At 39.1% G+C, this 129,998-nt stretch overlaps 2 protein-coding genes and 2 long non-coding RNA genes across 15 annotated transcripts; 3 read left to right on the top strand and 1 right to left on the bottom strand.

Annotated features, from left to right (window-relative positions):
• Positions 1–8,399: 8,399 nt before the first annotated feature.
• On the top strand, positions 8,400–53,915 carry LOC121707482. The gene is made up of 3 exons (XR_006031339.1): positions 8,400–8,647; positions 53,241–53,299; positions 53,694–53,915. It is a non-coding gene; the product is annotated as an uncharacterized LOC121707482 (long non-coding RNA).
• Positions 53,916–55,658: 1,743 nt separating this feature from the next.
• On the top strand, positions 55,659–83,769 carry LOC121706930 (sodium- and chloride-dependent GABA transporter 2-like). The gene is made up of 15 exons (XM_042089080.1): positions 55,659–55,710; positions 56,139–56,335; positions 56,771–56,905; positions 71,526–71,666; positions 72,804–72,885; positions 73,458–73,590; positions 75,040–75,174; positions 76,054–76,157; positions 76,287–76,406; positions 76,933–77,050; positions 77,197–77,334; positions 77,617–77,719; positions 77,826–77,926; positions 80,292–80,462; positions 83,608–83,769. The coding sequence occupies exons 2-15, from the start codon at positions 56,140–56,142 to the stop codon at positions 83,767–83,769; spliced, it is 1,839 nt and encodes a 612-aa protein (XP_041945014.1). The 5' UTR covers positions 55,659–55,710; position 56,139.
• Positions 57,445–64,102, bottom strand: LOC121707481. Its single transcript, XR_006031338.1, has 3 exons — positions 63,965–64,102; positions 58,037–58,202; positions 57,445–57,804 (listed from the first exon to the last, which is right to left on the bottom strand). It is a non-coding gene; the product is annotated as an uncharacterized LOC121707481 (long non-coding RNA).
• Positions 83,770–105,330: 21,561 nt separating the features above from the next.
• On the top strand, positions 105,331–116,171 carry LOC121707694. Of its 12 annotated transcripts, none has more exons than XR_006031376.1 (8): positions 105,352–105,562; positions 106,255–106,278; positions 107,116–107,244; positions 114,174–114,261; positions 114,490–114,593; positions 114,756–114,806; positions 115,515–115,594; positions 115,816–116,171. XR_006031376.1 is itself a non-coding variant. In XM_042090420.1 (8 exons), the coding sequence occupies exons 5-8, from the start codon at positions 110,937–110,939 to the stop codon at positions 113,020–113,022; spliced, it is 1,602 nt and encodes a 533-aa protein (XP_041946354.1). In that variant the 5' UTR covers positions 105,851–105,869; positions 106,017–106,071; positions 106,255–106,278; positions 108,401–108,507; positions 110,935–110,936; the 3' UTR covers positions 113,023–113,626. The 12 variants fall into 12 exon arrangements, 2 of the variants coding, with proteins under 2 accessions (XP_041946353.1, XP_041946354.1); XR_006031374.1 differs by having other exon boundaries at positions 105,354–105,562; positions 107,116–107,216; XR_006031377.1 differs by lacking the exon at positions 105,352–105,562 and adding an exon at positions 105,588–106,071.
• The last annotated feature ends 13,827 nt before the right edge of the window (positions 116,172–129,998 follow it).

Here is a 129,998-nt window from a genome sequence, read left to right as displayed (position 1 = left end):
ATAATGGAGGCGTCACGGTCTACCCGAGAGAAACTGAAACTAATCGATAACGTTGGTATCAAAGCTCCACTTCAACCTGTTGAATGCTATTTAATTGTTTAACGACACTTAAAAGAACAACGTTGATTTTTGGAACTTCCATAGAAACAGCAGAGACTGTATAATACACATAGCACTGAGTATTGAGTCAAATTAGCCAAAAGCTTTTGTAGCCTTCTTTCTATCTATTAAAGATCAACAGATCAGTGATTTACGCCTATCTGCTCGCCAAAAAAGCTGGTATTGTGTTTCCTGAATCCTTACATTCAGGCATTCAAATTAAAATTCATTAAAAACATGTATTTTTTTTCTCCATTTCCTACCAATGTATGATGCTTGCATGAGGGAAACATCCCAAAACAATAGCACCCATATAATTGTTGCTGTTTTGAGAAGTATTTCTTTTCTTATGCAAGCATCATGCAACCATGCAAAAGCAATGAAACTAATTATATCTTACATTAGTAAAGCAGTCCTCTGATGTGCATGTCACAAAACATTTAAGTGAAAGTGCATGTATAACAATATAGGCATAATAATGATTGTGATAATGACAATTTGATTTGGAGGGAGTGGGGTTGGGTACGTGTAGATAAGCTCTATGAAGTCTGCCATGACTGGGCCTCAGGTCAAAGAAGTTTGAGAAAGGCTGGTCTACATATCAGATTCATCAGGTTGAGGTTTGCAGTGATGCGCCTGAACGCACGGGTTGAGGACTCAGTCAGTTACGGCACAATATGCACATTTGTTTAAATTCATACCTACGTAATCACCATGACCAAATTGGTACTTTTTTTTTTTACTTTGAATCTTGAAAAAAAAAATATTGACCTACCTACCGACCCATGACCCTCATGACTGTGAAAATGGCTGACATTGAACCACAGTGCTTTAAATGGGAGCCCCCAGTATTAGTCATCAAGGCATCAAAATCTGCCACATCACTACTCATAAACACACACACACGGACAGAACCACCACTGTTCAAGAGACCATTTTGGGGCTAAATGTGTTTTTTTCTCACATTTTGTTGTTTGTTTAGAGCAGAATGAGCCACTGCTGTTCAAAGGGCCCATTTGGGTGAAATTATTATTATAATTTATGTTATTATTTATTATTATTTATTATAGGGTTCTAGAATAAATAAAACAGTGTGTTTGAAATAATGGAATTTGTGCTCTCATGAAGCTTGGTCGATGGGACATGGGGAGGGTGGGTCTGTTGATCGGGGGCGTGGCGCCACGAGCAGGGGCGGACCTGCCATTAGGCATGGTCAGGCAATTGCCTGGGGCCTCGGCCACCAGGGGGCCTCGTCATCCTCATATCGTTTATTTTTTTTTTTTTTAAATAAATGATCACCGCATCCAAACAATATATTCTAATCCATTATAAATTTTTAAAAAAAATATTCCTGTCATAGCAGGAACTAGCTAGTCTGAACGAGGTCTTGGTAAGGTGTGGAGTAGAGCGATTGACAGCAGCCATGAAACGTTTCCAGAGTGGAAGTGATAAACGAAAAAGAAAAAGGGAGGAGGAAGAATTTAGAAAGAAATTGCCTAAATTAACCAACTTCTTCCAGTCGAAGAATTCTTCAACGGAAGAAAGTAATTTGGACAGTGATGCAACAACATCTGCAACATCGGCTGAGCTGGGTGGTGTAACTAATGCTAGCTGTGGCACCGATGCACCACCACCGGCAACTTGCACTACATATTCTTCTACTGATGATGATGATTATGATGTTGATCTAAGTGAAACAGTCGTGAGGAACAAGATCACTGTCACTGCCGAAGTCCGCACTGGTGCTGTTGGTGCTGCTACGGACACCATTTCAGTAGCAGAAGCTTTGGGTACAACGAAACCAGTAACGTGAGTAGCCCTAACACGATACCTAGCACTACAGTTATCAGTGACGACCCTGCATTATGGCAAGACACCGTAAGAGATGCAGAGCGGGTTGAAATCGTTAAAAAAAGGCCCCGTGCAAATTAATAACTTTGAATTCCCCAAAAATGCAGATAAACCACCCAGAAGATTCACGGTTGAACATTATTACATGACCATGAATGGAGAAAAAAATGGAGAAAATGGCTAGTTTATTCGGTCAGTGCATACGCTGTTTATTGTTTTGGATGTCGGCTTTTTGGAAGATCGAACACCTCATTTAGTTCGCTCGCACGCACACACTCACTCTCTCTCTCCCCCTCTCTTCTACACCTAGCCTACATGGACAGACTCTCATACAGTAGCCTACATAGCTACATGGAGTATATTCACACACAGAGACCCCAAACCCCTAGCTTACACACTCTCTCTCTCTCTCTCTCTCTCACACACACACACAAACATTCATAATTGTAATACTTTCAAAGGTTTTTACAACTGTTTCTTGATTGTCATCTATGGCAAAAAATATTTGTTGTATTTGAGTAGGCCTCAGCGTCCCATTATTACAGAATAAAGTGTGTTTTAGTTTTAGGGTTGTGGTGTGTGTGTGTGGGGGGGGGGCTCGGAGCAATCAGTGTGCTACCATCGGCATAACGTGAGTTCTAAGCGTCTTTGTATGCTTAAATCTGATTTCACTCGACTGTGAATGCATGTATATATGTTGTAAGACATGTAAAATAAATGAATGACACTGGCACTACGCACAAATTAATGTAGCCTGAACTTACACCGCACTTTCCTAATAACTTAAGTTCTCTCGTGTCACTGACAGTAGCTAGAATGCATTAAAAAAAACGGGAAAAACAGTGTTCAGTCCACCAAGTCATAAGCTATCGGCGCTGCGCAGCACCTGTTGTGATATTTATCTTACGGAGTGTAATCGTAGGTAATGTCATGTATGAAAACTAGTATTGTTAAGCAATACTATAAGTGCAAGTCCAGGGCAGCTGAGGTGACATCATCGATACGCAAGCAGGATGTGCGGTTTCGCTGTCTAAACGAATTCAAACCAAGGGGGCAGGCGAATTCCCGGAAGTAGAAGAATCGATGTAGGCTGGAGGGACCACCTCTCTGCTAACTCCCATAGAAGTCCATTCATTCTAGGATTTTTTTGAAATACCATAACTTCATATAACATATATCCTGTGCTGATATTGTAGCTTTTGTGTAATCAACATAAACACTACAAAGGCAAAACAGACTCCACTACCTCGTCCGTAATGTTGGTTACCCGTAAGAAGAATGGTTAGCTTGTTTGGTTGGAGGGAAGCTAGCTTTGACATAATCTCTCTTTCGCGCCGTAGGGAGATCACCGTATTGTTTGGATAAGAAGCTCAGTCCACCTTACTGTCTATGACGGTAACTCGTAAGCAAAACCTAGCATACACGACCGTATGTTAAGGTAAAGCATTACACAGAGGCAACCTAATTTAAAAAAAAAAAAAAAAACGGCAGTAATCATTTCAGAGGTTTTCGATGGATTGACCGTAGGTCGGAAAAGTGGAAAGAAAATAGCTTCAAGGCTATAACTTTTTTGTTTTGTTTTAGCATGACTGTTTTTGAAGATGATCATGTATGGTAGCTTCAACATTAACACGACTTGGTGAGGATGATATTAATAATAATACATAAATAAATGTTTAACTTTGATGACTTTGAAGGCGAAGGAAATGTGAGAAGAATTTCTGTGTGTCTATCATATGAGTTACAAGATTCAGTTCTATGGCTATCGTCACGAAGTTAAGTGTGAGGCTGCGCAGTACTGGGGGGACCAACTGAAAAATCTTTCTATTTGACTCAGTGCCCTCTCATTGAAAACGACGGAGTCTGTTCGTCCATTTCTTTTACTGTCTATGATTCAAACGGGCTACGGTTTCAGATTTCTCCACTCTGGGACCAGGTTTCAGAAAAGTGCGGTTTCGGGCAGTGCGTTTACGGGATTCGTTTGGACGCTCGGCCAAGACGAAGCAAAACCTCTGCGTTTAACCTAAAAAGCGTCTCCGTGTGGACGGGCCCTCAAAGTGTCCAGGTCCGCCCCTGGCCACGAGTAGTTCAAGCAGACGTAGGACTTTCATGTACGTCGATCAGGGGGCGTGGCACTGTCCAATGCCACGCCCCCTCCCCCCTGAGAAACAAAGTCTCACTCCTTGCAAACTTCAAAACTTGAGAGCCCTGGGTAAAGGATATTCTGTGGTCACCATTGAGGGCACTCTTGCTGGTATGGAAAACACTAAGGGCCCTATCATGACATTCTAAAGTGCATCGTCACTCGTCAAAAGTCTATTCAAATTTAGTAGGATGTCCAGTTAACATTGGGAGGGGTTTCGTTATCAAACGTGGAGCGCATGGCACAACAAGGTGTTACTAGGTTTTTTAATCAGTCATATGGTTGTGTTTGGGGCGTAACATCATTTTAAACCAATGAGAATAACATCTGTCATTCCCTTTAACGGCGCAACGCGCGATATGTCAAATAAATGCATTTGTATTTTGGCATTCAAAACCTAGCATAGCCTTCACGCATTTGCACTCGTGTATTATTTGAACTCATTGGCAAAGTGAAACTAACTGCACCAAGGAGTCAGTCAACGACAAGACAGTTATATGCAGTTACTTTCACTATTGACTGAATGGGTTACCACCGAAAACATAGGCTGGAAAAAGCAACACTTACCCTAATATTGCTCAAATGACTGAATAAAACATTTATCCTGCAGAGGAGTTGCTTATATCTCATGACAGTGCGTCTTCAGCTGTGCTCCATACGTGTCTCTCGCCTCTCCCCTAATCACTTTTAACCGTCATTACCAATTTGCAAATGATGGTGAATGACTACTCATTATGAGATGTACAGTATTTCGTAATTCATAATAATGTTTCCCATTGTAATCGTGCAATTTGTAATGCTTTGCATGGATGTGCGCTGTTGTGCGTTCATGAATGATAGAAGGATGGTGCGTGCACCTGCCAATATGACTGTTGACATGCGCTCTTAAAATAGCATATGAACAACTCGCCAGTGACTTCTGACCAGGTTTAGGTGTATGATAGCGATTTTTAGACAACGCACCAGGCCCCTCCCTAGGTTGTTAATTGCCACACCCCTGGGCGCAATGCTTAAAAAATAAACGTGCAAAATACCAAATTAAACTTTCCGCGGGTGAATAACGAGTTTTACGCCATGCGCTGGTGCCCAAAATACAGCCCCAACACACTTAAGTACAGTGGGGTGTACTACGAATCTCGATTAGTGGGTTAGCGAGGTATGTTGCGCTCAAAGCTAGGGTATGCTGTGACACGAAAGTGGATTTGTTTTAGTGTCGCTATATCACCATGGCATCTTATGCTGTCAACCAAACCTGGTCGGGAGGAGGTTGTGCTCGTCTTCATTTTTTTATTCGCGTTTAGACGAGCATTCTCAGGGGGAAATCTTTGTTTATATGAAGACGCAAGAGTATGTGATATTCGATTGGATATGCATTCCAGACCGCTGGGCGGTGGTGTGATAGAACCCCAGTACGTCACGCGCAGACATTCTAATTTGACAGTTTAGCCAGAGAAGTAATCAAGGATCTTTGGTTTAGCAGTTTAGACGGAGACGCAACCCGGGTCGTCTTCAAAACTCTACACTCTGGAAGGAGTCTTCAGATTTTTGCGTCTTCAAGCCCCGATGGCGGGGTCGCCGTGTAAACGAAAGGCACTTATGATAAAATATTTTGTCGTCTTCCTTCGCAATCGTTCTCGTATAAACGGCCCCTAAGCTATCGCTCATGAATGCGGAAGTAATTGTTTTTAAATAGAGGCGGTCTTGTGCGTCTCCAAGTTACACGATTGGCCAAAGTCATCCCAACACCGAGAACGCGCACAGATCTGAGCTGAAAGCCTAGTTTGACACTCCGATTGCAGTTATGTGATGTATTATCACTTCACTTATACCCCTGAGTCAAGGCTTTGTCAAGCCTCGATATGTCTAACATGCTTCGTAGTATACCCCACAGGTCTTCTCTGACGTGTGTGTTGCACTTGAAGGTCAGGGAGCCAGTGGGGAGAGAGGGAGGGATAGAGAGAGAGAGATTTATTACACTTGAATTATGAAGTTAAATATCTAAGTTTGACCAATTTGAAGGTGTTGCTTGTCAGAGGAGTCTTAACTTATCTTTTAAAAAATATGTTTTGATGTTGATAGCATAACATAAGAGAAGTAACTCTTGACTGAATTTAAGAGTGGCACACGTTTTGTTTTGGTTTGTGTTTGTGTCAACATGCATTATTTTATTTTCGTGTCAATGCTAAAAGAGACATGTAATGCCTTGTTTGATATTCTTGTTAGAGTTGCCAGTTTTGGAAAATTATGTGCCATTGAATCGTCATTTAATACATTTCTACAGTGTTTGTTTTTCCTCTGGAACAAAATGGAGGCAGGTGATCTTAGTCCTGGTTCTGGGGATGGGCCTCTGGAAACACCTGTAAGGGAGCTGAACACGCAGCAACGGGTAAACCAGAGACTTACAGGCAGACCAGGGCTGTTAAACGTCCCACATACTCGACGCACCCGACCAGTAGCGCGACAATGTGACGTCACAGAAGCGCCGTAACCATTTATACTCGCGCGTGGTGGTCGCAACACTAGTTGCAATATTCTCCTGAACAGAGGTGTCGCTGTTGTGAAAAGACTAACATTAACTACTTACACAGCAGAAGAAGCTGCAGTAAGAAACACCAGTAGCTAGCCTCTGTGATGGTACTTCAGACTTTGGTTGCTACTATTCACAACTACCATCATCATTATCATGTAGTTTCCAAGGTGTGTGCACAGGTAGATAGATAGATAGATAGATAGATAGATGGATATATAGATAGGTACTTTAGTCATCCCGAGGGAAATTTTAATAATTTAAACAGTTTAGTTAGCTAGCTAGCTAGCAGCTGGCTGAGTTTGTGTAATTTCCTGAAGTGGAAAGAGATTTTGTTCAGGCCTTAATAGATATTCTTTGTTTGAAAATAAATCGTTTCTATTCTTTCCTCTTAATTCCATGTGTTGCAACTCTCACTGGTAACTTTGTTAACTTATCCAGCAAACTATTAAAAATTCACGACTGTAACAAAACACTGCAACTCGCTTGCCCTCGAACTAGTCCATCTTCCTGTTTCCGCCTTGTCGCGCTCGTCTGAAAAAAAATGAGTGGTGCGCTACCTCGCGCTACACGGCCAAAACCCTGGCGCGCCAGAGAGATCTACGTCATTTTGACGTCACATTGTCGCGCTACCGGTCGGGTGCGTCAGGTATGTAGAAGCCTTTAGGTTGCCAAAGCCCAGCTTACCGTTTTTCCCCTGGTGATTCAGGCTCTAGCCCTAGAATAAGATATACTCAGAAGCCTGAGATTCTAATATATGAGATCTGCTCACAACAAGTAAGGTAACAAACCACCAACATTTGATTAAGTGACCGAGTAGTCACGCTTGAGTTGTAGGACTATGGGTGTAGTTACGCTTGAATTGTATAGCCACTGAAGTATATAAGCACTCTTAAGGCTTCTACATACCTGACGCACCCGACCGGTAGCGCGACAATGTGACGTCAAAATGACGTAGATCTCTCTGGCGCGCCAGGGTTTTGGCCGTGTAGCGCGAGGTAGCGCACCACTCATTTTTTTTCAGACGAGCGCGACAAGGCGGAAACAGGAAGATGGACTAGTTCGAGGGCAAGCGAGTTGCAGTGTTTTGTTACAGTCGTGAATTTTTAATAGTTTGCTGGATAAGTTAACAAAGTTACCAGTGAGAGTTGCAACACATGGAATTAAGAGGAAAGAATAGAAACGATTTATTTTCAAACAAAGAATATCTATTAAGGCCTGAACAAAATCTCTTTCCACTTCAGGAAATTACACAAACTCAGCCAGCTGCTAGCTAGCTAGCTAACTAAACTGTTTAAATTATTAAAATTTCCCTCGGGATGACTAAAGTACCTATCTATATATCCATCTATCTATCTATCTATCTATCTATCTACCTGTGCACACACCTTGGAAACTACATGATAATGATGATGGTAGTTGTGAATAGTAGCAACCAAAGTCTGAAGTACCATCACAGAGGCTAGCTACTGGTGTTTCTTACTGCAGCTTCTTCTGCTGTGTAAGTAGTTAATGTTAGTCTTTTCACAACAGCGACACCTCTGTTCAGGAGAATATTGCAACTAGTGTTGCGACCACCACGCGCGAGTATAAATGGTTACGGCGCTTCTGTGACGTCACATTGTCGCGCTACTGGTCGGGTGCGTCGAGTATGTGGGACGTTTAAAACGTAGAATGTCTTTGTTTCAACCAGCTGTGTTGTACCATCCTCAGTCTTTGCAAAGATTCAATATAATTGAATGATTTTGATCACCGGCTCCCGTCTCATCTTCTTGATTCCGAATTGACTAACCTAACAGAATTGCGAGAGGTCCCGGGATCCCAACATCTAGGGTCAGAACCAGCTTCCTGAAAAAACGTACACGGTGAGGTCTGGGACCTTGGAATACTGAAAGCCCTTGGTTGTCTGAGGACAGCAAAGCGAGAGGGCTGATCTTCTGACCCCCGGTGACGGGATCCTACTGAAAGGGAATTCTCCTGAGACGTCGGTGTGAGAACCAGTGATCAAGCAAAAAGGCAAACGGTCGGTGAGTAAAATAAAAATAAATAAATAAAAAATTAAATAAATCTCCTCCGTAGGGAGTCAGGGCTATTTGGTAGCAGTAGTCCTGAGATGAAAAGAAACCCAAAGCGAAGAGGCTCAGGGGTGATTCATCCTAAATAGAAAAACTACTAGGTGGTGTGATTTCATGAGTCAAGTCAAGTTTATTTATATAGCACATTTCATACACAGAGGTCATTCAATGTGCTTTACATAAACAAAACCAAACGATAATAACAAATAAAAGCATAGAAGGGCAATATAGTCAAAGAATAGTTAAAAGGTAAAGATCATAATAAAAAGAAAACATAACACAAGGTAAAATCATTTAAAAATAAAGAATAATTAGTAAGCAAAAACAAAGGCAAAAGTAGTAAAAAAAAAGTAATAAAAGACAAAGTAGAATAATTATCGAGGCAGATTCAGAATTTGTAACTCGGCACAGTTAGCAGAAAGCGTCTGAGAACAGTTTGGTCTTAAGTCTAGATTTAAAACTGGCTACAGTTGGGGCCTTTTTAATGTCATCCGAAAGTTGGTTCCACAGCTGAGCCGCATAGCAGCTAAAAGCTGCTTCACCATGTTTAGTTCTAACTGTAGGTTTTACTAGCAGGTTTTTCACCTGGGACCTGAGAGGACGAGAAGGTGTGTACTGCTGAAGCATGTCTGACAAGTATTTAGGTCCTGCTCCATTTACTGATTTATAAACAAGCAATAGTGCTTTAAAGTCAATTCTGTGACTTACTGGAAGCCAGTGCAAGGACTTAAGAATTGGAGTAATGTGGTCAGTTCTTTTAGTTTTTGTTAGTCCTAGCTGCTGCATTTTGTATCACCTGAAGCTGTTTAATAGTCTTTTTAGGAAGGCCTGTGAACAGTCCATTGCAGTAATCAACCCTGCTGGAGATAAATGCATGAATGAGTTTTTCTAAGTCATGTTTTGACATCAGCCCTCTGAGTTTGACAATATTTTTGAGGTGGTAAAAAGCTGATTTAGTTATCGCTTTCATGTGGCTGTTGAAATTTAGATCACTGTCAATTAATACACCAAGATTTTTAACAGTATCCTTTGCCTTCAACCCTTTTGTGTCAAGGAGAGTGGCAACCCTAAGTCTTTCCTCATTTTTACCAAATATAATTTTGAGGCTACACGGGTTCTCAGCGGGACAGTTCAAGTAGCGCAAGGACACAAGGTTAGAATACAATGAAGGATTTTAATAAAGTTCTTGGGAATTAACAGAAAAGGTTTTCCAAATTCAAAAGTGTAACTAAGGATAAGGTTGATCTTCAACAGTCAAAACTTAAACAATATCTCTTCAATGGTGAAATCATAATCCTGATTCCCTCAGGTAAGTATCCTCTTGATAAACTGTCTTCAGCCTTACTTTAGTCAGTGCTGCAGCCCATGGCCAATCCAGCGGTAAGTCTTTCAGTCTTCAGGTAATCCACATGGAAAGTGCCACTTGGACGGTCTGTTCCTCCAGGGAGAGCACAACTTGGAGCTTGTCTCCCAAACCCCACTCTAACACTAACTGTGTCTCTGAGCCTTAAAAAGCCCTTCAGCTCATCAGGTACTGATCAGTCTCAGGTGTGTTGGGATATCGTGTGTTGAGGGGTGGAGTTTCCAACTCCACCAGCAGATGGAGCCAAAGCTGTCTGTGATTGCAGCCATCTCAAGGGAATGTAGCGCCCCTCCAGGACGCAGCCTCTCGTAACATCACAGAGGGCTATTTGGTAGAAGTAGTCCTATGATGAAAAGAAAACCAGAGCGAGCAGGCTCAGGGGTGATTCATCCTAAATAGAAAAACCTGGTTTATGAGATCCTTTTTGATATTGATAAGGACCTCTACATAGAGCTCATTGGTGAGGGAAATGACAGGTTTGCATGTTATTTGTGATGATCTAAAGTGTATATTTACACAGTTAGCCTCAAATTACATTGATTTAATCAATGACTAAAATGTCATAGGGTCGCAAACTCCTAAATCATCCTCCAGTGTTTTATATACATTTTGATATCTGATATCTCCACCTAGGAATATCTGTTTTAACTAAATGTAGTGAAGCTTTGCAGGGAAAATGGAATACTGTGTGCTGTGCTATAAAGAGTGTTGGATGCCTGGGCCAAAGCATCAAGGCCATCCTTGCTCTCCCCAATTCACTAGTCACAGGAGCACATATGCGAGATGATGGGTATGTGAATTATATCAGATTACATATTCCAGTTTTGGTATAGATTTTCCAGTTGTAAATTTAATGAAGGCCCCATAGAAAGTATGGCCATTTTGCTTAAATACAGGCTACTTGTTTCTCCAAGCTTCCTGCTCCCCCAGAGGAAAGAAAATGATAAAATGAGAGCTCCTCTCTTTCTCAATTGTTTCTCCTAGACAATAATGAGATCACAGTGATATAAAAATGAGATTATTGCTTTTGTTTCCCGCTTCTCAGGTTTGTCTCTGGAGCAAAAGAGTTAAGTTATCTCAGTGTAGACTCCCTTTAATATACAAATGAGATCTCATCAATATTTTAAATAATGCTCAGTGTTGTCTAATTTATACATCTCATATTTTACTCAGGCTGATCCACCAGAGAGCTCTCTCTGTAAACTCATGCAATTCTCATTTCAGATCTTTTTGATAAATCTCAGATTAGGCTCCATCAGTTCTGTAAAAGAGATCTCTTCACAAGCTTGAACCGTTCTCATTCTAGTCATTTCAGTTTAGTCCTTTTTTGATTTACAAAAGAGATCTCAGCAAAGGCTTATACAATACTCACACTTGCTCAATTTATATATCTCATATTTTACTCAGGCTTATTCATCAGAGAGCTCTCTAAGTGAACTAATGTAATGCTCATCCAGACCTATTTGTTTTATAAATTAGTCTGATCTGTAAGAGCTCTAGCTGTTGTACAACAATTCTCAAATGATTTTCATTGGCTTATTTGTTTTAATTGCACATATTTTCAAGTTCACATTTGCAAACAGTAGGCCTAACCATGTGATGTGACCACCACACATGACGATGCTCTGACAGACCTCTGAAGTTCGCCTACAAAAAAGATACCATCTATGCCCATATAAGGAGATCACCTTTTAAATTCTCGGGCAGGGAGACGACGAAATCGGAGACGCAGACGTTTTCCTGAACGCACTTTTGTCTTCAACCTTCGAGTAGATATTATAATCAATGGTACGTGAAGGCGGCACAATTTGATTTTTGCTACCCCAGAGCTAACTTGCGACTTGTTAGCAAGTTAGAGAAATCAAGTTAGACTCCAGAGGTCTATGATGGTCGGACGTGACAAACTCGTGTGCAGAAGACTCCTACCAGAAAATGCAGTCTAGATTTGGCGCCCAGTGAAACCAAGTGAAACGGTGTGTGGGTATGAAGGATTGTGCAGAACTTGCCACCACGAAAATTCAGAGAAGGTACATTAACATTTTGGTAATTTGCTAACGTTCTTGCATATTTTTAGACTCAATATATCATTGAACAACCTGACGAAGCAGCACATAAAGTTAGCTAGCTAGTTAATGTTAGCTACTTGTAAGTTACATCACTGGCTGTGCCGCTTGTATATAAAGCTAACGTTAGACAATTTAACGTTGCTAGCTTACTTTGCCTTATACAGCTTTAGTCTGTATGTTTTGAATGGTGTTAAGCCATGCTGTAGCCAAAATGCACGGAATTTTAAAATGTCTTTGGGATGTCAGTCAAGATGACGAAGCTAACGTTATTGCCACTGGTTTAAACTGGTTCCAGCTCAATTCCACTGAAAAGAGGCCGGCAGCTTCTTTGGAAGACTACGCTAGACCATCAGATCAAATTGCTGAACAAACAGCGTACCAAAATGGTAAGTATATTTTCCCCCACAATATGTTCTCACTTTTGTTTAACCTGCTATAAATTACAGCATATTGTAACAGGAGTGAAAGGGCATTCTTGTAACTCAGGTAAACTAGGAAGTAGCGTTGCTGCGGTCGAGGGATCGAGAAATAGGCAAGTCAGCATCTGCAGTCATGAATAACTTACCAGTCAACATTTCTTTTGCAATTAATATAATCTGTAGCATGCAAATCAAACCAGCTATTAGCCTAACTGAAATAAAACCATGATATATCTAGGTATGGTGAAGGGTATGTGATGTGGGGCTATCTATCTATCTATCTATCTTTTAATTACAAAGGCCAAGGGAACTTTATCAGGATGCATAGTATCCTGAGTCCATTCAATAACTGGCCTTTAAAAATAAAAATCTGCCTGCCTCTATGGGATTTTAACATAGGGGGTTCCTTACTTATGCCCCCTGTATTTTAAGGAATAACATTTATTAATTTACGATACCTGGTTCATTCACAAAGAATATTGGTGTGTTTAAAGGTTGGATTTTTTCCTCATTTTTTAATTGAGGCATTAAGATCAATTTCCAACAGATGATTTATTGTATCCTCTGGTTGTCTTAACTTATGCACAGTTGATGGTTTTATAAAGACACCCCTACACCAATAAATAGTTCATGTAGACTGTCACACAATGGTAAGTGGAACATTGGCCACAGCTTGTAACAACTTCATTTTTTACCATTCTTTGCGTAGGAATGTGTACACAAGGATGTGTAACCTTGTGTAACTTTGTGTAACTTGGGAATTACAACAGAAAGGAACACGTTTCAGCTAATCAAAATCAATGACTGGAACTGCCAGTTTCAGAGCTATTATTACCACACTGATAGATTGATTTTGCTTTTTATTTGCAGCCTACGTTATGCACTGTGGAACGCTCTGCGGATGGACAGCTGTGGAATCTGCAAAGGTCAAGAAGGCTTTTGTTACGAGGGCTGGAGGTTCCAAAACATCCATGAAGCTGGGGTAATTTAAACTATTTCCAATTGTGGTGAGCATTATTGGTGGGCTTTTTATAAAGGGTAGGCCTCTATTGCACTAAAATTATTCAACCTTTATACAGTTAACATCAAACTGTGTAGCTACGAAAGCTACAAAATCACATTGTCATAGAAATGATAGAGGCGAAATTTCCACTAGGTTTTATTTTACTAAGATATTTTACAGATGGGCTGAACATACATCAAAAGTTTAAAAAAATGACATGGCCAAAATGATTAACTCACCAACAATATTTGTTATATGGTGTATACCAGGAATCACCAAATGGCGGACCCCGATCCGAGTCCGGACCGTGACGTGATCCTATCCGGACCCAGACCATAATAGCCTAATTTAGATTTTCACGTAAGATTTCAAAGCTGCGCTAAATGTTTCGTTGGTTAGGATAACAGCATTTACTTCAGGAGCTTCAGGAACCATCATTTCGCTTGCTGCTACTCAGCCAGTGAAATCTGTGAATTCTGATAAAGTCGAGTCAGTGAGTAAAGTAGCCTACTATGGGGAAGAGCCTGAAACGAGCGAGGAGAGGAGACGGGACGAGAAACAATCAGATGGATATCTAAGTTAACGATAAGTAAGTTATTTTCAAATCATCGGTTGCTCAAAGAGGAGGAAGCTAGACAGCGAGAACAGAGCTTTATATAACGATACGGGGGCAATACCACGCAAAACTGTCACGTCCGTAACGCCAACTAGGCTAAATATGGATGTGACAGTTTTGCGCAGAATTGCCCTCAATTGCAACACCCAGAGGAATAAAAATCAATTTTACAACATAGGGGAATGCCGCGATCGGCGGACTTTGACCTACACACGCAGTAGCCGGCGTCACGAGACTCTAATCATGTATATAATGAGCACTGCATTAATCAGCGTCTCCGTGGCACACATAGAAAAGGCAGCGCTGTGCTATATAGCACTTTAAGAATTGCGTCGCCGGTTCGAATCCGACGGCCGTTCCGCGGTCTCACGTTGTTTTACGCGACGGCCCCCTCTGGTCATTGCGTTCCCGATCGCCCGCGACATCTTATGAAGCAAAGAACCTGACTGTTTGTAACTGTTTGCGCCCTGTTTCTTGTGCTTTTTTACTGAGGGCAATCATATTAATCATTGATATTAATTGCAACACCCAGAGGAATAAAAATCAATTTTACAAAATAGGGGAATGCCGCGATCGGCAGACTTTGACCTACACACGCAGTAGCCGGCGTCACGAGACTCTAATCATGTATATAATGAGCACTGCATTAATCAGCGTCTCCGTGGCACACATAGAAAAGGTGTTTTTTTAAACATGCTTTTTTACTGAGAGCAATCATATTAATCATTGATATCAATTGCAAAGAGACAGAAATATTAGTTTTGGGGGGGTCAGATAATGTTTCTGATATTGTGAAACAATATCATTACAGTTACAATACAAGTCAACTCCTATTTTCACTGTAGGAACATTGTGTTAAGGAAAGGAGGGCCAGCAGACAGGAGAGGCACAGGATATAACCGTGAACAGGCCGCAGGGAGACAACAGAATATATAAGAACAATGACTGATTATCAGTTTGTTGCATGTTTAGACCTTGTATGTATTGCACAACACATGTTGCACTTGGCGATCACGGTGGGGATTGATATGGTAGTGGACCATGATGGTCATAGAAAAAGTGAAGGAGCAGTACCCCCCAATTATGGTGGGGTAATTCGCACTCTGCCCTGGATCTCTTCTATTCTGAGACAGGCGATTTTTAAAAGCGCCAATTTGAAGCACCTCTACTAGACAAAGCATATTGAGCAAGCATAGGGTAGGCTAGGCCCATTCAACAGTGAACTGAGACCACAGAATATTTTACAATTTAAAAAGGCAATATGATTGATCCACCACAATCTAGTTAAGCCGACATGCATTCACTGCCCAACAACGTGATGTTCCTGGGTTTCCAGGATTTCGGGTCAACATAAAAAAAACTAAATTAAATTAAACTTGCTGATTAATGGGTTCAAGTAACCAGCCTTGTCTCAGCTCAAATTTTATTTTAAGTTCACTTTAAGATCTTTAAAATAGCCAAGGCTACTCAGTTTTTCTCCCCAATCACTCTTATCTTGCCTTATTTCTCCTCATTTCGAATGTTGCCTTTTAGGCTACTTATTTTATTTCACATTAAACATTAGGCCTAGGCCTACAATCTTCTTGAATTTCCCCTTGGGGATCAATAAAGTATCTATCTATCTATCTATCTATCTATCTACAACTAGGCTCCATCCATTCATCCTAATATTACACAGTGGCGATTCTAGACATTTTTAACAAGGGTGGCACTAGTGAGGCACTGATTCAAGGGTGGCATGAGGTAAAACATCCAGATAAACAGAAACAGGCTCAAGATGTGAAATTAGCACAAATACATTAGGGAAACCAGATGCAAACACCATACTCATAAATTGAAGGACAAAAAAACACAAATACCTTACTCTCACATAAAATGTATTTGTATTTGAATAAAATGTAATACAAACATATTAAAGTTAATTATCTAAGTTGTCTGTCCCTGGGCTATGCTGTTCTAAAACAAATTCCATCATGGGGACATTAAAATATAATCAATTTTATTATATTACTGTAAATGAAGATATACAAAATATACTCATCCAAGACATTTCCCCCACTCTATGGCCATCTATTTTTGTAGCTGTTACAATAATTTGACCTGCTTTTTTGTCTATTTGTTTATTTTCTCAAGAAACTTGAGGTTGGTATGAAGGAGTGTATTGTGTATGTGAGCAATTTCATCTTCCTGAATCTCAATATTATGATCACAACAAGTCTGGGCAAATTATTAATTAAATTTTCACGTGGGGTAACTTGTTGCAGGGCAACCATAACCGGTTCCATGTCTTCCGATTAGATGATTAATCATCAGTTTCTTGAGAACTTTAAAGTTCTCAAGAAACTTGAGGTTGGTATGAAGGAGTGTATTGTGGATGTGTGCAAACATTGTGCACGTTGCACATGGTGCAACTTCTTGCAGGGCAACCACATAACCGGTTCCATGTGTTTGAATTGGATGACTTCCATGTGTTTGAATTGGATGACTAAAGTTCTCAAGAAACTTATCTCCCTGAATCTCAATATTCTGATCACAACAACTCTGGGCAAATTACAAGTCAGCACCAGTGCTGCATTCATTGTTTTGCACTTTTATAATCACATCACCAAAAGTAGGTTATTGGTTTTACCAAAAGAATTTGGCACTATTTTTAAACTACAAACCTATAAAGTATTTTGATACAAAATATGATGCCGATTTTCCAACTAAATAAAATAAAAATGACAACATACTATTTTGTATTTGACATACATGTATCAGACATACTGCCTATCCCTGGCTGTTCTGTCCTGCCTGCAACTCAAGCTAGGTAGTACTGATTGTTTTGTGTTTGTTTTGTGTTTATGTTAGTTTTGATCCAATTTGACAGCTTTGCTATGTTGCCCACCCAAAGTTTCTACCAGCCCACCCAAATATAGTAGCCTAGCCTAGGTTAGAACCAGCCCTGCCCTGCATGGAGACATATTTTACGATAATAATGGAGAAAATGTTAGCAAAACTTTAGGTTTTTGTTAACGGAATCTCCCGACCCTCATTCATCTATTTGCGCAACAGCCCACATTCTGCCTTCAATCCAGCGAGACAAGTGAAATAAATGTTTGTTTTTTTAAAGCCGTCATCGTCATAGGCACGATATTTAGGCTACCTCTGTTAAGCCTACACAAAGTTGCGTATTAAGGAGTATTTCCTGATCGGGGAAACCTTTCGTTCCGCAGTTCAATTGTGCCGCAGGCCAATAAAGGCAAGTGTGTTTGCCACTTACATTTCTGACGTCTGACACTTCACACTGCTGCAAGTGCATCAAGAAAGGTCCCGCCTTACACCATGTTAATGGCCAATCGTAGACTAGGATTTGGGGTGGCACCTGGGATGGCCAATCGAATCTCAAGGGTGGCCTGTGCCACCTGGAGCCACCCCTCTGGCTCCGCCCCTGTATATATATTATACATACATACATACATACATATACATAGCCTAAACATTATGATGCTCCGGACCTTTGCTTGAGGAAATTTTCCGTAACGACCTCGCTGAAGATTAATTGAATACCCCTGGTGTATACTGTATTTTCTGTATTTTGTTTTTGTTCTTGACAATTGTCAGTGTCTCTTGAGTGATTAGAGCTAAATGTTTTGGGCTAATTTAGATGTAATATTGAGTCATTGTCTTTGATTTACCGGATTGACCCTAAAGCACTCCTTGTTTACAAATCACTTAAAGGACAAATCCGGTATGGATTAATCCATAGCTCTTGTTGGAAATCACTGTGTGCTGTTAATAGGAAAAAGAAAATGTGGCACAGCCAATTCTGAGTTATGGACAGGGAAGTATAGCCCAGAGCCGTATAGAAGTACTTTTGGTATTCCTGACATAATGCAGGGTAGCCGCGGGGTCTTAAAAGTCTTTAAACGGTCTTAAATGTCATGTTCCTTAATTAAGGTCTGAAAAAGTCTTAAATTCCGTTGCCAAAGTCTTAATTTTTTAAACGAAGGTCTTCAATTTTAATTATACTAGCCTGCAAGCAAGGTGAAATGGGGGAAAAAACTAGCCTGGCGGGCCATCCTATATCATTGAAATGTATAGTCTGGAATCGAGCCATTCACCTCGCTTAATCCAAGGGGCGGGCAAAGATTTGTCTTTCAAACTGCCTAGGCATGCAATAGGCCAGCGCTACGACCATATCATATACCATCCGGTCGGCAAAACGGCAAATACATCCTTCTTCGAAAGGAATGACTTAAGTGCATTGTGTTGCTCAACTTTCAAAGAAAAGCACAAGTCCAACTCCTCCAAAGTTGACGGCAACGCCGATTCAAACAACCGCTCTTCGTTTGCCATAGCCACCTTCCTTGTTGTTTACTGTCGCAGGACTGTCGCCATCCTGTTAAGCCTGCCTTAAGACTCTCTAACAAAATAGAGCGCTGTGATTGGATGACGTCCACGGCGTCAGCCAATAGAAATCCCTATGGTTTGATACTAGACGTACAGGCTGAGCAAATTAAGCACTAGGGTGCGTCTAGATTTCTAGTCAAGTCAAGTTTATTTATATAGCACATTTCATACACAGAGGTCATTCAATGTGCTTTACATAAACAAAACCAAACAATAATAACAAATAAAAGCATAGAAGGGCAATATAGTCAAAGAATAGTTAAAAGGTAAAGATCATAATAAAAAGAAAACATAAAACACAAGGTAAAATCATTTAAAAATAAAGAATAATTAGTAAGCAAAAACAAAGGCAAAAGTAGTAAAAACAAGTAATAAAAGACAAAGTAGAATAATTATCGAGGCAGATTCAGAATTTGTAACTCGGCACAGTTAGCAGAAAGCGTCTGAGAACAGTTTGGTCTTAAGTCTAGATTTAAAACTGGCTACAGTTGGGGCCTTTTTAATGTCTCCGAAGGTTGGTTCCACAGCTGAGCCGCTTAGCAGCTAAAAGCTGCTTCACCATGTTTAGTTCTAACTGTAGGTTTTACTAGCAGGTTTTTCACCTTGGACCTGAGAGGACGAGAAGGTGTGTACTGCTGAAGCATGTCTGACAAGTATTTAGGTCCTGCTCCATTTACTGATTTATAAACAAGCAATAGTGCTTTAAAGTCAATTCTGTGACTTACTGGAAGCCAGTGCAAGGACTTAAGAATTGGAGTAATGTGGTCAGTTCTTTTAGTTTTTGTTAGAGTCCTAGCTGCTGCATTTTGTATCACCTGAAGCTGTTTAATAGTCTTTTTAGGAAGGCCTGTGAACAGTCCATTGCAGTAATCAACCCTGCTGGAGATAAATGCATGAATGAGTTTTTCTAAGTCATGTTTTGACATCAGCCCTCTGAGTTTGACAATATTTTTGAGGTGGTAAAAAGCTGATTTAGTTGTCGCTTTCATGTGGCTGTTGAAATTTAGATCACTGTCAATTAATACACCAAGATTTTTAACAGTATCCTTTGCCTTCAACCCTTTTGTGTCAAGGAGAGTGGCAACCCTAAGTCTTTCCTCATTTTTACCAAATATAATTACTTCAGTTTTTTCTTTGTTCAGCTGAAGAAAATTTTGAGACATCCAGGTGTTGATTTGTTCTATACACTGACACATAGATTCAAGAGGACCATAGTTGTTTGGTGATAGAGCTAAGTAAATTTGTGTGTCATCTGCATAGCTATGATATGAAATCAAATTATTTTGAATGATTTGTCCAAGTGGGAGCATATAGAGGTTGAATAATAGTGGCCCCAAGATCGACCCCTGGGGAACACCACAGGTCAAGGACATTGGTGTTGAGGTACAGTTTCCGATGGCAACAAAGAAGCTCCTTTCTTGTAGATATGATTTTAGCCAGCTGATAACTATGCCTGTAAATCCAACCCAGTGTTCTAGTCTGTGTAGTAAAATATTGTGATCAACAGTGTCAAATGCTGCACTAAGGTCCAGTAGCACTAGGACTGATGTTTTACCTGAATCTGTGTTGAGGCGTATGTCATTGGAAACTTTAATGAGAGCTGGCTAGGAGGCTAGGAAAAAACAACAACGTGAAAATTCTACAGGGGGTTGATTAACGTCAGAGATCGTCTAATTTAGGGTTTCACAGTGCACCGATACTACAAAAGTGTCGCAATAACTATTAGCAGTTGTCACAATACCTAATTTTATTAGTATCAATACTTTTAAGAATGACCGTGTTCTTGTTTGTGTGCACAAGGCATGCTTCTAGTGCCTCCTCCCCAAGCCTGTGGCTGTACGTCTTTTCTCCTCACACACATATGCGCAGCTGTTGTGCCATAAACAGCGAGACATGGCTGCTAGTTTAGCTTAAGTGATTCTGTGGTAACACATAATAATAGGCTAATATCAAGTTGATTTGCTCACTTGCACCTCTCAACTTTGTGTTGCTAACCTACCTAGGCTATGAGATGTACGTAGGTCTACTATTGGGTTTAATGTTATTTAGAAATAGGCAGCGCAACCTTTGCAAACTTTTACATCTGGAGAAAGCTCCTTGCTAACTAATTCTGCTAGCTCAGGTCATGTATGTCATTCGTAATTAGTGCTAAAATCATTATTGAACATGATCCCTTCTATGAACTTGATAGTTTTTTATTTACATTTATTTTATCTAATGACAGACAGCAATGAATTGCATCCACATATCCTTATGCATTATGTGCAACTATTATTCACTAGCCTAAAACCGTGAGACTGAAGGCTATGTAATTACTCACGTATTTCTTAAAGTGACAAACGCTCAATTACACCTAGGCCTACACACCACATTAAAATTTGCCTAGGTGTAATAGTTTAAAAATAAATATTAAGTATTCAAATGACTAAATATGTTTAGCAATTAAGCAGATTAATAGTAATTATGCAGATTAAAAAATACTATACATTAACTGTACACTTTATATGAATTCGAAGGTATATGAAATACAAACATATGAAATAAGCCATAATTTTCCGTGTGTGTGGAAAGAGTCAAGCAGAATCTAGGAGGCCCACTGGTGTGAATGATAACACTATATTCAATATTACTGATGATGTCAAGGTGGTCTGGGCCCCCAAATCAAATACATTTTTTAAGAATTATCGAAGAAGTATCGAAATCGCAATTCTTGATATGGTATCGGTATCGAAACAATAATTTTGTTATCGTGGCAACTACACTAGTCTAATTTCTTAGGATATGCGCAAACAATACTTTGGGTTTTCGCACCAGCAGCAATGAATCAACATAATCAGTTGAAAGGAGAGGACAGCACATCATGGGGAAGTGTTGTTTTAATTGTCATTTTGGATTTGATCTGGTGTTTTACAACCGCATAATGGGTGTGATGTATGTCTTAATTTTCATGTAAGTGGTCTTAAAAAGTCTTATTTGGGGTGGTCAAACCTGGGGAAACCCTGTAATGGAAAGAAGATACCGAAGGCTTTTTTGCCATATTGAGTCAGCTTTACTTTCTTGTCCATAACTTGTCTAGGTTATGACACATTTTATTGTTCTTTGTCCTTTGGACAGTGCCTGGTGAGCTCGAACAACAAGGCTTTGAATCAGTTTACACCAGATTTGCCCTTCAATGAGACTGTGTGACATGTTCCAGCAATACTCATCACTTAAACCTCACTGATCACAGGAGAAATGTTCCTGTTGAAACCCACTATCAGAACTAAACAAGGCAACGCTGCATTTAGTTGTTATGCGTTCTGACTATGGAGCCAGCTCCCAGATGACAAAAAAATTGCCCAAATTACTTTTTTGACATCAGGACTCTGAACTAAACTATTTTCAGATGCTCATTTTTTTTTTACACTGAATAGGCTTAGTCCAACCAAAACAAGGTTTTGCCTAGTGGTAAGCTGGATAGTGGTTAATCCTAGCCTGACAATACAGTTTACTCACTAGATGAGGTGAGTGAATTCAACAAACTTGTTTAAGCTTGACAAATATATCAATACAATCTGTTTTTCAATTGGGCAACATATAGCAAATGTGAGTGGTAGCTATCACATCCCCCATTCTGTGTTTAAGTGATTAATAAGGTGTGTCTGATCTTTGTGCTGTATCAAAATTCCCACAGTTATGAAAGCAGACGGTCAAACAAATGTCTTACTTTGTATTTTTGAGTGGCTCACAAACTAACAATGTTCTATTTTCTGCTCTTCTCTCCCTCCTCCCTTTGGTTGGTTCCACCACCAGGATAAAAGACGCAGATTGACCAGCCCACGCTTTCATCCACCATTGTACACAGTATGGCACGCTTTGGCACAAGTTCAGTTTGTTTATGTTATTGTTTATTAGTTCATTTCTCCATGTTGTATGATTTATAGATAGACTTAAATTGTCATTGTGCAGTTGGTCCGTACAATGCAATTTGCTTGTGCAGCTTTTAAAAATAATACTCACATACACACTCACACACACAAAAAAAAAAAAATAAGAATACACATTATAAAAAGAACATATCAAGGCATTAACATGCTTCCATTGCTTGAAGTCCATTTTAAAGTGCAACTGTGCAAGCTCCCATTGCTTAAAGTCCATTTTAAAAGTACAACTGTTTTGCTTTGTTTTATAAAATAAAAGTTTCAAATGCTATGGAGTGCCCTATTTTTTGACCCTCAAACTGATTTCTCAATTGTAACTCCTACTTCTCAACAGTTTCTCATTGCAATGTCTCCTCAATTGCTCTATTATTTCTCCTAAGGAGAAACAAGTTGTAAATGAGACTACACTCAAACATATAAGAGATCTCCTGTATTTCTCCTGCTTCTCAAACTAATATCTCTTATGTGACTCCATCTGCTCTATTATTTCTCCTAAGGAGAAACAAGTTGTAAGTGAGACTACACTCAAACATATAAGAGATCTCCTGTATTTCTCCTGCTTCTCAAACTAATATCTCTTATGTGACTCCTACTTGTCTTATTGCTATGTGTCTCATCTTTTGCTTGTTTTATTTCTCCTAAGGCAAAATTAGGAGAAATAATTGTGACAAAAGTAATACTTAAATGATCCTTAAGGCGAGACACGGCAGGTGAAAACATCGTTTTTTCATGCACTGGTCAATTTCGAGATTTTGAGCTAGTATGTTACCTTAGCATGTATTCTATCACACTACTACAACAAAATAGTCCGATTTACACATTTAGGTGTTTATTTCATTATATTGTGTCTACTCGCGCCTGTATATTTCTCCTAAATTCAGCAAAAGTTAGCATTCTAACCTTGCATGCACTCCCGCGACCGTGGTCCAAAACATAACATGTGTACTACCGTTGGAAAGCTCTGTTTTTCCTGTATCACGCTATGTGATCCATATATGGACACTTCCTTTGTATCAGTAACCAATCGCGAAAGTTCAAAGGCGAGTCTAGGCTGAGAACGGAATCTCATTGGCTGTCTTTCAAGGCTGTTTTCTCAAAATGAGTTTCCACTCACACTCTGAGCTCAAAAACTCCACTTCAGAAGCACGTACATACACCAAACTTTCTAGACTTATGCCTAACTATATGTCGAAGATTTCTACAGAGGGGTTTGTTGATATATTATTCCTAGCCTGACTTACATGACATTTTATGCCTAAAAACATGGAAAAAAGCGATTTTTTAGGGCTAGTGACATAATTTTCTGATTTACAGGATAACAAAAGTAGATATTCATAAATCCCTCTGTAAATGTTTTCCCATCTAATATCTGAACACAATGAAAACATAATTTTGAACTTGGCTGTATCCAATGCTCAGGTTTCGTGCCTTAAAATGTATGCAAATTAGCGCATATTTAATTAGATAATGCCTAATTTGCATATGTAAACATTAAATTACAGCAAACTTGTAATACATTTTTTTCTCATATTAATGTAAGTAATCAACTGGGGAAGTTTCATAGTGATATCTGCTTGTTAAAAATTTTACCCTATTCACCTGTAGTGTCTCGCCTTAAAAGAGAATCACCATTTTGCCTCCTTAGCAACAGAAGGGATACAAATGAGAAGCAAAAGTTTCCTCTAATAGAGGATGCTAATAGAATGCTAATAGAACCTGACCCAAGTTATCCTGTTCCACGTGTAGGCCGCAAACACTGGAAGCCATGCGGACGCTATGTTCCTGCTTCAAGGTAGACACAGATGTGTTTTGACTGTTGATTGGCTAGGTGTGTAGGCCGTGAGCCCTGCCAGGTCCTCCTTTGAGTGAGGCCACCATACACTATGGTGAGCGACTGGCTGAATGGGCGACAGTGGAAGACATACAGGTTCTGAGGGCAGAGAAGGTTCTGGATAAAAAGGGGGAGAGGGGCACAAGTGACAGAACTTGTAGCTTGGACATATGTATTAAGCATTGCTCCACAATCTCGTGCTTCTGGCAGTGACGACACTGAGTTGAAGCATATCGGTTAAATTCATACTTGGGGGCCAGTTTAGCAAAGTTGTAATCTTACCAACCGCAGTGAATTTATCAAATTGTTGATGCTATGACGCACTTAGCTCTAGGACACGGTGTTATACGCGACAACACTTTAGCTAAGGGGATAATATTGCAGCCTTGCTGCAGATCATAAGGGGGAGTCTGATTAAGGAAAGTCTGATAACATAGACAGCTCTTGCAGTGTATCAAGTCATGATTAAAGATAGCTTTTTCTTTCATGGAGGATGAGGTTGTTGATGTTGACTTCACTACACTGAACTAATATTGAACTAATAGGTTCTGTTTATTAACAACACACCCACTGCAGTGGTTATATTGGTATTATTATTTTTTTTTCTCATCATTGACATGGAAAAGGTTTTTACAACTGTTTTTACAGCTATGCAAACCAGTGTCAAGATGATAATGTGGTATGATGACATACATACTAGACCATATTTTTTACAATTATTTTGGATACAGCAATGCAATAAAATAAAATTCAACTTTTCATTTGTTTAAGAATATGTTCAGAATAAAGTGCTAACCAAGTTCTTTAAAACATGCCTTTAGACCTGCTTTAAACAATGTGGAAAAAGGTTCAGAAAACTTAGCTTTTCTGTATGATAAACAATTCCTGATATGAGGCACAAATAAAAGAGTATCCATGAAGATCATGATCATGTGAATTTATATTTCATTGCTAATTACTAGTTTGGTGACAGACCAGCAGTATTGCAATTTAAATATTTTTAATAGTGTTAGCTGAAACATAGGAAGCACTACTGGGGCCTTGGGCCCAGATATCTCTGTGTTTTGTTTCAGGTGCAATCAGTGGTTAAAAAGGGGGAGCCTTACATACTCTACTTTTTTTCCCTTATGGTTTCTTTTCCCCCTTGAACTGTTTGGTTATTGTTGTTATCACTGGTACTCTGTGGTCTGTACTTTTGACGGTGAACTTTTCTTCACACCCTGTGAGAAATCAAGACAATCAGGGCCACTTTTATACATGTAACCATGTTTAATTTAATTAATTTCCTTTATTGGGTTCTATTTGAGAATTGTTGACAGACATTTCTTATGTGTTTTGATTTTATATTCAGCTTTGCCTAGGTATTATACACATGGTAAAGAGACAATTACTGCAATACTTTCAGTTAATTAGTAGGCTCATCCTGATTCAATCAGAATGTGTGCTATTGTTTGGTGTCAAAGGCTTCAAGTCAAGGGGGACTTGAGAGTATTATGTCCTGATGCCTCTAAATTGGTTGATAATCTGAAAAGGTGTTATACCATTGGGATTAACCCAACCTGATATAGAAATGATATGGACGTGTTTCTGAATAGTTTAGGGGGATGGACCAAATATATTCTGTATATATATATTGTTCTGATTGTCATGAGGGTTTGCTCTTTGATTTATTTGGTTGTTATTGTACACCAATCATGTGTAGCTATTGTTCATGACTTATGAAGAAGTCAGTTAAATCATGTATCTAGTCATGTACCTGCTTATTTGGATCTGACTAACTTTAATGAAACAAGTGTATAATCATTTATATTTTGTGCATTTTTCCAGTGGCACTATTTGATATGTTCCAGCCATAAAGGCTGAAAAAGGGGAACTGAGAGAAAGTGGAATAGAACATGATGTCCAATATTCCAATATGTGGTTTAATGTTCTGCATTTCTCATTAGTGGGTCACTTTGATACTAAAAGTATGATTCTATGTAATGACTGTATGATATCTGTACTGTCCCTGTGTATATCTGTGTGTGACTGTATTTAAAGATAAGCGGGAATATTATGACTTTGCAGTGTTTCACTGTTCTGCATGGCTGCGTCAGTAGCTATCTGCTCCGGAGTGCCAGGTTGCCACTAATCAATTCAATTTCAATTTAATGTGCTTATATAGCGCCAAAACATTACACATGTATCATGGCGCTTTACAGAAAGTAGGCAATCAGAGAAAAAGAAAAGAGGGAGAAAAGGAAGAAAGAAAGAAGGCCCATGGGTAACAGGAAAAACTCCCTAGAATTGGAGATACATATAGGAAGAAACCTCGAGCAGATCCACGACTCAAGGGCCTGACCCATCTGCCTAGGGTCAATACGGACAGTAAGGTCTGTAATCAATGACAAATGCATATGACAGTCAGGTGTGGAGAATAGGACATGGTGTTTAAAGCACCTGAGGTGAAAGTTATAAGAGGTGGGATGATTACGTATCCGGTATGATAAAGCATTAATCATGATTTAGTGAGAGAAAGTGCGATAGTCCGGCGTCGGAATTGTCCAGGAAAGAAAGTTGTCGGGGCAAGTGGTGGGTCAGCAGACAGGCCAGAATCCGGGCAGAGTTGTCATAGGCAGGTGATGGGGCTGTACGGGCCAGGAATCCAGGTAGGGGGACAGTAATACAGCAGTCAAGGATGGGACTTCAGGTGGGATGGGTAAGAGGAGGGCCAGGCACACGGATGGTTGATGACTGGTGATGATATACCTCACAAGTGAGGTACAGTAAGGGGGGAAGAAAGAGAAATGTAGAATGGGTTAGTATTACTTGAAATTAATGTGGTTAATGTCAATATGTGATCAGCGGTGCTATATATTGTTACAGTAAATCATAGTGAGAATAGGCAAGAGAGGGAGAGTTGAGAGAAAGAGAGGAGTGGGGGGGTTGTACGGCGTGGCACATAAGAAGTCCATGACAGCACTATGCTATAGCAGCATAACTAAGGCATGGTGAGGGGTAGTCGACACCAGCGCAGGTATGGTCGGGGACCGCCATCTCACGCGCGACTGGGGTGCCAGTCACACGAGGACTCAGCAGGGTGGTCCATTCCAATCCCAGAGATGGGTGAAGTTCCACACCGCACCATACCTAACTATGGAAGGCAGTAAAGAGGTATGTTTTAAGTCTAGACTTAAAAATAGGGAGGGTGTCTGCTAATCGAATTGAGGAAGGGAGATTATTCCAGAGGAGGGGTGCGCGATAGCTGAAAGCTCTGCCATCTACTGTAGTTTTTGAGATTCTTGGAATTGCAAAAAGGCCAGTATTCTGTGATCATAGCGGTCTGGGCGGGTTATATGGGACTAGGAGATCTTTAATATATTCTGGTGCCTGGCCATTAATGGCTTTGTACGTTAGAAGTAATATTTTGAAGTCAATGCGGCTTTTAACAGGCAGCCAATGTAGAGATGCCAGGATAGGGGAAATATGTTCATATTTTTTAGTTCTAGTGAGTGTGCGAGCAGCTGCATTTTGTATAAGCTGTATGTGTCAAGTTTGGCTAACGGAGTTTTATGGAAAGGTATAGTTGTGTATCATCTGCATAAGAATGAAATTTAATGCCATGTTTCCTAATTTCAGAGCCTTGGGGAAGCATATAGAGAGAAAATAACAGGGGCCCTAGTACTGAGCCTTGGTGCACCCCATATTTTACCAGTCTGGATAGACGGTTTATTGTGGACTTGTACAAATTGTCTGCGGTTAGAAAGGTATGATCTAAACCAAGCGAGTGCTGAGTCTTTAATGCCTATCAAATGTTCAAGCCTGTGAAGTAGTATGTCATGGTCTATGGTGTCGAAGGCAGCACTGAGGTCCAGGAGGACTAAAATTGATATATGTCCATTTTCGGCAGCAATGAGGAGGTTGTTAAAAACTTTAGCTAAGGCTGATTCAGTACTGTGGTGAGCTCTGAATATATAAGAAGGCACTAATTTGTATGGACACTATTTTTTCTAGTATTTTTGACAAAAAAGGGAGATTAGATATAGGCCTATAGTTGGCCAGGCTGTTAGGGTCAAGGGTAGGTTTTTTGAGGGATGGCTTAATAACAGATAACTTAAACGACTGTGGTACATGCCCTGATAACAGTGAGTTATTTATGATCTGGAGCAAAGCATTATCCAAGAAAGGGCGAGCATGGGTAGGGATAGGATCTAGTAGACTAGTTGTAGATTTTGATGAGGAAATTGTGGAAGTGAGGTCTAATATGTCAATAGGTGTAAATGAATTCAAAGTTGTTCGTCTCATCTGTGATTCAATTATGTTTCTAATCAGTCTGATTCAGTGTAGTCCACGTGATATGGGATGACCAACGCTATCAGCCTGGAAGGATACTTAAGCTCTAACTATTTCCTTGTCTAGTTAGAGCAGCTGATGTATCTTTAGGTGAAGTCATGCTCTCCCTTGATGATGTGCATCATTGTAAATAAACTCTGTTCCTGATTGTTTTATACTATTGGGCTGACTATTAAATCTATGGTATCAAAATGACCATCAAAGTCTACCAAATTTGTGACAAGTTCTATATAATGGTACAGCTTACAATGTAATGTAAAGGGGTATATATATATATATATATATATATATATATATATATATATATATATATATATATATATATATGTGTGTGTATGTGTATTTATATTTTTTTCCCCACTCAAATCTCTATTACTGTAGTTTGTTGGTGTACAAAGTGAGCTATCCCGTTTTAGGGTGAGCCAGATTAGGCCATCCTTAAAAATATTTTCGTTTGCCGTAACCCGACCGACCCTGTCAATTTAGAACCGACCCAAATATTTATTTTTTTCCCCTTTTAGTCCGACCGACTTGCTGGTTGTAAACTTGCGTTAATACCGACCGATTGTTTTTTTTACTCTAAACAACCAATACAAATGCAATAAAATAATATTTATTTTAGTAGGCCCAAGTATTGTGAATATAAATTGCCTACATGCAAACGTGGCTCACTTAAAAAAAAACACCTGTGGCGTCATCTCTACACCATTGGTTTTACGCATGTCACACTATGGCCTACGCTTCGTTTCATTCACACAAACTGATAACGCTGTTACGAAGTTCTGGAAGAACTGTGGCCAGATCTTTTCTCATCCCTTCTCCCCCTAGTCTAGCGGTGACCGTGTCGGAGTATTGAAATTGGTTGTGGTCTATTCAGCATTTCTCAAAATATGGGTCCGCAACATGGAGACTGCTGGTCCGCGAAGTCGTGGAGTGAAATTAGGCCCGGTGCTTCATCTGATAATTTGCTGCGCAGTTGATTAAGAAACCGCGGATCGACGAAAAAAGAAAACAAACGTTTCTGCTATCGATGTCATTAAACATGGAGCCCTACAATTAAGTGGTGGTATGAGCATTCATTCAATGTGCGTCTGCGCGAGAGAAACTGAAACTAATCGATAACGTTGGTATCAAAGCTCCGCTTCAACCTGTTGGAAGGCTATTTATTTATTTAACGAAACTTAATAGAACGACGTTGTTTTTTGGAACTTCCTTAGAAACAGAGCAGAGACTGTAAAATACACTGTATAGCATTGAGTATTGTATAGTCAAATTTCAATATAACGTGGCCAAGAGCTATTGTAGCCTTCTTTCTGCGTACATGTAGATGAGCCCTATGACCCAAAAGTTTGCCATGACCGGGCCTCAGGTCAAAGAAGTTTGAGAAAGGCTGGTCTATATAATCTGCATCAGAATGAGGTTTGCAATGGTGCGCCTGAAGGCACGGGTTTAAGACCCAGTCAGTTACGTCACAATATGCACATTTGTGTAAATTCATTCCTACGTAATCACCATGACCAAAATTGAACTTTTTTTTTTACTTTGAATCTTGAAAAAAAAAATATTGACCTACCTACCGACCCATTTTTAATTGTTTTTGGCTGTTACTGCAAACAAAAATATTTTTAAGGATGGCCTTATTATGACTGCCACGCAGCGACAGTTTAGTCAGGGTTTTTTTTTTCTTCTGCATTATATATATATTTTTTTCCTTCAGTAATCTGTGTCAATGATTCCCAGGACACTAAAAGACCGGGTTACACAAAACTTGGTGAGCATGTAGCCCCACAAGGATGACACCGAACCATTGTTTTTTCGGGTTTTTCGGACTGGACCCCCCTCAAAAGGAGGGTAAGGGCGGACACAGTTTTCTATATCTTGAGAACTGAAGGGCCGAGGAGGACCACATGTTTTTAGTATGTTGGTCTCAAGGGGCCATGTCAACCCATCCCATAACCACTTGTTTGCTGTATAGCGCCACCTAGTTAAAAATGAAAAAGCAAAAATGAGGTCTGCACACGGACCACTTGGGATAGCTTGCGGACCACACTTTGAGAAACACCACTGGAATGGGCCTAACGGGCCCAGGCCCAGGGTCCCGAGTACTCAGGGCGCCGTGAAGCTTCTGCGTGAAGTTGCTACTATGTTCTCTACTGATATCAGTCAAATAACACGAGTTATGTTATTCACCCCTGATATCTGATTGGGGCCCCTCAGTCAAATAACATAGGTGATGCTATGTGCCATATGTCATAAAGGGGTCCCTATACCATGGGTTCTGTTATTCACCCCTCATACACAATATGCGCGTTTCAAAAAATTGTTGAAATTGTTGTAAGCAAAACAATCAAAAACTGTGTGTCTGTTAGGCCTATTCATTTTTATAACCAACATATATAGTAGTTGGGCAAGTTTATTTAAAATAAATTATCTTCATGCTGCCCTATGGATCACAGCTAAGATGGCACACATTCAGAAATTCGCGTTTATGATGTCAAATTTATGACGTTGGTGGCGATACCAATGGAATGGAAAGTGACTCCACATTTTTGACTGGTGTATGTTTTCCAGTCAAACTTTTATTTACAAAAAAAGGTCATCACTGATGAGTTTTTTTAACATAACAATGCTTATAATACAGTATGCAGCTGGCTGAGACTACAGTGAACTGGTGAGATTACTCGTTTACCATTACAAGTGGACTGCTATTCGCCTTATTCACCCGGCGGCCATTACGAGTCTGAGGGGTACACTTGTCATTACACCTCAGTCCAGCAGATGGTGGTGGTAATGCACTCCGTTTGCAAACTGCTAAAAAACAATTAACTGAAGAAAAAGAACAGGCCAGTGAACCCTTCTTCTTTAATCGGTGAGCTTTTTCGGCAGTTTGCAAACGGAGTGCATGTTATCCCACATGTGATGAAAACTGGGCAGCCACTGCTCTTTCCAGGATTTTGCTGATGAAAGGGAGGTTGGAGATTGGACGATAGTTGTTGGGGGCGTCTGGGTCTGAGCCTGGCTTTTTGAGAGTGGATGGTACCACACCAGAGGCAAGAGATGCATTTATGATGTTTTCCACTGGATGGCAGAGAATGGAAAGACAGGCCTTGACCAGGGTGGTGGGCATTGGGTCAAGACTGCAGGGTGGTGGGCATTAGGTCAAGACTGCAGGGTGGTGGGCATTGGGTCAAGACTGCAGGGGGTGGGCATTGGGTCAAGACTGCAGGTTGAAGTCTTAGCTGAGGTGACCAGTTTTTTTACTTGGTCGAAACTTGAAATTCAGTATTTTCTCTTTTTATATCAGGATATAATATAATACAAATATACAACAATATATTCTAATCCTCTGGTGTTCTAACCCAGATAGCAAGGGGCTGGTGGACCACTGTCGGCCAACTGGGGGCAGATGTGGCGGTCCGCTGGCATTTTGCTCATCGGTTCTCTGGCGGTCTGCTGGCGGGTTGCAGACAAATTGCCCAATATTTTGCCACTATTGGTATAAAATGTTTTTCATTTGTTCAGTTATACTCCATATATAATTTTAATAACTTTTCTTAATATTCATACCACCAGCGGTTCGCTATCTGCCAATCTAATTTTGCTATCTGGGAAGGCTATTGAAATGCTTTAATAAAATGTCTATGTTTTGTGCTTTGCAAAATGTTACATTCAGATCACAAAAAGTCTACACTAAATAAATGTGAGCATCTGAGCTAACATTAATCACTAGACTACTCTCTAGTTTCAGTCTTCAATTTCTTGCATTTCAACAAAGGTGTTTCAAGTAAGTAACAGCATAGTTTAGACTAAAGGCTAAAAGTAAAGTAAAGTAACTCATCATACTTGTTTTGCTTGTATAAAAGCATCGAGTCATTAAGTATAAACTGCTCATTGTGGCAATGTGGTTGTCACAGAATAAAGACCTCTTTTATTCTTGCTATTCTTTCTTATTTCTTAAAAAAATAAATTACTGTATATGAGCCTTACATTAGGAAACTAGATAGTCAGGCCTTTTCAAATACATAGCCTAATGCCCCACCTTGTTTAGAATCTTGTTATGGGAGAACATTTTTACATTGTGTTTGTTAAAAATGACTATCGGCCGGTGTTTGAAAAACTCAAATATCGAAATCGGTATTTGCCTTCAAAATCCCAGGCTCTATCGGTCAGGCTCTATAGGAGATGGAGAAAAATTGACATACACACACACACATCCACACGCACAGACACACACGCACACACATACAGGCATGCACACACTCACACACACCCATGCAAACACATACAGGCACACACACACACATACGCACACACACACAGGCACGCACATACAAGCATACACAAAAGTTGTAAGAGTAGGGGATGGAGTAGGAGATGGAGACAAATTGACAAGCATGATTTATTTTCGCGGAGAGGATGTACAGGACTGAGCGGTGGTATTTTGTGCTGCTATATGCGGTACATCTTATTGTTATTCCCAAAACACCTATCTAAATGCATTTATTCTGTGAATGGGTCTTGTTGCAATATTGGGACTTTATACTTGTACCATATACTTAGTGTAACCCGCACGACGAGGGAAGGCCTGTGCTTGTGCGGGAACAGTCTAGTTCTAAACTCTAGGTTCAAGAGGAGACTGGTTTAGGTTATTACTAGACCACAGTTCAATGACTCACCCCAAGACAACACACCACTCTCAAAGATTCTTCTTTAAATACAAAATATATTTATTTTAACATTCAAATATCATTCAATTCACTCTATGCAATCATATATTATTCTATTCTAAGGTATCAGTGGAAATATAAAAAACTATTGTGAAATATATATATATATATATATATATATATTTACTATTTCATTTGACTGTATTATTGATATTCTATTTAAAATCTATTTATAGTCTATTTAAACCCTATTTGATATACCCTTTATTTATTGATCTATTTTAATCGTTATATGTTATACTATTTTATTTGACACTATATTCAATTTATTACTATTGCTACTTATTTGATTTATATACTTATGGTGTTAAATCACTTTTCCTTATACAATAAAAATACAATTCTTAACATATAATTATAATATCAGTTTATCAGAAGTGCCGGCACTTAGGTAACTTTTCAATAAATAATTCCCTTGAGATCTCTGAACTTAAAATAACAAAATAAACATAAACCCCAAAAATAAAAGAGAGTGCACTCAAAATAAATAATTAAATAAAAAATAGTGGTGGATGTAATTCCTTAATGTCACAGTCCGTGGGTGTGGGTGTATTTGCCCAGATCCTACCACAGTCACTGGGTGGAAAGTGGATGAAGGCGGGGGTTCAATTTCTGGGAATATTGCAAGGAGGAATGGCGATGAGGATGGTCCAGGGAAGGGTATCACAGCAGGGAATTTGAGGTATCCAAGGCTTAGACACAAATGGTCCAGGGAAGGGTATCACAGCAGGAAATTCGAGGTATCCAAGGCGTAGGTCAAGGAGTGGTTGAAGGGGTAATCAAAAAACCAGTCAGGATTCAAGTGATTAATATGTTTCGATCTGTTACGATGGTCCAACGAGGTCTTTGTTCAGGAAGTGGTTTATCAGGATTGAAGCTTTTCGGTCAAAAGAAATGTGTTTGATTTCTGTTTGGTCAATATTATTCTTGTTTTGATTAATATTCTTCTTCTTTCTTTCTGTATCGTTAGTTATCCGTTCCGACGTCTGTCTCTAATTTGTAGTAGCAGTTGTTTATTATTATTTGATTGTTTGAACCCGTCTCGTGCGCCCTCTAGGGGTCACCAAAGAATTATTGGTACATCACAATGGGCAAGTTGGCTATCCATGTGGGTTACATTAGCATAGATTTTTATGGCACTATCTACCCCTCATACCATTTCAATTGCATGGAAATTATACCAAAATGCCTTGTTTTATCCTTATTATTGTCATTTATTGTGGATACTTCAAATGTTGGAACCAGGGGCGGAGTGGGACACTAAAATCCCCTGGGAAAATTCTGACGGCACCGGCCCCCCTCGCAAACCCCCCCCCCCCCCCCCCCTCCCTTCAAACACGCACACATCAATAGCACAAACAAAATATATGTCGATTTAAATTACTAATGGGCTACGTATAGCCTACATTTGGAGAAAGGAATTGTAGTGCTAATGCAATACAACAAGCCTATCAACCACAAACCAGGCACTTTCAATAAATGTGTAAGGAACTAGATATTTAAATGCAGTATAAAAACAGCTTTGTGGGTGGATGGAAATTTCAAGCATCATGCAAGGACATACATGTATCTGTATCATAGCACTCCAATAGTTGCCTGTATAAATTTAAAAAAGGCCTAGCCTACAGACAATGTCAACCTAATAACACAGGTAATTAAATAATTGAAAAAACAGGCACTTGAATAAGTAGATTAAAGTAGGCCTATAAAGGCTTTTACCGGGCCGTAGCCTACGACATGAGTTTAAAAAAAATGCATGCAAACTAAACTCAATTTAATTCGCAATAATGTCACGTTTTTACATGACATAGGCCTATATGCAGTTGTTTGATTGCACGCATGTTTGCATTTTGCAAGGTTATTTTCTTACATCTGTCTGTCCCGCCTTCAACACTTTACATATTGCCTTCAGCGCTGCGCAGCCTCAGGTCAGCTCACTTCACTTGATCAGTTCTTGGCGAACGGTAGTATCACACGAACAGGGGCGGAGCTTGAGGGGGTGAGGGGGGTGCGGCACGCCTCCGGGTAAGGTGGGACGGGCCTCTCCCACGGCACAAGGCCGGAGGAGCTAAGATCATGCAAACGGTTTCTTTTCAATCATTTTCAGCAGAGTGGGACGTATTGGGCTTATAGGTTGCCCCAGTCAGGACGAGTTATGACTCACGGTTGCTGAAAAGTTTTGAAATTTACTTTGATGATTTAGTAGGTGTAAAATATTGAATAAAATGTTCTGCTGTATGACTGGCTTTATTTTAACTCTCATATTGAACTTTACGACGTGCAAATTTACAAAATTGGATCGTCTCCTACAGGCGTCAATGAGAGAACACTTAAACTTACATGATTTTGGTTTCGATTTTCTAATTTGTCTAAAGTCTTTGTGACAACACGTCATGATACATTTGATAATGTTTGATCGTTGTTTTGGTATGAAGCATCTTTTACGTAGCCTAATGAATGCGCTCTAGAAAGTGAAAGTAGCCTAACCTAGGCCTACTGTATATGCGCTCTGTGTCTGAGCTGTATGTGCACGTCCGCAATTGATTACGTTCCTCAAATGGAGAACACATCAATCCCATGGTATTTTTGCCCTAAAATGCATGAAACATGCAAGTTCAAAATCCCGCCGGTAGCCACGTTACATCTCCGTTTCATATTTGCCTAGGCTACTACCCTACAATAAATGAATTTAACGAACTCAACTGACAACAGGTATATCTACTGATTCGGTCATTGCGACTACAGAATACAGACTACATACTAATACATACAATCTGAAGTTTATTTTTGTATTCCGGGGTACAGTAGCCTAATTGCCTAATGTCTTGACAATAGTTTTTCCTACCGGCTTGCTGTTTAAACCAGTGTTTCTCAAACTTTTTTTCTGGGGACCAACTTTTTAAAAATGACAGACTATCGCGACCCAACTCGTGACTGTGGTAGTTAACAAACTAAACTGACTGCGCCGCTCTGAACTTTCCTGCCAGGTTTATGACGCAAACCGCTACATCTCGGCTCTAGCATTGCCTAAACTCATTGTGTGGGAAAATTAGGTTATCTGTCAATATTGGGCTTTGAAAGTAAGGGATATTTGCTCAGTAGGCTAATAGTAGGCTACATTTTGTAACATTTATAGAGAAACCGAGGGGATGTTAAATTAGAAATTAGAATCGTTGGAAATTGAAAACACATACAAAAAAATATTCGAGGCTTTTAAAAAGAGATTCGGGGCTTGAGCCCCCAAAGCCACCCCCTCGCTCCACCAATGCAACCACCCAGCAGTAACTTCTGCATTTAGTGAGATTAGCACCGCCCTAATTTTATTTTTGACTCTTCCCGTCACCGTTGCAACCTCTGAGCGCTCATTCTCCAAGTTAAAGATCATTAAAAAATGCACAGTGGGACAGGAGAGACTGAGTGGACTTGCCATGTTGTCCATAGAGAATGAGAGAGCAAAGAAAATGGACATACACAAAGCATCGTGGACGAGTTCGCGGAACGCAAGGCTCGTCGTATGCCCTTCAAATAGTGCTGCGTATTATTGTTGTTTTATTATTAGGGGTCATGTAGCCTAATGTTTTTGTTGTTGTTCTCTTGGTTACACTTCATGTACGTTCGATGGACTTCAAAAGGACATAGTTGCTCTTCGTGGCGCTGACGCTTGTAAGACATGTGTAGCCTATGTTGTAAAATTATGTTATGATGAGTTTAATAAAGGGCCCGGTCATGTGCCCCGCCCCCGGCCCGGCTCTGACTTGTTCCGCCACTGCACACAAAGTTAGCTAAACTGCTAGAATGAGCAACAAAAAACAAGCATCTTTAGCAGGTCACTGGCCAGAGTGTTTGAGTTGCGAGAGCCGCTGCAGAGATTTCTTACAGAAAAAAAGTCACCGTTAGCTGCACATTTTAGTGATGAGGACTGGGTGTCAAAACTCGCTTACCTGTGTGACATATTCGGGTTGCTTAATGACCTCAACCTGTCACTCCAGGGGAGAGTGACGACTGTCTTTAAACTGGCAGATAAAGTCGCTGCATTTAAAGCCAAGTTTGATTTGTGGGGACGACGAGTGGACCGGGGTGTATTTAATATGTTCCAAACAGTAGTGGGCAGGGATGGATTACTGCACGGGCCTACCGGGCCCAGGCCCAGGGGCCCAAGGGGTCAGGGGGCCCTGAAGCCCAAGCCTTTGCATGGAATCATTGCCTCAATATCAACAAATCAGGATGTAGGCTATGAATCTGATTGAATTTAGTATTGGCCATCCCCAAAATGCACCAGAATACAAGAAATTACCGTATTTTCCGGACTATAAGTCGTACTTTTTTTCATAGTTTGGCTGGTCCTGCGACTTATAGTCAGGTGCAACTTCTATATGAAAAAATATATCATTGAACATGTTTTTAAATGTTAATTTATATTAAAAAAGTAAATCATGCATAATTTAAAAAATAACAACATTTAGGCTATCTTAGACATCTTTGGCTATACGGAATAAGGTTTCCCTTGCAGCACAGCACACGAATGAAAGCGCCGATACCTTATCTCGCAATAAGTGGATGGCAATCGAAATTCCCGACACTATGAAACTTAATAGAAAGCTATTAAATACCCCACAGATTTCAGTGGTCATCAGTCCCGATATTTAGCAATATATTCAACAGTCCAAACTTAAATTAAATCTCAAATTAAACATCTGCTTTTGATAGCCTACCCATGCCGCTCCAAACGAAAAGTAGGCCTATGTCTTACAATAAAACGCAAGAAATAAAGGACTATATTATAGCTGACTCGAATACAAGCCACGGCCAAATAAAGGTGCTGTGCTTTGCGCAGCCTAATTTTGAGGATTTACGAGTCTCCTAAACATCCCTCACCCGTTATCTAGACATGCATGAAAACATTTGAAAACAAAACGCACTGCCATGTAATATTTGATTGCTGTTTTGCTACTAATTATCTTTCACGTAATGAATACGCACAGAAAGTGAAAGTAGGCCTAATGTGCACTCCGTGTCTGTAGCTGTCTGTTCACGTCTGCAATCGAACGTCAAATAGAGAAGTCATCCATGTTCTCTATGTTATAGCCTAGGCGGTCATGCTTCTGTATTTGCAAAATTCCTGACGGTTCCTGATCCCCGGTCGATAGCGGTTGATGTTGAAGCACCTAGGCTATAATTTGACTTCAGCTGTGACAAATCCTGCTGAGAGAGACAGAGCAACGAAAGAGAGGCACCCCCAAAGTGGTCCTGCGCGCGCACGTGTGTGTGTCTCTGCATGGGGTTCAATTGAAGTCAGAGTTGGTCCGTCAATAGTCCCGCATTCGGGCCACTCCATTAGGCTATTATATTAATGTCAGACAGGGTACAGGGTAAAATGTGTGGGAATCTCTCGCATTATGATGGCTAGATTTGCGGGACATTTATTATTATGTTCAATACTAAGTAATAATTTATTCGCAATACCCGCAATTCCATGCTGGAATTTAGACCCTTTTAAATGTGCATCTTTTTTTCTCTCGCTCTCTCGGAGGTGGCCAGCCAAGCAATTGTTCTGCTGCATGCCAGCCTGTGCCAATATATCGTACAAAATGATTGATTGCATTGCATTCTCCACATTTTTAGCTAAATTTTCATGTACCACATCAGCATTTGAGTTCAGTGATTTTTTTGTAAATTGCTTTACAATTAGCGTCGGGCCTTGTCAGCAGCCTTCGGCTTGCCTCTTGCCACTATTCACTCCTTCTTCTTCATTAACATTCCCTGTAGAATTCTCAATATTTTTGTCCTCAATGTGTACAGTTACATAGTCTGTCTGTTCTTAGTCTTGGATTTTGTGAAATACATTTCTAAATATCACCTGCTTGCTGCAGCTTCGGTCTGCACGTCAATTTAAACCCGCATCTTTTTCTCTCTCGGGCATTTCATCTGCTGCCAGCTTGTATCTCCACATCGTCCAAAATGCTTGATTGCATTGCATTCTCCACATTTTTAGCTACATTTTCATGTACAACATCAGCATTTTTGTTCTGTGAATCTTTTGTAAATTGCTTTACAAATACCGTCGGGCCTATTGGCCTATTGCCATGGCTTGCCTCAGCTATAGGTCACATCCTTTTAAAACCGTCTTTTTCTCTATCGTGAGCATTTAATCTGCTGCCAGCTTTTGACTCCACATAGCCCAAAATGCTTGATTGCATTGTATTCTCCACATTTTTAGCTACATTTTCATGCATCATATCACCATTTTTGTTCAGTGAATCTTTTGTAAATTGCTTTACAATTACCGTCGGGCCTATAGGCCTATCGTTTCGGTCACGTCTAAAACGGCATCTTTTTCTCTCTCATGAGCATTTAATCTGCTGCCAGCTTGTGACTCCACATCGCCCAAAATGCTTGATTGCATTGTATTCTCCACATTTTAGTAACATTTTGGTGCACCTCATGGCATTTTCTTTCAGTGAATCTTTTGCTTTGCAATTACCTTCCTGCCCTCCTCTTGGCTGCCTTCACTCCTTCATCTTCATTAATCTTTTTGGCCTCAATAATCCAGTTACATAGTCTCTGTTTTTGGTTTTGGATTTTGTGAAATACATTTTGCGGTGCGACTTATATATGTTTTTTTCCTGCTCATGACGCATTTTTTGACTGATGCGACTTATACTCAGGAGCGACTTATAGTCCGGAAAATACGGTACATCAAACAAATTAAAAATGTTCTGGGGGAGGACCCCTAAACCCCCCCTCCCACATATACGACAATAAGTGGGGGGCCCTTAATACATCTGGGCCCAGGGGCCCGAAAGTTCATAATCCGCCCATGGTAGTGGGGGTTTTGGGAGAGACTGAGACAGGGCCCTTTCTCTCGCAGCTGGAGCGCGATCACCTTGTTGCGCTTTCAAATGAGTTTGAGCGTTACTTGCCATCCTCCAAAGATCCACGGCAAACCAATGAGTGGGTCCGCAACCCATTTGTCAATATCCCAAATAGTCCTAACTTGTCAGCGCAGGAGGAAGAGCAATTGATCGAAATTGCAAATGACGGTGGTCTTAAGAGTGTGTATGAGGAAACCTCTCTGGCGGGTTTTTGGATCAAAACCAAAGCAGAATATCCCCATAGCCACCATTTCCCACCACGTAGGCCTATGCGAGGCCAGGTTTTCGGCAATGACTGCAACTAAGACCAAATTGCGCAATCGACTGGACATTTCAAACACACTGAGGGGGTCACTATCTTCCATCACCCCCAGGTGGAACCTTCTTGTTGCAGGGAAACAAGCACAGGGCTCCCACTGATTATATTCGTAATGCACGTTTAGTTCCCATGTTTTGTTCCCATATTTTGTTAAACATGTTCACACTTGATAGATGTAGCTTCAAGTTGTTCAATATTCATAGTTCATATTGTTCAATTTTCACTTCTTCAAGTTCACGTTTTTCACATGTTTGAGTTCGTTACCTTCACTGTTCATACATAACTGGAGATAGTTCTTTTCAAGTAATGCATGCACAACACATATGGAACATTGAACCCCCGAAGACCCCCCTGCCCCCCCCCCCCCCCCCCGGTCCGTGAATAAAAAATGGTAATCAAACCGGTCCATGGTTTGACCCCCCTGAGCTAGCTTGTGCTAGTTTCTGCCTAGCAATAACGTCAATGCTTTAGCTCCTAACCTTTCTCTCTGCCTTCCATCCATGTGTAAAACAGCAAGCAAGCAACCACGCAAATCCGTCGACTGTCAAAAATCCTGTAGTTTTCCTATAGACAGTAACAGTTTTCCTCGAACTTGATCGCTTGTAGGGTCATGCCATTAGACAAGGGGTCGCTCATTTATCCCCCTACATTTCTGTAAATAGACTTCACCTTCAATTGGTTCATTGGATCAACCAGAAACTCATTCCCCATTCCCAGGAGGCTTTGCTCCATTCTAGCTTAGGCCTGCATTAATTTAAGAACAAACAAACAAATTAAATTGTATATTTTTTTTTATTTGTGACCATGAAAGTTCTGTAACGCCTGAATAAGACAAAAATGAATTAAGATAAAAAAAAATAAGGCTAGCCTTCACAAAAATCAGCATGGGAGAGATGAGTGTGCAGGGTAACCATGAATGACATATAGACAGTGAGCGAGTGGTATAAATATTGGTTGGACTTCTCAAAACTTTGAAGTGTTGGTCTGGGAGATTTTCGCGGAAAAGTTTATATGTATATTTCGCGTACGTTGCAGGGCCGTGTCAAAAGCTCTGTGGGCCGGCCCGCACCTCGGCCGGCCCACCGGGATAACTCCCGACCGTCCCGATTGCCACTCCGCCCCTGGTTGGAACAATATTAATACATTGATATATTTGATGAGGAAATAGTGAGTGATACCAAATGAAAAAAACTCACTTTTTTAATACCCTCAAAGTCACGCTTAATGCACAATTTTCTAAAATCTAGGGCCTTTTAGAAATTCAAGAGACATTCATTACAGACTTTAAAGGGACACCAGGCAACATTTTCGTGTTAATTAATCATCTTCGTAAGTCGGTATATGGTTAAATGACTCATTACGGGGCGAAGGCTCTCTCGCCCGCCCCTACTGCCTGTAGAAAGAATATCCCATTTGCCAGTTCGGTGTATCCTACCCGCCGACCGAAGCATGATCAGTTTACAGCACAGAGGCAGGCTAACGACGTGTATAATGGCAGAGCCGGCGAAGAAGCAGCAAAAACCCTTGACAGAAGACTCAAAGAAAAGGAAAAGAGCTTCAGACCGAGCGAGGGGGAGTTTCGTAGAGAAAAAGCATCAGGCTTGCCTGGTGTCCCTTTAAATAGTTTACACATGCTTATTATGAGTTGGTCTTTCATCCTAGAAAATTTGGGGAGTCTAGGGAAAATCTTTGTCAAGATATTAATGCCCAAACATGGCATGTGTTTTTCAAGCGGTAAAAATTAAAGAATTTTAAGGTCTGAAAAAGATATAAAGACAGGAGATTTGCACAGAAATATTCCACAGGCCTTGGTTTCAGGACCCATTGATGATATAGACAAGGTTTGAAAATATCTAAGACGGTGCAGCAACAATCTTATCTGATTTGACACGGAATGACCTCTGCAAAACCTTCAGTGTTCTAAACTCAATAAAATTGCAGAGCTGTACTCAAAGCTGCCATAGTTTCCCAGTTATTGATTATTTTGACAAGATTAGCTCTTAGTATAGAACCAGAGCCCGTCTACGGAGAGCCTGGCCACTCCGTATTAAGTCCCATTGTACCGAATTTTGGCTGCAGTTCCAACAGAGTTCCACTGGGGGCGATCGCCATGAGTGCAGAATGAATGAGAGTCAATGGAGCTAGACGGCTAAATTTGTCTCTTTCACCTGGTAGTCATTGACAAATCTCAGATTTGATTGTAGTTTGTATAACTTCAACATGGGTTATAGGTCAAAAGTTAAATGAATGAGTCCTCATGTCCTTTTGATTTCTTACAGGTTTGGTCGTTGTTGCCCATAACACGCTAGCATTGTGCTAATGAATGATGTCATTGACACGTTTGAAAGGCTTTTTAGAACAATTAAGTGACTTTAAAAAATATAATACTCAACCAAGTGTATTTTCTTTGCCTCCCCTTTCGAATACAATATTCAAATTACTTGAAAAAAAATGATAACCCGAGAAAAGTGGATTTTGAGGGGTACAGCTCCATAGACCTCCATGCATTCTGCACTCGTGGACGAGCGCCCTCATGTGGAACCACAGGAGGAACTGCAATCAGTTCAGAAACCGGAAGTTTTCCGAGAGTGGCAGTTCTCCCCTTATACGCTTGGTGGCCGTCCACAACGTTATAAACTTAACCTAAATCGTCGGCTGCTGTAAGCTAAAATCGGATTTTTTGTATACCCCTGTTGTCTCAATGATATTAACATCTTATTTCAGATTATATTTCAAAGTTTGACGTTCATTTGAATTATTAATATAACATCGTATTTTGTCATTTTTGGCGAAGACATGCATTCCGTTAGGGATATTGAACATATTAAACATTCTCTAACCATCGTGATTTCGAATTGGTGCAGTTTTCAGCACAAAAACTCATTTTATTCTTTTGCTCTTTTGCATTGCTCTATGCTGTTCTATGGTGCTTTCTGCCTCTTGGTTGCGCACGCATGTTTTCGTGACGTTCCATAGAAATCCATGTATTAGACATTCTCTGGTAGAACCTATCTTTTACTGTCTATGGGTAGAACTGACCCCCAAACTCATGTCTTTCAAGAGTGGATTGAAATTACGTCTAATGTAATAAAGACGTGCAACTTCATTGGTTAGGTTCATACGAGCATCTTTAAAAAAAAATTGAACGGCAGTCTATGGCGAAAAATAAATTATTTTCTGGTCCCGGTTGACTTGTGCCTTGAATTACCCATATTATGTTTGTCAATTTTAAAGACAATTTTTCATGTAAAGACATTTGCAGTTTGTTTCGTAACTATTGAATTACAACATTGTGAAAGATCGTAATTCCAACGACTACAAACCCATCAGTCGCGCTAGTGACGTTAGCTCATTCACAGCCACACTAGATTGTACAAGCATACCAGCAACAGGTCTTAATTGGGCTTTCCTTGCCGAAGAAGAGTCAGAGGATTAAACACATCAGGTAAGTTGTATTCGTCCATAGACTGTACATTACATACTGTTAAGTGACATAGCAGGCAGCAAGATGCAACCGTTAACTAGCATAACAGCTCTTATTGTTTCATTACGTTGGTGACGTACATCGTTCGAGACAAGAGATGTAGTCCACTGTGTGGATTCGCACAAAACCAACATAACTTTTGAAGTCTATCGAACAACAGTACTTTCTTGACGTGAAAAATTATCTTTTAAATTCACATACATCATATGTGAAATTCAAACTGGACCAAAAAATAATTGTTATCTCTCCATTAACTCCCGTTCATAATTTTCATAATGAAAGATAGGTCCCATGGACCGGAAGTAGAAGGGGCGGGACTTTGCCACTCTATAGAGCTGCACAGTCCCGCCCACAGCCAAAATGCGGTTAGGTGCCGGATGTAAGATTCCCATTCATTTGTCCCATTGACGTTTGGAAAAATCCGTATCTAAAGAGTTTTACAGCATGTCTTAGGCTAACCAGCTACGGCATAACTCATAAGCATACAACATATCATTTCGAGTGAAAAAACGAAGAGAAAATCCAAAAAAAGTCAAAGGTACAAGACTGTGTACATATTATCATTTCCGAGCGAAGGAACTACTCATCCCATAAACCACCGCGCCTCACTGAATAATATAGGCAAAATCGGTGCGATTTATTTTGCCATTTCCAACCGGCGACAGCACGCAAACCCTTTCCTCCAAACAGTGATTTTTATATAGTAAATGTGCAGTTAGTAGCAGTTATTTCATGAGTAATCGTGTAAATAATAGTGTTTTGATATTGAATTTTATATTTATCATCGTGTATTTTATATCGTGTGTGTGTGAACGCGGTTAACGTTAATGGCAGTGCTTCGTAACGCTACCTGACTCATCCTATGCTGTCATCACTGCTCAGTCGGGCTGATGCATGGACTGGTGCATGGTCTGCTCTTGGACCACCATATTCAGTTTATTAATTTGCCGTGAATTATTACACAAAATGTTCATTAAATGCACAAAGTATTCCTAGGTTAATGATTGATATGAATCATACAGTATGAAGGCTACAGTAGCCTAGCTAATGTTAACTAGCACTCTAGCAGCATTAACGTTACCAACCTCCCTGCTTAACTCACCACAACTTTGTAGGTCTTGTCCCTCATGCTGGCCCTTACAAAACCCACAAACTGACTCTCGGACACACAACAGTCAATAATGTGACCCGATTTAAAGTGGCTTTCACCCCTTTGGACACTCACTAAAACATAATATATTTCATACCTGTGTTGCAGCATGTAGGCTAATGTTAGCTGCATTATGTAATGACATACAATGTCGGAAAGTTTGAGTGTTTAAACTAACATTTACAGTGGTCTATTTGATAGTGTATTGGCCCTGACTAAGTTTGTGTGATGTATAAACCCCAATCCTTGTTGATACAAGTACCAATATTCGTCAAGAAAGTTTTTAATCACATTAAGATTTTCGCCATAGGCAGTAAAAGACTCCGCCATCTTTGTCAATATTTTTCGCTGAGAAAGTTTCAAACTATGACCATAACGGCCTTTCCACCAATCAGAGGCATCACTGTGGGATTGTTCAGGATTGTGGGTAATGAAGTACTTATCCAAGAGATCGCGAATAAAAGGCATTTATCTCAAAACAAGGTTAGTGCCCCATGAACTCTTGGTGTCTATAGGAGCATATACAATCGCTTAGTACAGCCGTAGCTGGTTTTAAGTCTACCACGTGCAGTTAAGTTTTTATGGCTTATACCGCATTGTCAATGGAGAAATTGCATTGAATTTTTACATCCGGCATCGGCTGTGGGCGGGACTGTGCAGCTCTATACACGAATCCGGCGAAACTACCGGAAGTAAGCGGGCGCCATTACTGAGCTGTTGCTGGGTAGCATTGCGCCAGTGCCTCCTATTGGATTCGTTGCGTCCACTGGGATAACAGCCCGCGATTTACGACTGTCTCACTACTTATTTTATAATGTCGAGTGGGAAAACATGTTCCGTTTTCAATTGTTCCAATAGCAGCAATAAAATTACCAGTTGGAACAAAAAAAAAAAGTGAGATACACAAAATACCCCGGGTGGACTGCCCCTGTCTGGTAGCCTAACGTTACCATACAGTTTGCACAGATAGCAGTTAGCTGTACCTTACCCTTTCCTTTTGAAATGTGAAAATTAGATAAACAATGGTCACAAATGAAAAACATGAATTTGTTTATTTGATATCCATTCATTTATTTATTGTTGCCAAATGGACAGATATTTTTAGTTTCCTCGTTAGCTAGCCTAGCTAGCATAGTTATTGCTGATGTTAGAGCTAGATATCAGTAGTTAAGTAGATATAATATCAACCTAGTCCTAATTATGTCTTTATTTCCTCATTCTCTACTCTAAGCTATTTTCATAAATAATCATTAAGATCGCTTGTACCTTCATCTGTGACCGGAGACCACTGTCTAACATCATCAACCCAACAAGCCATACTGCCTGGCTGTAGCTGTCATTGAGGGTGCGTTATCACGGAGGTTTGTTTACCAGAGGCGATTGCTCTAAGACTACAGGGGAAGCTCAGCCTCCTCTAAAATATCACAGAAAATCGCATCAAATAACACTATTACATTAGCTTCTAGCCTACTATTCCAACTATAACATGCTGAAAACATGTTCATCTTCATGGCTAGTTTGTTCAGCAATAAGGTTTTGTCGGTCATTTATCGTGATTTCGCACCCGTAATACATTGCTGTGACGACACGATTCATCAAAAAAACATGCAAAAAACCCATAGACGCTCGGCTTCACTGGACTTTCAATGGCACTTACAGAGTGGGCTAAACTCAGTGCAGAAAAGCTACACGTTTATTGGACAAGCGCCACAAAATCGTCATTTCCAGGGAAGCCCGGCGTCTCTGGGAGTGAATAGGCGTGTTCGACTTGAGGCAGATCTGTGCAGATCTGACTTGATGTGATGCATGCTGGGTTGAACACAATGCATACTGGGATGGACGCAATGCTTGCTGGTTAGAAATTCTGTCCGACTTCTGTCAGCCGGGGAGGGACTTACCACCGTGACACCATGTTACATGACCTTAAAATATTGCGGGAGTCTTACCTAGCGTTCATGGGCTTCGGAAAAACCTTTCTCCAAGTGAAAACATCATCATTCCGCATCATTCACGTCACTTAATGTGTGAGTCAGAGGTCGGAAACTGGGGCTAGATTTTGCTAACAGAGTTGCCCAGTTAGGGGCTCGTCATCACTTTTGTCGTCACGTTGTAGTTCGTTTGTAGTCCATGTGGCCTTTCATGTCCAACAGTTTTAATGTGAACTTGGGAATTTGCCCTTTTTATCACTTGAAAGCTGCATATCTTTCTTTCACGAGCATCTTACACTATATTTTAAGCAAATACAGTTGTTTGTTTAGGATTAGTGAGTGTATGTTTTAACCTTTGTTGTGGCATCCGTGTTTGTCACACATTCCGTTGGCAAAGCACATGAACACTTGCTGTCGGAAAAACAAGTAGCCATGGGGGCGGTCCTTGTCATTCCGAGGTGCCCTGAATGCACCATTAGCCTGCAGACAGATCTTGCAGTTGCCTTTCACGAACTGCACGAGCTAAAACACGCCCTCATGACGTCAGTTCAAAGACGTGATAGGGCCATTTGGGAGGAATGTCCTCATGACGTTTTTGACGGGAGTCTCATGCTGCTTCCTTATGTTGGAATATACGAAAATAAACAGAAATCGAAGGGATACCTTCTTATACGTGATTTCTGCAACAATGGTAGGCTAGCCTACTGAAAACGTTTGGATATTCTGTTATTTCCTGCTGTTGGTTAAATAGATAGACACACATAGGGAAAACACTTGATATTGAATTTATGTGCTACAATGCAGGCCTGTTAACTGTGTGACAACAGTGGTTTATTTAAACTACATCATAAGAATTTATTTCGTCAGTCATCATGCTCATTTTAATGAGTAAGAATGAAAGTTCTGCTGTGTTTATTGCAAACAAACTTCCGCGATATCTCCCGCGAGTCACGTCAGGCAGACTGTAGCCTGTCTTTCCGGGATGAGCTGCCCTCTGTTGTAGCTCCTCCCGGCTAGCCTCTGAAGATCACGTTTACGTAGAAAGCCAGACCAAGTCAGACTCAGTCCAAGTCGAACAAGCCTACTGCTTCGAAACGTGGTTCAAAACAGCCATACCATGTGACCACTGCTTCGAAACATAGTTCAAAATCCCCATGTCATGTGACCAAAGTTAAGTGAACCTTTGGTGCATTTCACCGGTGTCAGCAGGCGTGCCCGCTCGTTCAATTAACAGTGTAGACTTTTCTTAAGCAATAACCATGATGGTGTAGTGGTTAGTGAGGGTGTTTTTTGCACGGTAGCCTAGGCTGCTCAAATGTGGTTCGATCCCCGTTTGATTTGTAAGGTATTGTTTCAGATCGTTTATAAGTTTTCTTGATTCATCATTAACCACACAGTTTCAACTAAACTCTCAGAATGGTCAAAATCGAGAGTTTTTATAAGAAAGTGATTTAGAGAACACTAGTGGCAGCAATAAGATTCTCTTTATTGTGACTTCATGTGGTCTCCCATCCAGTAATAGACCAAGGGCATGACTGCTTAGCTTTTGACAAAGACTGAACACAGGTAACACAGCGAGCCACGAACTTTAAAGACTACATCTCCAATTCGAAGCATTTGACAGATTTGTTTCACCCTAAAAAGCTCTGAGGTGGTGGAATTGTTTCGAAACTTCGGAACAATTCGGCACAATTGCTTCGAACGTTTCAGTGTTTCATAAAGCCTTGCTTTGCCCAGAGAATGTCTAATAAGGGGAGAACTGCCACTCTCGGAAAACTTCCTGTTTCTGAACTGGTTGCAGTTCCTTCTGTGGTTCCACATGAGGGCGCTCGTCCACGAGTGCAGAATGCATGGAGGTCTATGGAGCTGTACCCCTCAAAATCCACTTTTCTTGGGATATAATTTTTTTCCAAGTAATTTGAGTATTGCATTCGAAAGGGGAGGCAAAGAAAATACACTTGGTTGAGTATTATATTTTTTAAAGTCACTTAATTGTTCTAAAAAGCCTTTCAAATGTGTCAATGACGTCATTCATTAGCACAATGCTAGCGTGTTATGTGCATAGATATAGATTTTAGATCAAAAGTTGAATGAACGAGTACTTATGTCCTTTTCATTTCTTACAGGTTGGGTCATTGTTGCCCATATCACGCTAGCATTGTGCTAATGAATGATGTCATTGACATATTTGAAAGACTTTTTAGAAGACTTACTTGACTTCAAAAAATATAAGAATCAACAGTGTGTATTTTCTTTGCCTCTCCTAGCGAATGCAACATTCAAATTACTACTCAAAAAATGATATACAGAGAAAAGTGGATATTGAGGGGTAAAGCTCCATATAGAGTTCTCAACGGGCCTGAAAATTACAACCTGACCGACCCGGCCCGTGGCTTTTAAAGCCCGGAACCGATGTAACCCGACACATCAACATGAATTATCTGCCCGAACCCGGCCCGCGGTATAACATAGCCTACGTTTTGAATGTTAAACCCTGACTTAGGTGAAGATTCAATACATTAGCGTGACAATTTACTTAAATAGGCTATGTTGTTGGGAAGCTTAGTTTATGGCCGTTAATGTGAGCACAATAACTTAATTTTGTACATTTTACCAAAGCGACTGGTTTCGCCTTGCAGGGTCACATATTTCATCAGCACCTTACATTTTGAGCATTGCACATAACCTGTAGAATTTCCATCAGAATCCAGCACCACTCCAAACACTTTCCAGACCTCTGATTTTCCCACTCCTGTAGTAGCGATGGTGAATTCACCTGCGGCAAGTTTACTTTTCACCAACTCCCATCTTCTTATCCAGGCTAAAGGCGTGCACGCAGCGGCGTCAGGTCTGCCCCCGTCCCTCTCCATGATGCACGTTGCACGCAGTAACCAGACTTTCTTTACAGTGAACAGCAGCGATGATTAATAAATGTTTTTTTTTTTTCACTGAGCGGAAAAGATTAAGCCCGAGGTCCGACCCGACCCGAGTCATTTGCTTATATTTTCGACCCGAACCCGGCCCGAACCTGCGGTACGTAGTGCGGGTCCCGTCGGGTTTGTCGGACCGACACGACCCGTTGAGAACTCTAGCTCCATAGACCTCCATGCATTCTGCACTCGCCTGTGAGCGCCCTCAAGTGGAATCTGAGGAGGAAGAAACCGGAAGTAACCAGACAGTGCCAATTCTCTTCCTATTAGACATTCTCTGGTATTACTTCTTCAGGAGTAAAAAATAGACGCCTGGGTGTCAGATGTCATATTTTTACGTGTGCCACGCGCAAAAACTTTGCGTCTGACGTCAGAAGTAAAAAAATGACGCCTGGATGATTTACTGCAATGCCCATGGAAACAAGAAATACGGCTGCTGGTTGCTAGTCGCAGACGATATATATCGCCCACCCCTACTATGAACTGAGACTTGATAAGTCATATTCTATAGTGATGGGCGAACGAAGCCTTGTGAAGCTTTTGAAGCTTCTTCCTAAATTGTATCGCAAAATGATCCGAAGCATCAAAGCATCGAAGACAACACAGTGACATCTGGTGGTCAGCAGAAATGACAGCGGCTATGAATTCGACACACCCGAACAAAGCTTACAACATGAACATGAGGGACAGAATGGACACATGGCATGAGATGACTGAAAATTAAATAAATTAATTAGAACTAGGGTATAATGTTTGAATATAGCCTAGTGTGTTCAGCGTTTGAATGTACGTGTGTGTGTTCAGTTGGTTTTAACAAACTGCAGCAAGAAATGCAGCCGTCTGCTATGTGGCATTTAAATAAATAAAGTTTAGGCCTTATCCAATAAACTGTCATAGCCTACTCATAACCAAGAGGCATTATTTAGGTAGTGTGTTTTAGAACTAAACAGGCCGTTGTTAGACATAAATAGTTCATGAACAACCATTCTTGCCGTATGCCTACAATAGAGTAGGGGTAGTGATGAGGACGATAAATCTGCCGACGTGAGTTCAATCCCCGTGAGTCACATACAAGGAATTTTTATTAGGCTTATGCAATAACAAAAAACATTTGAAATTTGACTTTAACAAGTTCTTTAGCAACAATGATTGCTGAGTAACTAAGACACGTAATACAGGTTTAGTTAAATTACAGCAGTGTTGCTCCTGTTGGGTATCAGCCATCAGCGCAGCAGCAAACTTTCGAATCCAGCAAAACGGGGACGTTCGAAGCTTCAGACGTCACCAGTCACGTGCTTATTCCAATTTGATACAAGCTCCAACACACTGTGTCGAAACAATTTGCTTCACGGGAGTGATACAAGCTTCGGTGCGCAGTGTCGAATGTCCCATCACTAATATTCCATAACACTGACTTAGATTACAACTGACACAAGAATGCTATTGTAGAAATGAATCAAATATTATAACATTGGCCGGCGAATTTTACAGAATGGGGCACAGACTGTAAGTCGCTACTTGTAGTACAAGCTTAGCTTGTAATAAGTGTGTGCCTCTACACACACTTATCTACACAATAAGTGTGTGCCTCTACACACACTTATCTTATCTACACAAGGCGCCTTAATGTAGGTGTACTTTATTTATTTGTTCGTCTATGTAAGAGAGACCTTTTGCGGGCTAGCTGCATGTTTTAGCGAGTTAACTAAAGTTTGTTGTCTGAGCTGTCACCCAGCCAGCCAGCCTGTTATTGCACTACTTTAGTGGAAACTGGACAGACAACATAGTTTACCATTACCAAAGATCCTTTATCAACCGTTTCTGCTGTGGCTTACTTTGGACGCGCAGGTTAGACACCAAAGCAACGTTTCATAAGTTGGAAATCAAACACATGACACGCACGCACAAACAGGCAGCGCACTTTTAAACATTTTATTAGTAGCCTACCTAGCTGCCATAAGCTATATGGTTCGCATTAGCTGCTAGATGTAATGCAAAGTGAAAGTAACACTGCGGGTTAATTCTTCAACTATCCTTTTCTTGTCCTTGGAAGAAATAAGAAAAACTAAAAAATATTTACTACTTTTTTGTTTTTGGTGGTGAAAATGACATTGCCCTAAAAACACAGTTTATTTGCTTCATAGTAGGCCTACTAAAGAATCTAGTAGAAAAAAAAAACATCATAATTACATAACATATGGCAGGGACGCATTTTTTTTGTTTTAAATCTTAATGCTTTTAAATCTTAAATTTGTCTATACATGTCATTATGTCATCTCCACCACACTTTGTCATTTCCATCACAACACATATTTTAAGTTAAACATGTAAAAATAATACAACATGCATTTCTGGAAAATTAATACATTTAATATTTTGGCTGATATGTGTAATATTTAATAAAATACATTTGGAACAGTAGATGTTATTTTTGCTTGAAAACACACGTTTTGTTGTGTTTTGGAAACGTGTGATTGGGCAGTCGTGGCCTACTGGTAAGGGCTTCGGAGTTCGGACTTGTAACCGGAGGATTGCTGGTTCGAACCCCGACCAGTAGGAACGGCTGATGTGCCCTTGAGCAAGGCACCTAACCCCTCCCTGCTCCCCGAGCGTGGCTGTAGCAGGCAGCTCACTGCGCCGGGATTAGTGTGTGCTTCACCTCACTGTGTGTTCACTGTGTGCTGAGTGTGTTTCACTAATTCACGGATTGGGATAAATGCAGAGACCAAATTTCCCTCACGGGATCAAAAGAGTATATATACTTATATACTTATACTGGAAATGACAGTTAGACTTTTGGAATAAAATGTCAAAAATATATATTATTCAAGTAAAATCTCTACAGCCACTATTAGGGCAAGTTTCTAGAAAGAGTAGATAATTAAACCATGCAAAAAGATTTTTTACTGAAAGATGTTACATTTCCTGAAAATTACCAGGTCAAAGAGTACCATAGTTTAAGAATAACCCTGCAGCAATAGCATATGTCTTATATTAATGTCAATTCCTGTTTTGTTAACACGGATAGGAAGCCAAGTTGTAGCTCCGAACTTACTGACAATAGCCTAAGCATGATCAATGGCAACGTCTGACTCTGATAGGCCTGCCTATACAGATGGAGAAGAAGAGACTGTCTGACTGACTTTTGTGCAAAAAAGTGAAATAATACTGTTCATAATATTTTTCCCCTCAGGACCAGATGGCTGTGTGACATGTTTTCAGTTCTGTGCAAGGAGCCACCATCACACCATGGTAAGTGATAACTTACTTGTCCTCCATTTACTAGTGTCACAATGTAGCCAACGTGTAGCCTATATTATTATAAGTTATAGTGATATTTTGTAAGCATTTATTTACCAATGAGAATAGCCTAGCCTAATGTTATCCCTTTGCATCTCTCCACAGGGATACACAAAGGCTAGGGTTAAGTGATGCTTTTGGGATGACACCTTAGACTTATTTTATGTGGCATTTTCAAAATGTGTTGGCTATGCAGGTCATGTGACGCCTCTTCTGAGACATTTTAAGGAGTGAATCTTGTATTTACATGTCACCTGTACTATAGTCTTAATAGTCTTATTATGCATAGGATTAATATTCTGCTGATTTGTCTTCCCATTACCCCACAATCCCTCTGTCTTTCTAGGAAGATGTCAATGGCACTGTGCGTCACCCTAAAAATACCATACCAACAATGAGGTTTGGAGGTGGTGGCATCATGGTGTGGGCTGTTTTTCATCTCATGGTACTAGCAGACTTCATACAGTTGAAGGAATGATGAATGGAGTCATTTTACTCCTGGAGAATCCACCAGGATGATAAGGATGAGACATGGCTAGACCTTCCAGCAGGACAATGATCCAAACCATTCAGCAAAGGAAACTCTCAATTGGTTTCAGAGAAAGGAAATCAAGGCCCTGACTTCAATCCAATTGAACAGTTTTGGAAGTTAACTAAAGATCAGTATTCACAAGAGGGACCCCTGGAATCTTCAATATTAAAGGACTATCTGTTTAAAAGAATGGGCCAAAATCACACCAGAATACTGTCACTGATTAGTTTTCGTCATACAGGAAATGCCTAGAAGCTGTCATTATTAGTTATACTAGTTGACGGAGATATTGTTGTGTGTGATATAGCAGAGTTGACAGAGACGTTAATTTTGCTATTTGGTTTAATTTATGCACTTCATCTCGATTATTCAAAGCAATTGTCCTACACATTTAATTTCATTCAAAAAATTATAATGGGTTTGGAAGACCTGAAGCGGTTACCTCCTAGACTGCTGCTTAGCCTTAAAAATAAATTGCTGATGATGGATGAGTAAGCAGTCTGTTCTCCAAATCTCATGGTTGGTACTGCCAGCATGTTAATACTCAAGCAAGCAATGGAGCTTTTCGCTTTCATTTATGTTGGCCTATTATTTTGTTATTTGAGTATTATTACCTTTGTTGAAGTGGTAAAAGGTTGTTATTTCTTTGATTTTCTGTATTAACCGCATTGCTGGGGATGTTGTTCTGTTAGAATTCTAATGGAATTCTTAAATAAATGGAATCTGCATTGAAATTGTCTTTTGAGTAGTTTTTTATTTGAATCATACAAATAAAATATTTTTGATTTTGAGGTAAATAGTAAACCTAAACAGTCAAAAAATGTGTTTCAATAGAGTGAAGTCAACTTAAAAATATAAGAGACTGAAGTGACAATGTTTAGGTCTGAGAAATGAGTCATAGTGATAACATGAATATATTATTAGGAGTGATAACTTAAAAACATCAACTCAATTTCCAGTGTCAATTTTGTTGGTTTTAACAATGGTTTCAAAATGATCAGGTTCATTGAACTTATCAACGATTTAAGTAGTGATTACTTAAAATGTTTGTTTGTCAAATTATTATGTTTTAGTTCATCAACTTCCTAAAAAAATGAGTGTGAATAACTTCTAGTTTAGAGTAGTAATTACTTAAAATGTTTGTTTGTTGAAATTATTTGTTTTAATGGAGTCTTAAGAGCTTGTCTGACTAATGTAACAATAACTTAACCACATAGCTTACCTTTATTTCCAGTGCCCTCTGAGAGTCTTTGTTGGGGATATCAGGTGTTTGTTCTGCTAAACTGGTTTTTGACAACAATAGTATCACAGGGCTGTTCTTCCCCTTCTCTCCTCACACTGCCTTACAGAGTACTCTCTAAGAAAGCTCTAAAAATGGTCTTTAGAAAAAAAAGATTGGTCTCTGTTGTGCCTTTCAGTACATTTTTATTAAGTGATCATCATTTTTTAGCATAGTTTTTTTTAGCGTTTTTAAGTTATAACATCATTGATTAGAAACTACAGCTATAGTGAAAGCCACAACAAGCCACAACACTCTTCCGCTATTATCTCCTCCAGAGGTTGTTTTAGTGCCTTTGCTGTCTGTGTTATCATGCTGAAAACATTCTACAGCTGCTGGGGACCCTCTGCAGGATATTGTGTGTGTGTGTGTGTGTGTGTGTGTGTGTGTGTGTGTGTGTACATGTCCCTGAGGTCCCGCCCTGAAACCTCTGACATCTACTGAAACCCAGCAAGTTGTAAAGTCGCCTTTGTCAGAAGGACCCGAACACCCACACACACACATCTCAGAAGGACAAAGGTGCTGGTCACCCAAAGATATCCACAGTTGAAGGTACCATTTTTCTGACTTTATCTACTGCACACACACCACCATGCTTGTTATTTCTACACATAAAAAAAGGTTTTGTTGATTGTTTCTTTTTAGTATTAATTGTTGTTTTAGTGTGGGTCGTGACTCATTGTAGTTAGGCATTTATATACTGGATGGACTTTTGTATAACTTGATCTATTGATTACTTTGATTTGGCTTTCACTGAGGCTAACTGTGTTCAATCACTTTCAGTGATAAGTTTAACTGTTATAAACCGTTACCAATTTTAAAATGATAAACGTTCATTTCCCGAGTGTATGTTGTGGTGACTGACAGAGAGTACACCCTATACTATCAACTTTCATTGGTGTTACAAAAAATGGGGAAAGGACAATCGCCTTCAAAATGTCTTCGTCCAAATTAATCACTAATACTATTTACATTTACAGTATGGAGAATTCACATAAAGCAGAAGTTCAGCAGAAGCTGGTGGGTGGTGGTGGAGGCAGAGTCCCACCCAAAACTCAGTCTGCAGAGAGAGAACAGTGGTCCAGCAAAATGCAATTCTTCCTGGCTGTGGCTGGACACATAGTTGGCCTTGGGAATGTATGGAGGTTCCCTTACCTGTGTTACAGGAATGGCGGAGGTCAGTATGGAGGTCAATAAATAGAAGCAGTGAAGATCGACTGGTCAGTAAGATGTAACTGGTGAACAGAGGTGGAATGTGTGTGGTGAATGTTATTATTGACACTGGGTTCTGCCGTTACTTAAACTGTTCCACCATCAACTCGGAATTTTTGGACAAAATGTAGGTCTACAATATCTACTAATGATCATCCTTTAGATCTATGGGTATGGTAACTCTTGAAAAAGAAAACAGTTTGAATTTTAAATCACAGCAGTGTTGCATTTGTTAATATCCTCACTGCTTGTTTTCTCATGGTGGTCACTGACTAACAATTGGTTGACCCGGGTTCAATTCCCGCTGTTGTGAGTCATTTTGGATAAAAGTGTCTGATAAATATCAGTCAACTTTTTGTTAATGTGTTGAAATTAATTCAATGTTTAATCCTTTTCCAAGGTGTTTTCTTCATACCGTATGTAGTGTTCCTTTTTGCCTGTGGAATGCCTCTCTTTCTCCTGGAGACTTCACTGGGCCAGTACACCAGCCAGGGGGGCATTACTTGTTGGAAGAAAATTTGTCCACTTTTTGAAGGTACATAAACAAATTTGTTTAACATTACCTTGATTAAGGCTACTTGGGTATGGCTTAAGGCTTGACTACACGGTGGTAGCGAAAATCGAAATCTGCTTTTAATAGCCTACCGTTGCCGCTCCACAAAACGAAAAAATATCTTAATTTGCTGTCTATGTTATTGTCAGTGTTGGGGGTAACGCAACTACGCAAATCAAAACAAAAAAGTGTCTTAATTTGCCCTACGTCTTGACTGCAATGTAGTCAATTGACTGCTTGACATGTCATTTTTATTTTTCTGTACAATAAACAAATACATCTGCTTTATGCCGCAGAATTACATTCATATTGACTGCAGACGCGCCACTTCCCTCCCCATATTCCAAGATTAAGATAGTAGCCTATACAAAAAGTAAGAATAAGTGCGTCAGTGAGTGCTGTTTTTAAACAGTTGAGTGTCAGTTCAAGACGGCTGATAAGTGCTAGGATCAGCAAGACTTGTTGTAAGTGGTGCTATGAGGAGATGCTCTCTAAAGAGCTGGGTCTGGGACAACAAGAAATTGTTAACAGTTATTTATTTAAGACATTTGGTGAACAGGAACATGACAAAACAGGTACAACATAAGTTAGGGATCATGGACGACACGCCATTAGACTATCCAAAGTTAACATGATGGAACAATAATGTGAATTGATAAAATACGGTCAAAAAAAATAACCAACCTTATTTGCACGTTTTAAAGAGCAATGATTAACACAATGGCAATATTGAAATAAAATAAAACATTGAACAATAATGAACATGTGCATGAACATTTAAAACATAAATGAAAAGAAACTTCTTACAAATATCATTCCCCTGCCACTTGATATAAAGGTCTATGGTCCCCTGACCTTGGAGACCCAGAATCCCAGTTGTCCTGAAAATTAAATAAGAAAAAACATTAACAGTTACATGGATTACAATTACTTTGTATTGCACCACATGTGATGAGGGTCTAAGATGGTGATGTCAGAGTTCTGTCAAGGTACTTATGTTATTATTATATTATTATTATTATTATTATCAAATTATGATTAATTATAGTATAACAATATATACATATATTATTAATTATATTATTATTATTAAAGCTATTATCAAAACCTCACCTGCATCTAGTCAGTTAGCAAATAGAATTCAGTGAGGTCCCTGATGAAGGAGATTACATGGGGGTTCATGTATGACGTCTTCTGCTTCACCACTCTCTCAGTCGTCTTGCTCATCTGCTCCTTGGCAGTGCACTTGTTGGAGTCAGGATTAATCCTGACTAAAAACCTATGAACATAAGTATAGGAGTTAGGGGGTGGGGCAATATGTACATGTTAATGAGTAACTGTAAGAGCAATGAGCGATGTAGAATCATACATGAAGACCAGCTGACAGGCATTTCACATCACAACAGGAGTTAGACAAGGCTGTTTACTTTCCCCATTACTATTCCTCTTTGTGGTCAGTGTTGGGAGTAACGAGTTACAAAAGTAATGTAATTACTGTAATATATTGCTTTTTGCTGTAACACGGCAATGTAAGGCATTACAAAAAAAAATTGGGTAATATTTTACTCGGTACAAACTTCAGTAACGCGCATTACAATGCATTTTAACCTGAAATTAAGTGGTATTATGTATTGATACATATTCGCAAACAACACTGCGAGAACAGAGGAGAAAAAATCTGCGCAAATAGCAGAACCAGTAGCTCCTGTTACTGGTTGAAGATGACTGTGGCTGGCTGCAACTGACTCGATGGACATAAGCCTATACGCTCATTATTTTCAATTTGTCAGAGACAACTAGGATATGAAGAACAGTTAAGTGCACTTTGTGTGTGAAACCGAAAAGATCTCTATACCTCGCGAAATAGCACAATTAATTTAATGACACATCTAGAGCGGTGCCACGCTAATCTTTTTGATTCTTGATAAAGCATAAATGCTCTTCTAGTGCATGTCAGCTTTGTGCTGTGAACTTGAATTAAAGAGAATGAAGGGATAGAAATGTAAAAATTTCTTGAAAAAAAATGTCATTGGTCGAGGCCCCTGGGCTTCAGTCCAGTTAAGCCCCTGCATTAAGGCGCCAGTGAATGTGCCTTATATCCTTGTAGAATGGAGAGACACAGAGCGAGTTGGCCTAGTTAAGCAGAAAGCAGTTGATACAGGTGCAATCAGTTTAACTGGCCCTTTGATGGGTCCTAGTAGTGAGCAGCTGGAAGTTGATACAGGTGCAAATCAAGTTAATTAGCCCATTGTGATGTCATCAGCCCATGTTAAGTCTATGGGGAAAAATAAGCTTGTTTTTTATTATTGTTATTTAATATCTCAAAAAGTATAAAGTTTACAAAAGTGAAAAATACATTCCCCACGAGTCCTTTTCAAGACCTACGTTACAAAGTTTGAACGAAGTTTCTACGTTAAGCGGTTAAAGCTGAATTAGACGCAGAAATTTGGTGGGAAGAAGAAGAAGAAGAAGAAGACTTCAGATATCAGAACAGTGCATTTTCATGCACTGTAATTATGCCTATTCAACAATGTCTGATTTCGTCAGGCATCTCCAAACACACCCAGATAGGTCAGTCACCTAGGCCTAGCATATATCGTCACAGCTGACAAGCTAATCATCGCAAAGTGTTGTGCTAATGCTGGGAACAGGCAGGGATGGGCAAAAATACATCAGAATGTATTTCTAAATAAAATACCTAATACCCTCATTTTTAATGTATCAAAATAAACTACAAAATACAGTAGGCCTAACCATATTATGTATCAAAATAAAATACTGTATTTTTGTATTTAGAAAATACTCAAAATACGTTTTTCAAGGAAGTATGGAAGCACTGCAAAAAAAGCTTTTTCCATCCCAAACATGTAGCCTATTAAAACTATATAGTAAAAAACAATACAATTTGGCCCCTGTCGTATACCGTATGCACGTTCATGTAGTGTGATCAGAATTAAGAATAATTCAAGAATTTACATTTACATTTAGTCATCTAGCTGATGCTTATCCAAATGACTGACAGAGCTTTCAATTAAACACATTATAATCAATAGGCAAAAATCATAATTGTGTATCTGTGCCGAAATTCGTAATTCAAGTCCAGTGCAGAACTGAATAAGAAAATCATACGGCTATGTATCTTGAAGTTCCAGTATGTGAGAGACTTGACGTGCCTTAATATCTCCAACCTCAAGTATGCAGCTAATAAGGAAATAGAATTGTTATTTAATTAAACAAGGTGAACTTCTCCCCTCTGTGGAATGCAGAAAGGGATGCTACAAGGAAGAGAATTCAAACACACTCAACACCTTACCATCTATTGATGTCATTGTGGTTGAGATATCTGACATTTTTTTCTGTTAAAGATTGGCATGGAGACAATGGGACATGGTTGCCTTTGTCAGTGTCCTTATGTGAACTTGCACAGGTAAACTTGCTCATCTTTACTTGCGTACCACTTCACACCAGTGCTTCAGACCAGAGCTGATGCTTCAGCAATACTGAAAAGCTGTAAGTGTTGTTGAACACAGCTGTTCTCACATTAGCTGATTGTGATAAACATAAACCATTGTTGCCTAATTACCAATTATTCATTACACCTGTGTGTAGTATGTACTTTTTTTGTGTTTTTCACAGTATTTTGCAGTATTTTTAAAATACAAAAATACACACCAATAAAGTATTTTGATACAAAATACAGAGCCCTTTCCTTCAACCCAATAAAATACAAATGACAAAATACTATTTTGCATTTGAAACACATATTACATGTTTCAGAAATACTACCCATCCCTGGGAACAGGCAGATTACATCTTTATAGTTGGCCATATGATGACATACTTAGGTTAATACTGTATTTCACCAGTTAGGGCACCAAAATGACCAGTAGCTGCACTGTGTAGCCTATCCTGACAAGTTTTGGGTTACAATATACAGGTAGTGGGCTCTCTTGATTTTAATGAGTAGGCCTAAGCCTGAAGTTACAGCATTTCTATCACAATTGACCAGACTTTGACCTTTTGTCTTCTTTTAACAAAATTCTGGCTATAATTGTTCCTTGTATTGCATCATGAGCCACCACTGCACCTATTGCATTCTACTGTTGTTAGTTGTTGTTGCATTCTACTGTTGTTCCAAATCCATATTTCTAGATATTTTGGTAAAAGTAACTTAAAAGTAATACAATAGTAGTGTAATGCCTTACAATTCAGAGACAGTAATATTATAATGTAATGAATTACTTTGAAATGACAGTAATAAGTAATACATAATATATTACGATTTTGAAGTAACTTGCCCAACACTGTTAGTGGTCGACTGGATCATGCGGCAAGCCACTGACAACAGGTGCCCAATGGACCCTGTTTACACAACTGGACAACCTAGACTTTGCAGATGATTTCACATTACTGTCCCAAAACCACCAAAAATGATAAATTGAGAGAGGAAGAACAGAAGGCTGCTGAGACAGGTCTCTACATTAGCACACAAAAGACCAAAGTGCTCAAGGCCAATGCAAAGATGCTAGCCAGCTTGATGGTTAGCCACCAACCACTAGAGGAAGTGAACTCCTTCATTTACCTGGGAAGCGAGGTAGCGAGTGATGGCGGATCAGAAGGAGATGTAAAGAGGAGAATAGGAAAAGCAAGAGCTGCATTTGGCATGGTGGGGCCATATGGACTGGAGCGCATGTAACACTCCTAGGGCTAAGTCCTCCAGACTAAGGCTGCGCTCAAGACTAAGGCTGCGTTCGTGAAATTCAATCTGACACTCTGAAAATAAAATAACGCTCTGAAGTTCAAAAAAGATGAGCGTTCTAACTCCCTGTGAATTTATTTAGGATTACAGACAGTATGGTTTACAATATGGACATCACTATAGCACTTGTGGAACAGGGTTTATGTGTCATTCAGAACTCAATTCCACTAATGCAAGAGCTTCGTGACAGTGATGATGAGGACTGTGTAAGCAATTGTTTTAACCTACTAAATAACAACAGTTAGCTTGTAATGTGAAAGCATTCTAGCACTAGCCTGCAATCTACTGTGTGACGACACACTCTGCCACTCCGTCCCTTCATCTGGAGTGCCCAGAATTTACGAACGGTTAAAAAGTTTCAGAGTGTGCTCAGAGCGCTCAGAGTGCCAATTTACGAACGCACCCTAATTTAATAAATACAATACTTATGTGTACTTATGCTTAATATTATTAAAAAAGAAATACCACCACTATACTACAAAAAAGGTGTGTAAACTTCCATAGCTGTTAGATCCTTCTGGACAGGTACTTCATTGTTAGCACTTATTCTGCCCATATTCTGCATTGGAGGGACCCCTGTGAGAAGGTTAAACATTAATGTTAGATTTTTGCAGTGGTGGACGAAGTACACAAATCCTGTACTTGAGTGAAAGTAGAGATACACATGATCAAATGTTACTCCAGTAAAAGTCCTCCTTTTACATTTCCACTTGAGTGGAAGTACAAAAGTACTTGCCTTCAAATGTACTTAAGTATCAAAAGTAAAAGTCCTGAAATGTATTTTGACGAATACATTTGCATTTACTTTTGTTGAAATTATTCGGCACAGACATAGGCATTCATTGAGCCTTTCTCCTCCATTCAAGGACAAAATCAACTAATAATTATTGTAAAACAAACTAATGTGATATCTTATCTTAGATTCTTCAAAGTAACCACATTTTTCTTTGTTGAATGCTTTACACTTTCAGACCAAATCAAGATGTTCCCTTTTGTGTTTGATAATGTCAGATTGTCCATCATTGTCTATCATTTGCTCGATGGCGTCAAAAGGTTTGTTATATTAACATCAATATTGTGAATTATTATTGGGGTCAACAAGGTACAGTAAATAGTGGATATGACAATAACATAGGTTAGGCAACACCATTATTTAAAGGAACCATATGTAAGATTGTGGCCAAAACTGGTACTGCAATCACTTTCAAATTACTGTAGAGCGGTGTATCCCCTCCCCCTGCCCCCTGTCTTGAGGTTGCCAACCCGGATGCAGAAACACTACTGACTTTGTGATTAGTAGATAGATAGAGGGTGGCGCATCAGGCCAAAACACAACATGACATGACAAAACACAACATCAACATCAGTTGAGGGCTGCAACTTCACTTTTTTAATGACAATATCCTGGCCGGACTACTGTTGTCAGTGATATAAGTATTTGAAATGAACATGATTTCTTAATGTCTAGTGACATATCAGGGCCATTTTAGAAAATATACATGTAAGTTCAGTACACATGTATTTGGACAGTGTTTTTTCCAAAAGGAACTTCAGCTGTACTTCAGCTGTCACAAAATGTAGTGGAGTAAAAAGTAAGATATTTGGCCTTGAAATGTACTGGAGTAAAAGTAAAAAGTGTAACAAAATTGAAATACTCAAATCAAGTACAGATACATAAAAAAGCGACAGAAAGTACAGTAATTGAGTAAATGTACTCAAGTAATGTCCACCACTGGATTTATGAATACAGCTGTATTATACAAACAGACCTCTGACAAGCTAAGTTTCTCTGCATGACAAACTGGTCAACATAGGCAGCTCAACTATTATTATTTTTTTTTAGATATTAACGTTAATGCTTACAGGATTCTTTAATCTGCACTAAGGGGACTTTCAATTAGGACACAGAGCTAACTAGTTATGGCTAAAAGTGCTAGGCTATGGCAAAGATCCTTTAGCTTTATCAACTGTCTCTGGCTATAGTTAGAAGCTAAATAGCTGCTAATAGGCTAACGTTAGCGTTATCTAGTTGGGTTCTACAAACTTAAAAATAACACGGGAACAGATAGGTACACACAACTGATTCCTCGTCCTTAATTTCTATCTCTATCATGACAGTCATGCATTATTGAAGGCATGTTAAAGAGTACAGAAGTATCAGAATTTGTGGGTAGCTTAGGCTAGGTTGCTAACGTTAGCGACAGCTAACCTTTTAGCTAATAATTTGGCTCAGTTAACAGTATTTACCACCCGAATTTCCTTACATTTAAACTAAACCTTACCTCTGAATAGCTGTGCCTCCTCTTCCACAAAGATTATTCCATCCTACAAACGTGTTTTCTCTCACACTCCAGAAGCTCCTGTGTTGAAAGTTTCTGCATCACTTGGTGAGTGAGTGAGGACTGAAGTTGACTTGAAGAAAAAAGTAATGGTTGCTCCAAAATCCCCTCCCCCAACAACATTTGAGTGACACATTACTGTTTAGGCCTTTTTGTGAATTATTTATAAAAGGTATGCCTACATAAATGTTCTAGAAAGGGTAAGCCTACATGTTGCTATGTTTGGGGCTAAAGTTATTTTTAACCAATATGTTTTTAAGAGTGTAAGATAAGATAAAGAAGGAAAATACAGTTTACTTTATTTACAGTACTACAGTGGCTATCTTGTGATTTTTTTACAGTAATGCTTTGACTACTGTGATTTCTACGGTAACACTCAGACTACTGTGATTTTGTCACGCGTGATGTGGACACGCGTGTTTACTGTAAATTTTACAACAGTCTACTGTAACAATCATATACAGTAATGGTACTGTGAAATCCACAGTAAATAGCTGTAGATTTCACAGCCATTTTTTACAGTGTAGACTACGACTTGCAAAAGCCTCGGGATAACACGTTATCTCCACTATCATCAGTCATGCCCCTTGATCAAAGTGGGGAATGAAATAAAAGTGTGAGAACCACTGGCTTAACAAGTTACCTGCAGTCCAGAACACAGAATCTGTTGCAATATTCTGATGATCGGTGATGATATCGGCAAATGTTTGTTTTCCAAAGTAAGAATTTCACTAAGCTTCACCATGCACCTTCGACAATGAATAGCTCATTACACTTGTTACTGTTAAACGTAGGCCTACCTGGTATCATTACAAACATTATTCTGTGTCCTAAAACTGGCATATTTTATGGCATTGTGTCATGTAGGCTAAGTTTGTTGCAAAATCTAGAGAAATGTGTGAGGTGGTCAGCGGGGGACAATTGAGACACACATTGGATTGTGTTATTACTTGAACATTCCACACTATCCACAGCTGTGGTAGGCCTATCAGGGGCAGGAGGATTATTAGCGCAGGCTTGATCTAAAATTCTTCAACAGAAGGCCTCGAATGTTGTCTTGTTCGTGGAGCGCTTTGATCGCTTCTGTAATCTCGGCTTCGTTGAAAATGAGGGCTTCCCTCAATGACCCTCCGAGAATAAATAAAGGTTGAATGAATGAATGAATGAATGAATGAATGCAGGCTTGCCCAAAATAAAGGCCTGTGGTTTGCGCAGCCTACAGTAAATAACAGACCCGCCAGAATGTGCGTTATGATGCTTTTTTACGAGCAAGATGTTTTTGGTACCCTACCCACACTGCATGTCCTTAAATAACAATGATCATCAGTAATATTCGACCATTAATTTGGGTATATGGGCAAGCGTGACCACCTTGATTGGCTGATGATTGTAACGCGGGCATGATTCCAAACACCTCCCTTACGATGATGAGTGACAGGTGACAGGTCTCAGAATGCGTGCGCTACACAAGGACGGAAGATGATGAATAACTGGGGCCGTAGGCTATTCACAAAGGCTTTTATCTTACTACTAGGAGTAGGCTAGGCCTACTCCTAAATCGCACTTAAAGATTTTAGCTTGGAGTTTTCTCTTAAAAGTTATTCACAAAGCCTTTCAGACAACTCCTAAACTAGGAGTGAGTCTTCGTGGCTATGGATGACGTCATTACTCATGCACGAGCTTGACTGAAGTGACCACCTTGATTGGCTGACGATTGTAACGCGGGAATTCCAAACACCTCTCTTCCGATGATGAGTGACAGGTGACAGGTCGGAGAATGCGTGCGCTACACAAGTAGTGCGAAGGACGGAAGATGATTAATAACTGAATAAAAAGGCCTAGCCTAAATGAATAAAGAGTAAGGCAAAACAAATAGGCTAGCCTAGTAGCCTAATGAAACATAGGCCTATGGATTGATGCAGTAACCTACCTACCAACATTATTAAATGAATCTGTCACCATATGCCTAGGCTACGTTTGCAAAGAGGAGAACATTTTAATTTGATTCACAATGAAACATTACATTTAATTTATATGTTAACAATGAGTAGTTTTGGTTGTTGTTGGTGGCGTTATTGCATCCCTTTTATGAATGCAAAATTGTTCCCTCGTGATTGGAAGCTCCTGTTGCGCATAGGCTACGCATTTCAAAACATCGCAACGTAAAATGCCACAAAAAAGCTGTTAATGAATAGGTCTTAGTGAGTTAGAAGTCCTCTCGACTTATGCTGTCCCAGACTTAGGTGCTACATTCAGGTCTAAAATGCTTCGTGAATTACTTTTTGTGAAAAAATTAGGAGTCCTAAAGTTAGGAGTGACACGCCCATTATTTTTAGGAGTTTCTCCTAAATTCGCCAGTTAGGAGCTAGGCCTACTTTTAGCCTTAAAATTCTTTGTGAATATGGCCCCTGAATAAAAAGGCCTAGCCTAAATGAATCAAGGCAAAACAAATAGCCTAGCCTAATGAAACATACGGATTGATGTAGTATCTTTGTAACATTATTAAATTATTCTGTTACTATGCCTACGTTTGCAAAAGAGAACATTTTAATTTGATTCACAATAATGTTACATTTACTTTACATGTTGACAATGATTAGCCTACTTTTGGTTGTTGTTGGCGGCGTTATTGCATGTTAGTTACAATGCAAAATTGCTTCCTCACGAAAGCTCCTGTAGCTGCATAGGATTTCAAAACACGGCAAAATGCCGCAGGTTTGTGAATAGGTCTGTGAGTAAGGAGTCCTCTTGACTTCTTTTAAGCTGTCAGAGGTGGGAAGGTGTGATTTGTTGGGGGCAGGGGCGGATTAACTGGGCACAAATGTCTGATGGCCCCCCCTTCCCCCCAGCCAATGTGAATCGGGTGGTTAGTTAATAGGCCTATCGTGAAGATTTTTCCTGCCATCTAAGGCACGAGCGCATCTGTGAGGCCAAGCCTCACCAAGTAGCTCGTTTGTTTACAACTAACATTACATTTATTTAAACTGCTAGGCTATGCCGAAATAGTTTTCAACATTTTGAATATTAGTGTCGGGTGAAAGACATCGTAAAACACTGAAAGTTAATATTTTGTCACTAGCAACATACATCTGTCCTTTGTCAAATGTATTATGTTCCAAGTAGCCTATGCGTAATTCTGCTTCATAAAGTTGAACAAATACATTTGCTTATTTCACAGAAAAATATAAATAGCCAGTTAGGCTCTACAGTGCAGAGTTGGTAAGTTATGGTAGGCCAACTTGCAGTGAACATAAAAACAGGGGAAATTATTTCTCTTGTAGCTGAGTAGCCTCAGGTGCGCACGTAGACATAAGGCCGAACCTGCAAGCGCCAATGAATCGTGCTCTCACGACAATCACGCCGTTAAACTTAAATAGGTTAACATCACTCTAAGTTCGCCTTCAAGCAAGGAAAACGATGATTTGAAGACATCTGTTTCGTTGGAAGGGCAAGGGGTAGCAACAGGGCAACACAGAGACAGGCTCGATGGCAGGGCTGTTATGAGAGTAGGCCTATTAAAATATGGGATAGGCCTATTCTACGGGAAAACATTAAAACGGCAAGACAGCGGGGGAAAGTTAAAATACGTGATAAACACGGAAAAAGTTGGCATGCATTGTTTCGGTCCCCGTGCACAGGGAGTAGGGGGAGACCGGGGCTGGTTGGAACACTTTTCACTCTCGGTTATATTTATCCGTCTTACAATGCGTTGAAATGGTCAAATTGTGATTAACTGAAAGCTTGGGATCTCAGCTACAAAATGTATACATTCAATGTCAACAAATGATCCCTTGTTTTGAGTTATTTATGATTAAAGTGGTGTTGTGCATGTGTGCCAACCTGCCCCATGCACGGGGTTGGTTGGCACATGTAGTCGGGGTTGTTTGGAACACCTATGTTATAGTCCTTTGCAGTACTCCTTTTGGTTTTGTTTGAAGTGCTCATCTATATCACTACCTGTAGGGCTTTGCTGATGTCTTTCCTGTGTGTTTTTTTTAGGGCCCACCGTCAAGACCAATTTGGTCCCTACCGATTTTTTTTTTACTTCAAATGTTTAAAAATGTCTGAAATGCTTCCAAATGTAAAACTATGTTCAGTAATTACAATAACAATGTTAAAATAAAGATTGATTATGTTTTTATGCATAAAATACAAAGTTTATAGATTTGTCACAAAATAGCCATAGGGAATGTATGTGCCAACCAACCCCAAAATCAGTGTGCCAACCTGCCCCGCCCCCCTTTAGGTCAAACTTTTTTGCACAAATGCTGTTAGCCTGCTAATATCAGTCACCTCAGGTTTTCAAACTTCATTTTAAATTATAGATGAGTCCCCTAGCAATCAATTATCATCAATATATTTTTTTATCCCTAACTATTACCCTTCTAGGATGTATTTAGTGGGAGGTGCATATTCTAAGTTTTGACACTAAAAATTAAAAAGTTGTTCTCACCTAAAGGGTTAATGACCTGGAGACCAGGGGCCGTATTCACAAAGCCTTTTATCTTACCACTAGGAGTACTCCTAAATCGCACTAAAAGATTTTAGCTAGGAGTTTTCTCTTAAAAGTTATTCACAAAGCCTTTCAGACCTACTCTTAGTAAGGAAAAATGACAACTCCTAAACTAAGAGTGAGTCTTCGTTGCTATCAAAGATTAGATTCTAAAGCTCGATTGGCTGATGATTGTAACGCGGGAATGATTCCAAACACCTCCCTTACGATGATGAGTGACAGGTGACAGGTCTGAGAATGCGTGCGCTACACAAGTAGTGCGAAGGACGTAAGATGATGAATAACTGAATAAAAAGGCCTAGCCTAAATGAATAAAGAGTAAGGCAAAACAAATAGTCTAGTAGCCTAATAAAACATAGGCCTATGGATTGATGCAGTAGGCTAGGCTATCTTTGCAACATTATTAAATTAATCTGTCACCATATGCCTACGTTTGCAAAGAGGAGAACATTTTAATTTGATTCACAATGAAACGTTACATTTAATTTACATGTTGACAATGAGTAGTTTTGGTTGTTGTTGGTGGCGTTATATCATCCCTTTTATGCCTACAATGCAAAATTGTTCCCTCACGATTGGAAGCTCCTGTTGCGCATACCCATTTCAAAACATCGCAACGTGAAATGCCACAAAAAGCTGTTTGTGAATAGGTCTTAGTGAGTTAGGAGTCCTCTCGACTTCTTTTAGGCTGTCCCAGACTTAGGTGCTACTTTTAGGTCTAAAATGCTTCGTGAATTACTTTTAGTGAAAAAAATTAGGAGTCCTAAAGTTAGGAGTGACGCACCCATTATTTTTAGGAGTTGCTCCTAAATTCGCCACTTAGGACCTACTTTTAGCCTTAAAATTCTTTGTGAATACGGGCCCTGTTACATACGTGAGTTTACGCTACTCAATAAGGCCGTCAGTTTAGTGTTGGAATTTTGTTGCAGCTCCCTCTAGTAGCCTGGATATTAACAGTGTTTCAACCTGCCCCTGTTCCAACCAGCCCCGGTCTCCCCTATTTGTCATATTATTAATCACATATGATTATTTGTGAAATTGTGCAAACAGGCGCAACACATTTGAAAAGGAAGGACTGTAGCATGCAAGCTCACGGGAAAGATTGATTTAAGAACGTTATCACAGTGTGTGGCTGTGGCGCGGGCGGAAGACAGCGACAATTGGCAGGGGAGGGTCATGTCTTTTAACAATTCTGTCGGAGGGTCATTGAACAATTTCTAGCAGGCAAGAGAGGGTCATGCAACTTCCAACTGAAGCACTCAAAATTCCTCCGGTGGCCCCTTCAATAAATAATGAACAGTCCCTAGATTGCTGCTGGGCTATATGTCTTGGTTCATGTCTGTTAACAACTCATTGCCGTCAAACGCATAGATTCCTATCTCGCGGTTGCATCCATTACAAACAAACATGCAATGTGAACATCTGGGATTGGGGAGAGCACTAAATGGTCTACTGAATAAGCCAAACCTAAATAAGTCAAACCTTTAAATGAAAAACACTCTTTAATAATAATAATTAAAAAAAAGAAACGCTAATGAAGTAAACTTGTGACCATCAAAAATCGTTTATCGCCTGTAACTCCGTGATAACAGGACGTAACAGGAAAGCATTTGGCTGAGCAATGGAGGTTAATATGCTCTATATTTTGTCCAAATGATGTCTGTCTATCATCGTTGTACTCGGAGAAAACCAGAATGTTTAATTTGTCCTGCGTTTCTTCTACGGCTGCAAACGGGATTCACTCGCAGTTAACCAAATATTTCTTTATTAGGGCAGGGCAGGCATATTTCTGGCTATTAAATTATTTCTAAACCAGTCTGCTAAAGTCTGTAGTGAAGTCTGTGTAGGGTTTTCCAGGCTCCATTTCTTTTTACGAGACACCCTGCTCACTTGAGCCATCTACAGGTTGCTTACACTGCTCTTTGGTTGTCCCAAACTTTGAGATGATCCATACTCATACGCATTAACTGAATCTTATCAATCTTGAAACCCGAACTACGATGTTTCAAACAGAGTGACTGTAGGATGCAATGCCTAATCTCAGTGCCTTCATCACAACTGCTAAGAGCAGTGCACCTTTTACTGTTAAACACCTGAATAACGTTGCGTTTTTAAGCGCCAGGACTGCTCATCATGTCGTGACAAAGTTTACACCAATCATCATCTTCTAAAGTATCCTTATGTTGAGATGTCCATTCTCTTTGCCCTAAACATAGGCTATCATTTGTGTGTGAAGCATGTTTCAATTAAGACAGTACACAAGCTATTTTTATTGTTGTAATATTGAATGATTTTCATGAATCTTTGAAAAATTATACGCGCAGTGCGTATAGGATTACGCCTGGCGCCGCCACTGCCTGCTCTGATTGGACCAGAAGAATCGGGAGCTGTGGATTTTTGCAAAACAAATAACAGGCTCTAGGTGGAGGTAGAAGTGAGTTCTTTTTTTTTTTTAAACCGGCTAATTTATGTTGTTCTGTCGGAGCATAGTGTCGGTTTCAGTGAATATGATCAAAAAAATCTTGCCAACTGCAACTTTAAATTTAACAGTAAACAATTTAAAAGTTGGTAATACTACATTACGGAGAATAGCAATAATAAACACCAATGTCAATTCAATCAATAAGCCCAATGAATATAACGAAATGTGCTTAATAAACTAAAGCATGCTGAACAGATATGCCTTTAGACCCCTCTTGAAAGACCCAAAACTATCACAGGAGCCGAGGGTTCAGCAAAGAAACCTGGAGGTGCATTATATGTTGGAAGGTCACTAGGCATTCATTTTCCTCTGATATTCAAGCAGCTAGAGATATCAGCTGTATTTGGTCATAGAACTGTAATGACATTCAAAATTCATGTTTACCTACATGAGGGTAAATAGTGGTGTTTTTGGTTGTTGTTTTATATAGTTGTTCAATCTCTCTCAATAGGATTGGGCTATGGAAGTCAGGTGGTTGTTTTATATAGTTGTTCAATCTCTCTCAATAGGATTGGGCTATGGAAGTCAGGTGGTTGTTTTATACACTGGAATCTATTACATCATCATTCTGGCCTGGGCATTCCTCTATCTGTTTTCTTCCTTCAGCTCTGAGCTGCCCTGGGCAAGCTGTAAAAACACCTGGAACACAGGTAACTTGCTGTCGCTAACCATGCACGTACTGTAGGTGGCTGTAATATGTCACGGATTGTACAAATATGCTATAGTGTATGGAAGTCAACCCCATGCCGGTAGTTTTTAGTGTTAGCAATTTAACACTTCCTGGTTCCCAAGAAAAATCCTTATGATGAAATATTTTTTTTATTTTTCATTTATTCAAGTGTGAGTGAAATAACAGTAGCCTAATAAAACACCTAGGCATTCAGGTTGGTGACTTAAAATGTATTTATCATTCAGTCTGTTGAAACAAATGATGCAAGTATACGATGCATGTTGCTATAAAAATGCTAGAGCAAACATCTAGACAACAGCATATTGCCTGCCTCCAGCAGCAAGTGACTCTAGAATGATATCCATGGTTACAAATAACTCTATACTTCTTTACTCACTCCCCTCGGCTTCTCATGTAGGCTAACTTAACTTTACAGCCATATAGTGCCTAAAACATCTGGCTTATACTATTCCACTCAAATCCTTCTGTAATCGGAAAGTGAAGTTAAATGTGATATTTGATCTTTAAAGCTAACTATAATTAGCTTCTACTCACCTTGTGATGCATTTAATTTTAGCTTAAAGGAACACTCCAACATTTTGGGAAATATTAGATAATATGATACATACCCTTCTTGTCTCTGTGCGTGCAGTAACTCAGTCTGATGCACCCACTTTTATCATAGCTTAGCATAGTTCATTGAAGTGGGCAGTTCCAACTAGCCTATAGCACCCAAAAGTGACAAGCAGCAAGCAGCACCTGAAAAGCTGCAGTAGTGCTTTGTCTGAATGAGAATGTAGTTCCAAGCATGTACAGTATACAGTAGTCCGGTGTTTTTCGCTGGTAGCAAAAGCAACAGTCATATTCTAAAGACATAATAGGTCTAAAGCTCATAAGGCAACAACATTCACATTCATTTAATTGAATAGAAAAGAATGCTGGGTCTCTCGAGCAGTTAATTACCAAAACCCCATTCATTCTCTCAAAGGTTTTTTTTCTTAAGAGCCAGAACATGCAAAAATGCTAATCCACTGCATACAAAATTACTTTGGTTACTTCCACACTGTATAGCCTGCTGTATTTGCATGGTTTTAATCAAACAAATCAATTCACACAGAAAACTGCTTTGAGTATGACCAGACCAATCTGACTGAGGATACCACTGTGAAAACAACATCATCTGTTGTTGAATTTTGGGAGTAAGTCCTGATTGATTTATCTAATACAGTGTTGGGCAAGTTAGGCTATTTCAAAAAATCTAATATATTACTTATTACTGTAATTTCAAGGTAATTTGTTAATAAATTAATATATCTGTCTCTGAATTGTAAGGCATTACACTACTACTACTGCATTACTATTAAGTTACTTTGGCCAAAATAACGGGAAATATGGATTTGCCATTCTAAATGTAGCTTAGGCTATTACGCTCTATGTAGCTCATTACACATCCAGTGGAGGGCAATATGGTATAGCATACACATATACATACACCCCCCGTCCCCCCCGTCCCCCCCACACACACACATACATACTTCCCCCCCCACACACACACACATATACATACTCCCTCCCCCCCCCACACACACAAACATATACATACCCCCCCCCCCCCCCCCCCCACAAACACACACACACATACACATATACTCACCAAAGTGCACTTCTCTGTTACTTTATGTTCTTCATATCCTTGTGTCTGGCAAACTTAATAATGATTGTAGGCCTATGTCCTTTTTCAAAATCAAGAGTTCTTTCTTTTTGCTTAAAGGAGGAGGATTCTGGGATTGTCTAGTGGAATTGAGGAGCTGGGTTCTGTGAGATGGGACCTGGCTCTGTGTCTTCTGCTAGCCTGGGTCATCTGCTATTTCTGTGTCTGGAAAGGAGTGAAGTCCACAGGCAAGGTGAGACAAAAGCCACTGCTCGGAGAGTGGAAGTGGGTTAGACCCAGTTAGCCTATAGCTCCCTTTTAGCTATAGGCTAGATAGGCAAACTGGTCTAATCAACTTCTAGTAAATTATACTAAGCTTGGTTAATGATGTCATATTTTTGTCAGGTTATTGCAGGCAGAGAAGATAGGAATATGTATCCTCTTATCTATCTATAAAGGCACTATTAATGTAAATAAATTCACCTCTTTCAAAATTAATCACATCACATGATTCTTGACATTTTCATTAACAAGAACGCCATCATAATAAATGCATAATAAATAGACAATAGTTGACTTATCTCTCCTCCTTCCATAATGTGCTTGTTTCAATGTAAGCCATTTTTGGAAAAAAGAAAGAGGAGGTTCCCAATCCAACCAATCACATGATATATCATTAGAAAGCCCAGGATGTAGAGTTCTCAACGGGCCTGAAAATTACAACCTGTGGCTTTTAAAGCCCGGAACCGATGTAACCCGACACATCAACATGAATTATCTGCCCGAACCCCGACGTAGCCTATAACATACGTTTTGAATGTTAAACCCTGACTTAGGTGAAGATTCAATACATCAGCGTGACAATTTACTTAAATAGGCTACATGTCGTTGGGAAGCTTAGTTTATGGCCGTTAATGTGAGCACAATAACTTAATTTTGTAAATTTTACCAAAGCGACTGGTTTCACCTTGCAGGGTCACATATTTCATCAGCACCCATTTTGAGCATTGCACATAACCTGTAGAATTTCCATCAGAATCCAGCACCACTCCAAACACTTTCCAGACCTCTGATTTTCCCACTCCTGTAGTAGCGATGGTGAATTCACCTGCGGCAAGTTTACTTTTCACCAACTCCCATCTTCTTCTCCAGGCTAAAGGCGTGCACGCAGCGGCGTCAGGTCTGCCCCCGTCCCTCTCCATGATGCACGTTGCACGCAGTAACCAGACTTTCTTTACGGTGAACAGCAGCGATGATTAATAAATGTTTTTTTTTTTCACTGAGCGGAAAAGATTAAGCCCGAGGTCCGACCCGACCCGAGTCATTTGCTTATATTTTCGACCCGAACCCGGCCCGAACCTGCGGGTCCCGTCGGGTTTGTCGGGCCGACCCGACCCGAGAACTCTACCAGGATGTCCTCTTTAAAAGACCACAGAAATTGATAGAATACCTCAAAGGGGTAAAGGGGTATGCATCTACAACCTATGTCCACTACAGAGGACACAAGTCTATGGGTTGGGTCAGTGTATGTAAACCTCAGTTCCACAAAACTAACAATAAAAATTTGGTTCTGTGCTGAACAGTGTCTGAAAAGGAAAAAAATTACAACAGGAGACTTAGGAATAAAAGTGACTGTTTCTGGAGGTGACAGAAGTCTATGGACATCCACTGATGCCTTCATACCTCTGGTCTGTGGTCTCAGGTGGTGTACTTCACAGCTACCTTCCCCTACGTGATGCTGGTCGTGTTGCTGGTCCGGGGGCTCACACTGCCTGGGGCAGCGGATGGCATCAAGTTCTACCTCTACCCCGATCCAGCACGCCTGGCTGACCCTCAGGTAAGTGTGTCCTCAGGTCCTCTGTAGCATACAGGCAATAGGAAAGGTTGTTATGTGGGGGTATAAGAATAAACGGTTACCTGGCAAGATTTTATAAAATAAAGGCACAGCATTTAATGATTTATTCATAGATATTTCGACAAATATATATTTCCTCTATTAGAATGGTTACCAAGCAGTGTTTAGACACAGCAAGTATAACTTTTGTATCAATTCGTAGCACAGTAATTAAAGTTAAACCAGACTCACTACTTCATTTCACTTTGTGAAGTCTGGCCTCTCACGATTGAGAAATGTTTCCAACACACTAGCATCGTCACAGATTTAGACTTTGCATTAACTTTGAAATCAGTGGTCTAGCATAACCAATCACATTGACATTGATAGTCAGGAAACAATGTATTTCGCCTATCTTTGCCTAAATTTACACATTCTTCTGAATGCAATTTCTTAATATTTGTTAGCATAGCTACTACCATTTACCACAGTCACGTTCAATTTCGAAACTATGGACAGCGTTATTGAAAGTGTTATCCCTTCTCGTCGCTGATTGGCCTGTCACCCTCTATATCCAAGGAAAATGTTAAGAGTATTGTGAGATGCCAGACTAGTGAACTACTTAGTGAAATGAAAATGAACAGAGATACTAGGCGGGCGGGGCCAGGCTATACTGGCATGGCAAAGTCTTATAATACGGTAGAGTTTAGAGGGTCTGAATGTAAGCAAAACAATGCTTAATAGCCTTTTCTCACTGAGGTTCATAGATGCTCATGCGTTATTTGTACTGATTAATGCACAGTTTACTATAAATGTACTGCTGTAAGAAAAAGGTCTGCAGATACTTCACACCTGTAAAAGAATTGCTTTAACCCTTTACAGGTGTGGATGGATGCTGGGAGCCAGATCTTTTACTCTTATGGAGTTTGCACTGGTGTCTTAACAGCTCTCGGGAGCTACAACAAATATGATAACAACTGTTACAAGTAAGTTCCCACATCCTCAGATCTCTGGCTGCATTTCCTTGCTTCCTTTTTCCTTTTATGCTTTTAACAAAACAGGTGTGGTAGAGCCATACTGAGCATAATTTGTTTTCCATGTTTTCCCCCCCACAGAGACTGTATTTACTTGTGCCTGTTGAACAGTCTGACCAGTTTTGTGGCCGGTTTTGCCATATTCTCAGTACTAGGCTTCATGGCCAATGAGCAGGGGCTGGATATCTCTATGGTTGCTGAATCAGGAAAGTAACAATGATCCTGATTTTTTCTTTTTTTTGTATACTGTAGTGTGTGGAGAACTACTGACCATGACCCATAAACAATGTACTGTACCAGAACTATTTATTGTTCATTGTGGAGGTGACTACAGTATATATATATATATAGTGAATGTGAAAAGGCATATCATGTCACAAGTCTCACAACAAATGTGCAACAAGTTAACAAAATATGAAGCCAGTCTAAAACGTCTTCTTGTATGAGAAGTATGTCAAATGTGTTATAAGCAAAAGAGCAGTTAAAATGTGTGCCAAGTGTAGGCTATGTTTGGAAAAAATAGCTAAAGTGATTCTCTATTATTGGGGGGTGCATGAGTTAACACGAGATAAATGAGTTCAACTGTGGGAGGGAATAACTGATACTTGTCAAAATGCTTATCTTGTTAGAACAGTTCTCATATGTTGACAACAAAGAGCAGGACTGCCCTCAAAGTATTGTGTTGTGTTGCTGATACACTAGTTAACTTGTCTTTCCTCATTGCAATGGCAGGCCCTGGATTGGCTTTTATAGCATATCCGCGCGCTGTGGCTTTAATGCCTCTTCCCCAACTATGGGCCATTTTCTTCTTCATCATGATTGTGTTCCTTGGGTTGGATAGTGAGGTTAGTTTGTATTTATTTAACCTATGACTTAGATGTTGTGTTTACATATAAATGCTATGCTTCTTTCCTATTTCCAATTGCCTCATCTTGCTGTAATAGGGGTCTGGAAGCTCAAAAAAGCAACTTAATCTTGTGTTCACTGACAGTTTGTTTACCATGAAGCTTTGGTCACCGCTATCAGCGACATGTATCCATCCTTCTTCCAAGAGCAATATAAACGTAAGGTCCTCCTCCTGATCATCAGCATAGCGAGCTTCCTGATTGGCCTGGTAATGGTCACAGAGGTAAGCCACCCAAATCACAAAGGAGATGGGAAACTCATTGAGGTTTTCTTACTGTCAGTTACAGTTTTATGACGAAAAGAAGTCCTATTGCCTGAATTTCTTGGAATGCATTTGAATATATTTTAATCTGTGTTACACATACATTTGGTGTAACTGAATTAATAGATAATCCTTGATTCCTTGTGGGTGCAACCCACACTTTGTTTTTTGGTTATTTAGTGATGGGATTTCTCAAAGCATATACAGTATATAAAACTACATGTCTCTTGTCCCTGTCTCTAGGGTGGCCTCTATGTTTTCCAGCTGTTTGATTACTATGCTTGCAGTGGCATGACTCTACTGACTTTTGCCATTTTGCAGTCTATTTGCATCGGATGGGTTTATGGTGAGAGTTTGTCAATATCAGATCAGATCTAAATGACATTACAGCACATACAGTATAGCTTTATCAAAAGGAGATTGAGTATGGAAGTATGTTTTTTTTTCTGTAGGCGCAGGACATTTGTATGACAACATTGAAGACATGATAGGCTACCGGCCGTGGCCTGTGATGAAATATTGTTGGCAATATGTAACTCCAATTGTGTGCACAGTGAGTATAAGCTTTTAACCCTTAGAACCTGATTGACGCAAAGTGCGTCAAAAACACATCCTTTCTTCTCTGTTACATTGCTCCGGAACTGTTCAAATCACAGCTAGATGAAACCTTTATTGTGTGACAGAGCAGAAGTGGGGCTTTCCAACGAGACTACGCACTTGTCTGTACGATCAAGTATGAAAATAAAAAAAAATCATGAAATCAAAACAAATTGCATCATATTTACAGTCTATACTTCTCTGCGTTCACCTGTGCACCCATTACTCTCGTTTGAATTAATCACTAACCCGTGATCGCATAGATATGGCAAGCATATCAGATGAAAGAGGAGACACAGGGCTATCCATTGATACCAAGTATATCAATCCTTACGGCTTATAAAAAGAGACAAAGTGACTGCAAAATAATAACATTGTGTACAAAAACCAAAGCTGCACACCCATTACTCTCGTTTGAATTACTCGTGGACCTGAGATCGGATAGATATGCCACGCAGATCGGATAGATATGCCGAAACACCTTTTTTGCCTTGTTCATGGCAATGCAGTAAAATGTTGTTGTAGAGAATAATTTTGAGTGCACACACCATAGGCACACACAGGCTAACATGTAAACTCGGGTCAAGTTAGGTCAGATCAGTTTTGTCACAGATTTGGAGCGCAAAAAGGTCATTTTTAATCACTAAATAAAAAAAAATGGCATTTATTTCTGTAAGGCGCACATCACATATGTCTGTAAATTGCTCAGCCCCAATCCCTCCACCATGGCAATGATATTCCCAGATTCAGGACAGTCTACTCTATACACACATGAAAGGTAAGTCGAGCTGCCAGCTTGCAGTGGTGAGAGACATGTCAAAATATAAGAATTTGTATAATACGCTTTTTGTATTTTTATTATTTAAACATCAAAATTAAATCAATGCAAGTATTAATACATGAAGATTTGGGTAGCCTAGACTCTGCTGACAAAAACAATATATAGCATGTGTGTACGGCACTTACAATGACCAGGATACATGCTTCTAACTAAAGGTAGTGAAAATGCCCTTAAAACAGTCTAGGGTTCTAAGGGTTAATCCAATCTCAAGTTACCGTACTCAAGATTAGCAAACATGGCCATATTTCTCAGACTTCCATTGTGGTGTATTTGTGTCTGTCACTGTGTTTTCCCCTGTGTCTCTTGTGTTGTACAACTGCAGCTATTTCAGTTTTGAAACATTCTGCTCAGGGGTTATGTAAGGGATAATGTACGTATAGAACGCTGGTCATTATTGGGAAAATAAGTCTCGACAGGGCGAACCAGACCCCGACACGCCAGCGGAAGGGTCTTGCTTCGCCCTGAAGGGACTTATTTTCCCAAAAATAACCAGCGTTCTATACATTATCCTGCTTATTATAGGTATAGGCGAAGAAATAAAATACCGGTAGTTCGCAACACACGCTGAACTTGAATCAAACGTTCTTTAGAACACAGCTGATCAACCGTCTGCCTTCACTTTTGAATGAAAATCCGTTGCCATTGACAGCGGTCATTATTTAGAGGTCCTTAGATGAAAATAATGACCGGTAGAACTTTGGGAAATCCCATTCAAGTCAATGCATTGCATTCTACTTGCATTGTGAAGAGCCGTATAATGTTCATAAGTGAATCTCTGAGGAGGTGAAAGTTTACCACCTTCACATCTGCTTTCCTAAAAGCTGTGAACGTTGAAATGCAAATATTTTTCTTATCTCATGCATTCTCTCTCTCTCTGTTTCTTTTTCTCTCCATTTCACACACAAACCAACAAAATAATTTAAAGAGAGATAGAAGCAGATGTATCATTTGTCCACTCTGGTTCTTTCTCTTTCACGGCAAATAAATATATATTCACTTCCTCAAACAAACTGATTTTGCTGATCAAATTTTACTGATTTTATAAAGTAGAATTATATAATAGAATTAAATGATTCCCAATACACCTAATATGGAACACATACACTGTAAATTGTAAATCATTTTGTGAAGCTACAGTACTCAACAAACATGTAGCTACTCAACAAATACATAGCACTAATTTGGATTTGAGGTCTTGACTAGATGTAGTTTAAACAGAATAATTCAAAGTGTCCCTGGCAGCACTTGCTGTGTTTCATACAGTGCTGTGGACAATGTGTGTGTGACATCTGTCAGAACCTTCTGGCTGTGGCCATTGGGTCTTACTTTAACAGGGACACTTCAGCAGCAACTTCATGAAACAGAAATAATTCACTTTTGTTCACCATTCTTGGGGGGGGACTGAATGCACAAATGTTTTATATTTGAAGTATGATACATGTATACATTGAAATCAAAGTTATCTTCTTTCTCCCCCTAGGCTACTTTGATCTTCTCCATTGTGAAGCATACCCCGCTGCAGTTTAACAACACATATGATTATCCATGGTGGGGGTATGCTATTGGTGGATTCTTCACCCTGTCCTCTACTCTGGTGGTGCCTTTGTGGATGATATATGCCATCTGTACCACCCCAGGAACCATGCGTGAGGTGGGTGAGAAAGAAACTATGAAATTGTTGGCTAAACTTGCAACGCTTGTTTGTCAGCATTTAAACCATGCATTACAGCATAACACTATGCTGTCATGCAAGGGGCTCATGATTGGTTGTCAAAAGGTTATGGTCACTGCAGTGTCACTACATGGTTCCCACACAGTCTGAGGGGCCCGTTCACCACATCAAGACTGTTTTTTGATGTTTACCTCCAGCTTATCAACCCTTGTCACACTTTAACGGCAGTAAAAAGCAGTGCTAGCATAGTGACTAAGGGGCTGGGTTAGCATGCAGTATCCAGAACATTTGGAGGTTCAATTCCCAGCTGCTACCACTGTGCCCTTGAGCAAGGCACATAATCCTGAGTGGCTGTAGGGAGACATGTAAATTGCTTTGGAAGTGCAATTTTGGAGTGTCAGCTAAATGATTAATGGTGATTATATCTCGGATTATTTCGGATCCGAGTTAGGCAGGTGAACCTGTTTGTATAACATGAGCCATGTCAAAGTCACATGTATATCGCATGACACATTAGCCACTGGCATATAGTGGGTAAAACCACAGGCTGAGCAAGATTTTAAATAACATGTAAAACAATGGAAAGTTAGACAATACAATAAATCTTAGTTTTAAGTCATATCTATAAGTATATTACATAGACAGTAAAAGAAATGGACAGAGCCACCCCATAGACTTCCATAGAGACAAGTGAAGTCAATTCGAACCCCTTTTCCGGGTGAATCCAATGAACTGAAACACAGTTAGTGTACACAGTAAGTCATCTGGTAGCCTCGCTAAAAACATCACTTAATTGGGTAACACTTTACTTGACAGGATTGACATAAGAGTGACATGACACTGTCATGACACATGAACCCTAACCCTAATTCTAACCAGAGTGCGAATTACCCCATCATAATTGGGTGGTACTGATCCTTCACTTCTTCTATGACCATCATGGTCCACTACCATATCAATCCCCACCATGATCGCCAAGTGCAACATGTGTTGTGCAACACACATACAAGGTCTAAACATGCGACAAACCGATAATCAGTAGGCTACAGAATATCTCATTGTTATTATATATCCAAAAGAGAACTGTCAAAACTCCCAAAAGTTAGAAGTTAAGTGCACTGAAATACCATTCTAATTACTACTAAAGTACTTTACAATTACTAGTAATACCTTTACAAGAAGCCTATTGCCTATTTCATGAAATATTGATTAGGTTTATTTTTAGATTTCATAAGACCTGGAGGTAAGACCCAACCCTCTCATATAGCCTACTGTATAAACAGAAACCAATTTTCCATTATAGTCTATGGTAGTCAGTGTCAAATCAACACAATTACTTGGAGATATGTGAAACCTGAGCAATCTTTAATGTGATTAAGGAGCTATGAAAAACCATACTACCACAGAAGAACTACAGAGCGGTAGCCTACAAGAATCCGATAACCAGAACAAGCTGGGTATCATCAACACTACAGTATCCTACATCGACAGAGTCATACACACATGCACAAACACAGATACACTTTTCCTTTTCATCATAGTGTCTGTGAATAAAATCAAATCCTAGTTTCATTGAGATAGTATCAGGGTTCTCAGATGCAACTACATTTATCAAACTAAAGATATGAAATAATAGAATGTAAAACCAATACTAACCAATTAAGAACAAATTCAAATACTAGCATGTACTATTTAGCCTAGGCTACTTGGCTCTTTTTATGTTTCCACAGGTTTCACTGATGTTATGTAGGCTTAGCTATATCAGACCCTCTTGTGCATAACATAAAAACAACACAGGATCTGTGCCAAACTCATTTCAAAAGGGCACAATACTTTATTCAAGATAAAATGAGAATGGACACCTAGGCTATGGGATATAGGCTATCTTGGAAATGACAATCGATTTTACCTCACCACAATGTAAAGCTTGATTTAAATAGAGAATTATCTTGCTAACTAACCTTGCTAACTAACCAAGGTCCACTTTACTAGCCTCGAAGGGTAAGTAGCAGGTAAGTAGCCGGTAATTCAATGTATGAAGACGTGACATGAGCTATGAACGAACAAAACATGTTAATAAATGAAGGTTGTAAAATAACACATTTTCAACAAGCGAGACGTCTGCTAGCAACTTACATTTACCCATGCATCAGCAGCAAACCGAATTTAGCCTACTGGAGGAATTTACCTAGTGTTTTGTCATTCAATGTTGACACTTGCTTGAGAAGTTGAAGTCGTTCTCTATCTCCGTTGCTAGCGCTACGGTGGTTAAAAATGGTACGGTTCACAATAGGGGTGTCTGGAATCGCTTTACATTAAAATGTTCCTACAGTGAAAATAGGAGTTGACTTGTATTGTAGCCTAACTCTAATGATATTTTTTCACAATATCAGAAAAATTATCTGACCCCCCCAAAACTGATATTTCTGTCTCTTTGGAGGGTAATGGGTCTTCATTGGGGGGTATAGTACCCCCAGTACCCCCTGTAATTCGAGCTATGATCCTAACCCTAACCCTAAACCTAACCCTAATCCTAATCCTAACTTGTTATGACAAAAACCAAATGTCACTTAATAACAGAAGCGTTTGTCATAAATGTTTATGACTTGTTTATGACACATTCATGACAATGTCATGTCACTCTTATATCGATACTGTCAAGTAAAGTGTAACCCTTAATTTAACCCTTAGTTTATTTCCCCTCAATGCTTTCCTAAATAACTTACCTGTGGACTTTCCCTTAGACTGCCTTCAGTTTCTTATCTAGGAAATACGATTACTTCTCTTATGTGCGACTGAAAGTCGCATGCTCATGACATCATTTTAGCATTGGATTTCAAAAGGTAAAGTGAGATACAAGGTGTGACATCAGTCACACAATGTTGTATTTCTCTGGAAATAGAAATGGCATATACAGGCTTAAAACGCTTCAGATGTAAAGTTATTCGCTGTCAAAGTGACGCCAAAATGAATGGGGGTCAATGGAATGCTAACTCCAGGTGAAGCCTTATTAGCCTCAGAGTCTCCCATAGAGGGTATGCCTTCCGAACGTTCGCTTACCCCCTTCGTATATTATAAATACGCCAATATTGGAATCAAACTGAAGTTTTGCGTGTGTTTGCAGAGACTACGGACGCTGTGCACCCCTGCAAAGGACCTCCCGCCCAGAGGCCAGTCCCAACAAAAGGAGCTCCAGTTAGTCACTTTTGAGACATTCACCATGTTACAAACCCTGCGCACGAGTAGCACCCACTCAGACTCTGTTTTCCTTAAAGGACCATCCTAAAACTGATAGTTCTGGTCCTTGATTGTGATTGGCTGAATCACGTTCGATGCCGTTGTAAAATGCAGCATAAACATACACCTTGAATGCATTTCGTTCTATATTACTGCGCTACCATAACTTAATACAAAGGTTAAAGTAGCTGCGTCTCGATGTTGCTTGGCAACCATTCAGGTAGAGGAAATATATTTATTGGCAGAAGAATGATTATCTAGGAATAACTCGTTATATTTCTAGTTTCCCGAAAGCATCTTAAGCCTAAGAGCATCGTAAAGTCCCTCTTACGAACGTCTTAAGATTTGCCGACTGTTTTCCGAAACCATCGTAGCTTAAGAGCGTCGTGAAAACACTCGTAGATCTACGAGTGCTTCAGAGTTCTCGTTACCGGCTAAGAGCGTCTTAACAGTTGTTCTCACTGAGGTCACCAACAGGACATACAGAAGAATTACAACTTAGAATACATAAACCAATTTACGTTCCCATTCTTTATTGTGTTTACCTGATGAATCAGATTTTAGCGTGCAAAATAGTATAGCCTACATTTAATGGTCATAATAATGTGATGAAAAGCGGACAAAAATGCAATCAAGTTATGAAACGAGACGTTGCCAGAATAGTTTGCCATTATCTTTGCTAAGTGAAGGCTATAATTTATTAGGCCTATGAGGTAAAAGCAGAGAAAGGAACATGTGGTTTAGTCTGTACTGCATCAAAATCTAAGCCTACACATTTCCTCACTTTCTTACTCGACTTCTTTCTCATCTTCAAACGTGTTCTTAAGTGACACCGCGAAAAATTATTGCATGGTGCAACAATCTAATCTTAAATAATTACAATTATTTATGTCTGTGTGTGGTATATAACCTATTTGGGATGCTTACATGCAGATGTCAAAGTGTTTCTATTTTTGTATTGATGTGAATTAATGTGTAGATCCGAAGTTTAAACAGTAGGCCTATAGCTGTGACGTGCAGTCACATGACACTGCCCTTAAGATGTTCTTAAGGGGAGCTGTCCACGTTAATAGTTCTGAAATATCCTCTAATTTGATGGTGATGTCATGTGACTGCACGTCACAGCTATAGGCCTACTGTTTAAACTTCGGATCTACACATTAATTCACATCAATACAAAAATAGAAACACTTTGACATCTGCATGTAAGCATCCCAAATAGGTTATATACCACACACAGACATAAATAATTGTAATTATTTAAGATTAGATTGTTGCACCATGCAATATGTTTTCGCGGTGTCACTTAAGAACACGTTTGAAGATAAGAAAGAAGTCGAGTAAGAAAGTGAGGAAATGTGTAGGCTTAGATTTTGATGCAGTACAGACTAAACCACATGTTCCTTTCTCTGCTTTTACCTCATAGGCCTAATAAAATATAGCCTTCACTTAGCAAAGATAATGGCAAACTATTCTGGCAACGTCTCGTTTCATAACTGGATTGCATTTTTGTCCGCTTTTCATCACATTATATGACCATTAAATGTAGGCTGTGCTATTTTGCACGCTAAAATCTGATTCATCACAGGTAAACACAATAAAGAATGGGAACGTAAATTGGTTTATGTATTCTAAGTTGTAATTCTTCTGTATGTCCTGTTGGTGACCTCAGTGAGAACAACTGTTAAGACGCTCTTAGCCGGTAACGAGAACTCTGGAGCACTCGTAGATCTACGAGAGTTCACGATGCTCTTAAGCTACGATGGTTTCGGGAAACAGTCGGCAAATCTTAAGACGTTCGTAAGAGGGACTTTACGACGCTCTTAGGCTTAAAATGCTTTCGGGGAACTGGGCCCTGACCTACGGCCTCTCGGGGCTTATTGCTTAAATATAATTGCAGATATATATTGCATTGGCATTATTGTTATTATTGCTGTTTTCCTTAATGTAGTCTTACCAACTTAAAACTGTTTACTGTTGATATATTGTATGTTTTATTTTGTAAGTCTGCTAATTCCATAACCATAACCATAATAATATATCCCATATACACATAGACATCCAATGGGAGTTGAACTTACCCTAAAAAAAGCTTCAATTTTTATGTACCTCTTATTTATGATTACTTTTAGATGGAGTAATCAAATGTAATTTCACAAATATTTCACTGCTTCTTTCTTTGAGCACTGTTATCTTTAATACAAATATTGAGTACAGAATTAATATAATGACTCTGTAGTCAAAAGGAGATTGACTGTAGTGATAACCAAACAGTGTGTGCAAATCCCCCCAATCACTTTCTGTGTGTGCAATAGCAGCTAATTTTGAAGCCTTTTTAAATGATTGCTATAGGTAATCAATTAACTGTCTGTAATTTACATGTCTGGAGAGCTTTATAGTTTACCTCAGTAATTGGCCACCGCCAGGGAAATGGTGACCAAAGGTTGTCAAGAGTAATTACAATAAATACAGTATCCTTGTGGTTGAAAGGAATGAGTGCCATCTGCTGGACATGCAGAGTCGGTGTTTACTCTTGAGGAAGTGAAGTGTGTAAACATAACCGCACAACCAAGACCATTGTGATATACTATATGTCAGCCATATTATGTTTAGTTTAATGCTTTAACTGAGCTATGTACAGCTGCTATGCAGTTAAATGTAGTTAAAAGACATGGTGGTAAAAAAAGTTTAATGAATTTTGTAGTGTGCTACATTTGGTTTGCGAGACTACAAAATGTTTGCAGTTTTTCATAGCTGAAGAATATTGTCATAAAGAAATGGGAATGATCTTAACAGTATGATGTGTCTGTGGGTATGTACACAAAGCATTAATCTATTGTGTGTGTGTGTGTGTGTGTGTGTGTGTGTGCACGTGACTGAGGAGAGAGGAGGGCGGTGCTGATCATTTGTAATATAATCTCTATTTTATCTAGCCAGCACCCACACCCTTTGCCTTATCATCACATTACTATGTAGAGCTGACTGATGTTATGGCATCAGTAACCATTTAAAAAATATTTTTCATTTTGCAAATGCATTTTATTGAGAGCCTAATGACTGTAATCTGTATTATACAGTTTAAGATATGATGCTTAAGGGGCACTGTTCTTGGGATTTCAATCTTTTGAAAAGCCTCAAAACATTAGGTAATTTCATACAAATAATAGACAAAGAAAAAAGGAAGATACATTCTTCATCCAACTACATATGCGTTTTCACATGGGCACTGATGACATCAGATTGTGTTTCCCCATGCATAGGGAGGGCTTTACCATTTAAAGATGGAGACATACTGTAGATTTGTCGTGAATAATCTGCATGAGTTTGCACAACACTGGTCAGTGCTCATTCTGCATTGTCGCCAGGGGTGTAGTGGTAAAATAAGAGGTGTGTAAACTATGAATTCTGTGATCATGCTAAAGAGGACTGCGCCATGCGGTATCAGATTTTAAAAAAAGGCATTCAGAACATGTTTAATGATGGTGGAGGTGATTGTCCAATATTTATAACAATACCAGTGGTATTAAATGGTTCTTAGTGTGTTGATGAGTGTATATATTGTAAATGTGGATAATAAAAGTTTCAATTGGTGAATAACCTCTTTTGAGAGGTGGATACACTTTAAAAAGAGGTGAATAAACTCTATTTCTGAAATTTCAGAAGTGGATAAACTGTGCTTACTTGCGTTTAGCCTCCACTACATCCCTGATTGTCGCACCTCATGATATATGCCAATATTATATGACAATAAGCATTAAGCACATTACTTACTTACCTTCCTACCTACCTACCCACAGTGCCCATTAGTTCCACCCAGAACAACATACCCAATCTTATAGGCAGAGAAAAACCCAGATTTATCTACATAAATAGAAAGGATAAATCTATATGTAGTTTCATTACAGATCCAGGCAGCTTCTAAGGTTTCTTGAAAATTCACATTTTGGCCCACCTCAGTTACAGACACAGTGAAGCTTAATTTCCCTATTACGCATAATGTTCATAAAGGATATCTGACTATCTTAATTTCCTTATTACGCCTAATGTTCATATAGTATAGCTGACTATATCTTAATTTCCTTATTATGCCTAATGTTCATATAGGATAGCTGACTATATCTTAATTTCCCTATTATGCCTAATGTTCATATAGGATAGCTGACTATATCTTTGAGAATTCACCATGTTTTGGAGTTTTTGGTCAGTTTTAAAATGTGGAAAGGAGTAAAACATACTCTATGGATTTTGTATCTTCAAGTTTAGTCAAAGCGAATTAGGGTTGAAGGTGGAAGTAAATACAGCAAAAGGATATTTGGTATCAATCGAACCATAATTTCATGTAGATTAAGAATTTCAGGTGCCTACAGCGCAGATTTGTACCAGAAAAAAGATATACAGCTTTGAATGGACCATGGTATAATGATTATTGGGCCAAATTCGTATATTATCACATATAGATATTAGCTGATATCTCCCATACTGGTAAAAGGATCTTTAACTTGATGTACTTACTCACCATAAGTTCTTGATGAAATTAGTAGGTGTTTAATGTCTTGGGGTCAAAGGTCAAGGTCACGTGAGGTCATACTTGACATTCAATGTTTGTTTTATACCTCTCAAGCAGATTAAAGGATCCTCATTAAACCCAACACAGTTAATTAAGCCTAAATTAACTGATAAGGGATTAAAGATCATGGGGTCACAGGTAGAGGTTAAAGGTCATGAGGCTATAGGTGGCTGAGGCATAGAATCAGCTATCTGAATTGATATTAAAAAAGATTAAGACATTTATTAAAGCAAAACAAACTTTATTTTCTGTATAAAAACAGTTGTTTCAAAATCCACATCTTATTTTAGTATTGTAGTAGTAGCCTCTCTGAAACCAGGGGAAATCAAAATAATTAGCTGTTTTAAAAATGCAAACATCTGTGTGAATACCTGTTTTAAAAATAACTGTTTCAATTCATAAATGATATTGGAGTAAAAAACAAAGTACTATTACACAACATTCAGTACATCAATAACAACATTGTAGTTCATTTAGACAAGCTGAATAGCAGAAGTTTTAGATTTTAGATTTAGATAAATTTAAACCATTTCTGTCAAACATCTGATAAACATTGTCATCTTGAGCTATTTCCTTCAACTTAAATTATAACGCCAGACAAGCAAATGTAAATGTCTATGTTGATAGAATAGTGTTAGAAATAAAAACTACCCCTGCATCGCATTGCAATAGTTATACTTTGTTCCCTGAAGTTGGTAGTAGGCATATAAGCAACGGCAGCAGCGGACTGATATTACCTAGGATTTTACTAGGTATTATGGTGGGTTTTCAGGATGTGAAGGGATGTAATCATGGGTTTCATAAAGGTTTATACTATTGCATGGGTTTTCATGTTTTAGAAGAATGTAGTCATGAGTGTCATAAGTCTTAATGCCACTGCATTTGCTGTGAGCAGTGTGAGGTCATTGTATCTTGTGTAGGCCAGACCTACTGTCCACTGTGAGTGGAAAAGTACTGGGGGTACCAGGATGAGAGGATCTCCTCCTTACATGGTTAAGGGAGAGGGGGTGTTATCAAGCTGGTACTGGACAGGACAGGGATGAGGAGGCCACTGTGCCTTATGAGTTAGGGCCTGTCCAGCTAGGAAGAGAATAAGATAAGAAGGCCTTATTTCACCATACTGGAAGGAACCAGAAAACTTAGGTTACGTTACCTATGCATTACATAGGTTTGCATATAGTTTTATGCATGATGGGAAGATGGTTTCCACCAATGTAAGCGACCCTGCTTGGTACTAATTGGTGAAGGGTGTTGATAAAGATGGCGTGAGAGGGTGGCACTTCTCAAGGGCTGAGGAGTATAAAATATAGTGTATAGCCATCCGTAGGGGAGATCTTGTCGGGGGCCCCAGCTGATGACATCTCCTGCCTATTGCTTTGATGGTTGGGCTGTACTATCATTGCAATACGGTGAATAAAGATCAACAGTCTTCGGAAAATCTTCTATCTACATTGTCTCCTTCGGACGCCTTGTTCCAGAATGCTAAATTACTAGATAGTCAAGTGGTAATTGTTAATTGGACAATTGGATTTGGAAGTGGACATTTTCTAGCCTGGAAAATCCAGACCCTGGTAATCTAGATAGATTAAGGATCTGGCCACGAACAATGTAATGGCCCAACTCGAGGGGCGGCACCAAGCATGCATTTGAAAATTTCACTGCATGCAATTGGATAACACTAGACCAATGTTTACTCTGAATGATTCCGGACTTCGACACAATTGGATAACACTATGACCAATGTTTACTGACCTCCAACGTTGCAGCGCTGTCGTCATCAGTTTAGCTCTCCTCTGGCCCGCATATATCAGATACGCCGATTTGATTGGTTCCCCGGGATGCAAGGGGTAAAAGTAACCTGCATCATTGCTCATTCCATTGTGCTCTCGCGAGAACTCTGGATTTCCAGGGTAGACATTTTCCACGACAGTATCCTGATTGGAGTGCGCTTCTCTGTTTACTTTTCGACGCAGTACTACTAACCACTGCTAAGAAATTAGTCCCTCAAAATGTTATGCAATCATTGAAATGCAAGGATAGAATAATGTTAGAAATATAAAACTATCAACACACAGACATTTACATTGACAGCCGTTATAATGTATTTGCCTGGGTGTACTGTGGAGTGGGCAAGACTGTTTTTAGTGGCAGGCTAACATACTGATTACTTGCACTAGCTTACTGTAGCACCTGCAAATTCTGCAACTAGAAGGACTGGATGAAACGTGTTGAAAACGGTCTCCACTGATAAATATCACACATGCTAACTTGGAAATGAGGTCCTTTGTCCAATATCCTGAACCACCTCCACATTGGCGGATAACCCAAAGATCTGCGCATATGCCAATTTCCTCTTCAAGTGCTGTCTCATCATCCATTGCAGTGAAATGGAAAATAATGAATCAAGACAGTACTGAGCACAACTAAATACTGATATTCATCCCAGGGGAAAGATAGATAGATAGATAGATACTTTATTGATCCCCAGGGGAAATTCAAGGAAAATATTGTTTCTTACAACAGTCTCATCTTTCAGAAACAAAATTTAGAAAATGAACTTCTATCTTAATACTTTGTGTCCCTTAATGTGCTTTGTAAGAAATTATAAGGTGGCTTGTAACTCATACAATTAAATCCCATTTTTTAAGAGATTGACAAATTCGTATTTAATTATATTATTGATATCTACCGTCAAAATCTCACAAAATATTTAGATATTATTTTTTGCCCACCCGTAACTTCAACTAAACAGATAACAATGGACATGCCACATTACTAACATCAAAACCTTTAAGACAATGCTAGTCTTCAGGGTTACAGAAATTGCCAGGAGAAAGTGGACACCTTGTCCATGAAGGGAAAAATAGCAAGGGCCACAGTTAACAGTCATACTAACTTATGGAAAGTCACCACAGCACAGAAAGCTATAATTTACAGCTGGAAGTAGCACTGCTTGTACTGTGGAAAGGACTGCATGGGCAATATTGAAAGAGATATTGATCAGGTCATGACTATGCTAGTGGAAGTATTTCACTGCTACGTAACTGCTAAGCACATTTGCCTACAGTAATTGCAATCAGAATCTTGATTCTTATATACAAAGGAGAGGTATTGAACTCATTGTGCTGTAGATAGAGACTCCCCATGTCAAAAACAACCAAGTCTATGTTGTGCAACATAAAAAAAAATGCTATATTTACAGTAATTGAATTGAACATGGCATGTTGATTAGCATGTCTCCACCGTCTATAACCTTGTATGTCAGGGGATGAAACTGACCTTAACCTTTGACCCCATGGCCCTGAGTCCCTAAGTTCATCTAACTTGTATAAAACAATAAATCTACTAGAGTTAATGAAGATCCATCAGTCTGCTTTGGAGATATGAACCAAATACTGCATGTGAGTTATTTGTGTGACCCCTTGTAACCTTGACCTTTGACCTCAAGACCTAAATTGTCTTGCCAGCTCTTTGACAACTTATAGTGGGTAAGTAGACCAAGTTTGTTGAATATCTTTCAATTGGCTTAAGAGATATCAGCTAATATCAAGATGTACTAACATATGTTTTTGGCCCAAAACTCATTGTGCCATGCTCCATTCAAAGCCCTATATATTTTTTTCGGTACAAATCTGCGCTGTAGGCACCACCCTTTGAGACAGAGACACCGTTCCAACTTTAAAACGTCCGGTCAGTACTGGTGTAAGTTGCACGCGAAGATGACGTCAGGTGGGCGTGTCGTTCGTCCGCCATATTGGATTGAACAGAAAGCGAAACTAAATTTTCACAGGTCACAAATTTGATCCGAACGCCACGAAACTTGACGTATATTATCCTTGGCCCAAGCCTCACAAAAGTTACCAGAAGGATTTTTGATTTTTGAAAGCGTTTGCCCGTCACAGCCAAACAAAATCGGCGGCGAAGCTCCGAAACAGGAAGTCGTCCATATCTCAGGAAAACTGTCACATATCGATACCAAATTTTGTACTGTGATAAAAAGATTGTTTTCCTAAAAGCATGGAGTTGACGAAAGAATAAGCCAGCAATGCCACGTTAATGTTAAATAGCCTACATCTGAACGCTAGGTGGCAACGTTGTATTACATTTCACTAGTGTACTTGAAATATGGTGTGAGCTTAACAAGTAAGGAAGGTGCAAATATTATGTATTTATCATGGGAAATTATTGGAAATCTTATTTCTTGTTTATTCTAATTGCAAACCACACACCTTGAAAAGACTCTCATTTTATTTATTTGATGTTGCCTAGCAACTGGAACAGACTTCAGGGCAAAGATTTTAGAACAGAGCTTCAGAGAGACACGTTTTGAGTTCGTGGCCAAGTACCTAAAACAAAGATTCTATAGTTAGCTTTATCAACCGTCTCTGCCTAAAATACCGGTTTCCATGTGTATGTGCTGGATGGTGTGCTTCCTTTATGAAAGTGTTTTATAGAGTTACAGACATAATGAGTCATGTTGTAGTGGTCCACATAAATGTGCCCCTTCTGTTATTAGAATGCTAAGCGGAGATTTAACATCATTCATTTCTTGTGTGGCTAGAAGCTAGCTAGCTAGGTCATAGGGAGGAGATGTTGCTGTAACGTTATGGGATTTATGTTGCTTAGCGTAATGCCATGGCCATTTGATATGAGATGCTTGTACTCGTAACTTCGTCACTCGTAACTTTAGGACTCCTATTTTTTTTACTAAGAGTAATTCAGGAAGCATTTTAGACCTAAAACTACCGCCTGAGTATGTGACAGCTTAAGCGATGACTCCTAATAAGACCGATTCACAAACAATGTTTTGTGGTGGCATTTCACGTCGCGATGTTTTGAAATGCGTCTAACAATCACGAGGGAACAATTTTGTATTGTAGGCATAACTAAGGGATGCAGTAACACCACCAACAACAACCAAAACTAGCCTACTCATTGTTTACATGTACATTAAATGTAACGTTTCATTGTGAATCAAATTAAAAGATTCTCCTCTTTGCAAACGTTGGCATAGGCATATGGTGACAGATTAAACACAGATTCACGGTAAGCGCGAATGAAGTGGCCACTTCTTAATGGGACTCACTGTATGGAAGTAGGTAAAATAGAGATGTTTAAAATAAGACAAAGTTAGGATATGCCCGCTTGACAACGGCAGAGATAACTGGCCTTTGGCCATAGCAACCATCCATTTAGAACGACTGGCCTTCATAGCAACCAAGGAACTTAGCTGTGATTCATGTAGCTACAGTATGCATGCAATGTGATGCAAAGTATAGAAAGGTGATGAAATATACAGAGACAGGTCAAGAAATATAGTTCAATGTAGACAGTAGTATACAGTTGATTTACAGAAGATGGTTTAGAGTAATATGAATTAAATATAAATATGTGCAGTGTATTAGCAGTTATCTCATACAATAAGTAGAATAATGTATGTAGATGTAGCAGTAACATTATAACAGTAGAAATAATAATATAGATATATGCAGTGTATTAACAGAATATAATAAAACAGAATAAATATGGATATTCAATATGACAAATATATAACAGATATGTACATAACATACAGCTATGTGCAGTGTGGAAACAGTGTCATTGTAGTGCAGAAACAACATTATAAGAGTAGTAAGAATAAGTCTATGTGCAGGATGAATAGTATAAAGATCAGTAGAATAACTATGTAGAAATGTAATTACAGTAGGCCTATGTACATTTGTAAATAAATAGAAAACTATGGGTGAGAGGGATACATTAATTTTATTTAATCGTAAAAGTAAATTGCATTCAATTAAATTGCAATTAAAAATCTTTCCAGTAGGCTTTAATGTCACGCAAAAAGTACAACCAAAGCTGAGCTTGATCAACTAGAACGTCTAAAGAACCAGAACTTGAGTGTAGTTTTTTGCTGGGTCCCAGGCCATGTTGGTCTGAGGGGAAATGAGAAAGCGGACAGTGCTGCTAAGCAAGCCCTCAATGAAGAAGTCACAGAATGTCAAATCCCTGCCCCAGACCTTAAACCTATACTGAACTCTTACATCTCAGATAAGTGGCAATCTGAATGGGATTAATGTACCAACAACAAGCAAGGAATGTGAATTTTGGCACATTTTCATGATCCACTGGGTCGTTATGGGCCACACAAAATACGGTGTTGCTAAAATTACTCCTATTGTGGCTATTATAGACATGCGTTCATGAGTATCCAGCTACATTCAATGAGTTAAGTAAAATACATTCACACACACAAAAAACTAATGTTGTGGACATTCCTTTATTCTGAGATACATATACGCTCTCAAAACAATCCCAAACAGACATAAGGTCTTTATATAGCAAATCCATATAGATTATTTGTCAAATAAACCAGTAAAACAGAATTAGGGGATGGAATATATAACATTCACACTCATAGCTCATATTTTTTAAATAAATCAGTGAAAAAGTATCCTGACAAACAAGCATAATTTGAATGCCTTAGTCATATTTCATAATTTCAAATTTTTCTCTAGGTTACCTGATAGCCCAGTTTGAGAGGTGCAAGACGCGTGACATTATTTTTTTTTGCAGCCAATCACTGCTGTTGTTTTATTTTATTGATTTGATTTTAGTCATAGAAGCTAAATTCGAAGGCAGGCAACAGGTAAAATCCAACGAACTGCATTCACCCCGCAAGGCAATAGTTGAATAGAGCTTTTGAGGTATTGCCACTGCTCCAACACTGAAAGGCACTGTTAGAATGCTTGGATCAAGCCAGGTTCAGCATAGCTTTTGTCACTGTCTGCTCACGTTGGTGACCGGACCAGGGCAAGCACACTTTCGCAGTTCCCGACGGAAATGCAGTCTAGTTGATTGCAAAAGACTTGTTGAGGTGAGTTTAACAAGTGTAATTTCATTTGCATATTACTCAGGCCTATACTAGATGGCTAGTTGCCAAGGCTACATGAAAAGGCCAAACTACCAAAATCTACATATTTTACTATCACAATTTCTATCAATAGGCCTTCCTTATTTGGTGTACTGACTAGACATTATTGAACATCTGCATTTCAGTATCTAAGTACAGTAGGTTAGGTTGGGATGTCTGCTATACATTGTTAAAATGCACTTCCAGTATAGTGAGTATTGGCAAAACCGGTTATCATTTTTATGTTGAGGCGGTGGGGGTGTTGTCGGCAGCTGCTGAAAGTAACTAATAAAGTAACTTGTAATCTAACTTAGTTACTTTTAAAATCAAGTAATCAGTAAAGTAACTAAGTTACTTTTTAAGGAGTAATCAGTAATCAGATTACTTTTTCAAGGTAACTGTGGCAACACTGGTTCTATATCCAGAGAAAACACTTTAAAATGTGTAAAATGTTCACTGTTGCATCTTCAACATTATGTGTCAGCTTGGCTCCCGTACTGTACTTTCAACTGTTCATTAGGGTGACAGATGTATTCCGGTGTCACATGGCTAAAGCCTGCAAGGGAAAGCTAGTAATTGAGTGAACGTGAGAAAAAGAGGATTGAATGGGTGTTAAACACATTTGTTGGAATGGTTTACAATAGCCATAATGAGGACGGACAGTGTGCTGTAGAAGACACCCAAAGTACATGCAGTCTTTGGAATGGCTAGGCTACACATTATAGCCTACTGTAAATCCAAACTGACCTGGTTTACATAGTGGATGATATGAACTCTGCAATGACCTCAATAACTTGCATTGCTCATTCAGCTTCACACATACATGCCCATATATACTTTATTGTAGCCTAGCATTACAGTCAGACGAGTGCTTATATTAGTTTAAAGCTAGCAAAGTAACTAAAAGGCAAGCAAAACCTTTTAAACTCGAGCAACAGCACTAAAAACATGGGGGGATGCTAGCATGTTTAATTGGTCTTTTATGATCTAGTCAGAGAATGTCTAAGGGAGATAGGCTCTGATCTAGTGTTGTTCAGTGTCACACTGTGGCAACCACAGAACTGTGTAGTGCACAGCCTATAAGCAGCTATTGGGAATGGTGTTTTTCAGTCTTTCACATTCAGGCCTCAGCAGTCAGAGCAGTTATGACTATTTGGGTTTACAGTGAAAACTGCAAAATGTAGTTTATGTTGCAAACTACAGTACTTTCTATCGACAATTTCATGGCAACAATGAATTCTATACAACACCATATCGTTCATCAATGTAATGTACTGTACTGTATGTCATATCAAGAGCTTTCCCCTTATGGTTATACATTTCTAAGTACTTTTTATTTTTTTTATATTGCACACTCTTATGCTGCATTCCTATAGTTAGATCAAAATCCAAATGACTCAGAATTAATAAAACATTCATTCTGATTTCTATACTCCCACATCTCTATATTTTACAAAATAGTCTATATTTCCTGAAACCTCATAAGACAGAGATATACAGTACATGACTGTAATTGAAATCTCTGGGGGGTTTTGTCACTTTTTTTCCGGTGCAAAAAAAAACGCTATCACCACATCAGTGCAGCACCAGTACTGGCTGACCTGGCGCAGTGGACTGAGCTCCTCTTCCTGTTTACGCTGTGACACTCACCTCCTGAATGGTTGACCGGCCCCGGCACAGAGCTAAAGACACCATTTAGTGTCTAATCCCAATTAGCAGACATGTGAGTGTGCATACGGCTCACACTTGCTCATCCTCATCTTCGTCTTTAACATTGCCCTGTCCTTGTTTTACATTGACGCAAGTCTGCTAAGCTCTTATAGCAATCTCATTTCCTACTAAACACAAACACCTTTATGGGACTAGGCGCTCCAGATACTCACTGGTAAATCTCACTGGCATAGACTGACTGATGACCTTTCACTTTTATGGTGACTTTGGCCCTTAATTGAATGACGAGCAACACGTTTTCGCCCAACTACACTCTTAAAACAAATGTGTTGTCCGTATCTGGACACAAATATGTGTTAAAAAATAACGCAAGTTGTATTGTTTTCAACACATTCGTTTTAAGAGCATATGAGAATGATGATTGGTCCAGGTGTTCTAAACATTAGACATATTAGATTATAATGTTTGGTCCATGCATTTGACACATGCTAGATATGCTAGAGACTTTACCCATCATTCAAATTAGTGCCCTTAAATTTGTCCCAAAGACATTTTGGGCATGGTCAGTAATCTGGTTAGAAATCATCAGATCTTATCTTATCTTATTTACAGTATGTTATCATACAAATTCTACTATTGGAGAAAGACATTTTTGACAGGGCCACTGTGCTGTGATTATTCCAGCATATTGTTAAGCTATCTCTGGTCTCGCTCCCAATAATATAGTATTCTCTATGTATTCTCTATATTAAACAAACTTAAAACAACATAATATATTTACTACAAGCGGAAAGTAAAGTTGTAGGCCCTGAACAGAAATAGTGCTACATGTAGTTTGCAAAAACAACAGCAAGGGCTTAGTCTCATGCATCACACATAAAGCACATATACTATATTTGCCATGCAATGAGAATATTATTGGGTATATCCGTCTGACAGAGGAATTTGGCCACCATTAAAATTAGCCTTACTTTGAAAAATGTTCAAGTACTATAACATTTTTATAAACTACTGTGTTGTTTTTAAAGAGTGAAGACTGAAAAAAAAAACTGAATGTAAGACGCTATTGGGTCCTTTTATTCGTTGTGAGACACTTCTATGAACTGTATAGAATTCTGTGAAAGCAATTTACCCCTTCCTGTGTCGTAAAACAGTCAAATGGGATTGTTTTGTATCCTTTAACTGTAAGTGAGTAATTGGATGTGGAAAGGCAGTATTTGGCCCATGACTGCTTTCTTAATTACCTGCGTCAGAGAGATGAAGAAAAGTCCTGCATTTGTCAGCCCTTGTACTGCCTCCACAAAGAAGACTTTAGAACATTTTATTGCTACTTTGATTAAAAAACAGAAAAAATGTGTGTGTGTATCCCTCAGTGTGCACATGAACTCCATTTCAGTCTAATAAACAGCCTTTACACAGCAAATACACAGACAATCTTTAAAAATACCCCTATTTGTGCCATGTGAAGACAGAATATGAATTTGACATTGATATTGTGGTTTGATTTCCAAAGCAGTTCAAAGCCAGTTCTTTTTTTAAATAATAATAATAATAAAAACTAAATGGACAAATCTGAAGGAAACATCAACTGTGCAGATGCACCATGTGCAGAAAGTACAGTACTGTAACACATCACAAAGGATTTAACCTAATCCCTTTGATATGTTTTGGACAGCCACTGTTTCTGACAAGATTAGTCCAGAAATGAGTTTAGTCAATAAAGTTAATTGGAAAATAGTGTAATTGGTAAATAAAGAGCCAGTTTGCCAAGCCTTTTAAGATGAACAAAACCTCGCATTCATGGAAGCCCATGAAGGAGAACAGGAGAGGAGCTTGGAAGTGGAAGTGTTCGGAGGTTATATGTTGGAGGCACAGCGATCTACACACTGGGGCACCCCAACATGTGGATACCTCAAATCTCAGGATACCTGTTACCGGAGAAGGCCAAGGCTTCAGTCGCTCTTACCTGAAGATGTTAACAAAGCCATTGGAGGAGGTCATGCTTGCAATGTTGTTTTTTTACATTTAGCTTCCAGTATTTCACATTTCTCAAGTTTTCATTTATTTCAGATTTTCTGTTGTGTTTATTAAATGTATGGCTATTTAGTCTCTACTGTGAGCTGATTTTAATTGAATTCAAAGTGTACTGGTGGTCCTACTGGACCAAATGAGTCACAAGAAATTATTGATTTATTTACTTTAGAGCTGTGAGATCTTTCTTCTTTTTTATTTTTTTGTGTGATTTACAATTAATCTGTTTTGCTTTCTAAGACCTCATTCTTGGTTTCCTGTCTATGTCAGTAATTGTGTAATGTAAAAGAAACCAATGCTCTTGATTTTACAATATCATCTCATCCAGAGATGACTGTGATGCATGGAACAACCCTGTCTGTCCATTGGAACTGGGGCTTCATTTCTGTAAACTGAGTAAACTGAAAGCAATCGAAAAGAGCAAATAGAGAAGGGAGGGTTTACAGGTGTGAAGTCACAGGGTTTACGACACCTCGTCCTGATGGGGATTACTTGTTGCGCACAAATAGTGAATCCAATCAGGATGGATTGACACATTAAGGGGGGAAAACCTCCATAAGCTTTAACAGCTTGCCAGTGCCTATTTGTGAATGTAATAGGATGATCACAAGCTACTTTTGCAAGGAAATCCTACTTGAGGGTGTTTACTTTAGAGGAAGGTAATCCAACAGATGGTACAGGTCACTTCCTGAATGAAGGACAGTGAAATAACACTTGGCCTCATTTGGTTATGAGAGCAAAAATGTTAAATTCGAAATTTTGTGATATGAAGGAAATGCAGGTTTAGCTCAACAGCTGTTTGAAGGGAATGTGTTTGTTTTTCAAAGAAAGTTATTCTTTGAAGCAAATTCTACAACAGTGTCCTTATTACAGTATGTAGAGTGACAATTATCCAGGTCAACTTAGTCAAACTCGTTGTAGGGCACTTCCTGTATAAAATATAGAGCTGACCTGGTTAGATTAGTGAAGTCAAAAGCCTTTTCTCTGAGAGCATACAAATAAAAATTCACAATAGAACTAGCATTTGCAATGACATTTTGAAACAAATAATTATTAGTGATAACATTAGTGGAAATATTTGAATAATTGTTAAATAACTGAATATCCTTTAACTATAGACACTTTAACTATTTCCACAACATAAGTTTAACAGTTTAACTGTTTGAATCTGAATACTTTAGAATTATTTTTATTTGGTAGCCTAATGAGGGTCAGCAACATATAGCATGTCTAGAGAGTTCATAAGTAGGCTACAACATGTCCTAAAATTTACAAGGGGGAGAATAAATTATTAAATAATAAATAGCGGGAGATGAAAAAAAACCTGCCTGAATATTATGAATGCCAAAATAAGAAGCCTTCTTATCTGAATAGATTAATAATAATAACTAGAAAATGTAATTTCGAGGAAATTACCAGTGCATGGAAATATAAACATACTGTATATTAACATAAAATGCCAAACAAACTTTTATTTGGAAACAGTTGGCAGGAGTCATAGTTGATAACAACTGACAGTTGAAATGGCTGAACAATTAAATAGTTGAGTAGTTTAAATAGTTAAATTATTTAATAGTGAATTATTGTAGTGAGGACATTTATTTTGAAACAGTTGTAGGCAGAGGAAATAGTAGTCTTAAAAGAGCCAGATTGTATGCTTAAAGCCTGAGACAGAGTATATAGTTTAAAAGTTAAATGTAGATAGTGTAATGGATGTTGATAGACAGAAAGTTGAATGGATGTTGATAGGCAGATTGTTTAATGGATGTTGATGGATAGTTTAATGGGTGGATGAGTGAATGGTTTGAAGAGGATGAATGGATAGAAAGTTGGATGGAATGTGCCTTATATCCTTGTAGAATAGAGAGACACAGAGAGAGTTGGCCTAGTTAAGCCAGAAAGCAGTTGATACAGGTGCAATCAGTTTAACTGACCCTTTGATGGATCCTAGTTGAGCAGCTGGAAGTTGATACAGGTGCAAATCAAGTTAATTAGTCCATTGTGATGTCATAGTCCTAATGTAAAGTCTATGGGGAAAATAAGCTTGTTTTTTGTTAATATCTCAAAAAGTGTAAAGTTTACAAAAGTGAAAAATACATTCCTCAAGTGTCCTTTTTAAGACCTACGTTACAAAGTTTGAACGAAGTTTCTACGTTAAACGGTTGAAGCTGAATTAGACGCAGAAATTTGGTGGGAAGAATAACTACAAAATGTAATTTTGAGGAAATTACCAGTGCATGAAAATATAAACATACTGTATATTAACATAAAATGCCAAACAAACGTTTATTGGGAAACAGTTGGCAGGAGTCATAGTTGATAACAACTGACAGTTGAAATGGCTGAACAATTAAATAGTTGAGTAGTTTAAATAGTTAAACTAGAAAATGTAATTTCGAGGAAATTACCAGTGCATGAAAATATAAACATACTGTATATTAACATAAAATGCCAAACAAACTTTTATTGGGAAACAGTTGGCAGGAGTCATAGTTGATAACAACTGACAGTTGAAATGTCTGAAGAGTTAAATCGTTGAGTAGTTTAAATAGTTAAATTATTTAATAGTGAATTATTGTAGTGAGGACATGCATTTTGAAACAGTTGTGGGCAGAGGAAATAGTAGTCTTAAGAGAGCCAGAATGTATGCTTAAAGCCTGAGACAGAGTATATAGTTTAAAAGTTGAATGTAGATAGTGTAATGGATGTTGATAGACAGAAAGTTGAATGGATGTTGATAGGCAGATTGTTTAATAGATGTTGATGTATAGTTTAATGGGTGGATGAGTGAATGGTTTGAAGAGGATGAATGGATAGAAAGTTGGATGGAATGTGCCTTATATCCTTGTAGAATGGAGAGACACAGAAAGAGTTGGCCTAGTTAAGCAGAAAGCAGTTGATACAGGTGCAATCAGTTTAACTGGCCCTTTGATGGGTCCTAGTAGTGAGCAGCTGGAAGTTGATACAGGTGCAAATCAAGTTAATTAGTCCATTGTGATGTCATAGTGCTAATACAAAGTCTATGGACTTACCAGTGCATGAAAATGCTAAAGTTGTGATGTAAAATATAATGTATAGTTAAAACACAGAGATGGTTACTACGGTGATGCTAGGATAGACATGGTGGTTGCATATCTTAATAAAAGTTGATAGTTTAAAAGTAGACTGTTTAAAAGGTGAATGTAGATAGTTTAAAAGTTGTTGATAGACAGTAGATAGTTTAAAAGTTGTTGATAGACAGCTAGTTTAATAGATAGTTTAATGATAGTTTAATAGATAGTTTAAAAGTAGACCGTTTAAAAGTTGAAGGTAAATAGTTTAAAAGTAGCTCTAATGTTTGCTAGCAGTTATGCTAAGATTTTTAGCAGTTTTGCTAAACATGCTAACTAGCATGCTAACAATGCTAACTATGCTAACTAGCTAGCTAGAAGAAGAAGAAGAAGAAGCAGCCTAGGAAGAACAGTACAGTGCATTTTCATGCACTGTAATAATAAGAAGAAGAAGCCTAGGAAGAACAGTACAGTGCATTTTCATGCACTGTAATAAGAAGACTTGGAAGAACAGTATAGTGCATTTTCATGCACTATAATAAGAATAAGAAGACTTGGAAGAACAGTATTTTCAATTTTCATGCACTATAATAATAATAATAAGAAGAAGAAGAAGAAGAAGAAGAAGAAGAAGCCTAGGAAGAACAGTACAGTGCATTTTCATGCACTGTAATAATAATAATAATAATAAGAAGCCTTGGAAGAACAGTACAGTGCATTTTCATGCACTGTAATAAGAAGAAGAAGAAGAAGAAGAAGACTTCAGATAACAGAACAGTGCATTTTCATGGTAGTCTTAGGTAGTCTATATTTGTATAGCACCTTACACAGAATGCAACTCAAAGTGCTTTACACTGGGAACATTTAACACAATAGAGAAGAAAATAATAAATTTTGAGGCTAACGCAGCAAGTTGTTGCAGTAAAATATAGGCTTTGCTAACAAATGCTTAGGCTAACAAAAGCTTAGGCCCCGTTGATGTGGACTCTAAGCGGTTAGCCTTAGTATATTCTTAGTATTTGTTGTGATTATATGAATTTATATACAGAAGACTGGCAGCCTTAACCCCCTACAAGCACGCCATATGGCAACAGTGGTAAGGAAAAACTCCCAGGAACAAACTTTGAGCAGAACCCAACTTAATAGGGGCTGCTGGCTGCAGCTCTAATGGCAGCAGTCGAATGTAAAATAATCTTAAAAAGTAGTCTACAAGATAAAATGAGTTAACTAAAAGCTCCCTCTCTTCCCCAATCCACCCCTCAACTATTCCCACAACCCTTACTGCCACCCCCCCCCCCTTTTTCACTCCGACACACATCCTCATTTTCCACATCCTCAATTACCACGTCTCAATAATCTGAATACTATTAATATTCTGTGACAACAATATACATTTCCTGTTATACTCAGAGTTATGATAAATTAGATCATATAATTTCTTAACTTAATTGTAATTCAAATTAATTTATCTCCTTCTGTGTGTAAATGTATACCAGACCACAAGTTGATTAGCCTAGAAATCTAGACGCGCCCCTAGCGGCCGCAAATTACATTTGCTGCCAGGGCTAGTCTAGCAACTCTCCGTTGGCTTGTGAGCTCCAGAAATCGAAACTTAATCAGGCCAATGAAATCGTGTATAGAGTCGTTAGGTGGGCTTAACATAATGATTGATGGCAGAGTTGCAACGGTTTGGCTTGAATTCCCTGCTACTTGAAAACAAATAAGATGGATGTTGCTGCTGGCGAACAGTGTGACACGAATTAAGCTTTTATTAAGTAGGCAAACGTTTGAACTAGCTCCGCTGGTGGGAAACGCATGGGACTCATAGCGCTGCCGCTGTCCTATTGCGTGCAGAGGGAATTTGAAAGACAACTGATTATCCCGCCCCTCGGACTGAGCACTGCGAACGGTGAGTGTCCAGACCCTACATTTTAATGTGGGTCTGGCTCGTCAGGCTACAAGTTGATTACTCCTGTGGAGAAAACTCTTCTGTTCCAAAAGCAATTTTATCACAATTAGATACAGTCTAATAGTGTATGGATACTGCAATGGTAAATCCTTCAACAATCAGCATGTAGGCCTGAATGTACGCAGGCTCCATACTTTCAGAGAAAGGGCTTTCATAGGTTTCATTACTCTAACAATAACTACAATGCGTCTTAAACTTAAATACACAAGCTCTCAAATGAGATTGTCTTGCATCCTTTCACTGTAATTGTGTAATTGGATGTATAGCTACAAAAGCTGTGTTTTGCTTTGTCATTTACTTCAGTGAATTAGGCTACCTTACCAGATCTCTGTGTCATCAATTAGTTTTCAACCCTAAAGTGAATGTAGTTCTTTAGGATATTGTTTGCATTTTGAGCAAACTATTTTAAAGGCAGTTTTGAAAAACACAACAACTTCTAACTAATTTGTTGATTTTGTTGATTCACTTCCTGAATGAAGGACAGCCAAATAACACTTGGCCTCATTTGGTTATGAAAGCAAAAGGCAAAAATGTTAAATTCGATGGCGAAATAAAATCATATGTTGGCTAAATACACTGTAAAAAATATCCGTAGATTTTACGGTGAAAATTTGTGAAATGGCAACAGTACAAAACAGTAAACTTAGAAACGGTAGAAAACATTTTTTACAACAGTTAAGTATTGTAAATATGTTTACCAGCTGGAACCATATATTTCACCTTTTTTTGTATAGAAAAGACGTTGATTAACCGTTAAGAAAAAAAAAAAAGAAACATGCCATAATATATAAAAAAGGGAGGACACAATTTTTTTCCGCTTTTACCCTCATCTAACTGTCGGTTTCCACATGGCGGAATTTCGCTTCGCTCATTGAGGTTGAATCAAAGATTAACAATCTTTGGTTGAATGAGACGAAATTCGTCCTGGTTAGTACCTGGTATTGGCGAAATGACAGCGAATCACCGAGGCAGGCGAAATGAGGACCATTCGTGAACCAATCAGGTCCCGTGTTTGTGTTTAGAGGCGGGAGTTACAAAAAAGTCTGACCAAGATGGCGGTGACTACCTGAGCTGTAACACAAACATTTGTATGTGATTAAAATGTTTCTACACGAATTGGCACTTCTATCAACACAAATTGTGGTTTATATGCCACACGAACTTAGTCAGGGCACATACACCACTAAATAGACCACTATATATTATGTTAGTTTAAACACTCGAACTTTTTAGCTAGCTGACAAGCAGTTCGCTAGACACTGCAGTCAAAAGGTTAGCGGTTTGGCTGTCACAGAACACATTAATATTTTGCTTTTATTTTCTGTAAAAAATACTGGTTACCGCTGTTAAAATTCACTGCAGGTAGTCTAATGGATGAATCAAAGAAGGGTGCATAGACAATAGATAAATTGTTTAAGCACCCTTCTTTAATTTATACATATAAATCATTTATGTAAATTAAATTAACGAATTAATATGCATTAGCTGTCTATGATTATAGTCCATGTGCATTAAATCACTGAATTTCCCCCAAGGTATTTCCCCAAGCTAGCCTATAGATGGCGCTGCATTTTGTTAGTTAAACCACATGGCCAAATATCAACCGCCATTTTGTTCGCTAAGGAGACAGTGATTTGTGAGATGGTAAGTAATGAAAACGACAATTTAATAAATTGAAGAGTTCAATCTGATTAAAAGTATTAATTAGTAATGCAATTCTAAGCTTCTTGTGTTTGCAATGACTTACGTCTAGAATTTCCTTCGGGATGAATAAAATACTATCTTATCTTATCTGAATCTCTGTTGTAGGATAACGTTAGCCTATGACAAAAAAATGCCAGCTAGCATTCAGATTTCTGACCATGCTTTGATTAACGTCAACATTATATTATATATTATATTATGTATATTGTGCTTCGATTCTAACTTGTAATAAAACGGAGATATCATAGTTAGTCTACACCGTTTTTCTCTACTGTCATTAAGTCTACATTCTGAGCTGGTATGTCAATTGCTTATCAGTGTGAAATATCTAGCTGAGTTCTGATTGAGAACGCCATTTTATTAACGTTAATGTTAATCCCTTCATTGTGCACAGAAGCTTGAAATTCCAGTCATTTAGCCTTGCTTTATGTTTCCAGACAAAACTTTAGGTAAAGTACATTAGGTGTTAAACATGTTTTATTCAATACATTTATTGTTTGGACCTTTACAGTTAGTAATTGGATAATTGCTAGAGTTAAAGCATCGTTTTGGCTAATGTTAACAGGAAAATTGTGCATTGGAAATCGTATTGCTTTGATGCAAGTTAACGTTGCCTAATCTTTATGTTGCAGGTATGTTGGGAGAGACGTCTACAGGTAAGTTTTTACATTTTCTTTACTAGGAGTAGGCTATTTATTTAGAAGTGAAGTGGTGAATAGAGTTTCTGAACGTTTGGGGAGGAGTTTTTTTTCGCGCTCGTTTTAGCCATGCTTTCCAGTCACATTTTGTGGAGCTGTATGCCTGCTAAGGCGTGCATTGCGAAGTGCTTCGTCTGTTGAGTGTAAGGGAAAGGTAGAAATATCATTGCATTGCTGAGGACTTAATATTTACTCTCCCCAACATTAGTTTTCTTTTCTTTTATATTTCAGATTTTGTTTGTACTGTTATGCTGGTTTAAGTAAACTTCGGTTACCAGCTATTTAGGCAACCTAGCCTAGTTCCATTGTGGCTGTGGGGATAGGGTAGATTGGTAACTTTAGTTTTATTCCTTCAGATGTTGTCTTTGAGAGAGAGAGAGAGAGAGATGTTTTGAGGATCTAGTAGTAGCCTATTGAATTTGTGTTTGGTTTGCAATTGATAAATTGCTTAATTGTAGGGCTTACTTTGCCCTTGCCCAATGTTACTGTTGTAATTTATCTGTATTCAGCCTTTCATCTTAATCTGCCATGTTCTTGGCATACTTGTTGATAAAGGTTTTGTGTTTCTGTGCCATGTGGCTGCTCCCATTAAAGTGCAGTTAAGGCTAGGAGACTAGCTAGTTCAGATAGGCTAGTGTTGATGGCCTTTGCTGGCTTGACCATGCATTCATGTTGCATTTGTGGTTTGGCTCTGAATTCATTAAAGGGGTATGTTTTGCATTGCAAACTGCACAGCAATGAACCCCGTGTTGTCTTCAAATGTGTTGGAATTGGTTGTAAACGTGTGTTTTCTAGGTATTCGTCCTTAAAAGCTCATTTTTATCGCCTTCACACTGGCAAATCGTTGTTTACACAAGATTTGACTGTAGAAGCTTTGAAATGCACCGTTTCCCTATGTGAGTGCCAGTGTGATGGAGTGAAAGGGTTGGTCTCGCATCTAAAGGAACACATAGATGGAGGGTGTCCAGTGAATTGCCCAGTGACAGGATGTAAAATGGTGTTCACTGTAAAGTCTTCCTTCACTGCTCATATGTCAAGGAAGCACAGACTCTGCCCTGTCAGTGTGATCAGCTGCGGTAGTGGTATACATTGTGTACCATGTCCTTCCACAAGCACCACTGTAAGCACAGAGGAACCAGCTTGTCTCTTAGATGCTGTAGCTACTGTTGGAGATGGTAATTTTGATGACATGTATCTGAGAAATGTGTGTTTATTCTATGCCAAGTTGCAAGGGCAATATCTTGTTCCAATGTCGACTATCCAGATGGTTGTAGAAGAGATGCAGAATATACACGAGTTGGGGCAGATGCATACATTGGACAGGTTAAATTCACTTCTGCAAGATTTGGTTTCTGATGAAATCAGAACCAAAGTATGCAATGTTGTTAGGGAATCTGACTTGTTCTCAGCTTGCCACACTGGGCCAATGAGGACGACCTACTCTAGGGCCAAGTGTTTTAAAAAATTGTTGAACTATGTGGAACCCAAGCGAGTGTTTTTAGGCAGAGATGATAACAGAGATAAAAGGTATGCCTACTATGTTCCAGTCTTGGACACTTTGAAAAACATGCTCTCTTCAGAGTTTTGGAAGGGACTCCTGTCAGGAAATCCAGTTCAGTCTTCTCCTGAAATTCTAAGTGACTGCTGTGATGGAAAGCTGTTCAAGTGTAATACTTTCTTTCAGGACTTCCCAGCTTGCCTGAAATTGGTCCTGTACCAAGACGCCTTTGAAGTTGTGAACCCTTTGGGTTCAGCTAGGAGGCGGCACAAACTTTTGGCCGTGTATTTCTCTTTACTAAATTTGCCCCCCCATATTCGGTCAACTGTTGACCAAATGCAGCTGGTGTTACTCTGTAGAGAGACGGATTTCACAGAGTTTGGCCATGCTAAGGTTTTCTCTGATTTGGTGGCTGACTTGAAAGTGCTAGAGGAGAGTGGGTTAACAAACTGTGAAACTGTGAAAGGAACTCTCTACTGCATTGCTGGAGACAATCTTGGCTCACATTGCATTGGAGGTTTCACTGAAAATTTCAGTTCCTCACAACATTTCTGCAGATACTGTCTAATTTCTCGTTCTCAGTTTCAGGATGACTGCACCTCAGTAGATGAAGAGAGGACTCCAGAAAATTACGAGAGTGCAGTGGACCAGCTACAGACAAGACAAGAAGTGCATGGAATAAAATTCAGGTCAGTGTTCAATTCCTTGAAACACTTTAATGTTTGTCAGCCTGGCTTGCCTCCGTGTCTAGGACATGACCTCTTTGAGGGTGTCCTGTCATATGACCTAGCACTGTACCTGAAGTACTTTGTGAAAAAAAAGTGGTTCACATACACACACTTGAACAGGCGCATCAAACAGTTCCAATTCAAAAATACAGATGCCTCCTCCAAGCCTTGCGAAGTCCATCCTAAAACCAAAACACCCAAGCTTTCTGGTCACGCAATACAGAATTGGAACTTCTTGAGACTTCTGCCTCTGATAATTGGAGACAGAGTCCAAGATCCACAAGATGAAGTGTGGCAATTGACACTTCAGTTGAAAGATATAGTTGACTTCACTTGTGCTCAGAGAATTTCTAAATCTCAGGTTGCTTACCTTGATGTTCTCATTCAGGAATACCTAGAGTCTCGTAAGACACTATTTCCTGATACCAACTTGAGACCAAAGCATCACTATTTGCGGCATTACCCTGGGTTGATGCTAAAATTTGGCCCACTAATTAAGGTGTGGACTATGAGATTTGAAAGTAAGCATAGCTACTTCAAAAGATGTGCGAGACAATTGAAGAATTTTAAAAATCTGCCCCTCACCCTTTCAGATCGACATCAGTTGTTGCAGGCTTACCTTACAGCTGGGTCAATGAGTCCTCAAGATGTGCAAATGAAAGATTGTTCGCCATTTTGCTCAGATCTTTACACTGAACAAATCAACAATGCAGTGTTGCAATTCGGATTCACCGAGCTGAATGCAAAGATAACGGCTGATGTGCAGTTTAAAGGCATAGCATACAAGAGGGGACAGTTTGTTGTCACTAGGAATGATGACATAGTTCAGTTTGGCGAACTTGTCCTTGTCATAGTAAAAGATGATTCTGCTCTTCATTTTCTAGTGAGACTACATGCCACAGAATTTTTACCACATTACCACATGTTCTCTGTGAAAAATCTAAGTGGAAGATTGCAGTGCCTCCACATGAATGACCTCATAGATGTTTGGCCATTGTCATCTTATATGAAAGATGGACACCAGATAGTCCCATTGAAGCACAGTGTATTGTCAGTGTAAATGTCAGTTGAAAATGTGTAACGGAAATGTTAGTGATGCATCAGTCCTGGAGTGATCTAGGGTGTTTTTTCTGCATGGGCACGAGCAAACTTTTATTCAACAGCAAACAGCTGCTGGGTTTTAAAATAGTATTGTTTTTCATGTTTACAGGCAAATGGCTTTCAATGAGTTACTCAGGGCACTTGATCTGACATATCCAAATGGCTATTTCTCAATATTTAATACTTTGTTGTAGTGTTATCTGGGTCTTTACACGGTAAAAGTGCAGTATAAGGTCCTGCATGGTTTCAGCACGATATCATTTTTGTCTCAAATCGTAGGTGTTCCTCCTTGATCCACTAGCTGCCTGCCCCCTGAATACACTGAAAAAGTCCGGTCTCGGGAGACAACACAGTGGTTGTGAACGACAAGCACAACAACCCATGTTCCAGCTAATCACTGACAAGACGGTTGGGAGTCGAAAACCAGTTCTCACCCCTCCCCCAATAGTCTGGCATAATATGCGTTAACTAACTATTTTAAAGGAAATGGCGATTTGGATGCGTCTGGCCAAGTGCCCAGAGCCCACTGATTGAAATCAATTTGGCTGTAAACGTGAAAACCAACCAAACTTTAAAAACCCAGCTACTGACACAATTTTGCAGTTAAACTAGTGTTTGACTCATGCACATGCCGAAAAACACCCTAGATTGCTTCACTGGCTGAGAGTGTCTGGGGTGTCTAGGTTGAAAGACAGAATGACCCATGAGAGAATCTTATTGGGATAACCACAGTTAGGTTTGGTACAATGACATTACATACAGTTTGAGTCAATAAAGTGAAAATAAAAGCCATTGCAAACAATATTTGCCTAAACTCAGTGCAGTGAAAGCAGTGCACATTGAATTTGTAGATCAAACCATTTCGCTGACCATTTTGATCAATTTAGTTTTTTTCACATGAAGTATACTACAAGACTATGCTGCTGAAAAAATGGGTATGAGAACATTTTTCTCTTATCTCTACTTATGGTATACACTAAAGAAAATATCGAAAAATGTATTTTGCTTTAGATTACCTTACAAAACTCATCCAACTTTTACTTGGCTAAAATTTGGCCGCATAGGCTAACCATTGTTTTTGATAACTTTTGTGTGCACCTGCATTGCATTTTTGCCTCAAATAAATGTAATGTAAATGTAATGCATCCACTATGTTGAAATTGTGCAAATATTATTGGAAATTATTTTCACATATTCACTCTTTTTACATATAACTGTTTAAAGCGGACTGTATGGATAGAATGGTTAATGTCACACAATGATCAAATAGATTTTTGTGTGTGATAGAAATGGCTGAATCCCAGACCCAGATGATCAGAGGGACCATTGCTGATGAGTTCCCAGACTACTCAGAAGAGATTCTAAATTCTGTGATGGACGCTCTGAAAGCAGGGGGCGTAAAGACAATATATGACCTCCACTACATCAAAGAAGAAGACTTGTCGTCCTCACTAGGTCCAGTGCAGGCAAGGAGACTTGCTACCTGGGCTTGCAGTAGTATGTATTAAATTTAACTCTCTTGGCCATTGACATCTGACAACCAGCATAACTTTTGTGGTTAAAAGTGGGCACAATTCTCCTTTGTTTCGTTACAGAGTTCGCCACACCAACTTTGACCCCTGCCTCAGTGTGTGCATCTCCACCATCAAGCCGGTTCTTGACACATATAGTGTCGTCTTCACCATCATCCCCTTCCTCTGTGTCTTCATTGTCTCTTGTGTCCACCAGTCCATCCTCTTCAATCAAGTGGATCGACAAGTTTGATATTCCCTGGGCTAAACTCCCTGAAGAGCTTATGCAATGTCTGGCAAGAGAAAAAAGGCCTTCTCCGAAACTTAGACGTGAAATGGTCAGGATTGTTGTATCAGCAGTGATGAAAATTTGCAACAATCCTACCAAGCAAAATGCCACCGAGATTGCTAAAAGGATGGTGACTAGGTACCCCAAGTCTCTACAAGACGTGATAGAGGGTGATGTCGTTGGTTCGGGGTTTGATTCGCTTGCCAAGCAGTTACAAGTCCGTGTGGAGAACACAAAAAGACAGAACACACCGAAGATAAAAAGACGTAAGCATGGATCAGATGAGGATGACACAGACGAGATTACAGCAGCCCAGCGAGCAACCGTCCAGGACACCTATGGGTGCGTCAAGTGGGACCCAAAATATCTGCAAGTGTCTGAGACTTTGGAGAGTCAGAAAGTTAAAAAAGAAACATTGAAAAAGATGTATGAGGAGATGAATTACAATGCAGAGGAAGTCAAAAAGTTGGTTCTGGCAACTTACTTCTCCCAGCGAGGAGAGATCAACAAGGGAGTGCCCATTAAGACCCTTTGCCACGAGTGGCCCTTTTTGTTTAAAGAGGTTGGCATGGCTGCACATTATGAAGAATTGACTGGTCTAAGTCTCATCGGCACCTTTATGGGAAATGTTGAAAGAAAGGGCAAACGTCTGTTGGAATTCCTCAAACGTGTCGCTGCACCGAAAAACAAAAAAGTCCAGGATGCCCTGATCAAATGCCAGGCAGAGAAAGGACCATCAGGCAGTTCCACAGAGATCATGGAGATGGTCATACTTCTGATGACTAACTTTGGTGAGAAGGATGAGAACCTGTTCCATTTCAGTGAGGATACGGCTCTGGCCCAAGAGATTCAGCTGGAGAAGTTGCCACCAAATCCCTGTATCGTTGTTTGTGGTAAGTATGCACTGAAAGAATGCTCACATCTCAAGCTGTAGGCTGGTGTATTGAAATGCCATTCTGCTATCGAATAACTTGGTTGTAGTTGAAAGTAAAAGGTTTGAGATACTGTATTTATGATTGCTTAACTCTGGGAGGATAATAACTTGCCCAGTTTGCTGTGTTGTTTCATAGCTTTAAACAATTCTTTTTCACACACATAATTTTTTTTTTTTTTGTGTCTGAATGTTAACCATTGTATTTTAGTTAAGCCCTTTTGTCATTGACTGCCCTTCTGTCCGTCTTTTCAGGGTCCTCATGTTTTGCTGCCCGGACATTCATGTTGAGCATAGACCAAGAGATTGTAAATGACCATGTCACTTCCTACATGGCTGCTCTCTGCCTGATGTTTGGGAGTTATTATTGTTTCAACATTCACTACCCTGTGGAACTCCGCTCAACGCTTGAATTTCTTCAAAGGTACAGTAACAATATAAAACAATACATGGTCATTTAGTTCATCCCTCTAAAGTAAAGTGAAGTAAATTAAAACACATATTTGTTTTGATGAAGGTGTTTCTTCTCAATAAACCCCGAAAGAGGCACAAAAGTTGAGTGGAAGAAAAACAAGAAAGTGCTCCCAGTGAATCCCAGAGTCCTCACATTTATTGCAGAAGTTGCAGACTATGAATGGAGATAGACCACTGACATTGACCCTCAAAGGAAATAGAGCATTTCAACTGGTAACAGTGTGGTGTAGCATACTGCATGTTTGCAGTGTTGTCTTGTTTTTGTTTTTCTCATTAGAGGTGGACAAACCAAATGTGTATCCCTTGTACCTTACAGTTATCTTCGAAACGTGTCAGGTTTTACACAATTTTTGTAAGCTTTTACAATTTTGATTTTGTAATGAAAATACCTTTAAAACAAAAATGTATTTCATTTTTGTCCACCCACGGCTGAATCTACCAAATGGAATTATGTTTGTTGAGTGAAAGTTACAACACATGTTCAGCTTTACTGAGTTATGTAAAGGAATGTAAGGAATTCATCAGCCTTTGTTTTTTATTATATTGGTTTTATTGGTAAAACGATTTAAGAGGACTTGATGGTTCTAGGAATTTCTGGATAAGTTTATCATCATCCTCACCCTTAATTGGTACATCCCTGCAATTATCAAGGAAATTGTCAGCAATGTTTAGAAAACTTGGTTGATGCAGTTTTCTCATAGTTTGATCTTTCAAAATGAAGGACCAAACCTTTGCTTAACAGAAATGAAAATAAAGGTCTTTATTTCCAGATATAAGATGATTGATTGGTTTGTCTCAACAAGGTACAGTGATTAATTGCCACAGAAATGTTAAGCTTAACTGATGTAGAGTTTTGTCATTGTACAGGTTAGTAAAAGTTTGAATATCCAGTTTTAATGTCCAGTTTTATGGTATAGATTGAACTCTTCAGTAAATTAAGTAAAACTGTTCAACAGAAATACAGATAAAGCAGTAATTTCAATTGTAAAAAAAAAAACTGGCGATGTATTTCCAATAAGAAAAGCAAGCATGATTCGTTAAGTCTTTTTTGAACTGTAGATGGTTCATTCTCATTACTACTTGGTTAGAACAACTATGGAACCAATGGTGAGTATATGTAAAAGGTATGCAATGTCTCTCTGTTTCTCTCTCTCTGTCTGTCTTTCTCGCTCTCGCCAACCATGGTAAGTACCCCTGAATTCTTGTCTCTGCCTTGATCATTTATGCTTTCATTTATAATGCTTATCCACCAACATTACATCTTGCTCCTACTGCATCAGCCCTAATGTCTCATCAATCCCCTGGTAATCCCCTCTTCCAGATCAGACCATCTAGAACAGGACACAACACCCTGCTTACATCTGAAGGAGGGCTAGGACACACAAGAGACCTGTAGGCCCACTATGCTGGTAAGTCAATAGAATGCATTTTACATTTCTTAGTTGAGACAATACTGCTATGTCAAGTCTTTTCAAAGCTAAGCTAGACATACTTAAGCAAATTAACATTTTTAATTGAAATGCTTGGTTGTATAAGTAAATGTAATGTAATATAATATATAAAGTTTGCTAATGTATTTTTTTTTTTTTTGTGTGTGTGCCATTCACCCTTAAATTTTCTTTTGACCTGCCAAACAGCAGCACGAACAACTGGGTCGATTTAGGATTGAGTCCCCTCTCTGCCAGAAATTATCACTGTGTTCAAGGAAGACCCAGGCCCAAATAAAGCTGCTATGTCTAAGGTATGCTGGAAAACTTTCTGTTTTGGCTATTCATTCATTCACATTGTATACAATTTAGCAGCCACATGTGGCAACATGTCAAAGATGATGCAAATCTAGTTCTTTTGTAAGTTATAACAATGTGATATATTGGTGAAAGTTAACATTGTCTCGTCCTTGCAGGTCAGCCCCTTTTCCTCAGCTTTTCAAGTTGGCAGTCATCTAATATTAAAGGTAAGATGTTGCTAATTTTGTTAGTGGTTAGTGCTCAAACTATGATTTCTATGCTCGAGTTCATATGTAGACACAGAGTTCATTAAAACGTTTTTTTCTGAAGACACACATTTGCTTGCCTTAGCCACTCCCTCTCGCCACCATCTTGGATTGTTAGGATAAGCAAATGTGCAGTCTTCAGAAACAAACGTGTTTATAAACTGTGCTCAAACAATGTTTTTTATGCTCGAGTTCATATGTAGAGACCCCGATAATACTTTGAACGAAGTTTTATGCAATGTTGAACCTTCTATAAACCAATCTATAATCACTTAGAAACTTTGAATTTCTAAGTGTTTATAGATTGACATTTTGCGAGTGTGTCCCACTTGCCCACAGTTCACCCATAGAAAGCAATACAGCTGTAGGTGAGTAGAACACTACTACTGGAAGATGTGGGTTTGGATGTAATCGTCTCGTTGACCGGATTTTTTGACTTGTGCCCATGCACACACAGAGCCTACAATCGAAGTTCGCAATTGTTACAATTTAAGTTGATTTTCATGCATAAATTCCATCGAGGGGTGGATAAACTCAAATTTGAGAGGGGTAAACTGTTTACTTGAGTTTAGTCTCCAGTACAGCCCTGGCTGTCTACTACCTTTTGCCTATTTTCCCACTATGTTCCTTTGTGTCAGTCATAATGTTTCATCAATTCACTCCTGCCAGACCAAGCCAAAGTCCCGCTCACCTCTGAAGAAGGGAAAGATACACAGGCTTGTTGGTTCGCTCGGCAGTAGCAGTCCATGGTGAGCCTAATCAGCGTTGTTATGGGGTCCTTTTTTGTTACTATCTGTTATATTCTCAACTTTTAACTATAAACTATGTACCTACTGAGCTGGTGGCAATTGCATGTGACAGTAAATTTATGAATTGCTTTATTCTACCAGTACTCATTGTAGATATGACTTAAAAGTGCCTTTGTTTTCTCTTCCTATGCCAATGTTCCTGATCCATGCAATGGCGCCAGAAAGGGCTGAAGCAGCTGACCTTTCTCCTTCGGCACACCTACAAGCCAGGGTAGATTCTTGATGTCCAGTGCTGTCCCTTTTTTGACTTCACATGCCACAGAAAGGCAACACCTTTGAAACATCTCAAAGTTTTGCAGACCTGGACTTTTCCATGCCATAAGACTGTTTAAATCTGTGGACTTATGCCTAATTGCTATGTAAGAAGGGAGGTATTCCTGGTAATTCTATTCAAGCTCATTGTTTTTGACAAGACATTTTGGTACAAGATGGGCAGAATGGCCAACCAACAACTTATTAACTGATGAGGGCATAGATGATTGTAAGTTCTAGGAATAAAGTTGTCTTTTTTACCAAACTGTTAATTGTATGGTTGATTTGTGTGGTAAACATAGGATAGGTAAAATGGTTGTAGAGACTGTTCAGACGTATTTGTTAGGGAGTTAGTTAATGTATACAGTAAAATGTGTTTGAAACAAAAGGTAATCGTAAAATCAACATAAACTTTAGCGTAAATGTAGAGATGGTTAAACTGTATTTATTACGGTAAAATTTTGGCAACCCAGATGCCGGTCTTTCACTGTTAAAATGACAGAATTGTTTTTCCGTATTTATTACGGTGAAATTGCGGCAACCCAGCTGTCAGTCTTTCATCGTTAAAATGACGGAATTGTTTTTCCGTATTTATTACGGTCAAATTGCGGCAACCCAGCTGCCAGTCTTTCACCGTTAAAATGACGGAATTCTTGCTATTGTATTTATTACGGTAAAGTTCTGGTAATCTAGCTGCTGGGTTTTTCCGTAAAAATAACAGAATTTTTGTACCGTATTTATTACGGTGAAATTCTGGCAACCACAGCTGCCAGTTTTTCACCGTAAAATTAACGGATTTTTTTTTACAGTGTATGTGCCTAACCACCAGTGTGTCTTACACCTAAAGTGTGTCTTACACCTAAATACATAGACACTCAAATTAGATTGTCTTGCATCCTTTCAGTGTATTTGTATAATTGTATGTACAAAAGCTGTGTTTTGCTTGACTCATTAACTTACACATTACTGAATAACCAAACCTGACAAGTTTCCTGTAACACAATCAATATTTTTTTTCATTTGACTCACATTTAGATCACAATTAGTAAAAAATACACCTGCTTCGTGAATAATATATTTTAAAATGATTGCATCTTGATTGCATTGGCCCTCATTTATCTTTATGGAGGGTTAAATGACCTCACTGTTTTGTGAAGAACTGGTGTATTTCTCACATATGGGAATGCAAAGGCTTAAACCGAGGTTCCACTATACTCTAAGAACAACCTACATGTGTATAACACTTAAATACGCAGGCACTCAAATGAGATTGTCCTGTATCCTTAAACTGTAATTGTGTAATTGGATGTACAAAAGCTGTGTTTTGATGAGTCATTCACTTTTTTTTGGTGATTCATTTACTTTCAAGTTTATCTTCCTGTCACACAATCAATCATTTATGTCATTTAACTTTATATTTCTGCATCTATAAATGCATCTGCTTTATAAATAATATATCAAAACGTATTGTATCTGCAGTGACCCTAGATGTGCTTACATGAAGAGGGCTCAGTGGCCTCTCTGTTTTGTTATGACCTGACATGTTTGTCAAACATAGGAAAGCTAAGGCTTGAAATGCAGCTGTCTTGTGTACGCACACTAATTGTGGAATTGGATACGTTTTGCCTAAGTGATTCTGAGAAAAAGCTTCCTACCTTTTGTCAGGATATCTGAGTGTAATGTTGCAGTTGTGTACTTATTGTACTAATTGTTTTCTCAAATGATGTATATATTTGTGGGCAAAACTGAGTAAAACTGAGTGGAATTGAAACACTTAAAGACAGTCTATTCGAATGATGTCCTGCTTTGCCTTTTAGGAAATTACAATGATTGGGCTAATCCCTTGATTGGCTATAGGTGGCCGTTTCATGAATTGGATAGCGTTACTAAATGGCTCAAATGACTAAGGTTAACAAGGAAATGGTCTGATTTGCCAAACCTCTCAAACTCACACCAACGGGCACATTTTGTCAACAGCCAAGTCCACAGGTGTGGTATCACCTTTTGCCAGGCAAATAACACACAGTACATGATGCCTCAACTTAGTTGAGACAATAACATTGAATTGACAATACACCAGACTTAAGAATTCATCCAAATTCATTCAATTTAGGACCCAAGGGGCGTCGATATAGTTGAAAACATTCAGGGCTTAGCCCATAGAGTCTAAAGGGTTCTCATAATTCCAAATTGTCAGGATATCTGAGTGTAATGTTGCAGTTGTGTACTTATTGTACTAATTGTTTTCTCAAATATGTATATTTGTGGGCAAAACTGAGTAAAACTGAGTGGAATTGAAACACTTAAAGACAGTCTATTCGAATGATGTCCTGCTTTGCCTTTTAGGAAATTACAATGATTGGGCTAATCCCTTGATTGGCTATAGGTGGCCGTTTCATGAATTGGATAGCGTTACTAAATGGCTCAAATGACTAAGGTTAACAAGGAAATGGTCTGATTTGCCAAACCTCTCAAACTCACACCAACGGGCACATTTTGTCAACAGCCAAGTCCACAGGTGTGGTATCACCTTTTGCCAGGCAAATAACACACAGTACATGATGCCTCAACTTAGTTGAGACAATAACATTGAATTGACAATACACCAGACTTAAGAATTCATCCAAATTCATTCAATTTAGGACCCAAGGGGCGTCGATATAGTTGAAAACATTCAGGGCTTAGCCCATAGAGTCTAAAGGGTTCTCATAATTCCAAATTGTCAGGATATCTGAGTGTAATGTTGCAGTTGTGTACTTATTGTACTTATTATTTTCTCAAATATGTATATTTGTGGGCAAAACTGAGTAAAACTGAGTGGAATTGAAACACTTAAAGACAGTCTATTCCAATGATGTCCTGCTTTGCCTTTTAGGAAATTACAATGATTGGGCTAATCCCTTGATTGGCTATAGGTGGCTGTTTCATGAATTGGATAGCGTTACTAAATGGCTCAAATGACTAAGGTTAACAAGGAAATGGTCTGATTTGCCAAACCTCTCAAACTCACACCAACGGGCACATTTTGTCAACAGCCAAGTCCACAGGTGTGGTATCACCTTTTGCCAGGCAAATAACACACAGTACATGATGCCTCAACTTAGTTGAGACAATAACATTGAATTGACAATACACCAGACTTAAGAATTCATCCAAATTCATTAAATTTAGGACCCAAGGGCGTAGATATAGTTGAAAACATTCAGGGCTTAGCCCATAGAGTCTAAAGGGTTCTCATAATTCCCAATTTACCTGCCCTTGCTGCTCACTTTTGATATATTAATCCACTGACTCTAGCCACATTTGCTTCACATTGATTGAATAATATAGACAATACAGATAATATTTTGACAATTAAAGGATGCAATGACCTGTTGCCATTTTGACATTTCTGTTTGCTAATAAAAAAGGAACTACTGTATACAGCCTAGCCACCTAACAGAGTGGTGTTTTAAATAGCAAGATGCATCATATGGTTCATGTTATGATATTATTATTATTCATGTTATGATTATTCTACATGGCAAAGTAAAGTATAGGCCAGCACTGTATGGCCAGCTCCAAACTGTAGGCTAGTGAGTGCAGCCAGCTGATAACCAACCTGAACTTGAGGAGGCCAGCATAACTCCACCTCCTTGTCCTTGTTGCCTTTATGAGAGTGTATGCTCATAAAGGTTTCATATTTGTCAGTCCACTTTGCAAAATACATTCGGGCCTACACTCAAAACATTCGGGGCTGAAGCAAATTTGGCTAACGACGCCTCTGGGAACCATTGTTTAAATCTGCCTCAGTAATGCCTCACTAATGCCACAGTTAACATGTTAACTCGCCTTTCAGCGATAGGGACGTCCAATTGCATTACCTGCCTAATAGCATTTAGTGCTCAGCCCATTTTTTAATTAATTCAAACACTTGCCCTAAAAGTGACGGGACTCAATCGGCAAGACAAGAAAGAGGCCTTTAAGAGTCAGGAATAGCTAGACAGACACAAAGCCCATTCAACTCAATTGCATTACTTAGAAGAATTTTAGAGGAATCAAAGGAGACAAGGAAGAATAAAAAAAAATCAAAGTAATGTAAACTATGAGATAATATAAACTTTATTCTTGTTATTGCTTGTTTACAAATATGCATGGGGCGGACATGTTAAGATGACTAATAACAATCTAAATCTAGTCTTAATCAATAATGCTTCAATAATGCCACATTAGTTCATTTCACTTATCATGGCAACCATTTGGCAAGAGGGTTGAAGCTCAATTGAATTACCTGCCTATTAACAATAATTAAGGTGATTGGCTTTCCCACTATTAGGGTGATGAGATCCGAGTCTCCCAAACGGCACAACATTCAGATTGGTTTCAGAAGGCACTCCAGACTGTAAACATGGGAATGGAGAATGCAACTGCCCCATCCTCCCACATGTTATATAGGACGAGAAGGTAATCCGAGGCCCGAATGTCTAGATAAAGATGGGGGAAGTCAAAGGGCCCTAATTTTAATGATGGGCAAAACTGTATAATTAAATCAGCTTAAGCTTAATTGTGTAATTAAATCAATTTGCTAGTTTAACATCATGGGTAAGACACTGACGTGCAAACATTTATGCAGCTCAATGCTCCCATATGCCACAAAATAGCAGCATTTAATGCAAAAGAATTCTGTTTGCTGACAGACTTTGCACTTTGCACACTTAACAAATTAGTGTCCATAGTCTTACAATTCAATTGGTGTAGGCTAAGACCAGACAAGCAGGTAAACTGCCTGAGTGGGGGTGGGGGAGAAACAGGCTTGCAGGAATCCCAGAGTTCAACTAAAGCAAATTAAGGCTTACATCAACAAGCGAAAGCTTGTAAATCTTTCTGTTTTGTACTGATTTGGCTTGCTGACAAGAGCCATCACAGCCAAACAAGCTAAGCTAAGCTGTGTAGGAGCTGTGCTAAGTCACAGTGAAACAGTGGGGGAGGGGAATTCATTCAAGAGTGGCCAAGGATACTGGAAGCAATCTGTGGCCAAGGATACTGGAAGCAAACACCAGTGATTGATGGTGCATGGAAGATGATTTTTGTTGTTTTGTGTAAGATTTGGGGACATTTGGAGGTCTCAAGATGACAGACCTTATTCCCTCAACCATAGCTCAGTGGGCTATAAGGCAAATAAATAAAAGTAGATTGTACTTGTCTTAAATTAGAAGGTGTGATATTTGAACAAAAAAATAATATAGAGAGAAGACATTTTATAGTTATACAGAGGTTACAGGTTATAGAACCAATGATAGTGTGCCAAATAGCCACAGTACATAGCCTAGTAGCTAGGATGCAATTCATGAACTTCTGGCACTTCTGGATAAGTTTTTGATTTTTGGCAGGGTGTTAGGTATAGGCCTAAGGTTTTCAAAAATCCATGGATACAAGTTGGGGTGGCCCCCCTAGTGGCAGTTATCCATACAATCCAAAATGGCCCCCGCCGAAAAGAGAAAAGGTTGTATCTCAGCTGATTGGGTCTTGGGTGATCAGAATGAGGGTGCCGGTGACTTCTGGGTAAGCTGCTCACACATTCCATGCTTTTTTTTTTTGCCAATTCCATACATTGCTGATACAACGTCACATCATGTGAACGCGTGGAAGAGGGGCAGTGCTTGACATTTTTGAGGTCCCAGCATTTCTGAGATGTGGTGGATTGGAATATCTTTATATGCCTTCCCTGATCCAAATCCAATCCACAGCTCTGAGAGGCCTAACTCCATTGTACAAGTGTAAGGGAGGCTGTACTAATAATGATGAAGAGTGAAACCAAAAATCTTTGAATAAATACATAATGTTTAAGTTCTTGAATTAAAGCGATGGTTCGGAGTAATTTCACCCAGGGTTCTTTGCACCATGACCCTGAGCCAAACACCCTCCCAGAACCTGTTTTCCCTTGGTCGAGCCCTGGTCGAGTAGCGCTGTCAGAAACAAATGAGTTTCTCCAGGCGTAATGGAACCAACTTTTATGGGCTAAATATGACTATGATACTTTTATGGGCTAAATATGACTATGATACTAGATTTAACATGGAAATGGACTTAAAATAAGAAGAACATACTGTATCAAAATTGGATTCCTTGTATCAAACAAAGTAGAGAAAATACATTATACAACAATTTAAGATATTATAAAGATTAAGATATATAATCTGAGATATAACCTTTTCTCTTTTCAGCGGGGGCCATTTTGGTTTTTAATGGATAACTGACACTAGGGGGGCCACCCCAACTTGTATCCATGGATTTTTGAAAACCATAGGCCTATACCTAACACCCTGCCAAAAATCAAAAAATTATCCAGAAGTGCCCAATCTTCATGATTTTTCACATATTCCTTCCCAGCTATAGGCATGTTGGCATTGCTGCCTGACAATTGGTTGGCCTCTGACTGAATCCAATTTCAAGTCTTTGACACATTGGATAAAACCATCTTTTAAATACCAGTCACTTTACTTTTTACTTTGATTGTTTGTAGACTAGCAACTACAGTAGGCAAGGCTAAGTTAAAGTGTACAGTATATAAGCTGTGCTAAGTCACAGTGAAACAGTGGGGGAAGGGCAGCCATTCAAGACTGGCCAAGGATACTGGAAGCAAACACCAACAAGTGATGGTGCATGGAAGATCATTTTTGCTGTTTTGTTGTTTGTTTAAGATTTCGGTACATTTGAATGTCTCAAGGGGACATTGACCCTCTCCCATTGCTAGTTCAGTGGGCTGTAAGGCAAATAAATTAAATTAAGTGTACTTGACTTGAGTTAGAAGGTGTGATATATTGCAAAACAGAAGACAGCCACATCACAACCCCTACTGTTATGTTTAAGCAATATAGCACGAGTGAGAGTGGGATTGGTCATGTATATATTCCCACGGGTGTTGTTCGGCCAGAGACACATGTATAAACATTCATATTTAGCTTTGTTGCGTGCATGTCACAAGGACACTGGGCCATGTCATGTAAGGAACATGGTACTGCAAAAAACGGAAAGGCCTACATTGCAGAACCACTCCAACTTTATTCATTTATGGTGAATAAATGTTACAATACTGTACACAGCCCCATATGCTTTTCTGACGTGACGATGCTAGCACGTTAGCAGTGGTTAGCTAACTATGCTAACGTTAGTTATCTACCAAGTCTCCTCCAAGTGACAATCATATTATACACAATGCTGGCAATGCTGAGAACAATTAAGTATATATATATATATATATATATATATATATATATATATATATATATAAGTATACATACTCTTTTGATCCCGTGAGGCAAATTTGGTCTCTGCATTTATCCCAATCCGTGAATTAGTGAAACACACAATGAACACACAGTGAGGTGAAGCACACACTAATCCCCGGCGCAGTGAGCAGCCTGCAACAACAGCGGCGCTCGGGGAGCAGTGAGGGGTTAGGTGCCTTGCTCAAGGGCACTTCAGCTGTGCCTACTGGTCGGGGTTCGAACCGGCAACCCTCCGGTTTCAAGTCCGAAGCGCTAACACTATTATATTGACTGTCTACTGTATGCACAATTGCACAAATTCAACCCAAATTTTGCTGCTTTTATTTCTTCATTGTATGTGCCTTCTTATTTACTTTTTATATTGTTTACTTGAATGTTAGTGGGAAACGTAATTTCGATCTCTTTGTACGTCTTGACATGTGAAGAAATTGACAATAAAGCAGATTTTGACTTTGACATTGAACCAGTAGGCCACGGCTGCATCCTTGTTTATCTTACTGACATTGAGTTGACTGTGTGGCCTAATCCACAGATGTGGTGTAGCACTGTTTCGTTATGGTTTGCTAAGGAGTAACGGTCGGTTTCCACACAGCGAAATTTCGCTTTGCCCTCATTGAGGTTGAATGGAGACGAAATTCGCCCTGTTCTGGATTGAGAGTGAATCGCCGAGGTTGGCGAAACAAAGTTGGCGGAAGTTTAACTTTATTTAAATGAGGACCATTTGAGAACCAATCAGGTCCGCGTGTTTGTGTTTTGAGGCGGGAGTTACAAAAAAGTCTGACCTAGATGGCGGAGACTACCTGAGCTGTAACACGAAAATTTGTATGTGATTAAATGTTTCTACACGAACATTGGCACTTGTATCAACACGAATTGCAGTTTATATGCCACACGAACTTAGTCAGGGCACATACACCAGTAAATAGACCACTATATATGTTGTTCTGAAAAACCATTTGTAAATATTTCATATCTTCATGAACTGAGGTTTCAACCTCGGCTTCAAGCAAAGTTCAAAAATTCAGATTTGGATCTTATACCTTAGGGTTCAAAAGTTCAGATTCAGATTTTTTTAATCACTAATTGGTAGAAAAAACATTCAGTCAGTGAACATGCAGAATTAATGTTTTTGTATGAATTGATACCATGAATATACTCAAACATGACTGATTCAGTCATGTCTGTAGTTTGCTTGAGAAGAATGTAAAGGAGTGGGGGATGGGTGACTTCCTACAGCATCTTTTCTAACACCTCAGGTGTCTTTAGACCAGGCTAATCTCATTACCAGACCTTAATCCCACCATGCCACTTGCTCTGTGTTGGCTAGCAGAGACTTCAGAAGTCAGCATGAAGCCTTGCAGAGACTTCAGCTCAGGGACCAGTGGTGCTGGAACTTAGAGGGAGTGGAGGGTGTGAAATATGTAATGGACAAGTGCATGCAACTAGATCATCGTTACTGTCCCAAAGTGATATTCGTGTTCACTGGTCTTAACATGTTGCATATACATAGCAGAAGTGAAGATAGCCACATCACAATGTTATGTTATGTTATGTTATGTTATGTTATGTTATGTTATGTTATGTTATGTTATGCTATGTTATGTTATGTTATGTTATGTTATGCTATGTTATGTTAAACTATGTTATGTTATGTTATGTTATGTTATGTGTATGATGCTTTTGTCCAAAGCAACTTACAGTATATGAACACCACATTAGTTAAAGATACTTGAAAATAATAAGTTTAAATATGAAGAGAAAATATAAACAAACAAATTGGACAGATGAGCCTTTAAACATTTCTTGAATGTTCCAAAACTATCACAAGAACATTTGAAGAGTTCAGATGCAAAAGCCTCTAAACGCCACCTCCGTCAAAAATGAGATAACAATGGTGAGTGAGTGCTTTCCACACATAGTATACATTAATCCAATAATTTGGCTTCAAAACACGCTAAATACCATTCTCTTCCTGAAATATCGATTTGTAGGCAAAAAAACCTGTAGGAGCATAATAAAACAAATGCTAATTTAAAAAGAAAAGTGGCGTAAGGCCAGCCTTTTTGCATTCCTGAGGCAGGAGAGAAATTCTCATTTCTCTTGTTTGTGAATGTAATCCAAGAAGCTCCTGTTCTGTCTGGATACTGAAGGGTAGTGATAACTTTAGTCTTGGAGTCATCTGCTTCTCAGAACTCCCACGTGTGTGTAGTTGAATCCAGGGGCGCAGGAGATATTTTGAAAGCGAGGGGGACCAAATGTGAACACAAACCCATAGTGAGATCAGATTTCCAGATATCGGATCGCCACCTCTGGCCCACTTTTGACCATCATATTTTAAACTTGCCAGAATATTAAGATAATACCATTGATTGTTTTCAAAATATTTTTTGATTAAAATTGTCAAAACTGTGAGATGAGCACAATGCCAGATCTGCCCTCAGACCAGCTTCTTGCTATGTGCAATTCTACTTTTATTTAATTTTTTTTAGATTTATTTAACACTACTTGGGCCAATGGTAGAATACTCTAAAAGCAACATGATGTTGATATTTTGTGAAGCCATGAATGAATCATCATGCCTATGATCCAAACATAGACTACATGATCAAATAGCCTAGTTAGGCCTAGAAGTACCTAAATTGTCTGGTATAAACCAAATCAACTCTCCACTATGTGTCTGCAGTTAATATTTGTGCAATGTTAGAACATGTTGGCTTAACAAGTTACCAGTCCAGAACACACAGAAAATTGCAACAGAAAGTTGCCTTTATAATCAACTACTATTTGTTCCAACAGCATTTAAACAAAGCATTTATAAAATTGAAAAAATATATATATATTACATAAGAAGTAAAATAAAATACTGTTACTGTAGTAACTGTACCACATTATCCCAAGCTTCAAAGAGCTCCCCATGTCTGTGACAGCCAGACGTGACACCGCTAAATTCTCAGCTTGTTTATACCCCACACTGAATGCGTAAGAAAGGCCCATCACTCTGGGGTGTGGTAGCCTACTCTCTGGGATTTATGCACCAAGGTAACTGAAGTATCCAATTTGTGTCTTGAAATTATGTTTGAAAAACTTTGGGTAGGCCTATATACTTGTATTTTATAGTTAGGCTAGTGAAAACGAGTTGATCAGTAGGCTAGTTGAGTTTGTTATCAATAAACATAACAGCTAATGTCATGTTGAGCAGGAGATAGGCTACCATAAATCCTCAAATTATGCCCGGGATTGATTCTATTTATAGCCGGACAAATAAAGGCAGGCTACCATATTTGCCTATACCATACCAACAATTGCCATCAGTCCACCAGCGCTAGAAGACATTGCTTCGATTTAAGTCAATGAAATAACACCTCTTCTTAATATTTTATTATATTGTTGGTTGGATTAATAAAGTCATTTTCCTACCATGGGTCTCCAACACACGTTCTCAAGCTCATTGTCTTGCCGCCCCTTTCGAGCTAATTGCCAGAGGCTGAAGCCTACTACATTTAACGCAATTGTTGAGTGACTCAAGGCATTCCAGCCTACGAATTTAATAAAAAGTAGCCTACTAAATCATGCATAATTAAACAATAACTCAATTTAGGCTACTTGGCTTAAAAATGGTTTCTATTACAGCACAACCCCTATTCAATGAATGACTGCCTTGTCTCGCAATAAACAGCGGTGGAAATCCCGACACTTTTTCAACTGCATGAAACATAACAGTGAACCATCAAATATCTCCCAGAGTTCAGTGCCCATCAGTCCCAACATTTAGCAATATAATCAAACAGTCCAAAATTAAATTAGATCCCAAACCAAACCGAAAATGTTATGCTTTTGATGGCCTACCAGTATGCCGCTCCAAACGAAAAGCATCTCTAATGATGGTTGTTAGTAGTTGTAAGGATGCTGAACTCTCTCCCTCCTCTCCCCCCTCCACCCTCAGCTACATAACATCCTGGACATTGGACCCACAATGGCCGCCTGCACTACTCCACTTGCACACTTGCACACTTGTACACTTTACAACTTGTTGTTGTTGTCCTGAAAACACAACACTTCTGCTGCTCTTACATAACTTGCACCACTATGCCACTTTCTTTCTTACTTAGGTCAAACAGAACTACCCAGGCCTTTTATTGGCCTGACTTTGCACTAGTATTTTATTGACTGTCTATGCACAATTTCAACCAAATTTTTCTGCTCTTATTTTTTTCATTATTATATGTGCCCTCTTATTTACTTATTTACTTACTTTTTTGTTTACTTGAATGTTATGTTTGTCTGTGGACTTAAATTGGTAAAATATGTCTTGTCTTCACCGTGGGATAGTGAGAAACGTAATTTCGATCTCTTTGTATGTCTGGATCATGTGAAGAAATTGACAATAAAGCTGACTTTGACTTTGACTTTAGACAAACTGGCTTCAGATATCCAACAGAGTGAATATGAGATTGTGCAGTCTACAGTACTGTAGATGGCTGTGGTTAGTGATGTGATGCTGTTAATGGGGAGTTTTACATAGTTAGCGCAAACCCTATAGGTTATTATTTATTTAGCGTATATAAGGCTTTTTTTCCTTATCAAAAGTGAGGGGGACGACGGCCGTCTCTTCAGCACTGCATGGGACATATCCCCCATGTCCCCCGTGCCTCCTGCGCCCCTGGTTGAATCTATGCCAGGTATGTTATATTTTGACTATTAGGTCTATTTTAGATTGATTGTTGGATTGTCTTTGATACTTTATTGTTGATTGTGTCTTGAATACTGATCGATTGCAGTGTATGAATATTCCTGGCATTGCAATACATTAGGTAAGTATAAGTATATATACTCTTTTGATCCCGTGAGGGAAATTTGGTCTCTGCATTTATCCCAATCCTTAAAATTAGTGAAACACACACAGCACACAGTGTACACACAGTGAGGTGAAGCACACACTAATCCCGGCGCAGTGAGCTGCCTGCATCAACAGCGGCGCTCGGGGAGCAGTGAGGGGTTAGGTGCCTTGCTCAAGGGCACTTCAGCCGTGCCTACTGGTCGGGGTTCAAACTGGCAACCCTCCGGTTACAGGTCCGAAGTGCTAACCATAGGCCACAGCTGCCCCCATAAATTGTTACGTTATCTGGTAATCTGGCAACAAAACTGGTAACATTACTTTCCTGAGGTTATGCTTTTAGTAAGGAATCTGTTAAATCAGGCACCTAAGCAGTGAATGTGGGAAATTCTCAGTTAAACAAACTGCATATATCATAACTAAAGCAGTCCCTGAGTTGTTTGAGTAATTGCCACCAATTGCCACCTCTGAGTGGGAAAGCTAGGCTGAATCGGACAAACTACCAGTCACTGAACGAGCAAATAACCGGTTACACTTTACTTGACAGTATCAACATAAGAGTGATATGACATTGTCATGAACGTGTCATAAACAAGTCATAAACATTTTTGACATAACGCTCTTCTGGGTAACACTTTATAATAACTACACACAATTCATCATTTTTTAAGCCTTTGTTACTTATTAGTTAATGGTTTGTTCAATATTAGTAATTTATTGTTCATACATAATTTATCATCGGTAAAGCATTCGTTCATATAAATGGTTTGTTCATAGTAAATAAGCCTATATCTATAACATGTTTATAAATTATTGTTAATACTTAATAAATTATGCAATAATATTTTATTGATGAACTAATATTTCCATTATTTAACAGCAGTTACATACACATGCACTAATGATTAGTTAGGGTGAGGATACATATTTTATAAACCACTTCCTAATACTATAATTCATGATTAACTCAGGAGTTACAAGTGGTTAGTTAATGATATTTTGTGAGCTTATCTAAAGTGAGGACTTTCTATGCTTTGCAACACATTTTCAAATGAGTTGTAAAGATTACATTCACACTCATTCATTTAGCAGACAAGCGACATACAAATGTCAATTAAATTGAAGGCCATTGACACGACAGTGAAAGGCGGGAATCAAACCCCCAACTCTTCAGGTTACTGTATGCTAGTCCAGCACCTTATCCACTACACTACCTTGGCCCAAATATAAACACCTACAACTATGCAAGAGTTTCTGTTTTCTTCTACTACACACTGTTAAGCATGTAGTATTAAACATCTGTAAACTATTAATAAATGCTGTATTCTTTGTTTGTAAAGCATTATTCCTACATTAATTCTCATCTGTAAATCATGTTTACACACAGTTAAAAATGGTTTGTTCATAGTAAACATGCATATCTATATTATATTTTTGAATTGACTGTTGTAATGCCACTGGACAGAGGTACTGTAGTGTAGTGGATATGGAGCCGGGATAGCATGCAGTAACCCAAGTTGGGGGTTCAAGCCCCGGCGTCCACCAATGTGGCTTTGCCCTTTAATTTCATTGACATGTGTAAGTCGCTTTGGGTGAAAGTGTATGCTAAATGAATAAATGCAAATACACCTAGGAATAAGTGTATATTGACCAGCTTTCAGTGGTCAGACGGATTTAGAGGGTTTTGCATCTGAGCGCTTATTTTCCACCAGTGAGGAATTACTGAGTGTGACCTCTTCCTAGTATAGATTACCTACACAACAAGACATACATACAGATTATCATGTGCAGATGCACACGTAGAGAACATCACAGCATACAGCACATAATGGATTGGGATATGAGTGGTATATTTTTATTCCAGTTATGACTGGATCTTACATCAGTGCTAGTGAGTATGTCTGTTGAATTGTGCAATGGCAAAAACTCTGTTAAAACAAGCTCTTTGCCAATTTAAACAACATTTTAATTTGACCTTAACCCAGGTTCG

Source organism: Alosa sapidissima, chromosome 4, assembly GCF_018492685.1.
Source record: "Alosa sapidissima isolate fAloSap1 chromosome 4, fAloSap1.pri, whole genome shotgun sequence".
Taxonomy (NCBI): Eukaryota; Metazoa; Chordata; class Actinopteri; order Clupeiformes; family Clupeidae; genus Alosa; species Alosa sapidissima.
The sequence above is the reverse complement of the archived record's forward strand: the minus strand, read 5'-3'. Positions and strand labels throughout refer to the sequence as shown.

Bases quoted from the DNA above. Each gene is read 5' to 3' on its own strand.
- LOC121706930 (XM_042089080.1), top strand. From the start codon at position 56,140: ATGGAGAATTCACATAAAGCAGAAGTTCAGCAGAAGCTGGTGGGTGGT. The intron at 72,886-73,457 runs GTAAGTCCTGAT...TTTTGCTTAAAG, and splicing joins TCTGTTGTTGAATTTTGGGA to GAGGAGGATTCTGGGATTGT. The intron at 77,927-80,291 runs GTGAGTATAAGC...TTCTCCCCCTAG, and splicing joins TAACTCCAATTGTGTGCACA to GCTACTTTGATCTTCTCCAT.
- LOC121707694 (XM_042090419.1), top strand. From the start codon at position 110,937: ATGGCTGAATCCCAGACCCAGATGATCAGAGGGACCATTGCTGATGAG. The intron at 112,341-112,633 runs GTAAGTATGCAC...CCGTCTTTTCAG, and splicing joins TCCCTGTATCGTTGTTTGTG to GGTCCTCATGTTTTGCTGCC. The intron at 112,803-112,895 runs GTACAGTAACAA...GTTTTGATGAAG, and splicing joins ACGCTTGAATTTCTTCAAAG to GTGTTTCTTCTCAATAAACC.